Raw genomic sequence first — 144179 nt, forward strand, 5'->3', positions numbered from 1 at the left:
GTAATATTGTCTATACCTAGCTGTAAGGAATAAAGCTATAAAATAAAGAAGAAGCAAATCAATGGTAAGCCTCAGGCTCACTCACAGATAACCCTCCTCATCACCCCTGACTCAATGGGAGAAGGGCCAAAAGTCTCTTCATCCAACAAGGGGAAGTTAGCGAAAGGCAGCATGTACCACACATCTAGCACATCATCCTTCGAGTCTGTATTCTTCCCCATTTCCTCAATTGGTAGCTGCTGTTTGATTTTCCCCAAACTGAAGCACTTAGCCTGGGCTGCCTCTGCAGCCTCTTCAGCCTCCTGCAATCGAGACGTCAACTTCTTCCTGGACTCCTCCAAGTCACGCTACGGTCTCAGCACACACATACAAGATAGCATAACATGACTTCTATTGGCTAGCAAACGAATACAATTTCCATTATCATTAAGTATAACCCAAACATGCTGCCACAGAGAACACCTTACTCAGCAGTTAACAGTATTAACAGTACGAGAAACCATTTTATTTTAACACTTCAGAGAAGCCATTTTGTAACAGGCAATTAACAGGTAACAGTCCATCTAATATTACTGAGAACCCTCCATGTAAAAGAGAAAGAAAATCAACAAAGGAGAAATTCATGAACAATATGCTAGGATCATTAAACTGAATGTCAATCAACCCCGCAAAAATATGTTGTACTCCTTTATACAAATGTAAAGACAGGCCAGGTCCTTATCTCCAGACAGAAAAATGAACTATTGGAGGAACTCATTTGCACAAACAGCATCTGTGGAAGTAAATGGATATTTGATGTTTCAGGTCCAGACCCTGTATTCTGATGCTTCATCTGTTCAGTTCCTCCAGAAGTTTATTTTTGCTCCAGATTTTAGCATCTGGAGTCTCTTGTGTCTGTGTTATCTCCAGAGATATTCGAAGAGAATCTCTAAATATAGAGACTGCATTTAATCTTAAATAATAAAATTGAATTGGAGTTTATTAAGAAGATTCAAAATGAGGTTTGAGAGTATAAATAGTTTGATGATTACCAATTTCAAGGCTCTGCAGAAACACAGTATTAAAATAACTCTACGAGGTAAGTAATATTTAGTCAAATTAGTTCTGTATGTCTATTGAAATAAAAGAGGAATAATGTAAATTATTGAAGTACTTCCAGTTAACAATATATATGAGCAACAGGAAAGCAAAGTAACAAAGATTTATGATGAGCTTTATTTGTCATGCGTACCACTAAAATCAAAACATACAGTGAAAGATGCAGTTTATGTCAATAATCAACACAGTCCGAGCACCTGCTAGGGCAGCCTGCAACTGTCACCATATTTCCAGTACCAACATAGCATGCCCACAATTTACTAAGCCTAACTCATCTGTCTTGGAATTTAGGAGGAAACTGGAGCAACTGTGTGAAACTCACATGGTCACAGGGAGAACGTACAACCTCCTTACAGATAGTGAAGGGAATTGAACCCAGTTCACCGATCACTCTTGTTGTAAAGCAATGCATTAAGCAGAACCCTAATGTGCCATTAGAATGAGTGGATAAAAATAAAATATTGCAGATACGAATAATCTGTAATCAAAACATACAGCACAATATAAAATGACCAATTGTGTTAATGTTCACCTATCAACAGATTAATTGGAAAAAATTTTAAAAACTTATAAGTAAATATAAAATATAAACCTCCTTAGGCTGAAAAGGAGAATGTTAATCTGTTTCCAACATATAAAATATTATTTCCAAACATGAATAAATACTCAGAGGGCAAGAATATAGCAATGAAAAAAAAAATGAAATCACAAGTAAGATTTTTCATGTGAAATGAGGCCTGAAATGATTTGCCAGTGTTTTGAGAAAGCTAGGCCAGAAATTTTGCTCCAGAATTCTGCAGACTGGGCCTGTGATAGTATTTCTGGTTTAAGGAATTACAAGAGTGGACCTTTGACTTTAGCTGATCCTCCGAACTTGTCTTTTCTGATGAACTCTTTGGTCTTGGCGAAGGCTCAATGTTCTGATATTGGTTGCAAAGCTATGTCAAACCCTATGAAAGATTTTTTTAAAGAAAAAGAATTCCTGGCTAAGCTGATCCAATTCATTTATTGAATAAATTGATATAATATTCCTATTCTAAATCCCATCCTTACCTGTTGCAGTGTTGAATACATACTCTAAACTGTTATCTTCTGAAATTAGCATTACTCTGGCATGAATAATGGAATACACATTGGAAAATGAAATGTAATCTCTTTTTATATTAGACAATCAAAGAACGTTTTTGATCAGAAACAGAAACTTCCATCAGTGCAGTTAACAATATGGTATTATGGTCTTATGGTATTGAAAGGTCCTGGAAATGAGGTTCATTGAATATTTTCAGCTGCATAATTGAAATTCTGCTCAGAAAGTAATTTTGCAATTGTCTATGTAAATACATAGAATGAGAATTTCCAATTTAAACTCTGTCTTGATTCAATAATGAGTGTTTGAACATGTTTTGTATACAATCTTCTCAAAAACTGCCAATTTATAATCTCCTACATCTACATTAGACCTTTACTGGTTATGTTGCCATTGGTCAATTTAGATACAGACCTTAAAACGTAAAAACAGAATTAGGAAATTCGGCTCATTGAATCGGCTCTGCAATACTCCAAGTGTGGTCTGACCAACGTCCTGTAAATCCTGAACATTACATTCTTGCCTTCATATTTTAGTCCTCCCGAAATGAATGATAACATTGGTGGTGTAGTGACGTCAGTACTGGACTTTGAGGCGAATGGTTCCAGGTTTGAATCTGGCTGGCTTCTACCACGCTTTCAATCTGTCCTGGGTTAAGCATCAAGCTGGTAACTTAGCTCCGTAAAAACAGACAAATGCTAAGGAGATGGTAAAAATGCCCCCTGTGGTGTGAAAAGGACACCACAAGCTTAACCTGCAAGTTAAGCTTTAGGGAATCCTGCACAAAGACTTCCAAGTCCCTTTGCATCTCAGATTTCTGAGTTTTCTCCCCATTTAGAAAATATTATGTGCCTCTATTCCTTCTACAAAAGTGCATGACCATACTCTTCCCTACACTGCATTCCATCTGCCACTTCTTTGCCCATTCTCCTAATCTGTCCATGTCTTTCAGTAGACTCCCTGTTTCCTCAACACTTCCTGCCCCTCCACTCATCTTTTATCATCCGCAAGTCTATCCACAAAGCCATCAATTCAGTTATCAAATCATTAATAAATAATATAAATTTCCATAACATCTGAAAAATAGTTTATCAAGATGAACAATATTTAACAATATAAAACAATTACCACTTATGTCCTTTTTATGGTTTATCTTAAGATCTTGATCAACATTGAAGTCACTCTCAAACCGTTGGGATTTATCCTCAGCAAAGTTAGAGATTTCAACTACATTTATGCATTTTCAACATATTCATTTAGTAGAGCACCCAGAATGTATTTCTTAATTTACCAAGACTTGAAGAGTAGGATTTGTGATTTCTTTGTATTACAATGATTGATGAGAAACTAAATTTCTGAAATAGATTATTTTATTGAAGTTATTAACAAATATTTTGAATGATATGTTCAATCAAGGCAAATTCTTAAGCAAATTGTCATGGTCTGGTCCGTGAAGTCCGCATTCCGGTTCATGGTCTGGTCCGTCGAACCTTGTTCCGGGTTTGCCTGTTTTCTCCCTTGTTCTGTTGGGTGCCTTAATTGAGGCACCTGATTCTCATTTCAGTCTGGCACATAAATACCTCTGCAAACCAGGGATTGGTTTCTGGACTGTTACCTTCCCCTCCCCATCTGAATCCTTGACAGTTTACCTCGGCAGTTTCCCTTGACAAGTATCCTCGGCAGTCATCCCGGCCCTGCATCCTAGGAGGGTTCCCGGCCCTGCGTCCTAGGAAGGGTCCTGGCCCTGCAATCCAAGAAGGAGTCTTGGCTTTGTACCCAAGGGCCTAACCAAGCTGAGTCCAAGAGCCAAGCCTAGCCTAGTCCAAGAGCCAAGTCCTGCCCTGGAGTTCCACGTCCTGCCCTAGAGTTCCTCGCCCAGCCCAGGAGATCCTCGCTCAGCCCGGTGCTGGAGTTCCCTTGTCCTGTCCAGGAGTCCCTTGTCCAGTCCAGGTGTCCCTCGTCTAGTCCAAGCCATGTCTAAGTACCTGGTCTAGACCAAGCCACGTCCAAGAACCTCGTCCTGTCCAAGTCAAGGCTTTGTGTTCTCGTCCTGTCCATGTGCCTCGTCCTGTGCAGGAGTTCCATGTCCATTCCTGTAGCCATGACTTGTCCTTGCCTAGATCCGGGGTCCGAGCCAGAGTCAAGACCCAGGTTCTGAGTCCCTGTCCAGTCTCTGGCTCAGAGTCCTAGCCCAGGCTCCTAATTCCAAGTTCCTTGTCCTGGTCCCGCTTTCCTAGTCTTAGTCCTAGCCCAGGCCTGTTGTCCTTGTCTCGTCCAGGGCCTGTGTCCATGTCCAGTGTAATTTCTTCCTGACTCCCCTTGCTTTCCTTGATGCACCTTGTCCTGTTCCTGGTACTTCAGTGTCTGTGTCTTGCATTTGGGTCTGCTCTCAACGCCCCCTTATGACAGAACAGTCCAGTCAAGCATAGACCCAGCGACACAGACATTGTTGTTTTACTCTTGCCATCCTGAGTTCCCTCCTGTTGAATACCCCCCCACCCGCCCATGTAGTCCATAGTCTGGCAAAGCCTTCTGGGTCGCCAGGAGGCTCCCATTGTGGGGGGGAGGGGTACTGTCATGGTCCGGTCCATGAAGTCTGTATTCCGGTTCACGGTCTGGTCCATTGAACCTTGTTCCGGGTGTTCCTGTTTTCTCCCTTGTTCTGTTGGGTGCCTTAATTGAGGCACCTGATTCTCATTTCGGTCTGGCACATAAATACCTCTGCAAACCAGGAACTGGTTTCTGGACTGTTACCTTCCCCTCCCCATCGGAATCCTTGACAGTTTACCTCGGCAGTTTCCCTCAGCAAGTATCCTCGGCAGTCATCCCGGCTCTGTGTCCTAGGAAGGGACCCGGCCCTACGCTCCAAGAAGCAGTCTCAGCTCTGTACCTAAGGACCTAATCGAGCCGAGTCCAAGAGCCAAGCCTAGCCTAGTCCAAGAGCCAAGCCCAACCCTGGTGTAACTCACACAACCTGGTGCTGGAGTTGCCTCGTCCAGTCCAGGTGTCCCTCGTCTAGTCCAAACCAAGTCCAAGTACCTCATCTAGTCCAAGCCACATCCAAGTACCTCATCTAGTCCAAGCCTAGTCCAAGAACCTTGTCCTGTCCAAGTCAAGGCTTTGTGTTCTTGTCCTGTCCATGTGCCTCATCCTGTGCAGAAGTTCCACATCCAGTCCTGTAGCCATGTCTTGTCCTCGCCTAGATCTGGGGACCGAGCCCGGGTCAAGAAGTCAAGACCCAAGTTCCGGGTCCCTGTCCAGCCTCCGGCTCGGAGTCCTAGCCCAGGCTCCTAAGTCCAAGTTCCTTGTCCTGGTCCCGCTTTCCTAGTCTTAGTCCTAGCCCAGGCCAAGTGTCCTTGTCTCGTCCAGGGCCAGTGTCCATGTCCAGCATTGTTTCTTCCTGACTCCCCTTGCTTCTTTGATACACCTTGTCCTGTTCTAGTACTTCAGTGTCTGTGTCTTGCATTTGTGTTGGCTCCCAACGTCCTCCTTGTGACACAAAGAATGATTGGCAGCTGCACTTGTGAATTAAGGAAATTACTTTTGAAACAAGTTTTAATTGGTGACACAGAAATCTACAAGGTGCCTGAAGGTGTAAAAAGGGGCTTCTTTTTGTTAGAAGGCCTGTAATTGGTCTGGCTGCTGCTTCCTTGCCCAGATAGGTCATCTCCCTCAGCAGTATCCTGCTGCTGAGGGGGATGGCCACAAGGGGACCCTGCGCTAACTTCCTTCTCCCTATACCTCTCTCCGTGGTCACCCATCTACTCCCCAAATTCTGCATGCTGGGTGTAACCATTTGCTCAAAAGTTGTATCTAATCTTTGTCTTAGGCCTCAGCCTCTTCTTGTCGAAGCCTCTTGAGTAACAGCCGAACGCTCCTACTCCCACTGCTGGTCCACTACCAACAATGGCTGCCCCACTTGTCCCTTCTGTACTTTTATTTAATTCATTGTACTCTGCTCCCGACACTGATTGGGCCTGCGGGATGTCCGGATGCCCGCGAAGCTCTCCTTTTATACAAGCTTTTTATAGCTTCTTACTTCTTATAGAAAAGACTGTTTACCCTTTTCTAAAGATGCTGCCTGGCCTGCTGAGTTCCTGCAGCAACTTGTGTGTGTTGCTTGGACTTACAGCATCTGTGATTTTCCTCCAATTAGTTAATGATTCAAGCTTTGGAAAATTTATGGTGCTGTTTAACTCAGTTTTTGTGTTGCTCCCTCATGTAGCACAAACATGGTCATAAAGTCTTGACAACCAGTATTTCTTACCTCAAATTGGTTAGCACGTGGAGGTGGTAAACAAGATACAATTATATAGTCAACCAGCAATTGACAGTTCTGGCTATATTGTGATTAGGTACGTGATACACTGTTCTGCTTTAGAGTTCAGAGGACAGCTATATATTCTCCCCATGCAAGTGGTGCATTGCAATTCGATCTGACAAAACCTATTACCTAGACATTAGCTGCATGTGATTATTCTGCAGAACCAGTTATAATATAATGCTAATCTCCTTGCACAGTTGCTCTTATGTGACTATTGTTTTGCTCTGTTATTTCCTGAATGTTACAATACTTCTTGTGGTTCATTGTGATGAAGTTGCTTGCTTGTTGCATGCTGTTACCTTTGTAATGCTGCAGCAAAGCATATTTTAAGACATTATTCAAATGCTGACATTAACTGCTAATGATATTTTGTGGAACAGTGGGGGCACTTCACAGGAAAACATAAATCATTGAAGGTGTGGAAATACTGTACACATTGAAACTTCAGATGATAGTTTAATACACTGAAACTTTACAAAGTCAGATTCAAGAAAAAGATCCTCAGATTCAAGAAAGACATTGCTTATTGAGGGAAACTGTCAGAGATCAACAATGTTCTTTGTATGGTGCCTTCTTTTCTCAGTGGAAAGTACAAAATCTAAGAGGGTTATACTTCAGGAGTCTGGTTAAACTCTGATATCTTTTTCTTAATGCCTTTACTTACATACTGTATGTATCCAAAGAGAACAATCACATTCAGACACCAAATCCCCATGACCTCAAAACATTCCAAGCTGCTATCAATTTATGTCAGGTGAAATCACCATTATTTGAACTGAGGTAGCTAGTTTGGTCACAGCACAATTCCCTCTCATCACAGTGAAATATTCATCAGATAATTTGAGGCAATTAGAAAGATGCTGAGATACAGTACAGAAAGAGGCCCTTCATTCCAATGGTCCCATCCTGACCACCAAGCACCCATTTTGATTCCAGTTCTATTGAAACCCATTTTATGATAAATATTCGTCACTGGACATTCTTGCTTTGCAATTGTGTCTTTGGGTCTTTTATGTTCACCAGTGAGAGAAAATTTGTCTTTGGGTTGATGTTTCATCCAAAAGACTATATTCCTAATAACGATGCAGTGGATTAGAGCACCACCCTGGATTTGATACCACAGTCTCTGGGGCTCAATGCTCATGTGGAATCCGAACAGATGATAATATTCCTCAATTATGCCATCTTGGTGAAATGAATGGCTTCAACATACTTTATACTTTATTGTCGCCAAACGTGAATGATTCATTATTATTTTAACTTCAATTATGCACATTCAAGCTACCTAAAACTGCTGTGTTGTGGAGCCACATGACAGGACTTTCCTTGATTTTTAAACAGCACAGTCAAGAAACCATAAAGTAGAAGGGAGAAGGTTTACACATTGTTCTTACAGACGCGTGTAAGAGGTTTCTTCTTTTATGTTACTGCTAAGGCTAATAAAAATGGCTTCTTTGTTATGTTAGAATAAAATGGCTTCTTTGTTATGTTAACTGCTGAGAAAGTACTTCTCTATAGCGGCTTGTTTGGGTTATAATTACTGATAGAGAGAATTGTATTCATTTGCTAACCAATTTGGATAGATGTTACTCTTGCTTGTGTATCTGTAAGCTATTGTTTTCGCGGGCTTTGGGGCAGGAGGTGCGATGGGGACAGAGAGGGGAGACGCAATGCTGTAAACTGGGCGACGGAATAGACCCCGAGCGGGAGTCCGAGGCCCAGGGTCTTTGGCAGGTCGAGGAGGTCAGAGGGGATCGAATGGTAGAAGGAAGACTCCGTTAATTGAGCTCCAACAGTTATGCACGAAGTGGTTGCACTTTGATAAGTTTGGCGCCTTTTACTTTCCTTTTACTTTCTTCTGATATCTCTATTAATTACATAGTTCCAGTAAGATCTATAAAGTGTAATCATTTAATCGCATATGGTGTACTGTCTGATATTTGGCGTGGTGGGGTACATCACACAGCATCTACACAAACTTGATTACCCAGTTTGGCGGGGCCGAAGGCTGCTCCCCCTAGACGGAAGCGAGCTGAGCAAGCATGAGGCTGACCAGGAGGTTACACGTGAAAACAGCATCATCAGGAAAGGAAGAAAAATTCACGACCACGTTCTGTGAAGTGTCTCTCAATGTAGTAAAGTCAAAAAAAGGTTCCTTCTGAAGATAGGAAAAAGAAACCTGCAGCCTTTAGGAAGTGATATAGATAGAAGTGACCCAAGAAGTTAGTGCTGGAGTGATCACCACAATGAAAGAAATATTTCAATGACCAAGCCGTGTAGGAAAGGTAACAGAGGCATAAGAGCATTGGGTCCTGCTAGGCACCACTCTGACTCCTTCATGTGAAGTGTGCATAACTCTGCCAGTCTTCATGTGCACAAGTGAAGATTCCACTTCAAAGTGCCTTGTCACCTCACCCATCCTGCACCTACCACTACCAATCACTCTAATTTCCAAGCTGGCAGATTCCAATTCAGTCAGTGGCCCACAATGGGGTGGCATGGCAGCATAGCAGTTAGAACAATGGTTTTCCAGTGCCACTGATCTCTGATGGGGTTTGATTCCCTCTGCTGTCTGGCAGCACTTTGTACATTCTGCCCGTGACCACGTGAGCTTCCTCCACATGCTCTGGTTTCCTCTCACACTCTAAGGATGTAGGATTAGGATTAGTAAACTGTGGGCATGCTATGTTGGTGCCAGAAGCATGACGACATCTGCAGACTACCCCAGCAAAACCTCAGACTGTGTTGATCGTTGACACAATACAATGTATTACACTGTATGCTTTAATATTGTGATGTATATGTGACAATAAAACTAATTGGCTGGAGGCAAAGAGTGAGAATAAAGGGAGCTATTTCTGGTTGGCAAGTGGTGTTCTGCAGGGTCTGGCATTGGGACCACTTCCTTTCATGTTATATGTCAATGATTTCGACGATGGAATTGATGGCTTTGTGAACGATACAAAGCTAGGTAGAGGGACTGGTAGTGATGAGGAAGCAGTGATTCTGCAGAAGGACTTGGACAGATTAGGAGAATGGGCAAAGCAATGAATACAGCAGCGGTCCCCAACCACCGGGCTGCAGACCGATACCAGGCCACGAAGCATGTGCTACCGGGCCGCGAGGAAACGATATGCTTTGGCGATAGGAGTCAGCTGCACCTTTCCTCATTCCTTGTCACGGCCACTGTCGAACTTGAACACACACGAGGTCATTACCCGCGCGTTATCCATGTCAGTGCGGGAAGAAGAACAACTCTTTGAGCTTGCAAATGACGGTGGGCTGAAAAGTATGTTTGATATAACATCTCTGCCGGCATTCCAGATCAAAGTCAAGGCTAAATATCCTGAGATAGCCACGAAATCACAGAAAGCGTTGCATCCATTTCCAACATATCTCTGCAATGAATGTAACGAAAACTAAATTGCGGAATAGACCCACTTTGAGTATCGCTGTCTCCTATCACCCCTCGATAGGACCGTCTTGTTGCAGGAAAACAAGTATTCAGCCCAGGGCTCCCACTGATTCAGCAATATTGGTGCGTTGCAATGATTTTATATGTTCATACGGGGAAAATATGCGCTGTGTGTTTAATATTCAAACGTTACTTAAAATGTTTGACTTATAAGTGACTTATATAACCATATAACAATTACAGCATGGAAACAGGCTACCTCTGCCCTTCTAGTCTGTGCCGAACGCTTACTCTCATCCAGTCCCACCAACCTGCACTCAGCCCATAACCTTCCATTCCTTTCCTGTCCATACATCTATCCAATTTTTCTTTAAATGATAATATCGAACCTGCCTCTACCACTTCTACTGGAAGTTCGTCCAACACTTCATGCTCCCCTGCCCTCCCCTGATATTTGACTTATCACTATATTAATGCAAGGAAAATATGCGCTGTGCGTTTAATATTAAATTCGTTAGATAAACCCTTTTAGAAATGAAATTAGTGTATTAGCCACTTCTCATCTATATTCCGGTCGTGATTAACACCCCCACCCACCCGGAACAGTATCGTCAAAAACGATTTGCAGAGAAAAAGCTGCACGTACACACATGTGCACTGGTGCCTGTGCAAGGCTTCATGATCATTGTAGTCTTTCTCGGGGTAAACACAATGTATTTGATTGCTACTCTTGTCTGTTGGCAACCCTACCCCACCCCCCCCCACCCCGGGTCGGCTGGTCTGCAAAAATATTGTCAATATTAAACCGGTCCGCAGTGCAAAAAAGTTTGGGGACCCCTGGAATACAGTGTAGGGAAGTGTATGGTCATGCATTTTGGTAGAAGGAATGAAGACAAAGACTGTTTTCTAACTGGTGAGCAAACTCAGAAGTCAAAGGTACTAAGTGACTTGGGAGTCGTCATGCACGATTTCCTAAGGGTTACCTTGCAGATTAAATCCAAGTGTAAAGAAGGCAAATGCAATGTTAGCATTCCTTTTGAGAGGACTAGATTATAACAGTGAGGATGTAATGCTGAGGTTTATAAGGTGCTGGTCAGACTGCACTTGGAGTATTGTGAGCAGTTTTTGGGTCCCTTATCTAAGCAGAGATGTCCTGGTGTTCGAAAGAGTCCAGAAGAGATTCACAAGATTGATCTCGGAAATGAAAGGGTTAAAGTATGAGGAGCATTTGATGGCTCCGGGCCTGTAGTCACTGGTGTTTAGAAAAATGAAGGGGAATCTCATTGAAATCCAGCAAACATTGCAAAGGTCAGCAGTGTGTCCTTTGGGAAAGAGGATGCTTCAGGTGACCTGTTTCCTGTGAGGTACGGCTGGAACACAAAGTATATGGTGAAACGATGTAACCTTCAGAACTCGAAGTAATTTTGACAAGAAACTTCTCTTTTAAAGAGTTTGTTTCTTTCTACTTCTTAGGAATCAATATTAGGAGATTACATAGTAATCTGTTTTGTCCAAAAGTATCTACTCTAGTGGTCCCCAAAGCTTAGAAATGGAAAACAGAATGTAGGTGATAGTGAGAGTCTGTACTTAAGGGATGGAAAAAGTGGATAGAAACCTGAATCAAAAGAAGAGATATTCTGAGGTTGCTTCACATACAGGATTGCTAACATCCCTGTACTGTATGTGACTCTCCTTATCTGAAGGAACTTTCTCCTCTATGATATTGATAAGTGGTTCCTTAAACTTAATATAGACCAAGGCAGAGGAAACACCATACTTCTGGGCAGCCTCGAAAGCTTAAAACCTTCAGATCCTTGTGACTTGCCGGCGTGTGTGTGAGTGCTCGGTGGGAATGGGTATTTCATCAAGTGCTTTAACAGAGTTGTATACTTCAATGTTTACATTAATTCTACTTCCATCTCCGTCAATTAAAATTCCCCAAACTCTGGGTACTTAGTAGCTGAAAGGAGATAAATTGGCTGACTCCATAAGGTGTGTGTCTGTCCACTTTCTAGCATAGGGGTCAAACATTATTGCCCCAATCAAACCGGTGACTACCCAGCAGACTACGATCAGTGCCTTAGTGAACAGATACCAGAAATATTCACTTTATTCCAAGTTCTGTCAAGGAAGAATTTTAGCAGAGGGACAAAAGAAAATATTCAAGAATGCTTTCAAAGTGTCCTTGAAAATGTAAACCTCTGCAACCCCCTACCCTGACTCCTGGGAATTCTTAACCATCACATATCAGACCTACTTGCCATATGTGGTACCTCAGAATACAACTTTCCCCTTTCATTCTCTTTCTCATGTTTCATACTAGTCTGAGAGGTGTACTTTTGTAAAAGATGCCTCATTTATCTTCAAATGGTTTTATATAAAACTGGTATAATTCCATTCTCACATCTCTTGTTGGTGAGAATTCAGCATGGAATTGAAGGGAAAGACCTCAAGAACAGGAGCAGGTTTCACCTAGTTGCAACCTTTGAAACCAGTGGAAATCTCAGAAATCATGCAGCTTTGGTTGCAATTGTATGATTAAAAAAATGTTCATATACCAGAAGTTGCTAACTATATGTGAATTTATACCAAATAACCATTACCATGTGTTTCTGAAAACGCTGGAGACGATTTTCAGCCTCAGAACTATTTACAGATTTTATACATGACATCAGTATTCTATAAGCAACTGCAGAGCATGTGATCAGTTCTAACAGTGATGCTGCTTTGCTTTCCTTGAATAAATCAGTGGCACCAACAGTAAAATGTCAGAGAGGCACAATCAAGTCTTCTGCATAGTGCCTTTTCCATTCAGGATCAGAGCAGCTTCTTCTTTAAGTTGTACAATCAAAAAAACATTGGTAACTTCAACATGAATTTATATAAAATAAACTACTTTAAAACACGTTAATTGATAGATTTATTTTAGAAAATGGCAATGGAAGAAATTGGTGTCTATACTGGAAACACGGAAATAGGAGCCATGCATCTGTCCTCTATCAGCATTTTATTCTATGTTGCATGTTTATTATGATAACTAGCCACATGAGTTGGGGTGTGGTAAAAGCAAAAGGAGTAAGTTATGTATTCATGCTTTGTTCTGAGCAGTTAAAGCTGGTGACCAACAGATGTCATATCCTTTGTTGACCACTTAGTCACACTTGATTACGCTCAAGTTTCAATGCTTCAAGATTTTATGTTTTGCTAGTTGCTAATAAAGGATCGAATACAGTCCTGCAACTTTCAGAACATCATTACTGGAGTGATTGGAGTGCGTGTCACATAAGTTAAGCAATCTGAGGGGGTACCAGCAGTAGCACTGATTGTTAGAATAGCCGCAACAACTGATTTCAGCAATTTGGAAGTTTTAGAACAAAGCCTTAAGACAAAGGAACAGAATTAGACCATTGGTACATCACGTCCGCTCTGACATTTGATCATGTTTGATTTACTATCCCTCTTAACTTTATTTTGCTGTATTCTCCATGTAATATTTGATGCCTTTATTGGTCAAGAACCCATCAACAACTGCTTTAAATATACCTAATAACTTGGCCTTCACACCTATCTGAAGCAATGAATTCCACAGTTCACCAGCCTTTGGCTAAAGAAATTCCTCCACATCTCTGTCCTAAAGGGATGTCATTCTATTATGAGGCTATGCCCCCAGTCTTAGAGTCTCCCACTAATGGAAACATCTTCTCCACATCCACTTTCAATATTCAATAATATTCAATAATAGGCCTTTCAATATTCACTAGATTTCAGTGATATCCTTCATTCTTCTCTTCTCCAGTGAGTACAGGCTAGAGCCATCAAACACTGCTCATACGTGAACCCTTTCTTTACCAGGATCATTCTTGTAAAGCTCTCTTGGACCCAAAGACAGCACACATTTACTTAGATATGAGACCCAAAACTGGCCACAATACTCCAAAATGGCCATCTGACGAATGCTTCATAAAGCCTCAGCATTACATACTTGCTTTTATATTTTAGGAAAATGAATGTCAACATCATATTTTCCTTCTTTATTCAACCTGCATGTTAACCTTTAGGGAAACCTAAACTAGGATTCCCAAGTTATTTTACTCCTCTGATTTCTGAATTCATTCCCCATTTGGAAAATAGTCCACACCTTTATTCCTTCTCTAAAGTGCAGGACCATACACTTCCCTACATTGCCTTTCATCTTCCACTTTGCCTATTCTCTTAAAAAGTCCTCTGCAGATTGCTTGGTTCCTCAATAGTAACTGCCCCTCCACCAATCTTTGTACCATCTGCAATCTTAGCCACACCGTCATCAATTCCGTCACTCATATCATTGCCATATAAAAGTGGACCCAACACTGACACCTGCAGAACACTAGTGATCAGCAACCAACCAGAAAAGATCCCCTTTTTACCCAACACCCTGTCTTCTGCCAGTCAGCCAATCTTCTATCCATGCTTGTATCTTCCCTATAATATCATTACAGGGAAGCAAGTGAATGCTTCAGTATTCAGTACGGAAAAGGATCTCGGTGATTGTAGAGATAATTTACAGTGGATTGAAAAGCTGGAGCATATAGACATTAAGAAAGAGGATGTGCTAGAGCTTTTGGAATGCATCAAATTGGATAAGTCTCTGGGACCGGATGAGACGTACCCCAGACTACTGTGGGAGATGAGGGATGAGATTGCTGAGCCTCTAGCAATGATCTTTGCATCATCAATGGGAATGGGAGAGGTTCCAGAGTATTGGAGGGTTGCAGATGTTGTTCCCTTATTCAAGAAAGGGAGTAGAGATAGCCCAAGAAATTGTTGATCAGTGAGTCTTACTTCAGTGGTTGGTAAGTTGATGGAAAAGATCCTGAGAGGCAGGATTTATGAACATTTGGAGAGGCAAAATATGATTAGGAATAGCCAGCATGGCATTGTCAAAGGCAGGTCATACCTTGCGAGCCTGATTGAATTTATTTGAGGATGTGACTAAACATGTTGATGAAGGTAGAGCAGTAGATATAGTGTATATGGATTTCAGCAAGGCACTTGATAAGGTATCCCATGCAAGGCTTATTGAGAAAGTAAGGAGGCATGGGATCCAAGGGGACATTGCTTTGTGGATCCAGAACTGGCTTGCCCACAGAAGGCAAGGAGTGGTTGTAGACGGGTCATATTCTTCATGGAGGCTGGTGACCAGTGGTGTGCCTCAGGGATCTGTTCTGGCACTCCTTCTTTCTGTGATTTTTATAAATGACCTGGATGAGGAAGTGAGGGATAGATTAGTAAATTTGCAGTTGACACGAAATTTGGAGGTATTGTGGATAGTGTGCAGGGCTGTCAGAGGTTACAGCGGGATTTTGATAGGATGCAAAACTAGGCTGAGAAGTGGTAGATGGAGTTCAACCCAGATAAGTGTGAGGTGGTTCGTTTTAGTAGATCAAGTATGATGGCAGAATATACGTTGCTAGTACTGATGGTAAGACTCTTGGCAGTGTGGAGGATCAGAGGGATCTTGGGGTCTGAGTCCATAGGACACTCAAAGCTGCTACATAGGTTGACTCTGTGATTAAGAAGGCATACGGTGCATTGGCCTTCCTCAACCGTAGGATTGAGTTTAAGAGCCTAGAGGTAATGTTACAGCTATATAGGACCTGGTCAGACCCCACTTAGAGTACTGTACTCAGTTCTGGTCGCCTCACAATAGGAAGGATGTGGAAACCGTAGAAAGGGTGCTGAGGAGATTCACAAGGATGATGCCTGGATTGGGAAGCATGCCTTACGAGAATAGGTTGAGTGAACTTGGCCTTTTCTCCTTGGAGCAACAGAGGATGAGAAGGGACCTGATAGAGGTGTACAAGATGATGAGAGGCATTGATCGTGTGGATAGTCAGAGGCTTTTTGCCAGGGGTGAAATAACTAACATGAGAGGGCACGGTTTTAAGGTGCTTGGAAGTAAGTACAGAGGAGATGTCAGGGGTAAGTTTTTAAATGCAGAGAGTTGTGAGTGCATGGAATTTGCTGCTGGTGATGGTGGTGGAGGTGGATACGATAGAGTCATTTAAGAGACTCCTGGATAGGTACATGGAGGTTAGTAAAATAGAGGGCTATGGGTAACCCTAGGTAATTTCTAAAGTAAGTACATTTTTGGCACAGCATTGAGGGCTGAAGGGCCTGTATTGTGCTGTAGTGTGTCTATGTTGCTATCTTGGGATATTTTCTTGTTTAGAAGCCTGATGTGAGGCAATTTGGTTTGGCCTGGTTTATCCTGCATGTTATTTTCTAAAAGAATTCCAACAGATCTTTCAGGCAAGATTTCCTCTTAGGAAAACAATGCTGACTTTGATCTATGTTATCACATTCCTACAAGTACCCTGAACCCTCATCCTTAATAATGGCCTCAACTGTCTTACCCAATCACTATAAATTGCCTTCTTTTGCCTTCTTCCCTTCTTAAAGAATGGAGTGATATTTGCATTTTGCCAGTTCTCCAGAACCATTCTACAATCTAGTCATTCTTGGAGGGTCATTATTAATGTCTCCACAATCATTTCAGATACCTCTTTCAGAATCCTGTGTTGTAGTCCATCTGATCCAGATGAAATATCCGTCTTCTGACCTTTCAGCTTCCCAAGCACCTTCTTCTTAATAATAACAACTGCATTCTTCTGCCCCATACTCTTGAAGCTATGGCATATTGCTGGTGTCTTCCACAGTGAAAGCTGATGCAAAATACTTAATCAGTTTGTCCATCATTTCCGGTTATTTCACAACACCCAGTCTTCTTTGGCTTGGCTACCATCTGCTCTATAACGTCATCTCCTAAGCATACTACAAATATCTTCTCTTGGAACTGTGATCTACTTCCAACCACGACTCTGTGATGCTCACAATATACCTGCCAATTTCTAACTGCATTACAAGATCATTACCTTATTTCATATACTGCTTGCATGTTTCATTTGCTCATTTTTTCCTACAGCTCCAAATCTTATCCTCAGAGGGCAGAAATTTCAGAGCTGTTGGGCAAGCTCATAGCTGAGGCTTCTCCAGCACTATTCTTAGGTCCATCTACCTTCCTCACTTGCAGTCTCATTGTCTTGACCCTGGCCACAGACTGAATTTGGAGTCATTAATCTAATGGTTGTGACTTCTTCCTGAAACACTCTGTTCAGTTAGCACTATCTATCCCTGATGCATCACAGTGTTTGAAGCTCAGATTTCAATCATCAGCTTTGAACCCGAATTCTTCAAGCAACTAATGCTTGCTGCAGATGTGGTCACCAGGAACCACAATGGAATCCACCATCTTCCACATCATGTAGCTACAACACAACAACAACACATCATCTCACCCTGTATTGGTACTCTATTTAATTAACTACTTAATTTAGTATACTACTATATAAATCCTCACCTGTTCTTAACTGCTGCTCACCTGTGCTTCCTTGCCAAGGCTTCTCAATCCTACACTGGCCCACCCACACAATGGTCCCTCCAAAATGGCCTCTGGGTTCTTGCCCTCCTGCTTGTCTCACCAAAGCCTCATGAGATAAATCTCAGTTCCCCACTCATGCAATGGCTGCTCCACTTAAACCTCATTTATTTTTATTGGCACTTGCTAATTATCTAATTGATTTCAAATTCAGCTGAAAGTTCTGACAGGCCCTGCATGCCTTTAATTTGATCCTACTCAACACACGTCGCAACTCCCACAATCTTACTGTGATACTGTTGATTATAACTTCTCAGGGTTAATTTGTACAATTAAATATATGTTGCCAAACAATTCAGCACTGTGAAATATACTTTAGAACAAGTTACTTCATAGATTTGTTTTTAGAAAGAGGCAATGGAAGGAATTGGTACAATCTATATATACTAATTTAGTAACATTCAAAAGGAGTTTCGTTCATTGCTGCAAAGTCCTTTTAATTCCAAAAAGGAAAACAATTCTTAGTGAGACATGATAATGGAAAACAAATCAATGTAAAAGATCAACAGAAATCTTGTGTAGATTCTTTAGTGAAAAAGCACTGCAGTTTCTTAATACCGCTATGGAAATAGCCCTCAATGTGCAAGTTCAGAGATGATAGGCCAACCCTGGTTTTTGACATATGGACAAGAAACAATAATCCAGTGTTACTATAAACTCACTTTCTAGATACAAATTCCATTCTCTTTGGTTGAAAGGAAAAAATAAGAGTGCACGTCTGATGAGGTGATTTTGTTTACTGATCAGGGAATTGCCAGAACGTATTACAGAATGTAAAATTAAGTGCCAATTGTTCTTTTAGATGGATGAGCTGACATATTTTACTTCTCGGAAATGAAAGGAAATGTTCTACTGCAAATGTTTAGGCTTTGAAAGGAAAGCTTCAATGTCAGATGCCAGAAGCATGACTTTCTTCAAAAAACTTAACTGTCAACACATTTTTTTCTTAGATATTGAAGCCATTGGCAATGATTGAAGAAAAAACAAATATATTTCTTTTTCATATTTCTGACCTCTGGGTGTCCCAAAGCCCATAGAGCTGTTTATAGCTGCAAACTGTTTAATCTTTACAGAATAAAGAATATTTAAAGATGAAAAAGCATAGGCTATGGTGTGAAATTTCTCAACACACTTCAGGAATTTCAAAGTAGGAATTTACTCTGACTGCTTATGAAGACCATGTGTAATGGGAATATCTACCCTGGCAATTTGGAAATCTTGGTAAAACTGAAGCTTAGGATGTCTCCTCTGCAGCTAGCACATTGTCATCATTTTGACTATGTTTATTCATGTTTTCCACTGACACATATGAATCAGACTTGAGCTTGGAACTTATGTCTGGCACTTTGAAATGTCACACGTAAGGATTGTGATCAAAGGGACAGTCTATCTGGAGATCTGTGATTAGCAGTTTTCTGCAGGGATCTCTACTGGTACCTCCAGATACCTTAGGGACTTTTAGGAGATGTTCAGATAGAATGTGAGGAAAATGCAGTGAAAAGCTTATCTTCTGTACTATTCATACAGTTCAATTCATCTTGAGGGAGTAGAAGGTAAAGCAATAACAGAATACAGAATAAACTGCAACAGCTACAGAGAAAATGCTGTGCAGTTAGACAATAGGATGCAGGGACATAATAAGGTAGATTGAGATGTCAAGAGTTAATCTTATTGCACTGGAGAATTGTTCAATAGTCATATAACAGCAGGGTAGAAATTGTCCTTGAGTCTTTTAGTATGTATTTTCAAGCCTTTGTATCTTCTGCCTGATGGGAGAGGGGTAGGTAGGGTCTTTGATAATGCTGGCTGCTATACTGAGGCAATGAGAAGCATTGACTGGAGCAAGGCTGGAGTTGATGTGTGCCATGACCTATTTCCTAAAGCATTTCATGATGTTAGATAAGCCACTGGGCGGTAGTTAGTAAGGCAAATTACCTTGTTTCTCGTAGGTACTGGGGTGAAAGTGCTCTTCTTAAAGTAAGTGGGAACCTGTTTGTTGTGTCCTACTAAGTGTAGGTTGTATGTCCTTTTTCAAAATAGAACTTGAATGCAACTACAGAATGATCATACTTGTGGTAGGTTTCAGAACCTCGGTTAGCGCTCTAAGTCATTGAAGTCAACTCAATAAAGAGAGCAGGTCATAGAGAGTTCATTACTTGTAAAAAAAAAATGACCCTGTGTTATTATGCTTTACTGATTCTTCGCTCACGGGAATGCATGTCCCTATAGTCCTGTCACATCTTCAATGGTAGATAATAGAGCTACTAGGACTTGATGTTTCAATCCCTATGGTAAGTCGGCACTCTCGATGTTGGCAGTGGGCTTGGAGTGGTGACAAGGAGGGAGGGTAGGTACGTCATTGGGGTCATCAGGTGGGCACCCTCCTTCTTTGACATTTCGTTGATAAGCCCACAACATCTCCAGAGGGCTCAACGGTGCTAGCTGGTGTCCCAGATACACCCCCCTCAGTCCCATACCCTCCTGTCTTCATCTTGCAGCCCAGTTGTTGTCTTTCCTTTTAATCCAAATCCGATTGCTGCTTTCTTCTGCTGCATTTGACAAGGACTTGATTGCTTGTTGGAGGGAGTGACCCCTTACCCCCATCTTCTTCAATAGACTGGTCGTAGATGTAGCAACGAATCCCTTGCATCCCACTTCTACAGGGAAAATCTTGGTCTTCCAGCCATTCTGGAGAGCTTCAGTTGCCAGTTCAGAGTACTTGGTCTTTTTCCTCTCATAAGCTTCTTCGACACCATCTTCCCATGGTACTGTCAATTCCACAACATATGCCAGCTTGGCTGTTCCTAAGATCCCAACAAATTTTGGGATGAAGAAGCTCCATGAAGAACAATATCCTCAATGATAGAAGAATTCAGTGGATGAGTGCAAAATCAAGTCAAAAACATTTATAAATGAACTCTTAACTTGAAATACTGTTTCTTTTTCCACAGATGCTAACTGACCTGCTGAGTGTTTCCAGCATTTTCCAGTTTTTAAGTTTAAGACTTCTTTCACTGCAATTAGTTTTGATTTTCATTTCAGCCAGTTGTAACCATGCTCAGCCATAAATACAAAGTTCATTGTCCAAATTAATTTCTTCTTGGGGTCCATTCTATCTCAGCCATCAGTATTCAGTCAATTAGCTTCGGTTGATTGAAATCAAGAAACAGTTGCATACACTGGAGCAACACACATCAAAGTTGCTGGTGAACGCAGCAGGCCAGGCAGCATCTCTAGGAAGAGGTACAGTCAACGTTTCAGACGAAGGGTCTCGGCCTGAAACGTCGACTGTACCTCTTCCTAGAGATGCTGCCTGGCCTGCTGCGTTCACCGGCAACTTTGATGTGTGTTGCTTGAATTTCCAGCATCTGCAGAATTCCTGTTGTTTGCGTGCACTGGATGTATGAAAGGCCAAGGAACCCAACAATTCCCCAAGGGTAGTGCTGAAACCTGGGCTAAAGAATTAGTCATTCTCCCAGGACCCAATCAAACTGCTCTGACACAGCTACAATGTTAGCATTCACCCGATAATGTGGAAAATTGCCCAGTCAACGAAATCAAGTCAAAATCAATGCTGTCAATGCTGCCATTTACTGTCTGTCAATCTACTCTGAAATCTCAGCAAAGTCACAGAAGGTTTCAGCAACAGTACAATCAAATAGCACTTATACACTGATAATCTGCTCATTGATGTTCACTTTGTTTTCTGCTAGAGTCACTGGGATCCAAAACACATTAAAGCTTTGTTCAATACATGGATGAAGGAGCCGAATTTCAGGATTGATTTGAGAGTTACTGTTCCTTGAATACATGGCAACAGCTTCAGATATCTAAGTTCCCACAGCCTTTCTCTCTACACCCTCCCTAGATTACCAAGAGTGCAGCTCAATAAGGAGGTGTGTTTTGGACTGTACTTGGTGTGGGTGCTAGAATTAAGAAGTTCATGAATGGGAAAATTGGAGAGTTAGGGAGAAGATCACAGGATTAGAGTAGATAGTCGGCTCAATGAGGTGGAGAGGATGAGGAAAGGGCAGACAAATGAATTGTTGAGATTATTGGTATGGGTGGAGGTCAAATGGAGGTTGACTATTGTAATGATAACATATCAATACCATAAAGGCCATTCAGCCTCTTGAACCTTCTCTATCATTCAGCAAAATCTTGGCTGTTTTCTGACTTTTCACTATTTTCCTATGCCATTGTCATATTCAGAAACAGCTTTGAATACAATCTAGGGTAGGGAGCATCAAAAATACACAGCCATTGGAGTGAAGATTGAGTATTTTGTGGAAATTGGTTTTGAAGATGGTTGGTGGGGCTGCAGAGACAATCAAGCAGGCCACCTGACACCTATTTTACTGGTATATGTCATTATGCAAAACTAGAGATGAAGAGGATTATAAGACCTAAAGAGTGGGGTCTTCAACTAATCCAGTTTAAGGAAGTCTCTGGCCAACTACCACCAGCATATCACCTGTGAAACCAGAGGAGCCACACTTGATCACTTCATACCACCATCATGAACACTTACTGTGTCATCCAACATCTGCATTTTGACAAGTCTGATCATCTGGCTATCCTTCTACTCCCAGCATACAGAAGAGACTGAAGACCAAAGATGAGTTCAATGCATTTTATGCATACTTTTAAAGGTAGAATAAATCTACAGCTGTGCAGATCCCTGCACCATGTGGCAACCTTGTGACCTCTGTTTCAGAGACCAAGAGGGTGATCCCTCGCAAAGCCCCAAAGGTTCACCTGGTGGAGCACTAAGAAACTGTGCCAATCAACTGGCTAGAGCGTACAAGGAATTAGATTAGATTAGATTATGAGGGCACTCAGTCCTCGTTTATTGTCATTTAGCAATGCATGCATTAAAAAATGATACAACGTTCCTCCAGTATGATATCACAGAAACACAGGACAGACCAAGACTAAAACTGACAAAAACCACATAATTATAACATATAGTTACAACAGTGCAAACAATACCGTAATTTGATAAGAGCAGACCATGGGCACAGTAACAAAAAAGTCTCAAAGTCCCGATAGCCCCAACATCTCACGCAGACGGTAGAAGGGAGAAACTCTCCCTGCCATGAGCCTCCAGCACCGCAAACTTACCAATACAGCATCCTGGAAGCACCCGACCACAGCCGACTCTGAGACCGTCCGAAAACTTCGAGCCTCCGACCAGCCCTCCGACACCGAGCACTGAGAACCATCTCTGCCGAGCGCTTTGACCCCGGCCCTGGCAACAGGCAATAGGCAAAGCCGAGGATTCGGGGCCTTCCCCTCCAGAAATTTTGGATCACACAGTAGCAGCGGCAGTGAAACAGGCATTTCAGAAGTTTCACCAGATGTTCCTCCGTGCTCTCACGTCTGCCTCCATCAAATCCGAATTGTGCACGGCACTCTACTTGACAGATAACAGATATTCATCACCGGAGTGGCTGCGAGCTGCGTCGTGCCGCCATCTTCTCCTTTCAGTAAGAAATTGATATCTTCAATTTCTCACTGTTGCAGTTAGTTAGAGGATTGCTTCAAAAGGGCATCAATCACACCAGTTGAGGGTGAGGTGCTTTGATGACTATTGCTGAGTTGCACTCACATCTACTCTTCTCACTGGAGTCTGTTGAACCAAAGCCTCCCACTCCAACATTGGCCCACTGCAACAAAAGCAGCTCCCACAATGGCAGAGGCTACAGGTGCTGAGTCATGATGCAAGTGAATGTAAAACTCAAGTGCTTCAGATAGAAGACACAGGTAAAAACAGGTAAACATTTTTTTTTTGTTGCCTGCAAATCCTTAGTCCTTAATTCAGTGTGGGCAGGATGATCAGTGAGGAAGTGAAATGCTCCTCCTGCAAGATACAGGATTTCACTGATGATGGCATCTGTGGGAAGTGCTTCTGACTGACAAGGCCAAGGAATTGGAGCTGGAGCTGAATGTGCTCAGGACCATCCAGAAGACTGAAACTTCACAGATGAAACTTTTACTGAGCTGGTCACACCCAGAATGCAGGCTCAGATAGTAGATGGGTGACCACCGGGAGAAGTAATTGGTGTAAGCAATCAGTGCAGGCTTCCCCTGTGGCCATTCCCCTCGGAGGCATACCCTTAAAGGGATGAACTACCAGGACACAGCAGCAGTAGCCAGGCCATTGGCACTGTGGCCAGCTCTGAAGCTCAGCAGGAAAGGATAAAGTCAGGCGGTGTGGTGATGCTAGGAGACTCAATAGTTAAGGGGATAGACAGGAGATCCTGTGGCCGCAAAAGAGACGTCAGGATGGTGTGTTGCCCCCCCCCCCCCCACCCCAGGTGCTCAAGTTCAGGATGTCTCAGAACCACTGCATAATATTCTCAATGGGGTAGGTGAGCAGCTAGATATCGTGGTGCACATTGGCACCATTGTCATAGGTAGAAAGGGGCAGGAGATCCTGCATAGTCAGTATAGGGAGTTAGGAAAGAGGCTGAAGAGTTAACTCCATAAGGTAGTAACCTCTGGATTACTCTCTGTGCCAGGTGCTAGTCAGGGCAGGAATAGGATGATAATGCAGGTAAACGAGTGCTTGAGGAACCGGTGCAGGGGGAAGAGTTTCTGATTTTTGGATCATTCGAACCTCTTCCATGGCTGGGGTGACCTGTACAAGGGGGATGGGTTGCACTATCCAAAGATTGGTGGTGGTGTGGATTGCCTTGAAGAATGGCAAGGAATACAACAGAATATAGATCAGTTGCATATATGAGTGGAAAAAATGGCAGATAGAGTTTAACACATCCAGTTGTGAAGTGTTGCTACTAGGTGGGTCAAACGTAATGAGACAGTGCACTGTTAAGTGCAAGGCAGTGTTGATGGGCAGAGGGATCTTGGTTTCCAAGTTCGGTGCTCCCCGAAAGTGGCTACTTAGGTTGATAGGGTAGTTCAGAAGGCATATGGCATGCTGGCCCTTAGTAATTGAGGCACTAAGTTCAAAAGTCAGGAGTATTGCACACAGTTCTGTTTGCCCCTATTATAGGAAGAAAGTTGAGCCTTTGGAGAGGGTGCAAAAGAGGTTTACCATGATGCTGCCTGAATTGGAGGGCATGTGCTATAAGAAGAGTTTGAATAAACTTGAGTTACTTTCTCTGGAGCAGCTGAAGCTGAGGGAAGATCTGATAGAGGTTTATAAGATCATGAGAGGCATAGATAGAATAGATAGACAATATCTTTTTCCAGGGTTGAGATGTCTAACACCAGGGAGCATGAATTTAAAGTGAGAGGGGGTAATTTCAAAGGAAGTGTGAGGGATAAGGTTTTAAAACAGAGTGGAGGGTGCCTGGAATGCACTGCTAGGGGTGAGCAGATACATTAGGAACTTTTAAGAGACATCTAGATGTGAGAAAAATGGAATGACGATAGCTTGGCAATGTCGTTCTCTGGCATGCACCGGCATTCTCATCCATACAAGAGCGAGGCCAGAACACAGCTCTGGTACAGCTTCACCTTGGTGTGGATCCTGTCCTTGGTTACTCCATATGTTACTCATTGATCTGGAGACTTTTCGAGCTTTGTGGAGCCTTTACTGAATGTTGTCCTTGGTCCCATCTATCCTGTTGAATGATGCTGCCCAGGCAGGTGAACCTGTGGGTGCTGGGTAAGTCAATGCCATATGCCTTGACAGGAGAAGGATACTCTACATTGAGGGTCATGGTCACATTCTTTCTCCGGGTGACTGTGAGCCCTACCTGTCCACCAAAGGTACATAGCATTGAGCTTTCTCTTGCATGTGCTGGTATGTATGTGGTAATAATATGAGGTCATCCACAAAGTCAAGGTCTTCTAAAGTAGAGAATAGTTTCCACCTGATGCCTCTCTGCTTACCTTTTATTGTTTGCCTCATGACCCCGTCAATCAACAGATTAAACAATATCGGCAACATCACACGGCCTTTCCTGACTCCTGTGGTGCCTTTAAAGATCAAATTTCAGTCCCCAAATGTGCAGGTGAATTTAGCGCAGAAACTCTGGATAATCTGAACAATTTTGGAATGGATTCCATATGATCTGAGAACTCGTCAGAGGTTCTCCCTTTGGATGCTGTCAAGAGTCTGTTGAAAGTCCATGAAATTCACACACAGTTGTCTGTGCTGCTCTGTGCACTGCTCTATGACGTTATGCAGCATGAAGATCTGTTCAACACAGCCTCTATTCTTCCTGAAGCCAGCTTGGTCTTTCAGCACACATCAACAGCATTTGAAATCCGTTGGACAATGACTTTGCTGTGAATCTTCCTGGGCACTGACAAAAGTATGATGCCACGCTGGTTGTTGCAATCATGACACTTTTCTTGAAGATCCTAACAATAACTCCCTTTGCCCAGTCCTTGGTTGCTTGCCCATGTTCCCAGATTACAGTAAACAATGGTTGCATGATGGCTGCTGCAACTTTTGGTTCAGCTTTGAACAGTTCAACATTCAAATTGTCATATCCTGGAGCTTTGATGTTCTTTAATAACTTAATCGCAGCAACAATCTCTTCTTTCTTGGGTGGATCTGCATTGATGTTGAGGTCCACTACTGCCTCTTGAAGGTCATGTTCTTCATTTGGTGGTGGTCTATTCAGTATTTCTCTGAAATTATCTCTTTCTCAGTTGTCAATAGCAGATCGTTCTTATTTTTCACAGAACCACTGGATCTGGCCTGGAACTTCCTGCATACCAATTCTGGAATCTGGTATATATTTCCCTGATCACCTCGATTGGCTGTTGCTTCAGCGTCCTCTGCAAGGTCTTCCATGTAGACACGCTTATCCTTTCTTACAAGTCTCTTCACTTTCTTGTTAGGTTCAGTATACGCTAGTTGAAGTTTCTCCTTAATTCACGTCGAGTTTACATCTAACATTTCCTTCTTAAGTTTCCATCTTTCCTCTAAAGCTGTCCATGTTTCCTACTGTTCCTGTCCATGTTCCATTCTTTGATCTTCTTTTCAGCTCTGTATCTTAGATGAGATCCACTGCTCTCCTTAAAGACTGTGGCAATCAGATTCCACATTGTATCGATCCTGTCTACTAATGCATCCTTGTCAAGGTTTTGCAAGGCCTGGAATCTGTTCTTAAGCTGAATTGTGAAGGCAGATCTCATACTGGTGTCCTTGAGCTATTTGATATCAAGATGTGTTTGTATATGTGTTCTGGTCCCAATGCTTCTCAGCTTGAGTTTCATCACTGCTACAAAGAGGTGGTGAACACTTCCTGTATCTGCTCTTCTCTTCACCTTTACATCCTGCAAAGATCACCTCCACAAGTAATTGATCAGGAAATGGTCATTCTGGTTCTTGTTACATCCAATGGTTGAGCACCATGTTTGTGGGTTTCAGGATGTGGAAAGAAGGTTCTTCCTATGGCCAGATGGTTCATTGCACAGAATTCCACCAGTTATTCACCATTGTTATTCATCACTCTACATCCATGCATGCCCATGACCCCAGTGAAATGTGAGGTGTTATTTCTCACTTTGACATTTAGATATCCCATGACCATGATTATGCTATGGCATGGTGTTAACTCTACCAAGAGAGGGTATATGATATAGCAAAAATTAGTGGGAAGTTGGAGGAATTGGAAACTTTTAAAAACCCACAGAAGGCAACTAATAAAGCCTTAAGGAGATAAAAGCTGACTTATGAAGGTAAGCTAGCCAATAATATCAAAGAAGATACCAAAAGTTTTTTAGATATATAAAGAGTAAAAGAGAAGCGGGAGTGGATATTGTACCACTGGAAAATTACACTGGAGAGGTAGCAATGGGGAACAAAGAAATGGTGGGTGAAATTAGTAAGTATTTTGTGTCGTTTTTCACTGCAGTATGCCAGAAATTTGGAAGTGTCAGGGTGAAGAAGTGAGTGCCATTGTTATTACTAAGGAGAAGGTGCCTGAGAAGCTGACAGGTCAAAAGGTAGATAAATTACCTGGACCAGATGCACTACATCACAGAGTGCTGAAAGTGGTAGCAGAAGAGATTGCGGAAGCATTAGTAATAATCTTTCAAGAACTACTAGATCCTGGAATGGCTCCAAACAACTGAAAAATTGCAAATGTTACTCCACTCTTTAAGAAGAGAGGAAAGCAGAAAAAAGGAAATTACAGGCCACTGAGCTTGACCTCAGTGATTGGTAAGATGTTGGAGTCCAGTATTAAGGATAAGATTTCAGGGTACTTGGAAGTTCATGATATAGTAGCCCAAAGTTAGCATGGCTTCCTTAAAGGGAAAATCTTGATTGACAAATCTATTGTATCCTTAGAGGAAATAACAAGCAGGAGAGACAAAAGAGGGTCAGTAAATGTCTTTTAGCTTGGATTTTCAGAAGGCCTTTGACAAAATGCCTCATATGAGACTGCTTAGTAATATAAGAACCAATGGTATTACAGGAAAGGTACTAGTATGGATAGAGTGGGGCTGACTGGTAGGAGGCAAAGTGTGGGAATAAAGGGCATCTTTTCATATTAGTTGTTGGTGACCAGTTGTGTTCTGCAGCATTGGTGCTAGGACCACTTCTTTTCATGTTATATGTTAATGATTTGGATGAATTGATGGCTTTGTGGCCAAGTTTGTGGACGATACGAACAATGGAGGGACAGTTAGTGTTAAGGAAGCAGGGAGTCTGCAGATGGACTGAGACAGATTGACATAATGGGCAAAGAAGTTATAGATGGATCTTGTGTAGGTAAGTGTATATTTATGCTCTTTGGTATAATGAGTAAAAGTGTAGACTATTTTCTAAATGGGGAGAAAATTCAAAATCAGAGGTGCAAAGGGAAACGTGTGCCCTTACCATTCCAGTCCCACCACTCACCTCCAAATCCCTTCCTTCCCAATAACGTATACAGTAGCTTTCTTCATGGCTTCTCCCTCCTGCGCCAGGACAGTAATATCACAATGCCACATAGTTTTGAGTTATTTTGCTATCTCCCCCATTGCAGCCAAGTTTGTGGTATTGATGTCTGACCACAGTGGAGAATGTGCCTTCCTATGGGCTGATGGCCTCTATTACTGCTGCACAACATAGTGTCAGCTCCTGTACTATACTGAGAACAGTGTGATGAACATTCATTTTCCAGGGCCCGAGAGGCTTATTGCTAACCTTAGATATATAGTATAGCAGCATGACCTTTCCAAAGAGTCAAAAGTAGTTTGTTACAAAGTTAAACTTCTAACCAATATTCCTTGCTCAGCTTCTTGTTGTAAGCAAATAAACAATAAGATCTTATAGGCCTTTGTTTAAGAGTTATGTTAGTTGGCCTGCATCAACCCAGACAACATTGTGATTGAGTTTAAGGAAACCTGTAGACCAGTCTGATGTTGTCACTTAACACATCAAACATGATTACAGATATTGTTGATCAATCAATAGCTGGGATATGTGTATACTCTGAGGTCATCCCTCACAGTATTAATTTTAGGCGTCTCAGATTTCTATCTCAGAAGCTTATAGACCATTTGTGTGAATTACTTGTCCCAGTGAAAGTATCTGAAAAACAACATATGCAGATAATGTCAACTGGTAACAAAACAGTAAACATATTAGGAAGGATGGGGAATGTTAGAAATGACAGAGAAATCGGCAGAAAGATGGGGTGACAGAAAGAAGAAGTAGAATTCATTCCTCAACCTTCAGTTTTTGTTTCAGATGACTTTTTCATCTGCAATTCATTAGTATGTTCTTTTAGTTCATAAGAATTGTACCTTTGTTCAGAAATCCTTTGTAGTTTATAGTTTTTATGTCATTTGGTAATCTTCTATAAATCAGCAATCTTCTGAGTGTTAAATGGGTATTAAGAACTATTTGTCTAAATTTAAATATCTTTCATTAAAAAGAAAATAAACTATGTTTAATCTACTTATTTGTTTTGGAAGTAACTTGGTAGAGAGGGGAGATCCACCACTCAAATAATGGATACTGGCAGCTAGATCTTGCTGCAGAAACTACGGGGATATAAGCTGGTTGTTGATAAGTTGATACAACACATTTCACGACTCACATCAGCAATAATAAACCCGATTCTGATTCCTGAGCACCCACTTTTACAATCATCTTTACTATAAAGAACAAATAAAATGTGTTAAAAAATAAGCATTGACTTAAGATATGCAGTGGATTCAATTTATTCCACTAACACCTTAACTGTTCCAAGGGAAGGTGGATGTATGCCCAAACACACTGAAGGATCAAAACATTGACTGCATGATAATTGAAACCTGAGCGGAACAGGCACCCACTCACACATTCAAAGTTTAGGTGCTGTTTTAAACTAAAAGTACTGTGTTCACCCAACATTATTCATAAGCGATTGAGAATCTGGCAAATAACACTTCAGTAAAGTTTATAACTTGAAGAATAATGGTAAGGAATGTTCAGCAACAGATAACAGCAAGAACTCTGTTGCTCAAAAGTCTGATATGGTACGTGATGTAATCACTTCACTAACCTTGTTACAAAGCTTTATGCAGCTGCAATCCTTATGTATGAACCCTTTGGTTTTGTGGTGAAGTTGAGGACAGAACCCATGGCCACAGCTGAGTACTTTAACTGCTGAGGTGTCTCAGCTCCACAATAACATCAACTTATTTCTAGAACGCAGCTCATGTAGATATACGTTTGTAAAAAAATGACTATCCCTAACCTGTTTTACAACCCATGCTGAACTTCTTTGAAATTTAAGCAGTGATTTCATAAAAAAGGGGAAACCAGAATCAATGCCCACTCAAAAACCAAATTCATTGGCTTGGTTGGGTAAACTACCTCCAGCCTGTACACATGAATGGGCACGCATGCACTCTTGTTCAACGTTGAATTCCATTTGTTGTCTCATAAGCAGAATATTAAACCATCAGTAATTTGTTAAAATATGCATTTTCTGTAGTGCAAAATAATATATAAAACTTAATTACCCATTCTCGTGGGCTTCAGTAACATTATAGTTAAGATATTGAAGCATCGATCCAGAAATACAAGCTTAAGTTGTACCTCAAGAATGAAGAGCTTAAGTTCCATAATAATAGTGGAATTTGAAGATGAAGTTAAAGTCAAAGTCAATGTCAAAATAAATTTATTATTAAAGTACATATATGTCACCATATACTTCTTTGAGATTAATTTACTTGCAGGCATTTGCTGAGTGAATTTGCATAATCATTGGATTGAATTATTCTACCACTTCAATGCTGCACTTCTGAAGCTGTAAATGATTGGAGTCTTTAGCCTTTTTCCATTCATTGATTCTATCCATAGAGCCTCCATTTATCTCTAATTAAATCCACTATCATTGTTGAATTTATTTCATTCTCAAGGAGTAACCTAGGTTATTCCTTCCCCTCATGCACTTCCTCTATCACCTCTGGCGACCTCTTAACATGTTCTTGGAATTTCTAGCTTTGTTTGGTTTGTAGTCTTTCTTTTAGCAATGGCTAGCATGCCTTATCCTTCAAGTTGTTCTTGAACCAATGGATAATTACATGAATCCACTGCATATTATTGTGAAGAATTCTCTCTTAGGGTCCAGAGCTTAACTTATCCTACTCTGATGTTTTTTGACGTTAGTATGACTGAAATGAGAGAAGAGCTGATGTGATAATGACAAAACAAGAAAAGAAATTTAGTACAGAATTTTATCTAAGACTTCTGGTGGTCTTGGGTCAACCCCACAGCTCACAGCTAATGAAATGGAGTCACAGCTGAAATATAGTCATAGTCATAGTCATAGTCATAGTCATACTTTATTGATCCTGGGGAAAATTGGTTTTCATTACAGTTGCACCATAAATAATAAATAGTAATAGTAATATTACTATTAGTAAATAGTAAATAGTAATAAGAAGAGGGAAATATTGAGTTAAACCTGTTACCTCCATTTTTTCCCACTTATCCAGGAACTTTCTGGTGTGAGGTATGTGAAATAGCTGGAGATTGGTAGAATTAGCTGGAAACTGGATCTCATCCTTTTCCTGGTGCGCTAAACTGCCATTGCATCTTCACTGAAACTGAATTGGGTCTGCTGCAAAAAATTCACAAAATTATTCAGACAGATATTTAAATCAGTGTGATGCAGCTGCCATCTTCATAAGATGCACTGGAATTGGACCTGTGTGCTTCTCGATGGGACTGTTGTGATGGCATTGAGTGGACTGTACAAAGCCCTAATCTCAAGCTACCAAAACCCACTATTTGAGTGGTGGGTCTCCCCTCTCTACCAAGTTACTTCCAACTAAAGAAGTAGTTTAAATACAGTTTAATTTATTTTAATGATACTTATTTAAATTTAGGCTAATAGTTCTAGATAATTGGAAATTTTTTAAAAAACAACAGATGTATCTAAAAAAGCACAAGGACAGAAAAGATGAAACATAAAGGTAAGCAAGCCAATAATATAAAGGAGGAAAACAAAAGATTTTTTTCAGATATACAAAGAGTATATAAGAGGGTGGAATGGACATTGATGCTGGAGAGGTAATAATGGTGGAGAAAGAAATAGTGGATCAACCGAATAAGTATTTTGTGTCAGTCCTCACTGTGGAAGACACCAGAAACAGATTGAGTCAGTGGTAGGAAAGCAAATGAAATGTTGGCATTCATTTTGAGAGGACTAAAGTATACAAGCAAGGATGTAATGTTGAACGCAAACACGAGGAAATCTGCAGATGCTGGAAATTCAAGCAACACACACAAAATGCTGGTGGAACGCAACAGACCAGACAGCACCATTGGAAGAAACACAGTTGACGCTTCGGGCTGAGACCTAGGCAAAGGATCTCGGCCCGAAATGTCGACTGTGCTTCTTCCTATGGATGCTGTCTGGCCTGCTGTGTTCCACCAGCATTTTGTCGATGTAATGCTGAGGGTTTAATAGGTATTGGCCAGACAGCATATGGAGTATTGTAAACAGTTTTGTGCCTATTTCTAAGAAAGGATGCGCTGACATTGGAGAGGGTTCAGAGGAAGTTCAGGAGAATGATCCAGGATATGCAAGAATTAATGTATAGGAGCATTTGATCACTCTGGGTTGGAGTTTGTAATACTGAATATTACAAGACCTAGGTAAGAGTGGATGTGGAGAGGATGTTTCTAATAGTGGGAGAATATAGGACTAGAGGGCACAGCCTCAGAGTTCTCAGTATCTGCACTATTGGAGGGCAGATGGCGTCCCAGGACGGGTTCTCCTGGCCTGTGCAAACAAGCTAGCTGGAGTGTTTACTGACATCTTCAACTGCTCCTTGCTTCAGTCTAAGATCCCCTTGTGTTTTAAGAAGGCAACGATAATCCCAGTGCCGAAGAAGAGCAAGGTGGCATGCCTGAATGACTATCAACCTGTGGCTCTGACATCAATTGCTATGAAGTGCTTCGAGAGATTGGTTATGGCACACATCAACCACAGCTTACTGGTCAACCTCTACGCTTTGCAATTCGCCTACCGGAGCAACAGTTCAACGGCAGATGCCATCTCTCTGGCCCTACGTTCCTCCTCAGAACACCTGGAGAATAAAGATGCATATGTAAGTCTCCTTTTCATTGACTACAGCTCTGCCTTTAATACCATCATTCCAAATAAACTGATTCCTAAGCTCCGGAACCTGTGCCTTAGCACTCAGATCTGCAACTGGATCTTCAACTTCCTCACAGACAGGACCCAGGCTGTAAAAATAGGGGACAAGCTCTCCTCTACAATGACTCTGAGCACCGGTGTCCCACAAGGCTGTGTACTCAACCCCCCACTGTACTCACTGTACACCCATGATTGTGTAACCAAGTTTCCATCAAACTCAATATATAAGTTTGCTGATGACACAACAATCGTAGGCCGTATCTCAGGTAATGATGAGTTTGAGTACAGAGAGGAAATTAAGAACCTGGTGGCATGGTGCGAAGACAATAACCTATCCCTCAATGTCAGCAAGACGAAGGAATTGGTTGTTGACTTCAGAAGGAGTAGCGAACCGCACGACCCAATTTACGTCGGTGGTGCGCAAGTGGAACAGGTCAAAATCTTTAAGTTCCTCGTGGTCAATATCACAAATGAGCTGACTTGGTCCAACCAAGCAGAGTTTACTACCAAAAAGACCCACCGGCGCCTTTACTTCCTGAGAAAACTAAAGAAATTTGGCCTGTCTCCTAAAACCCTCACTAATTTTTATAGATGCACCGTAGAAAGCATTCTTCTAGGGTGCATCACAACCTGGTATGGAAGTTGTCCTGTCCAAGACTGAAGGAAGCTGCAGAAGATCGTGAACATGGCGCAGCACATCACACAAACCAATCTTCCGTCCTTGGACTCACTTTACACCGCACGATGTCAGAGCGGTGCTGCGAGGATAATCAAGGACACAGCCCACCCAGCCAACGCACTTTCTGTCCCTCTTCCCTTCGGGAGAAGGCTCAGGAGCTTGAAGACTTGTACGGCCAGATTTGGGAACAGCTTCTTTCCAACTGTGATAAGACTGCTGAACGGATCCTGACCCGGATCTAGGCCGTACCCTCCAAATATCCGGACCTGCCTCTCAGTTTTTTTGCACTACCTTATTTTCCATTTTTCTATTTTCTATTTATGATTTATAATTTAAATTTTTAATATTTACTAATTTTTACTATTTTTAATACTTAATATTGGTAACCCAGGGATCAGGAAGCACAGAACAAATATCACTGTGATGATTGTACGTTCTAGTATCAATTGTTTGGCGACAATAAAGTATAAAGTATAAAGTATTGTGCTTTTCACTTTTTAATCACTTTTCTTTCAGTAATTCACGGGGAGTGTAGCTGAAGGGTTAATCCATTTCAGTCCAATTTACCATGGTATCAAAGTAAGTAAGGAGCAAAACCATCAATATCTTTGTCAGACCATAAACAAAATCATTTGAGATAGACTTGGCATTAAGAGGTAAGCTTGAAAATATATCTAAAAGCTATTAGACGTGTCTAAGCATTCTCAGAGTCAGTGCCACCTCATTGCACTTGTGGTTGATTGATAAACTCAGCTTCTGTGTAGTGAATGTTGAAAAGGTTAAGAGTGACAGCCTGAAGCCAGCAGCTTTTAGTTATTTTTCTGCTGTGAGAACTGATTACCAGACGAAGCCACATCGAGATTTTTTGTGAGGTTACTTTGTAATCCATAGATTGACATTGACCTGGAGTTAATTTTTCTAAAAATAAAATTTTATCTAAAGTATCACCAATACTGACAGCTTCTTAACTTTTATGATGACAGTTCAGATGGGTCCTGTACATGAACTACATATGCACTAGGTAGATTTCTGTAACAGCTAATAAGCAAGATCTAATTATCAACTGACGAAAGACCAAAAGGGTTGCATAATGAACCAGATCTTATTAGAGAGGTTAAGGTAAAGGAACCCTGAGGATGCAGTGATCATAATATAATAGAATAGACCCTGCAGTTTGAGAAGGAGAAGCTAAAGTCAGTTGTATCAGTATTACAGCAGCACGAGAGAGAACAGGCCAAAGTTGATTTGGAAGAGGATACCAGCAGGGCTAACAGCAGCTCAACAATGGTTGGAGTTTCTGGGAGCAATTTGTAAGGCGCAGGATATATACATCGGAAAGAAGTATTTTAAAGGGAGAATGAGACAACTATGGCTGACAAGGGAAGTCAAAGACCATAAAAACAGAAGTGAGGGCATAGGATAAAACAAAAATTAGTGGGAAGTTAGATAATTGGGAAGTTTTTAAAAACTAACAGAAGGCAACTAAAAAACCATGAGGAGAGAAGAGATGAAATCAGGTAAGGTAGCCTATAATATCAATGAGACATCAAAAGTTTTTCCAGATATATAAGGAGTAAGAGAGAAGTGAGAGTAGATATTGGACCGCTGGAAAATGACACTGGAGAGATAGTAATGGGTGATAAGGTGATGGTGGGTGAACTGAGCAAGTACTTTGCATCAGTCTTCACTGTGGAAGACACTAGCAGTTTACTGGAAGTTCAAGAGTGTCGGGGGCAGAAGTGAGTGCAGCTGCTATTACTAGCGAGAAAGTACTTGAGAAGCTGGAAGTTCTGAAGGTAGATGAGGCACTTGGACCAGATGGACTACATCCCAGGGTTCAGAAGGTGGTAGCTGAAGAGAATGTGGAGGCATTAATAATAATCTTTCAAAAGTCACTAGATTCTTGCATGGTTCTAGAGGATTGGAAAATTACAAATGTCACTCCACTCTTTAAGAAGGGAGGGAGGCAGAAGAAATGAAATAATAGGCCAGTTAGCCTGACCTTAGTAGTTTGGAAGATGTTTGAGTCAATTGTTAAGAATGAAATCTCAGGGTACTTGAAGGCACATATTAAAATACTGACAACCAGGAACTTGAAGTTGCTCACTCTCTCCACTTCTGATCCCTCTATGAGGGATTGGTTTGTGTTACCTTGCCTTATCCTTCCTGAAGTCCACAATTATCTCTTTGGTCTGTCTGAGGTTGTGTACAAGATTGTTGTTGCAACACCATTTAACTAGCTGATGTATCTTGCTCCTGTATGCCCTCTCATTACCACCTGAGATTCTGCCAACAATGATACTGTCAATCCGCTTCTTTCTTAGCATCAAGTAAGGCTTATTTGGGTCCACCATTACAAAATAGTAATAAATGGAAAAACGAATATATCGGTTCCCAGTCATGATTTGCTCTGTCTTAGAATGAGATTGGAAAAGCATTGTAAATCTAAAAGAAATACATTTTAAACTGTTGGTTAAAAGTATTACAGTACTAGCCGTTTACTAGATAGTGCTAAACAACCAACAGATCATTTCAGATCACTTGATATATGACTCAGTTAAAAAGAAATCAATCACACTTTAGTGTTTGGACTAGTGTTAGTGAAAAATAGTTAGTTTCCAGTATTTTCCCAGAAAGTTGTAATACATTATAGTTAGTATATTGCCAAGTGCCATCAATGAGTTTACATTTATTTATCTCATAATTTCAATTTTGCAAACAAATTTTTCAAACACATCAGAATTTACTCATTGATAGATGATAATGCTTTGATTTTTTTTTCATTTAGAATTTATTTTGCACAAGTTTGTGAAAAAACTGGAAATATTGGTTCAGATTTTGCAAATTAAAGTGCAATTATGTTGCCAGAGAGCTCTAATGGTGGAGGAAGCCTATCTTCAAAAAATTCTGAGAAATATTTTGCCTGATCAGCTGTTAGTAAGGTGATCAGTGAACCCTGGTCATAAAGTTAAGCCCAATCACATCTGGAGAAACTAATAAAATGGATAAATGTTGGATTAGTATAACTGTGGAGACAATGAGACGAAGCTTCTGTTTCTCTTTGGCACTATGTTTTCATATTTGGCTTATATGTTTCAGTTTTTTTTCTCCCAGCAATTTCTTTTTCCATTGCACTGCAACACATGAAATCCTATTTATAGCTATGCCACTATCGTTTTTATAACTCCATTTCAATTCTATTGATTGTTACTACTTGAGTATTTTTCTCTACTGTTTTTAGTTCTTTTTCTGTTTCTACATTTTTTCTATTTTTTACCTGCCAGATTTTCTTTCTACTTAGCTTCCTCTCAGATTGGACAGTGCTGACAAATGGAGGTTCTGATAAAGAAACTTTCTCTAGATGGGTGAGCAAAATGCAATGGGTACCTTTTTCTCATCCATAGTTATCTTAGATTCATAACCTCTACTGAACAAATCACTATCAAAACTTATGGAAGATCATATCTGTAGCCTTTAGTTGTAACTGTGAATGATTACATGGAAATTGATTGAATTTGAGTGATTTTATATAATAGCTTCTACTGAAATCATTGTGAAATAATTGTCATTTTAAAACAATTTGATTAGATACATAATAAGGAATAATGCTCTGCATAACAAAAACAGTCAGTGAGCTTTTTATTCTGTTATGGTACTGGGTTTGCTGACCATGAAGTTCTCAATTCAAACAAAGACCTTAAGCCCTATCAGATATAGACAACCACAGGTACCCTCACTAAAGGGAGATTATACTGTAGCCACCTGCTCTTCAAAGGCTAGATCACTTCCCTGTTAATCCTTGCACTTTCCTGTCAATTGCTTGCTATTTACTTTAAGAACCACAGACCAGCTCCCATTTATGACAAGAAGCTGAACAAAGAATATTAGTTGGAAGTTTAACTTACTTAAAACATAACTCTTTAATCCCCACAAGTGTCTGTTGCTATGTTAGAAAGCTGAGTCTGGCAAACAAGGCTCTGTGGCCCTGGACAGTGAATATCCATCACTGATAAATAAAAAAAAATAATTATTTAGTTGGCTTAGGTCAGGCAGCATCTATGGAAATGAATAAACAGTAGATGTTTCAGGCAGCGGCCCTTCATCAAGACTGGAAAGGAAGGGGACAGGTGTCAGAATAATAAAGTGGGTGGGGGGCAGGGGAAGGAGGACAATATAGAACGTGATAGGTGAAACCAGGTAGATGGTGAAGGGGCGATGAAGTAAAAAGCTGGGAGGTGATAGGTGGAAATGGTAAATGGCTGGAGAAGAAGGAATTGAATAGGACAGGACAATGGACCACAGGAGAAAGGGAAGGAGGAGGTACACCAATAGGAAATGATAGGTGAGGAGAAGAGGTAAGAGACCAGAGTATGGATTTGAGGAAGCGGGATGGGGGAGGTACAAAATTACTGGAAGATGGAGAAATTGATATTCATGCCATCAGGTTGGATCTACCTTAACAGAATTTGAGGTCTTGCTTCTCCAGCATGAGAGTGGCCTCATCACAGCAGAAGAGGAGACTATGGACCAATATGTTGGAATAGGAATGGAGGTAGAAATTAAATGGTTGGTTTTGTGCATTGTAACTCCAGAAAATAATCAAAAGAAAAACATGGGAGCCAGGAAGCATGTACACTTACCTTTCTTTATTGAGGCACTCACATATGACATGGTGGCATAGTGACGTATGCCATTCACATACTTCTTACAAATAACACATAATGAATCATGTAAACAATAAATAATCAAATTATATTTACAATGTTACTCTAATATTACTGAAATATTAAATACGTTTCATTCCTCCTTGCATAGCTAGAAGATCCAACCCAGTATCGAATGCATCTTTATTCAAATATGTAACGTATTGTTCTCTAGTCATCTTATATGCACAGTGTGCTACATAAAATAATTCTTATATAGACATCCATAGCAAAGTAAATTTTAAATTGTCCATTCAGGCCTAAAAACTTAATCACTGTGGAAGATTTCTTATTCGTTTTGGGATAATGTCTTTCCTGACAAGGGGAGTCACTCTGCTGGGCAGGAGAGATTTGTGCCTGTTAAACAATCTCAGGTTCTGGGGCTTACTCCACAGTGGTTGTAAGAGTTGATTCTGAGACTCAGGAAGTGGTTGTGACAGCTCTGGACATCTTCCTTCTCTAACAATCCACTCTGCTCTTCCCAAATGATAAATGTGTGGTCTCCAGATGATATCAGATGCAATCTGCACTTGTAGGAGAGTGTCCCAATTCTCTCCTTTATCTTTCCAAGTACGCACTTTTGATCACCTCTGCAGTCCCTTGCCAGGACAGCAGGTCCAGGAGTGAAATATTGACCTCCTTATTGAGGAGCCCTCAATTTGTATCAGCTGTTTGTCCTACATACTCCTTCTGAAATTGGGTTTGAGGAAATCCAAGCCTGAGCACAAGGGTCATCCCAGCAACAGCATAACTGGTGAGTTGTTGGGTGTGGAGTGTACTGCATTGTGGTATGCAAGGAGGATATTGGTGAGCTTCTGATTCAATGTTAGTGTAGTGTGTTCTGCTGACATTGCTCGTAATGCATTCTTTGGACCCTGGACAAACCTTTCCACCAAGTTTTTTGTAGCTGGGTAGTATTGTGCAGAAGTAATATGTCATTGTCCGTTCATTTTCTGGAATGTCTGAAACTGTTCTGCGACAAACTGTGGTTCATTGTCACTAAGTGTTTTGGTATACCAGTCCTTGAGAAAAGGCTTCTCAACACATCAGCAGTCTGCAAGGCTGTAGTGGACACTATCTGGCCACTTTGCGGCTGCATCCACTACTACTAAGAAATTTGTGCCCCTGAATGGTTTGACAAAATCCACGTTGATCCTCTACCAGGGCAATACATGTCATTCTCAGGGATGAAGAGGCACTGTTCTTGGTATCTTTTGGGCATGTGGCATCCCAAACAGTGCATGGCCTATTCCAGGACACCAGACAAAGTTTCAAGCTAATGCTTTCATTTAGACCATACCTAGCATGTAGCTCCTCCAACACTTCAGCTCTCAGCTTGCACCGTACAACACCTTTCACTCCCCATGTAAGGCAACCCCTGTGACGGGGAAGTTCATCCCGATGCTGGTGAAAATGGGGGAGCTGGGATTTAAAGGTGCATATTCCAGCCTTTTTTGGTTGCCATGTATTTCTGAGACAGTGTGGGGCCTTTTCTGGTTTCCCTTTGGATCATTTCTGCTGTAAAGGGAGACTTTCGATTTGCGTTAGGGCGAATACATCAAGAGGAATGTCCTCTTTTGTACATTTTTGTGTATTTCCTTTTGCAAGAGTAAACAGGACAATTCATCAGCATTTCCATATTTAGTTGTCCTCTTGAATTTGATCACGTAATTGTGTCTTCTAAGAAACAGTGCCCACTCTGCATTCATGTTGCTGCTGTTGGTAAACACCTGTCTCTGGGTTGAAAATGGACCTCAGAGGTTGGTGATCAGTAATGAGGGTAAGCTCCCTCACAGGTACAGATTAAAACCTTTTGCGCCTCAAACCAGAGTCAAGGCTTCTGTCAATCTGCGTAATTTTCTTTGCAGTGGTAAGGGAACGTGATGCAAAGGCTATGGGTGTTCACTTCCATCACCCACAACATGTGACATGACTGCACCTATACCATAAGGCGAGGCCTTACAGGCAAGCTTCAATGGATGATGTGAATCCTAATGTGTAAGTACAGTGTCTGAAACCTTTGCCTTTTGGAAAGCCACCTCACACTGCTTTGTCCATTGTCTTGTTTTCCACAGATGTAGTAATTGAACATAGAACATCGAATAGTACAGCACAGTACAGGCCCTTCAGCCTACAATGTTGTGCCGACCCTTAAACTCTGCCTCCCATATAACCCCCACCTTAAATTCCTCCACCTACCTGTCTAGTAGTTTTTTAAATTTCACTAGTGTATCTGCCTCCACCACTGACATAGACAGTGAATTCCACGCACCAACAACCCTCTGAGTAAAAAACCTTCCTCTAATATCCTTTAGAAATTCCCACCCCTTACCTTAAAGCCATGTCCTCTTGTATTGAGCAGTGGTGCCTTGGGGAAGAGGCACTGGCTCTCCACTCTATCTATTCCTCTTAATATCTTGTATACCTCTATCATGTCTCCTCTCACCCTCCTCTCCAAAGAGTAAAGCCCTAGCTCCCTTAATCTCTGATCATAATGCATACTCTCTAAACCAGGCCGCATCCTGGTAAATCTCCTCTGTACCCTTTCCAATGCTTCCATATCCTTCCTATAGTGAGGTGACCAGAACTGGACACAGTACTCCAAGTGTGGCCTAACCAGAGTCTTATAGAGCTGCATCATTACCTCGCGACTCTTAAACTCTATTCCTCAACTTATGAAAGCTAACACCCCAAAAGCTTCTTAACTTCCCTCAGATCCCTCTGCTCCTCCACACTACCAAGTATCCTGCCATTTACTTTGTAATCTGTCTTGGAGTTTGTCCTTCCGAAGTGTACCACCTCACACTTCTCCGGGTTGAACTCCATCTGCCATTTCTCAGCCCAGTTCTGCAACCTATCAATGTCTCTCTGCAATCTTCTACAATCCTCTACACTCTCCCCAACACCACCGACCTTTGTGTCGTCTGCAAACTTGCCAACCCACCCTTCTACACCCACATGCAGGTCGTTAATAAAAATCAGAAAAAGTAGAGGTCCTTGAACCGATCCTTGTGGGACACCACTAGTTACAACCCTCCAATCTGAATGTACTCCCTCCAACATGACCCTCTGCTTTCTGCAGGCAAGCCAATTCTGAATCCACCTGGCCAAATTTCCCTGGATCCCATGCCTTCTGACTTTCTGAATAAGCCTACCGTGTGGAACCTTGTCAAATACCTTACTAAAATCTATGTAGATCACACCCACAGCACTACCCTCATCTGTATGCCTGGTCACCTCTTCAAAGAACTCTATCAGGCTTGTTAGACACGATCTGCCCTTCACAAAGCCATGCTGACTGTCCCTGATCAGACCATGATTCTCTAAATGCCTGTAGATCCTATCTCTAAGAATCTTTACCAACAGCTTTCCCACCACAGACGTAAGGCTCACTGGTCTATAATTACCCGGACTATCCCTACTACCTTTTTTGAACAAGGGGAAAATATTCGCCTCCCTCCAATCCTCCAGTACCATTCCCGTGGACAATGAGGACATAAAGATCCCAGCCAGAGGCTCAGCAATCTCTTCCCTTGCCTCATGGAGCAGCCCGGGGAATATTCCATCAGGCCCCGGGGACTTACCCATCCTAACGTATTTTAACAACTCCAAAACCTCCTCTCCCTCAATAGCAACAGGCTCCAGATCATCAACCTCGCTCATATTGTCCTCACCGTCATCAAGTTCCCTCTCATTGGTGAATACCAAAGAGAAGTATTCATTGAGGACCTCGCTCACTTCCACATCCTCCAGGCACATCTTCCCACCTTTATCTCTAATCGGTCCTACTTTCACTCCTGTCATCCTTTTGTTCTTCACATAATTGAAGCATGCCTTGGGGTTTTCTTTTATCCTACTTGCCAAGGCCTTCTCATGCCCCCTTCTTGCTCTCCTCAGCCCCTTGTTAAGCTCCTTTCTTGCTACCCTATATTTCTCAATAGACCCATCTGATCCTTGCTTCCTAAACCGTATGTATGCTGTCTTCTTCCACCTGAGTAGATTTTGCACCTCACTTGTAACCCATGGTTCTTTCACCCTACTATTCTTTATCTTCCTCACTGGGACAAATTTATCCCTAACATCCTGCAAGTGATCCCTTAACATCGACCACATGTCCATAGTACATTTCCCTGCAAAAACATCATCCCTATTCACACCCGCAAGTTCTAGCCTTATAGCCTCATAATTTGCCCTTCCTCAATTAAAAATTTTCCTGTCCCCTCTGATTCTATCCTTTTCCATGATAATGCTAAAGGCCAGGGAGTAATAAATTCAAGGGGTGGAGCACAGTGGCCAGGTTTGGCAGTAACCTGTTATAGCAATTGACAAATCTAAAAAGGACTGCAACTGAGACATATCCTTTGACTTTGGGCATCTACCACTGCTTGTATTTTCCCAAATCATTTGAGTAATCCTTGTGTGTCAATGGTATGACCACAGTAAATGATTCTTGGTTTAACGAATTCACACTTGCATCGTGGTCTGAGTCCATAACTTCTAATCTTTTTGACATTGTGTGAGATTTTGGAGTTGTTCCTTGTTATCCTCACCAGTAAGAATGATGACATCCAGGTAACACAGTGTCTGAGCAGCCTTGCAGTACCTGATCCATAGCTTCCTTCCAGAATGCATGTGCAAATGCTTTTCCAAAAATAAGCCTATTACAGCGGTAAAGCCCTTTGTAAATGTTTATGGTGAGAAGTACTTTGGACTGCTCTTCCATCTCCATCCATAGGTAGGCCTCAGATAAGTCCACTTTGCTGATGTGTTTCCCTCCAGAAAGGTTTGCAAAGATATTTTCTATATTGGGCAGCAAGTATTGATTAGTACTGGGTTTATAGTGACCTTAAAAATACTGAAAGATCCAAACATTCTTCTTGGCTATTGGGACCACTGATATTACCTATGGGCTCCACTCAACCTTAGAAAGAATTCTTTCAGCCACCATGTTATTTAGCTCTCTGGCTACATTATCATGGATGGTACAAAGAACCCACAGGAGTTATCTTCTCTCCAGTTTAAGTTCTTAGTAGGATATCTGCAGGCTTCAGTGCGGTATCTTTAAAATGCCGTTCAAACTTATTTTATAGATGACTGAAACAGATCAGTCAGTGTCCAATTCCATTTTAATCAATTGGATGTTCACTTCTGGTGTAAACGATATTGCTTGTTTCTTCTCAGTTTTCACATTGTAAATCTTAATGCTACTGAGTCCTGTGTCATTCTCATCATTATGAGATTTTTAAAATCAACAGCATGCATATTAGTGCTCTTTTTGAAACGTCAACTTGACTTTTTATTGTTCTCTTCCCTGTGTGCTGTCAATTTATTTTTGTCTGTCTGGCATGCTCTTTGTATGTGTCCTATTTTGTTTCATTTTCTGCAAGTTTTGCCTTTGGACCTACATTGGTCTGGTGCACTTGAGCATCTACCACAACACGATTTGTTCAGCCAGGCAGGTTTCTGTTTAAATGCTGCAATTTTGATCATGCTCTTTTTCATTTTTAACTGGAACTCAATTGTGTCTCTGTCTGCTGTTTCTATTGATACAGAAATTTCAACTGCTCATTTAAGTGTGAGTTAAGAACATAAGAGCATAAGAAATAGGGACAGGAGTAGGCCATCTGGACCCTCAAACCTGCTCCACCATTCATTAAGATCATGGCTGATCTAGCCATGAATTTATCTCCACCTACCTGTCTTTTCCCCATAACTCTTAATTCCCTACTGATTGCCGACTGTTAGCAAAGCTCACTTTGGCTGGTTTGATTGGAGCTGTCAAACTTCTGAAAAACTGTATGCTTTTCCATTGATTACACTCAGCAACACTGGCACTCGTTTCTTATCAGCTATTTTATTTGCCTTAAAACACTGCACAATTTGTTTGGTATAGATAATCCAGTTTTCAGAAGCAGGTTTATTGTCACTGGCATGTGTCGTGAAATTTGTTAACTTGAGCAGCAGCAGTTGAATGCAATACATAATAAAGAATAAATAAATAAATAAATAAATAAATAAATTACAGTATATGTATATTGAATAGACTAAATATCATGCAAATACAGAAATAATATAATAGCATCCGTTGAGCAATCAAACACATCTATCTTTCCAATACAGCCAGCCATCTCTAATTTTTTTTTGTTTATTATTATCACCCAGCCTCACTGTTGATGAGTCCATGAATTTCGTCCATTTTTTGCCTTCTTTTTTAACTCAAACGTTTCTCTCAACTTCTGGATAAACACATGCTGCACTTTTTAAAAACTTGAATGTCTCTGTCCTCTTCTGAAAGAAAGGAATGTCCTGTGCTTCAAGAGGTAGGTAGTCACTTTGGGGTCATTTTAAAAATTCCTCATCACCACTATTATGTTTTGTAACTCCAGAGACTTGTCTACCTACTTTTTTTTAGTGATGCACTGACATATGATGTAGTGGTGTAATGATATCTGCCACTCACGTATTTCTTCCATGTTAATGGATTCTTCCATATAATGAATTTTGTAAACAACAAAGAATGCTTTATCAAACAATATATTTAGAATATTGCTCAGATATTACTGAAATAATCAATACACTATAATAGCCACTGGTAAATCCTGCTTTTTGCATAAGCAGTAGAGGTACTCAGCAAAGCACCTCTAATCCATCTGCAAAAAAGCAGGATTTCCCAGTGGCCAATCATTTTAATTCCTATCCTCATTCACGTCCCAACATGTCAGTCCATGGTCTCCTGTTCTGCCACAATGAGGTCAATTTCTGGTTGGAGGAGCAAAGCCTTATATTCTGTCTAGGTAGCCTCCAGCTTGATGGCATAAATTTCCATATCTCTAATATCCATTTATTTCCCCCCGCCCCTTCACCACTTCATTCTTCTTCAATTCCCCATTCTGGCCTCTTCCCTGTTCTCCTCACCTGTGTATCACATTCCTTGGTACCCCTCCTCCTTCCCTTTTTCCCATAATTCGCTGTCCTCTCCAATCAGATTCCTTCTTCTCAGCCCGTTACCACCTATCAACGCATCTCCTCTCCCCCACTCACCTGGCTTCACCTATCACCTTGTCCTCTTTCCCCTTCCATCACCTTCTTTTTCTGGCCTATTACCTCTTCAATTCCAGTTCTAATAGAGGGTCTCTGCCCGAAATGTTGACTATTTATTGATTTACATAGATGCTGCCTGACCTGCTGATTTCTTCCAGCATTTTGTGTGTGTTTATCTGGATTTTGAGCATTTGCAGAATATCTTGTGCTGAAGAATTGGACATGAGGTTCTAAGTGCCAGGTTGATAGCTGACCATGTTGACTTTATCAACTGACACTTCACTCTATGTTCCCAGTCTGTGAGAATGATTCAGTACCAAGAACCAAGCTTTATTAATGTTATTTGTCATTTTCACTTTGCTGCTTCCAAGCATTTTTTATTATGTCAGAAATATTGCACAGATCTTCCTCAAAGGGTTTACAGTAAACAGCCCAACAACATTCTCACATTGTGTAGACTAATTTGTGATGCTCTGCTGACCCACCAAATCATTCTTCATCAAAAACATGCATTTTCTGTTTAAAAACAGGGAGGGAATTTGAAAAGAAATACATAAGTTTATTAAATTTGTTTTATTGCATACAATTCCACTTTACCCTATGTAAAGAAATCTTCTTTTGATTTTTCAACAGTGATCTACAAGGCAGCATTTAAATGCTTATCTCATGAATATCTGACATTTAAAACTACCTGTTAAATAGAGTTAGATTTTACTAAGACTGCCATGTATTCTTTGTGTTTTCTGAACAGGATGTGGCATATTTTTAATTTAGTTCAAATTTAGCGCTGGTGTTGAATTTTTAATGCATGTTCCTAATTCTCTATTGCTGTGCCTCATGAAAATCACAGAGAGTAATTTTAAATGTATTTTTCAGAACAGTCATAGAATCTTACAGTATGAAAATAGTCCATCAAACCATACCAATCATCAAGCAGACATCTAGACACCAACAGCAACCTATAATATCCTTCTAACCTATCAAGCAGCACATCTTCGGAAATGAAAGAACATTCAAGAACAGGGAGAAAGTGCAGAATGAGTAGAGCTGGGAAACTGCGGCTTGATTCGCTGTGCCACTATACTACTGCTTCTGAGAAGGTTTGGTAGTTTAATTCATTCCATAAACAGCTCTTGAGTTCATTCATAACTTTGACTATGAACAGGGATAGCAAGATTTGGCACTTTTTAATCAAATTGATATGTCCCCAGTAACAATATTTTGAATAGAAAACATGACCTGGAACTTAAAGGTGTTAACACTTCTGTTGCACAAATTGAAATTTTCACATATTTGAAACTAAGTCAGGGACAATCATTAATCTGTTCAAAAACATGTTCCCACAGACATTTCTAATATGTATACGATGTTGTCAATAAACACAAAAGCAACAAAGCCAGTAGCATATTGTGGCTGACTTTGCATAAATACTTCTGTTCTAATGAAAATAAATTATGTCTGTTCACATAAAGTATCATTTGTCTAAAATTACTCTTTATTCATTTTTTCCTGGAGGAGTTTTTGCTTTACAATTTGAGCATAATTTAAATCACTGATGCCTAATTTAATGTGGCACCTAGTCATCCAGCTCTTGCTGCTGTTATCCCCTGACATGCTCCATGCACCGCGTTGCACCAAAACATTAGAACATGTGACCAATTCAGTTCTGCTCCACCATTCAAAAATATCATGGCTGATTATCTACCTCAACACCATTTTGCTATACTAATCTCATTTCCCTTAATATCTAAAGATCTTTTAAACCTTCACTGCCAATCTCCCTCAGAAACTTGTACATTTCAATGAAATCATCTTTCATTTTTCTAAACTCAAGAAATTACAGAGCTAGTCTGTTCAATTTCTCCTCTGATGTCAAACCCACCAATCCAAGAAACAACCTGGTGAACCATTGCTGTGCTTCCTCTCATTTTGAAGTGTTGACGTGCCCATTGATAAATACCAGCACATCTGATGTGCAAGTCCAATATTTTCTGGGGGTTTGTATGAGATTACTACAGTTGCAGATTTACTGTTTGCATTTTAAATGATTATTTTTTCAGCTCTGAGAATTTTCCAAGGATTTAAATTAAATTAGTAAGCACTGACTTGTCTATTTTAGAGAATCCAACAACTCACACACAACAGTCATGTCTTATTAATATGAAGGAAAGTGGCAATTGAACCCTGTTTTGAACTACCAATACCCTTCAGTCATGGGTATCAATTGGTAATGCCAAACATGCTCTGATCAATCAGCAATTGGCTGGGAAATTGGTAACTACGTACTGATAAAGGTCAAGTATTAAGAATCTTCGGTGGTTGCAGAGACTCACCTGCAGAGTGTGTTCAAGACAGATCAAATGATTTTGGGATATAACTGAAAATCTGGTTAGAAGAGTAAAATGATATTGGAACAGATAATCAACCATGAATTTGAAGAATGGTAGAATAGCAGTGAAGTTCCAAATGGTCTACACCTGCTTCTGTATCTTAAATTCTTCTGGAGGACTGTGAAGTCTTGGATATTGATATCTTTCAAAACAAAACAAAGATCAATACAGATCTCCATATCAAAATAATAGAAGGATATGAAGCTAGACAAGAAACTTTTGTGGAGGTGGATTATCAAACAAGATCTTGAGTAGCAATTCCTTACATAACATCTCAGCATTGCTATTCAGGGAATTCAGGGCACTAGCTGATTAATATCTCTATCTATCTATCTCTCTCTCTCTCACACACACACACACACACACACACACACACACACACACACACACCAGTTAATCTGGGCAGATGCTTATTTGGGACAGCTCTTAAAGAAGAAAAGCTGATCAAGAAAATAGCTGGGATTCCCTTCATTTATTTGGGACACTATGCTGCTTAAAAGGGACAGGAGACCATTGCCGAACAGGTTCTAACTAGCATCAGTTGCGTGCAGTTATGTGGCCATTAGTCACTACACTGTGCTAAGAGAGAGAAGTTTTGAAAAACGCGTCAGTTGCAAGTATTTGTGTTCAAAAATCAGTGACTTTTGTCACTGATAATCATTGAGAAATAGGTCTCCCTGCTTCCTCAACACTACCTGCCTCCCCACTTATCTTTGTGTTGTCCGCAAACTTGGCCACAAAGCCCTCAATTCCGTTATCCAAGTAACTGACATATAACCTAAAAAGAAGTAGTCCCAACACCAGCTGGAACACCACGTCACCAGCAGCCAACCAGAAAAGGCTTTCTTCATTCCCATTCTTTGTCTCTTGCCAGTCAGCCAATCCTCGATCCATGATAGTATCTTTCACATTATGCCATCAGCTCTTACCTCATGAAGCAGCCTCATGCACAACACCTTGTCATAGGCCTTCTAAAATCCAAGTACACAACATCTACTGATGCTCCTCTGTTTATCCTGTTTGTTATTTCCTTCAAGAATTCCAAATGATCTGTCAGGCAAGAATTCCCCTTACCATGCAGAATTTGGCCTATTTTATCATGTGCCTCCAAGTGCCCTGAGACCTCATCCTTAACAATTCACTCCAACATCTTCCAAACTGCTGAAGTCAGGCTAACTGGCTGATAGTTTCCTTTCTTCTGCCTCCCTCCCTTCTTAAAGAGTGGAGCGACATTGCAATTTTCCAGTCCTCCAGAACCATGGCAGAATTTAGTGATTTTTGAAAGATCATTACTAATGCCTGCACATTCTCTACAGCTTCCACTTTCAGAACCCAGGGATGTAGGCCATTTGGTCCAAGTGCCTTACCTACTTTTGGCCCTTTCAACTTCCCAAGCACCTTCTCAATAGTAATAGCAATTGCACTCACTTCTGCCCCCTGTCACAGCTGAGTGTCAATATCTCTGAGGATCTAACCTTGTCCCAACTTATCGATACATCTATAAAGAAGGCAAGAGAGCATCTATATCTTGTTTGTCACCAAAAACACTCGAAAGCTTCTGTAGATGTATGTGGAGGGGACTCTGGCTGGCTGCACCATCTGGTACGGGGGGTGGGGGGTGGATCTACTGCACAAGATTGAAATAAGTTGCACAAAGTTGTAAAATTAGTCAACTTCATCATGGATACTAGCCTCTGTAGTACCTAAGACATCTTCAAGGCGGTGTTCCTTACTAAGGACAGCACCAACCAGGACATGCCCTCTTCTCATTGTTACCATCAAGAATGACGTGCAGAAGCCTCAAGGCACACACAGCGATTCAGCAACAGCTTCTTCCCCTCTGCCATTCAATTTCTAAATGGACATTGACCCCATGAACTTTTAAAAATTTCTGTTTTTGCACTGTTTATTTTAATTTAACTATTTGATATACATACATATACTTACTGTAAATGATTTACCTATTTTTTTTCTATATTATCATGTATTACATTGTACTGCTGTCACTAAGTTAACAAATTTCACAACATGTCCCTGTGATATTAAACCTGATTCTATTTCTGGTTCTGGATAGGAAGAGGCAACTGAAAAAGCCAACTACATTCATTTGTTGAAAATAAATTGGATAAATAAAATCACTTTCAAATAAATCTTGTTAGGGTTATTGTTTGCCATGACATTTTTACTGCTTTCTTTATGTTGGGTTATTTTTATACAATTAGTAGAATCATATTTCAGAAATAATGTTTTGCTGGATGTTTGTCAATATTTGATGGTATTGGTTCTGTACTACAAACCTGAGGTAACTCTCCCATAATTACTGAAACAAAATAATGGGATACTACCACGTGGAATTTCTCTTGTTTATTTAATATCTCGTCTGACTCAGTTGAACTAAAATATGGATAATTCTGTTAGACATGTTCAAATTAGTATTGCTCACTCTAAATTTCCTTTCTTGTTCCTAATATGAATTAAAGCCCTAATTCATTGTACTAAGCAGAGATCTATGCGCTCTATAAAATACCTTTGCCCTTCTTGTAACTGTACGTCAACTTTTATAAAGGAAATGAAACAGCTAGTTGTATAACTGGAACCTTTTTATAGTTAGGTTACAGAAGGTAATAGAATTAAACTCATGGAAAAATAAAAACTGCTTACATATTACAGTTGTTCTGAACCAATCAACTCTCTTCCTCTTTGTAAACTGACTTGTGTAAGAAAGCATTTATTATGAAATCTCTTCAGATGTCACATCCACACAAGTAAGTCTTATAAAAGATTGCATTTTGCCTTGCAAATTAATTTAGTGTGTGTCATAGCATCTCATTCATTCGAAACACCAGCACCCTTTGAAAGGTCGCTAAAGCCTTGATGAAGTGTTCATCTGTGTTTTTCCCAAGAAATCCACTCAAATGTATGTTGCTTAGTTAGATTTAATAGGGATGGTACCAGCACCATTATGAGCAGTCACAAACATAAGAAAATCTGCATATGCTGGATATTCAAAACAACATACTGTACCACAAAATGCTGGGAGAGCTCAGCAGGCCAGACAGCATCTATGCAAAAGGATGAACTGTTGACGTTCTGGGCTGAGACTCTCCTTCAGGACTAGAAAGGAAGGGGAGAAGTCAGACTAAGAAAGTGAGGGGAGGGGAGGAAGAAGTATAAGGTGGCAGGTAATCGGTGAAACCGGGGGATGGGGATGGAGTAAAGTAAAGAGCTGGGAATTTGATTGATGAAAGAGATAACGGCTGGAGAAAGAGGGAATCTGATAGAGGAGGGTAGAAGACCATGGAAGAAAGGGAAGATGGGAGAAGCACCAGAGGAGATGATGGGCAGGTAAGGAGATAAGGTTAGAGAGGAAACAGAAATGGGGAATGTTGAGAGGGGGGGTGACACAATTGCCGGATGTTCAAGAAATCGATGTTCATGCCATCAGGTTGGAGCTACCTAGACGGAATATAAGGTGTTGTTCCTCCAACCTGAGTGTGGCCTCACCGTGGCAGCAGAGGAGGCCATGGACTGACATGTCAGAATGGAGAATGGAAAGTGGAATTGAAATGGATGGCTACAGGGAGATCCTGCATTTTCAGGTGGAGCTGGTGAAGGTGCTCGGCGAAGAGGTCTACCAATCTAAATTGGGTCTCACCAATATACAGAAGGCCATACTGGGAGCATCAGATAGAGTAGATGACCCCAACAGACTCATAACTGTAGTGTCACCTCATCAGGAATGACTGTTTGGGGCCCTGAATGGCAGAGAGGGAGCAGATGTAGGGGCAGGTGTGGACCAAGTAATCGTGAGTCGGAAATGGACCAAGTAAATTTGAAAACTTTTCTCTTATTAGTGACATATGTGACATAAGGGAGACCGCTTCTCTGAGCACCTATGCTCTGTCCACCAGAAAAAAAGCATGATCTCTTTGTAACCACCCATTTCAATTCCACTTCCTGTTCCCATTCCAACATGTCAATTCATGGCCTCCTCTACTGCTGTGATAAGCCCACAAGTTGGAAGGGAACACTTTCTATTTCATCTGGGTAGGCTCCAAACTGATAGCATGAACATCCAATTCTTGAACTTCCAGTAATCGCCCCCCCCTTCACCATTCCCCATTCCAGTTTCCCCTCTCACCTTATTTTCTTACCTGCCCATCATCTCCCGCCGGTGTGCCTCCCACCTTCCCTTTCTTCCATGGTCTTCTATCCTCTCCTATCAGATTCCCTCTCCTCCAGTTGATTTCACCAATCAACTTACCAGCTCTTTACTTCACCCCTCCATCCTCTCAAACTCCTGATTGAATATAGCCACTGTCTTGCCTTCTTTATAGTTGCATCAATATATCAATATATTGAAACCAGATTAGATCCTCAGATATATTGACACCCTAGAACTTGAAATTGCTCATTCTCTTCACTTCTGATTCCTCAATGAGCATTGAACCATAGAACCATAGAACCATAGAAACTACAGCACAGAAACAGGCCCTTTGGCCCTTCTTGGCTGTGCCGAACCATTTTCTGCCTAGTCTCACTGACCTGCACACGGACCATATCCCTCCATACACCTCCCATCCATGTATCTGTCCAATTTATTCTTAAATGTTAAAAAAGAACCCGCATTTACCACCTCGTCTGGCAGCTCATTCCATACTCCCACCACTCTCTGTGTGAAGAAGCCCCCCCAATGCTCCCTTTAAACTTTTCCCCCCTCACCCTTAACCCATGTCCTCTTGGTTTTTTCTCTCCTTGCCTCAGTGGAAAAAGCCTGCTTGCATTCACTCTATCTATACCCATCATAATTTTATATACCTCTATCAAATCTCCCCTCACTCTTCTACGCTCCAGGGAATAAAGTCCTAATCTATTCAACCCTTCTCTGTAACTGAGTTTCTCAAGTCCCGGCAACATCCTTGTAAACCTTCTCTGCACTCTTTCAACCTTATTTATACCCTTCCTGTAATTTGGTGACCAAAACTGAACACAATACTCCAGATTCGGCCTCACCAATGCCTTATACAACCTCATCATAACATTCCAGCTCTTATACTCAATACTACGATTAATAAAGGCCAATGTACCAAAAGCTCTCTTTACGACCCTATCTACCTGTGATGACACTTTTAGGGAATTTTGTATCTGTATTCCCAGATCCCTCTGTTCCACTGCACTCCTCAGTGCCTTACCATTAACCCTGTATGTTCTACGTTGGTTTGTCCTTCCAACGTGCAATACCTCACACTTGTCAGTATTAAAATCCATCTGCCATTTTTCAGCCCATTTTTCCAGCTGGTCCAAGTCCCTCTGCAGGCTCTGAAAACCTTCCTCACTGTCTACTACACCTCCAATCTTTGTATCATCAGCAAACTTGCTGATCCAATTTCCCACATTATCATCCAGATCATTGATATAGATGACAAATAACAATGGACCCAGCACTGATCCCTGTGGCACACCACTAGTCACAGGCCTCCACTCAGAGAAGCAATTTTCTACCACCACTCTCTGGCCTCTTCCATCGAGCCAATGTCCAATCCAATTTACCACCTCTCCATGTATACCTAGCGACTGAATTTTCCTAACTAACCTCCCATGCGGGACCTTGTCAAAGGCCTTAATGAAGTCCATGTAGACAATATCCACTGCCTTCCCTTCATCCACTTTCCTGGTAACCTCCTCAAAAAACTCCAACAGATTGGTCAAACATGACCTACCACACACAAAGCCATGTTGACTCTCCCTAATAGCCCCTGTCTATCCAAATGCTTGTAGATTCTGTCTCTTAGTACTCTCTCCAATAACTTACCTACTACTGACGTTAAACTCACCGGCCTATAATTTCCCGGATTACTTTTCGATCCTTTTTTAAACAACGGAACAACATGAGCCACTCTCCAATCCTCCGGCACTTCACCCGTAGACAGCGACATTTTAAATATTTCTACCAGGGCCCCCGCAATTTCAACACTAGTCTCCTTCAAGATCCGAGGGAATACCCTGTCAGGTCCCGGGGATTTATCCACTTTAATTTTCCTCAAGACAGCAAACACCTCCTCCTTTTCAATCTGTACAGTTGCCATGGTCTCACTACTTGATTCCCTCAATTCCATAGATTTCATGCCAGCTTCCTTAGTAAATACAGACGCAAAAAACCTATTTAAGATCTCCCCCATTTCCTTTGGTTCCACACAAAGCCGACCACTCCTTTTGCTCTTAATATACTTGTAAAAGCTCTTTGGATTATCCTTCACTTTGACTGCCAAGGCAACCTCATGTCTTCTTTTTGCCCTCCTGATTTCTTTCTTAAGTATATTCTTGCACTTCTTATACTCCTCAAGCACCTGATTTACCCCCTGTTTCCTATACATTTCATACAACTCCCTCTTCTTTTTTATCAGAGTTGCAATATCCCTTGAGAACCAAGGTTCCTTATTCCTATTCAATTTGCCTTTAATCCTGACAGGAACATACAAACTCTGCACTCTCAAAATTTCCCCTTTGAAGGCTTCCCACCTACCAATCACATCTTTGCCAGAGAACAACCTGTCCCAATCCACGCTTTTTAGATCCTTTCTCATTTCTTCAAATTTGGCCTTCTTCCAGTTCAGAACTTCAACCCTAGGACCAGATCTATCCTTGTCCATGATCAAATTGAAACTAATGGCGTTATGATCACTGTAACCAAAGTGCTCCCCTACACAGACTTCCGTCACTTGCCCTAATTCGTTGCCTAACAGGAGGTCCAATATTGCATCCCCTCTAGTTGGTCCCTCTATATACTGATTTAGAAAACTTTCCTGAACACATTTTACAAACTCTAAACCATCTAGACCCCTAACAGTATGGGAGTCCCAATCAATGTATGGAAAATTAAAATCCCCTACCACCACAACTTTATGTTTCCTGCAGTTGTCTGCTATTTCTCTGCAGATTTGCTCTTCCAAGTCTCGTTGACTATTGGATGGTCGGTAATACAATCCCACTAATGTGGCCATACCTTTCCTGTTTCTCAGCTCCATCCATAAGGACTCAGTAGACAAGCCTTCTAATCTGTCCTGCCTGAGCACTGCTGTAATATTTTCCCTAACAAGCAATGCTACTCCCCCACCTTTCATTCCTCTGCCTCGATCACAGCTGAAACATCGGAACCCTGGAATATTAAGCTGCCAGTCCTGCCCCTCCAGTAGCCAAGTTTCACTAATTGCTACAATATCATAATTCCATGTGTCAATCCACGCCCTCAACTCATCCGCCTTCCCCTCAATACCCCTAGCATTGAAATATATACACCTCAGAAGATTTTTACCACCACTCACAACCTTTCTATCAGCGGATTTGCTTAAACTTTCAACATCATTTATTTTCACCCCAGCCACACTGTCAGCTCTGGCACTCTGGTTCCCATCCCCCTGCAAATCTAGTTTAAAGTCTCCCCAATAGCACTAACAAACCTCCCTGAAAGGATATTGTTCCCCCTGTAGTTCAAATGTAACCCGTCTCTCCTGTACAGGTCCCACCTGCCCCAGAAGAGGTCCCAATGATCCTGAAATCTGAAACCCTGCCCCCTACACCAGTTCCTCATCCACTTGTTCCTCCTCCAGAGCATCCTATTCCTACCCTCACTCGCACCTAGCTCAGGTAGCAATCCTGAGATTACCACCTGGAGGTCCTGCTTTTCAACTTCCTACCAAGCTCTCTATACTCACTGTCCAGGACCTCTTCACTCTTCCTTGCTATGTCATTGGTACCGATGTGCACCACGACATCTGGCTGATCAGCCTCCCACTTCAGAATGTCATGCAATCGATTAGAGACATCCTTGACCCTGGCACCTGGGAGGCAACAAACCATCCTGGATTCTCTGTCACGACCACAGAACCTCCTATCCGCACCTCTAACTATCGAGTCCCCTATCACTACTGCTGTCCTCTTTTTCCACCCTCCCTTCTGCACTGCAGAGCCAGACTCAGTGCCAGAGATCCGGCTACTGCAGCTAGTCCCAGGTAAGTCATCCCCCCCAACAGTATCCAATGCAGTATACTTGTTGCTGAGGGGAATGGCCACAGGGGAACCCTGCTCTGCCTGCCCTTTCCTCTTCCCTTGCCTGACAGTGACCCAATTTCCTGTCCTCTGCTCCTTTGGCGTAACTACCTCCCTGTAGCTACTATCTATAATCTCCTCATTCTCCCGAATGATCCGCAGGTCATCCAGCTCCTGCTGCAGTTCCCTAACGCGGTTTGTCAGGAGCTGCAGCTGGATGCACTTCTTGCGGGTGTCGCTGTCAGGGACGAGGGCTCCCTGACTTCCCACATCCTGCAAGAGGAGCATTCCAACATCCTGCCTGGCATTCTCTCTACGCTAGACAATCTGAACAAAGAACTTACCACAACCTACCCTGGCCTCTACCTGTTCTCGCCGAAGCCTGTTTGAGCCACCCCACTCTGACTCAGTCCACTCCGACGATGGCTGCTGTATATGGTTGTCTGCTTTTTAAACCTTGGCGCGCTACATCATGTGCCTGCGCAGTGCAGACCCTTCTCCCCGAGCAGTTCTTTAAAAAAAAAGACTTTTTCGACCCGAAATTCTTCCGCTCACTTCTTCAGCTACTTGCTTCGACTGAAACAAGAACCGCTGAAATTTTCCCTTTTTAAACCTTGGCGCGCTACGTCACGTGCCTGCGCAGTGCAGACCCTTCTCCCTGAGCAGTTCTTTAAAAAAGAAACGACTTTTTCGACCCGAAATTCTTCCGCTCACTTCTTCAACTACTTGCTTCGACTGAAGCATTGGTTTGTGTTCCCTCATTCTACCCTTTCTGAAGTCCACACTCAAATCTTTGGTCTTACTAATGTTGAGTGCAAGGTTATTGATAAGACACCACTCAACTAGCTGCTATATCTCACTCCTGTACACTCATCTGAAATTCTGCAAACAATGGCTGTATCATCAGCAAATTTATAGATGGCCTTTGAGTTATGCCTAGCCACACAGTCATGAGTGTAGAGGGAGTAGAGCAGTGGGCTAAGCACTCATCCGTGTGGTGTGCCAGTGTTTTTTTTCCACCAAGGTGAATGGTGAATTTAGCTGAATGTTATTAATTATTTATAATTGAAGAATGTGTTTCAGTTATTTTTAAATACTAAAAAACTGTGTTTAATTTTCTACTTCAATTGTAAAGCTCAAGCTCTAGATTTGCTTTTGCCTGTCAGAGCATTTTAGAGGCAATATCTCTATATTGACCCGGATCTGGGCCATACCCTCCAAATATCCGGACCTGCCTCTCAGTTTTTTTGCACTACCTTACTTTCCCTTTTCTGTTTTCTATTTATGATTTATAATTTAAATTTTTAATATTTACTGCATGAAGAGCAGAATCAGATATCGCTGTGATGATTGTATGCTCTAGGATCAATTGTTTGGCGACAATAAAGTATAAAGTATAAAAGTATACTTTTCTGCCTAAAGACCAGTGAAACCCTCTGGTTCCATTGGCTGCGTAAGTCTAGAGAAGACAATCTCCTACCCAGCCGGACGTGCGATACTGAGGTGCAAGCCCACTCTGAAACCTCCTGCTTGTGCGGATGCTGCATGACTGTATGCAGCGTACTGTCCGTTATTTCACTATATTGAATAAGTGCCCTGTTACAAATAACTACCACAAAATAACAGCCAGTAGCCCCCATACAATTAAACAATATAGCTTTATAATTCTTAATTTGACCAAAGGGTTAGTAAAGAAAAGGCAAAAGAAAGAACAGAGCCCATTTTAATGAAACAGTCTAATGTACACAAGTTGGAGCTCATGGTTTCCCCCTTGCCGATCGTCCTTCGATCTCCCCAGGCTTCGTCAGATCATAGCCCAGCTCCGGGTCGAGTCCTATGACCTCTTCTCTCCAGGGTCTTCTCCCTTCATCTCCCGCCAAACAAAGGACCTGGCTCACACTGGTGTCAGGCACACAACATGAAAAACACACTCCCTTCATTGGACGGCTCACATTCCAAAACACCCATTATCTCTAACCATAACCCAAACACTGCTTCTACAGAAAGACCATTACATTAGCAGTGAAACCTTTCCCAGGGTGTTAAACCAGTCAATATCCAGACTACATTGCTGGATTTCAGGGTACAACCACCTAACAAGATAGCCCCTCTGCAATGGATCTAGATGGGCAAGGACCAATTATAGGCAACACGGTATGGTAGAGCAACACTTCACAGCATCAGTGATCAGGGTTCAATTGCCACCATTGTCTGGAAAGAGTTATGATGTTCTCCCCATGACTTTCCACATTCTAAAGACCTACAGCTTAGAGTTAGCAAGTGTCAGCATGTTATGTTGGCACTGGAAGCATGACGACACTTGCGACTTGACCCCTGTACACCCTCGGATTGTACTGGGTGTTGATACACATGATGTATTGTACTGTAAGCTTCGATGTTTTGATGTACATGTGACAAATAAAGTTCATCTTTTTCTCTCAATTTCAGATCATGGAAAGCTGAGGGAAAATGGCAAGGAAATGTAGTGCTAAAGAGAATAGGGTGTACATTGAAAGATGAGCCATAGGAAAGGGAATGACTGAAAGATAATTTTCAATAAAGAGTGAATCAGTGCAGTGAGAAAATCTAAGGCCTATTTAAGAATCAGGAAAATAGAGTTGCATTTATATAACACTTTTCATGGTCTCAGCTCCTCCTGATCTACTTGGCCTTCATCACCATGCCTCTTTCTCCTTCCCCACCCTCTCCATCTGCTTATCACCCACACTCTCTCCTATTGGTACCCCCTTTCCAACTATTCACATCTGCCTTCCCCACCTCCCTTCCTCTATCCCATTCTCCATCTTCCTCTCTTACTCATTTCCATCACTGTCAACCCGTATTACCTCCATCTGTCACCTCACAGCTTCTTGTACTATTCCTACTCTCCCCTCTTCTAGCTACCTATTATCCCTCTTTACCTAGACCCACCTATCACCCATTAGCTGTTGCTCCACACCTTCTCTCCAGTTTTATATACTGCACCTTTAGAATCAATGGCAACCTCCTCTGAACCTGACAGTTCAGATAAAGAGCTCATCTCAAAACATCCATTTCCCTCCATAAATACTGCTGACCTGCTGATTTTCTCCCTCATTTGTGTGTGTGGCTTCAGATACTTTGAACTTTGATTCCAGCATATGCAGTCTGTTGTGTCTCTTTTATAAATCAGGATTCTTGTCTTCATAATTGCCAATGTAGGCAGATGATATACTTGACATAAATCCATACATTTTCCCTTCTGGATGCTGACTCAACTATTGCAGAGGAAACAGGTAAATTTACCCACCTCCCAGCCTATCAGCCAGTGAATATCTTTTGCAGTTATCCAATAAGTCAGAGCAGTCTCACGGCGTGCTTTTTGCTGCCTTAATTGGAACAGCACTTTTAAGGAGTCGAGCTTAAACTAATATAGCAGATTACGATGAGTCATAAGACGAAACATGCAGTATGATACATTTTTTAGCAGCATGCTTAAGCTTTGCTGGCAAGTTACTTTATAAATGCTCATTTAAGAATATCTTCAAAAATGTGACCGATGCTAGTTTGTTGGTGGTATATTATTTTTGATTAAGGGAATCACTGCTTTCAGGATCATCACAATTGAAATGGTCATTTAACATCATGATTACTCTTAAAAAGATGAATTAGTATTGACTTAAACTTGGTAGTTATTATGATAGTGAAGTTGTCAGCATTTGTACAATGATATGACAGCAACTTCTAAAATATGTATCTATTAAATTAAAAGTCAACATCCCAATACTGTTTTCATTGAACTCCTGTTCCTCCACAGCCTATACCTTTTAGGCAGATTTCTGCAGTTTAATCTGCAGAAATTAGTCATTTAACAAGATTGAAAGGCATTTGTGAATTGTTCTCACTGGAAAATCCCCTGAAAATGTAGATACCTCGGATCTAATTCACACCTTCATCCCACTCTGAGGATTACTGGAAAGAAAATGTGTCATAATTTTCTGAGGGTTGGGTGGCAGAGAGAGAGCTGGCACTCAGGGCCTTAATTTAGGACTCATGAAATGGGATATTACCTGTTGGGTCCATAGTTCAGGGCCAAGGTGGGGGACAATGGGACTGATATTGTGGTTGACAATCAAGGTCAGATGGGTGGTTGTGGAGGTTGGGAGGGCTGTTTTGGTAGTTAATCATGATTGGACCTTCAGGGTCTCAAAGGATCAGAATATTGGAGTATTAGCAGAGTTGGGGATATTGTTAAGTTTTAAGCCAATGATGGCAAGAAATTGGTGAAATGGATCGCCAAGTACAATAGGTACATACAGGATTTATCTTAATGGGAGTCACAGTCAGGTGCTGGTATTGGAAACAAATTCTTTTTGTGGGAGCAATAGAAGCCGTTAGGATTCTCCTTCACATTATTTGCTAGAGCAACCTCATTTCTTATTTTAACCCACCTGATTTCCTTCTTAAGTGTTCCCTGGCATTTATTGTGCTCCTCATGTTCCTTATTTATTGTGCTCCTCATGTTCCTTATTTGCTCCTTCCTGCCTTTACATGCTTCACCTCCTTCTTTTTCTTCAGCAGGGCCTCAATATCTCTTGAAAACTAAGATTCCATGATCCTCTCCCCTCTCCAGCTCTGTATCCCTTTTGCCAATCAACTTTCCAGCTCTTAGCTTCATCCCTCCCCCTCCCATCTTCTCCTATCATTTTGGATCTCCCCCTCCCCCTCCCACTTTCAAATCTCTTACTATCTCTTCTTTCAGTTAGTTCTGACGAAGGGTCTCAGCCCAAAATGTCGACTGTACTTCTTCATATAGATGCTGCCTGGCCTGCTGCGTTCCACCAGCATTTTGTGTGTGTTGCTTGAATTTCCAGCATCTGCAGATTTTCTTGTGATTCCGTAAACCTGTTATCTTTGTTTTTTTTTATTCTGACAGGAACATATAAACTGCACTCTCAAATTTTCACTTTTGAAGGCCTCCCACTTACCCGGTACTTGCAGAAATCAGCCTGTCCTAATCCAGACTTCTCAGAAGCTTTCTGATATTATCAAAATTGGCCTTTCACCAATTTAGAATCGCAACCTAATCTCAAGATGTTAGTTGACTGTTTGTCTGCAGAGATGGAGAACGGGGAGGGAGAAGTCAGAAATGGACCAAGTCACTTTAAGGGCAGGATGGCAGTTAGAGTCAAAGTTGATAAAATTGACAAGCTCAACTGGTGTCTAAAGCAGTGCCAATACTGTCATCAATGCAGTGGAGGAAGAGTTGAGGAGTCTAATTGGGGAAGTCTTTGAACATAGACAGTTCTACATAGCCAACAAAGAAGTATTCCCTGGCCTCTCCTCTATGAGCCGAAGCCTCTCACCTTTGTCAGTCCCACAGTGGCTGCTCTGTTTAACCCTAATTCATTTTATTGGCCCTTGCCAAGTGACTAATATTGCACAATCCAATGTCTCCTTGGAAATTGTGGCAGACAGAATGTCCCAACTGCTCCCACTCGCTTCATTTTCAAATCCCTCCAACTGAATTCTTTCGAGCATAGTTCGGAAAAAAATCCAACCCAGTTCCTCCTTGTTACAAGTACTGGTAGGGCCAATAATAAAATGCCTGATATTCCAATGCACCATGTTCATACAGAATGTTGTTAGATATTTTCAGCCGAGTAATTCTTGTCATCCTGAACATGAAAAATTACCATATGACATCCCAATTGTCTTTGTGTAAACTTAATCTTAATTAAGTGCCAACTTTGTCTCATATTTGAATGTCACAGATGGAATACATGCTGGTAAATTATTGCTATTTTCCAGAAGATATACTATTAATATAGCTCTGATTCTCCAAATATGCCTTATAGGTGCAATTTTCAGAATGCATTCCTTACTTTAATCATGTCAGGTCCACCACATAACTAAATATTAGGCCTGAATTGCATAGTAATCATACAGTAAATGCAACAAAAGTCAGAATCTTTCAAAGGTTCTTAACAGATTTATTTTAGACTGTATTTGATTTATTTTCCAGTGGATATAATCTCAAACAAAATTAATCTGATTTGCAGCATCAAGTAGGACTAATTACTGATTCTAATAATGATGTTTGTAAGTAGATAGGCTGAGTTAGGAGATAAGCCTTCAAGTAAAGTCAGTGGGGAATAAATGTGAATGTTCCAAATCAATACAACTGATGTGTGAGATGTATTTTAACTCTCGAGAATAGTTCTAAACTATGGAAGCCATATTTAATTCTTCAAACTCTATCTGAATATTGTACACCTTGCATCAAGCTGTAGCCTGATATTCTCTACTTTCTATCAAGCAGTAGAGAATGTGCGCAATCAAACTTGAAATACAGATTACGGCTAAGAACAACTTATACCAATAGGTCCAGATGTGGTTTTCAAGTTAATGTGTAATTAGTTTAAATCAGTGAGTTTTTGAAATATTCAAAGTATGGACATCAAAACTTTCTAAACATTCCTGTTAATACCATACTTCTGAACCACACATAAAAATCCACATGAATTTTATGACGTGTCCATTCAGATCAGAAAAAAGTATGAAATATGTACAAGTCTGGAAGCTTTTATCTTATGTTGCTCATATAACTGTGCAAAGAACTATAGATAGAACCCAATATAGCAAATTTAAAAAACTGATGCTAGAAATGTAAAATAAAAGTAAAACTTCCTGGAAATACACAGCAGGTCACGTTGCATCTGAGGAAAGAGAATAGAAAATCTAAGACAGGGGCTGGGTGAGAGGGGTTGAAATGAGTTGGAGGAATGCAGAGTAGCTGAAGTCCTAAGTATGGCCATGATCTGATTTTTGAGATGAGCATTTGGAGGAGGTTGGATGGTTCTAGATGTTGAGTCTGGAGGAAGGGAATTTTCAGAAGGATTTGAGAGGGACAAGGTGTGCAATACTTCGAGGGTTTGAGGAGGTCAGGTAAATCAAGAAGTTAAAGTGTGCGTGTTTGTCTCCCAGAATTGGGTTGGGAATTGCTTGGGATTCCCCTTTAAGTAATTCTATTCTGGCCAAGCAAGTTCATGTAATATTACTTCAGGAATAATCCAAAGCAGATGCTCTTTAAGCAATATCCTTTATTTCCATAGCAACAGTGACAAATAGATATGTATGTCATTACAACATATTTACCACATGGATTGTTGCATATCTCAGGCAATCTCAAATTCCAATGCAACAGAGCCTCAGCCAAAATTCAGTGTCTCAATAATACACCCAAAGGTGAATTTCGTAGTTCTATTTTTTAGAGATACAGCATTGTAACAAGCATTTCTGGCACAATGAGCCCATGCCACCCACTTACATCCATTTTATTATTTAACCTTCTAACCCATATGTGTTTGGAATATGGGGGGAAGCCAGAGCACCTGGAGGAATCCCACATGGTCATGGGAGAACATGCAAACTCCTTACAGACATGGGAGGGAATTGAACCTGCTTGCCAGTGCTGTAAAGTATCTCTAAGGTACCACGCACATCTAAACCACAATTTTAAAAATATATAAAAAAGAACTCACCTGATATTTTCAATCAAAATTAAATAATTCTAGTGTTCCAAAGAAAAGATTGGTTGTAAAGCAGCTTAGGAAATTATTTTGTCATTTTGAAGACATAAGACTGAACCAAAGTTTAAGTGCAAAAGGAGAAGAAAAAAGAAAATGTACACCTTTGTTTAAACTTTATAAACCTTTACATAATTTTAAAGCTGAGTTCAACACAGTTCGTAAATCATGTACCTTTGAGAGCTGAAGCTCACTTATAATAAAGTTGTTACTGAGATTTATTTAGAGATACATTGCGGATAGGCCCACTGGCTCTTTGAGCCACACCAGCCAGCAATCCCCAACGACCCCTGTTTAACCCTTAGATAGTCATTGGATAAATACTATAACCAAAGACCCTACCCTTTATGTTTTTGGACTGTGGGAGGGAACTGAAAGACCTGGTGAAAACCCTTGGAGAAAATCCATTTAGATTTTAGTGTGCAGAAATTGAAAGATGTTAGAAAGGCCACATTTGTTAAATGTTATGTGAAAGTTGCTATCACAAGTTAGTTTCACTCTAATTATGGAGAAGGATAGGACTGGAACCAGGGTTGAGATTTTTGATTGGAGAAAAGCTAACTTTAAGGAGGTGCAAAAGGATTTAGAAGGAGTGGATTGGGACAAAGTGTTTTATGGGAAGGATGTAATAGAGAAATGGAGGTCATTTAAAGGTGGCATTTTGAGGGTACAGAATCTTTATGTTCCTGTTAGGTTGAAGGGAAAGGTTGAAAGTTTGAGAGAGCCTTGGTTTTCAAGGGATATTGGAAACTTGGTTGAAAAAAAGAGAGAGATCTACACTAAATAGAGGCAGCTTGGAGTGAATGAGGTGCTTGAGGAATATAAAGAATGTAAAAAGAATCTTAAGAAAGAAATTAGAAAAGCTAAAAGAAGATATGAGGTTGCTTTGGCAAGTAAGGTGAAAATAAATCCAAAGGGTTTCTACAGTTATATTAATAGCAAAAGGATAGTGAGGGATAAAATTGGTCCCTTAGAGAATCAGAGTGGACAGCTATGTGCAGAGCTAAAAGAGATGGGGGAGATTTTAAACAATTTCTTCTCTTTGTTATCCACTAAGGAGAGGCTATTAAATTGTGTAAGGTAAGGGAAACAAGTAGGGTAGTTATAAAAGTATGACGATTAAAGAAGAGGAAGTACTGGCGCTTTTAACCATATAACCATATAACAATTACAGCACAGAAACAGGCCATCTCGGCCCTTCTAGTCCACGCTGAACTCTTACTCTCACCTAATCCCACCGACCTGCACTCAGCCCATAACCCTCCATTCCTTTCCTGTCCATATAGCTGTCCAGTTTAAAGAATATAAAAGTGGATAAATCTCTGAGTCCTGACAGGATATTCCCTAGGACCTTGAGGGAAGTTAGTGTAGAAATAGCAGGGGCTCTGACAGAAATATTTCAAATGTCATTAGGAACGGGGATGGTGACGGAGGATTGGCGTACTGCTCATGTGGCTCCATTGTTTAAAAAAGGTTCTAAGAGTAAACCTAGCAATTATCGGCCTGTAAGTTTGACGTCAGTGGTGGATAAATTAATGGAAAGTATTCTTAGAGATGGTATTTATAATTATCTGGATAGACAGGGTCTGATTAGGAGCAGTCAACATGGATTTGTGCATGGAAGATCATGTTTGACAAATCTTATTGAACTTTTTGAAGAAGTTACTAGGAAAATTGACAAGGGTAAAGCGGTGGATGTTATCTATATGGACTTCAGTAAGGCCTTTGACAAAGCTCCACACGGAAGGCTGGTTAGGAAGGTTCAATCGTTAGTATTAATATTGAAGTAGTAAAATGGATTCAACAGTGGCTGTCTGGGAGATGCCAGAGAGTAGCTGTGGATAACTGTTTGTTACGTTGGTGGCCGGTGACTAGTGGTGTGCCTCTGGGATCTGTACTGGGTCCAGTGTTATTTGTCATATACATTAATGATCTGAATGATGGGGTGGTAAATTGGATTAGTAAGTATGCAGATAATACTAAGGTAGATGGCGTTGTTGATAATGAAGTAGGTTTTCAAAGCTTGAAGAGATATTTAGGCCAGTTAGAAGATTGGGCTGAAGGATGACAGATGGAGTTTAATGCTGCTAAGTGTGAGCTGCTACATTTTGGTAGAACTAATCAAAATAGGTTATACAAGGTAAATGGTAGGGCATTGAGGAATGCAGTAGAACAGAGGGATCTAGGAATAATGGTGCATAGTTCCCTGAAGGTGGAATCTCATGTGGATAGGGTGGTAAATAAAGCTTTTGGTATGCTGGCCTTTATAAATCACAGCGTTGAGTATAGGAGTTGGGATGTAATGTTAAAATTGTACAAAGCATCAGTGAGGTCAAATTTGGAGTATTGTGTACAGTTCTGGTCACCGAATTATAGGAAAGATGGCAACAAAATAGAGAGAGTACAGAGGAGATTTGCTAGAATGTTACCTGGGTTTCAGCACCTAAGTTACAGAGAAGTTGAACAATTTAGGTCTTTATTCTTTGGAGCGTAGAAGGTTGAGGGGGAACTTGATAGAGGTATTTAAAATTATGAGGGGGATACATAGAGTTGACATGAATAGGCTATTTCCATTGAGAGTAGGGGAGATTCAAACAAGAGGATATGAGTTGAGAGTTAAGGGGCAAAAGTTTAGGTGTAACATGAGAGTGGTAGCTGTGTGGAATGAGCTTCCAATAGAAGTGGTAGAAGCAGGTTCGATTTTGTCATTTAAAAAAAAATCGGATAGGTATATGGACAGGAAAGGAATGGAGGGTTATGGGCTGAGTGCAGGTAGATGGGACTAAGTGAGAGTAAGTGTTCGGTGCGGACCAGAAGGGCCGCGATGGCCTGTTTCCATGCTGTAATTGCTATATGATTATAACGCACTTGACTATCAGTGACCCAGGAAAATTTAATTTCACTTTAGTAAACAAAGCTTTAATTTTCCTTACACAAAAGCAATCTCACACTGATAGAAGATGCCCTTCAAAGGTTGATCTCTCATGCATCTGTGGGCTTTCTAGCCAAGTTAGGGTATTTTAAAATAGATAACTATAACAGACATGGTATTAGAATGCAGGTTTTCTGATTAACAAATTTTAGATGTAATCTTGTCTTAATTCACACACCAAAAAGGGTCAAACTCTATAATTTAAGTACAGAAAGAATCCAGCTCATTTTTTCCCCAACACATTAGGATGCAATATTAGGATTGCAAATGCCCCATTTTTTGATGCTACTTGTGTCTGTGCAACTACATATCAATTAAAATAAAAGCATGCACAGAGGAGATGGCTTTAACTAGTCTACTCACATTGCAGGAAGACAGAGACAATGCACATGCATAGACAACAGATCAATACACATGCATAGACAACAATCCATATGTAGTGCTAAGGGGAGTCATTGCTCTAAAAGAAATAGATCCATACATTACACTTCCTCCCCCTTTGGATTAATGTAATGTAAAATTGTATATATACAAAATATTCAATCTCCCTTTCACAAACCATATTCAAATAAACATGCTTTCACAAAAACAGTCCATAATTAACTTCACTGTTCCAAAGATTCAGTCTTCTGGGTGGTGCTCTGTTTCTATCAGGATAGCACCTCTGGACCCGTGGAGTGACATCAGGTTTGGCAGGTGTGTGGTCAACAATAACATTTTTGTAGCCCCTCTGGACCTGTGGAGTGACATCAGGTTTGGTAGGGGTCTTGTCTAAGATAACATAGTTGGTTGCCAGTGTCATGTTGCTATCAGTGACATGAACATCACTGAGAGTTAAGGCCGGTGGCTGGAATGCATGTGTCTTGTTGCATGCAATCGACTCAGATGTGTTCTTCAGTTGAGCATGCAATATCTTGTCCGCATGACATCTCCATGTGTGATCTCCAAAATCCGCTGTGTACAACAGTTGTTGTAGCTATCTTACCGGGTGTCCACTTGTCTTTTCGGTAATCACACACTAGGAGTTCCTATCCAATCTCGAAGCTCCTTGCTGACTCACTTGGCAACTAGTTGAACTGTTTATTCTGTACTTCCCTCCAGAAGTCTGGTTTCAGGAGTTCAATGCGGGATCTCAGATTCTTGTTCATGAACAACATTGCAGGTGTTTGATTTGTTATTGCATGAACAGAGTTCCTATAAGCAAAAATGAAATTGTCCACCTTGTGGTGTAGAGAAATGTCCTCCTTGTACTTAGCTTTAATGGACTTCTTGAAGGCTTGAATAAACCTTTCAGTTAACCCATTTGTTGTTGGATAGTGAAGAGCTGACTTCAAATGTCTGATGCCATTTTTCTTCATGATTAGGCTGAACTCTTCTGACATGTATTGTGGTCCGTTGTCACTTACAATTTGTTCTGGTAAGCTGTTTCTGGAGAAGATAGGGTGTAGACCATCTTTGCTGAGGTGTTTGACTTCATTGGTATAACCTCCGGTGACTTCAAATGAGCATTCACAGAAATCAAAAGCATGTAGCTCATGAATGGCCCAGCAAAGTCAATATACGCTCTTTGCCATGATGATGATGGCCACTCCTTTGGGTGTGATGGTGCCTGTGGGAGTGCATTTTGAACGTTTTCACATCCTGAACAGCTCTTAGCCAAGTGTTCAATCTCTTTATCTATTCCTGGCCTGCACACATAACTCCGTGCAAGATTCTTCATCTTGATTCAACCCAGATGTCCTTCATGCAGATTTTCTAACACTCTTGTGTGCAGCTTAGAGGGAACCACAACATGTGATCCACACATCAGTATTCTTTGACATACCGACAGTTGGTCTCATCTCGCTGAGAATTCTGGAAACATTGGGTTACAATGAACTGGACATCCTTGCATGGTGATTTCATAGACTTTTGACAATATTAGGTCATTCTTTGTTTCCCTTTGTATTTCAGAGTTTGTCACTGGCAACTAGTGCACCAATGCTGGGTCCCAGCATGAAGACTTTTCTTCTTCAGTTGTCAACAGTGGAAAACATGACAAGTCATCGGCATTGTTGTGTTTTTTAGTACCCTTAAAGTGTATGTCATAACAGTGGGCTCCTTAGAACAGTGTCCCCAATATTGTAACTGAGTAGCAGTCATCACTGGAATTCCCTTCCTGGGATTGAAAATAGACACAAACGGCTGAAGATCTGTCATTAGCGTAAACTTTTTTCTCTAGGGGTAGTGGTGGAATTACATTATTTCCCATACTAGACTAAGGGCCTCTCGGTCGATCTGTGCATAGTTTCGTTCTGCACTTGTCAGTGATCTTGAAGTAAGTGCAATTGGGTCTTCAGATCTATCTTTCATAGTGAGTGACAAAATGGCTTGAATGCCATAACAGGATGTACCGCACGCCAGTCTGATGGGCAGAGGTGGGTCATAATGTGTGAGCAGTTCATCTGATATTATTAGTCCCTTTCTGATCATTCCCACTTTACTCCTAAATGCAACAGTGCAGCACAGTAGCACTGTTTAGGAGAAACTAGTGGTAGTGGTTTACAAGGCCCAAGTGTCACCTGAGTTGTGACACTTTTTCTGGTTTGGGAGCCTATAGCACTGCTTCATTCTTCTCTTGTGACTTATGTAAGCTGTTACATACCTGATGGGTATCTTGTGACTGTCTTATGACCGGGATGTAATTGAGTATCTGATGAGCATGATGTAATGTTCTTGTGGTGGTCACATGATGCAATTTTCCTGCCGATGTGAGGTCACGTGATGACATGTTCTCACCAGGTATATAAAGGGAGACCCCTGGTGTGACGCAGTTAGTTTTTCCAGTTGAGTTTTAAGTTTAGTTTGTTATTTAATTCGTCAGATACTCCGTTATGCTGCGTATTCGTCTTATGACGCAGTTTCATTTCAAAGTGGAGTTCTACTTTTTACTGTAAGTAGTGTTGGAGAATGCAGACCTTACTAAAGTACAGGAACTCGCAGAGCCGAGTAAAACTGATATCATTTGGCGGTTTTAGAAAGGATCGATCTTTATTGAATCTTCGTTCAAGAAAAAGTGACTTGCATCTGAGATATCCTCTGCTAAAGCAGGAAGGATTGTGCAGTGTCTATTCTCCAGAGAAAAAGGTCAGTTTCTTTAAACCATTTTATTTCTGTCCTCGTGAATCCTGCAGACAAGGGAGATTCCAGCTGGGATCAGCAGTAACGTCATGTCTTCGAGGAATTCTTTACTTCAGGGAAGTCTCTCCTAATTGACTGTATAAATCTCTTGGACTTTTTAATTTACCATTCTAAGAACCTTGCTCGAATTTACCACTTTAAGAACTGTTTTCGCATTTACCCTTTTAAGAATTGTTTCAGAGTTGCCGTGTAGCAGTTAACTTCTGGTTAAGTTAGTCGTTTAAATACATTTCGCTATTTTTGAGCAGAGTTTAATAAATGTTTGTTTGTTTTTATAAAACCTGACTCAATTCTGTATTCATTGTTGCCGGTCACGTGAAAAAGCCATGCTTGTCAATGACATGTCCACGATATGAGGTTTCATTCTTGAAAAACTCACATTTTTCTCTTTGCACATGGTATACTCACTCAGTCTTGTAAGAACTTTACCAAGATTCTGCAGGTGCTCTTCATCATTCTTACCAGTCACGTTGATATCAAGGTAACATTGTGTTCCTGGGATATCTTGGAACACCTGATCCATTGCTCTTTGCCACATTGCTTGAGCTTGGCGATGCCAAAGACGTGACAATTATACTGGGACAGTTTCTTGTGAGGAACTTCCAGCTTGACTCCTCATGAGATGATTTGCCACATTGATAGCATTTTTGGCTTCAAAGGTGCATTTAATGTCAGAGAAATGTATACAATATACATCCTGAAATGCTTTTTCTTCACAACCATCCACGAAAAGAGAAGTGCCCCAAAGAATGAACGACAGTTATAGCTTAGAACCCCAAAGTAACCCCGCCCCCCCCAGCTCCCCTCCCTCCCTCGTTTAAGTGGCAGCAAACAACAATCTCCCCTTGCCCCACCGGCAAAAAAAAATCATCGGCACCCACCACGGAGCACTCAAGCGTGAACAAAGCAACAGTAAAGACACAAACTTGCAGTACTCCAAATACTGCATTGTTCACCCAGCATTTGACATACCGTAGGCTCTCTCTCTCCCTAATAAGGGAGAAAGAGGTGCCTCTGATTCACAGCAAGAGGGGAGACGTAACAAACAACTCGCTGGTTTATGACGTTAAAAGTCCGTTGCATCACTTTTTTTGAGCTCTGTGCCCAAAGATCTTGGGTCTCTGAGTGGAAAGCCATAGATCTTCCATCTCCTCTGATGACACACAGATCTCCTGCCATGATGCCGACTTTCGGTACACCCACCTCCAAAGCCCCAAGATCCTATGCCTCCAAAGGCGAGCCGGACTCTTAGGCCAAGCCCTTGGCGTGCTGAATAATGGCCAGTTGTGAAACCCTGAGAGCAGGTCCCATTCCTGCAAAGAACAGTAGTCAGAGTATAACACCAGGTCAGGCTCTTCAAAAGAATCGTGAAAGGGAAATATGGAGATATGAATAGAAATAGTACTGTTTCCAAAGATGCAAGTAAAGGAGTCGCTGTTAGGTGCCATTCACCCTCCTAAGCTCCATCTTCTTTTTGCACCATTCAGGAACATTTTGTCCAGCTCACATTCTAACCTCTTTTTCTGTAGTTCTGCTGCATCCTTTGCTGAAGCCTCTAACAATATTGCAATGGTCAATACTTGTTCTAAGGTTAGGTCTCTTTCTGCCAGTAACCTCTTTTGAGCACTTCGATTATACTTGCCACATACAAGCCTGTCCCTTAATGCATCAGAAAGTTATTCTCTAAAGTCACAGTATTGGGCGAATTTGTGCAATTCCACAATGTATTCAGAAATGCTTTCATCCTTTGATTGGTTCCTTTTGAAAAACCTAAATCTCTTAGCTATTACCAGTGGTTTAGGGCTCAAGTGATCTTGTAAAATTCTAACATTTTGTTGAGTGTCTTACTTGCTGCCTTTTCAGGAGTTACTAAGTTGCATAAGAAACTGTACATCCAAGGACCCATTAAGCTAAGAGTGGGGGCTTTCTTCAGCTCCACCATATTGTTCGCGTTATAATCCAGTTCCACCTGCTCGATATACGACTCCCAGCCTTCATTAGAGCTATCAAATTCATCAACTTTCCCAGCTAAAGACATTGCCACGTTATTTTTACTCTTACTTTTGCTGGTTACGCATCTTTCACTGAGTACTCATGTATCCCTTTGTTAGCGTCCATAACGGCTTCCGTACTGTTTAACTCTTTCCTCTCTCTGTTTCATCCCGTAACTGTTGGTGCAGTCTGTGATATTTTTTGACATTCAAGTTTGTACTCATCACCTATTTGCTGTGTCTGTGCAAGTACATATCAAGTAAAATATAAGCGCACACACAGGGGATGGCTTTAACTGGTGTATTCACAGTGCTGGGAGACAGAGAGCGAGAGAGAGAGAGAGAGAGAGAGAGAGAGAGAGAGCAATGTGCATGTGTAGACAACAGATCGTACGCAGTGCTAAGGGGAGTCGTTGCTCTAAACGAAATAGATCCATTCATTATATTACTAAATCTACCTGGGGACCTAAGTAGCTTTTGATATGCTTGCAAAGAAACATAGAAACATAGAAACATAGAAAATAGGTGCAGGAGTAGGCCATTCAGCCCTTCGAGCCTGCACCACCATTTATTATGATCATGGCTGATCATCCAACTCAGAAACCTGCACCAGCCTTCCCTCCATACCCCCTGATCCCCGTAGCCACAAGGGCCATATCTAACTCCCTCTTAAGTATAGCCAATGAACTGGCCTCAACTGTTTCCTGTGGCAGAGAATTCCACAGATTCACCACTCTCTGTGTGAAGAAGTTTTTCACAAGGAGTGAGAAGTATTTACACACATGAATCTAATGTTCTCTTAAACACTTGAGTCACTGAATTTCTTTGCTATCAAGTTGTCCCCAGACAAAGTAGGCATTCCCCTAATGTTAGTGCTTCTATCTTGGAGCTGAGTTCTCCAACCTGTACTGTACATTGCTTTAAATTTGCACAACTGAAAATTCATTAAGCAGTCAAACACATGGTTTACAAACAACACAGGGCTTGGTTGTATTTTATTTTCCTCCATTGCTACGATTGTGAAATTGCTTGAGGCTTTTTCCAAGTTGCAGAAGACTGTTACCATACCTTGGCTACTTTCCTAACTGAACAAGATCCCCCTGTTATCTATCATAAACTTATTTATTATCTCCAACATCTCCTTATTTCATGTCATCTGCAAACTTACTAATCAAGCAAAGTGCATTCACATCCAAATCAGTTTTATAAGTAATAAGTGACAAGGATTCCAACACCGACCTCTGCAGGACACCACAAGTCACTGGTCTCCATTCTGGGAATCAATCTACAACCACCAGTCTCCGTTTCCAACCCCTGAGTAAGTTTTGAATCCACCCCATGTGCTCTGTCTGGAGTTCACATAGGATTTAAACTTCCAAACATGCCTGCCATGTTAGTTGAAGGTCTTGATAAAATCCAAATAGACAATATTATTGCTCTACCTTCGTCTACTTTTTGGTTATATCATCAAAAATGTTTAAAGGGTTCATCAAGCATAGCTTTCTATGCACAAGTCCATGCTGACTCCTCCTAATCAGACTCTCTCTAACCTAATGCTGGGAGATCCTGTTCCTCAGAATTCCTTCTCTATTACTAATGTCAGGCTGACTGGTGTGTGTACATCCTTGGCTTGAGCTTGTTATCCTCCTTAAGCAACAGAACAACATTCACCACCTTCTAGTCTTTGAGAATGTCACCCGTGGCTAACAATGAAGGAAATATCTCCACAGGGCTCTCTGCATTCGCTTCTCTGGGTCTCCCACAAAGTCTGAGGATGTACATACTCCGCTAGGCCCTGGGGAATTATCCTCCTTCAAGCTGTACTTACCCCTTTCTGGTAATACAAGTGCCCTCAAAAACATCTCCACTTGTTTCTATTATCTCTTGAGCAACCATGATTTTCTCTTCAGTAAACACTGAGAAGAAATATTCATTAAAACTCACACCTATCTACTGAAGCTCACGCATAGGTGTCCCTGTTGACCTACTCTCTTGAGTCACCCACTTAGTTCTAATAGAGCAATGGAGCCCCTTGAGATTTTCCTTAACCTTATCTACCATATGTCTCTCATACCTTCTCTTTGCCATTCTGATTCCGTTCTTGAGAGTATTCTTAATCTATTCATAGTCATCAAGGGATTCACTTGTCTTCAAATCTCCTAATCTAACGTATGCATCCTTTTTTTGACCAGAACCTTAACATCTTTCACTCACTCAGGCTCTCTAAATTTGACAATTTTACCCTTCACCCTAACAGGAAAATGCTGTTCCTAAGCTCTTAATATCACACTCCTAGATGCCTCCCACTTGCTCTGCTTTCCTGCAAACAGGCTCTCGATTGACCTCTGCTGGATCATGCTTATTTCTCCCAAAAGTAGCCTTGCTCCTGTTTTGGACCTTAATCTGTAGATCAGAGCCCTAAACTGTCCTAACCTGTTCTACTGCTACTTTTAAACTAATAGAATTAAGGTCAAAGAGCTTACTGACTGTACATGCAGTTAGCTGCCTTGGCTGCTTGAAAGTGCTCAGTAGTTTAACATTAGTTATTTTAGCCAGAGTATTAAATTATTCTGAAAACAAAATCATGTTCTTTCTGTTTTGGAATTCCCTTTGTTTAGCTTCATTTCTAGGTTTTATTGTTGATTGGAATGGAAGTTGGTGGTGCGATTCTGGCATTGACTAAAAACATAAAAACGCTTTGATCTACATTCTCACTCTCTAACTGATCCCATTCACTTAATATGGCTAGAGAGCCCCTTGAGATTTTCCTTAACCTTACGCCTCTCATGCCCTCTCATGCCCTCTCTTTGCCCTCCTGATTCCCCTCCCAAGAGTACTCTTAATCTTTTCATAGTCAGCAAGGGATTCATTGTGCTCCCAATTTCCTAAACCCAATGTATGCTTCCTTCTTATTTTGATGAGAATCTTAATATCTCTCCTTAGTCAAGGTCCCTTAAACCAGATTAGCTTGCTTACCACCTATCCACATGGTCACTTCAGTTTTACCCGGCACTAAAACTGACAGCCCAGCATCCCAGTTGTCATTCTGTGATACCAAACCTGATGAATTTTTCAGCTCTCCTGTGAAGTGCTATTATCATCTGAGTAATGTTCTATAATTGTTCCTGGCTGATTGATATTATGGGAATCCCTTAGGCTTATTAATGTATAAGTGGTCCTTAAGATGAGCCTAATGCTCATCTTCATAGGGAGAGAGAGATCAGTACAGGGGAATTGTGTCTGATGATCTTCATACAGCTGGTTCCAAGGTCGTCCATCAGCTATTTAATGAAACACACATATCTCCCAAGTAAGGTCTTCAACCACCTGAACAACCTGCCATGTTGCATTTCAGAAAGTGATATTTGAAAGACAGTGCAATACTAAGGTACTGTCGTTTGCACTTGATTGCCTTCCAGTCTCTGACTCTACCTTGACTTTCCTCTCCCCTACCTTGCTCCACCTTCCAATTATCTCCCTCCTGAATATTTTCACTTATTACCTGCCTGTCCATGGCTCATCATTCCCTTCATCTCTTTATGAGAGTGTCCCCTCTACACTCTCAGTCCAGATGTAGGGTCTTGACATGCCTTTTTCTCCACAAATGCTGAGTTCTCCCAGCCATTTATTATTATTTTTATCGCTCCAGGTCCCAGCATTTGCAGTCTGTATGTCTCCATATGCCAAAGGTACTGTCTGTTCTTCTACGTTGCTTATCTGCCTTTCATGATGATAAGTCACCTGGACCAGATGGTGCACACCCCATAGTTCTGAAAAGGTGCTTGAAGAGATTGTGAAGGCATGTATTAATGACCTGTCAAGAATCTGTAGATTCTGGAATGGATCCAAAAGACTGGAAAATTGCAAATGTCACTCCACTCTTCAAGAAGGGAGAGAGACAGAAGAATGGAAACTATAGGCCAGTATGACCGCAGTGGTTGGGAAGATGTTAGAGTTTATTATTAAGGGTAACATTTTAGGGTATTTGGAGGCACATGATAAAATACGCCATAGTCAGCATGGTTTCCTCAAGGGAAATTGTTGCCCGACAAATCTGTTGGAATTATTTGAAGAAATAACAAGCAGTATAGACAATAAAGAATCTGTTGATGTTGTGTACTTGCATTTTCAGAAGTCCTTTGACATGGTTCCATACATTAGGCTATTAACAAGCTACGAGTCCATGGTATTACAGGGAAGATTCTAGCATAAAGTAGTGGCTGATTGATAACAGACAAAGAGTGGGAATAAAGGGAGACTGTTCTGGCTGCCTGCCACTGACTAGTGATGTTACACAAAGGTCTGTGTTGGGACCAATTCCTTTTACATTATATGTCAATGATTTGGATGATGGAATTGATGGCTTTGTTTGCAGATGACATGAAGATAGGTAGAGGGGCAGATGGTTTTGATGAAGTAGAGAGGCTACAAAAGGACTTAGATTAGGAGAATGGGCAAAGAATTGGCACATGGAAAACAGTGTCAGGAAGTGAATGGTCATGCACTTTGGTAGAAGAAATGAAAGGGTTAACTACTTTCTAAACTGAGCGAAAATACAAAAAGCTGAGGTGCAAAAGGACTTTTAAAAACGCAAACAACAGGAATTCTGCAGATGCTGGAAATTCAAGCAACACACATCAAATTTGCTGGTGAACGCAGCAGGCCAGGCAGCATCTCTAGGAAGAGGTACAGTCGACGCTTCAGGCCGAGACCCTTCGTCGACTGTACCTCTTCCAAGAGATGCTGCCTGGCCTGCTGCGTTCACCAGCAAATTTGATGTGTGTGCAAAGGGACTTGGGAGTTCTTGTGCAGGATTCACTAAATTTTAATTTGCAGTTTGATTCTCTAGTAAGGAAGGCAAATAAATATTAGCATTCATTTCAAGAGGACTAGAATATAAAACAAGGTTGTTCAAAGGTTCAAAGGTTCAATTTAATGTCAGAGAAATGCGTACAATATACATCCTGAAATGCTCTTTGTTCGCAAAACATCCACGAAAACAGAGAAGTGCCGAAAGAATGAAGGTCAGTTAAATGTGAGAACACCATAGATACCCCCCAGCTCCCCCCCCCGCGTGTAAGCAGCGGCAAGCAACGATCCCCCCCCCCACCGGCAAAACAAAAAGTGCATCCGCTACCGAGCACAAGTGTGAGCTAAGCAATAGCAAAGACACAGACCTTGTAGTTACCCCAAAGACTATCACAATTCATCCAGCATTCGGCGACCCACAGATTCTCTCTCTCCCTAATAAGGGAGAGGGAGGTGTCCCCCATTTTCACAGCAATCAGGAGATATAACAACAACCCGCTGGTCTACAATGTTAAAAAGTCCGTTTTGTCGCTTTTTATGAGCTCTGTGCCTGAAGATCGCAATGATCTCAGGTCTTCGGGCCCCCAGTGAAAGATTTTCTGGCCTCCCTGACGACACACGAGTCTCCTGCCGTGACACCGACCCTCAATCCACCCGTCTCCAGAGTCCTGAGATCTTAGGCTTCCGCACACTAGGATGCCTCTCAGGCTGATCCCTTGACATGCCTGTCCTGAAACCCTGAGAATGGGTCCCATTCCCGCAAAGAACCGAAGTCAGTGTGTAACTCCAGGTCAGGGTCTTCAAAAGAACCCTGAAAGGGAAAATAAAGATATTAAAGATAGAAATAGAGCTGTTTCCGATGATGCAAGCAAAGGAGTCGCCATCTTAACTCCACCTCCGTCCCTGTCATTTTGAGGCTTTATAAATCATTGATGAAGCCTCACTTGGAGTATTTTGAACAGGATTGGGCCCCTCATCTTAGAAAGGATGCGCTGAAACTGGAGAAGATTCAAAGGAGCGTCACAAAAATAATTTCAGGATTGAATGACTTGTCACATGAAGAGCATTTGATGACCCTGCGCCTGTATTCACTAGAATTCAGAAGAATGAGGGCAGACCTCATCGGAACCTATCGAATGGTGAAAGGCTTTGCTACAGTGGATGTGGAGAGGATGTTTCCCATGTTGAGAGAGCCTAAGACCAGAGGACATAGCCTCAGAATAGAGGGGCATCCTTTTATAATGGAGATGAGGAGGAATTTCTTTAACCAAGTTTTGGTGAATCTGTGGAATTCTATGCCACAGGCAACTATTAGGCAGAGGTTAATAAATTCTAGACTGGTCAGGGCATGAAGGGATATGGGGGGAAAGCAGAAGAATGGGATTGAGAGGAACTTTGGATCAGCCATGTTGAACTGGCAGAGCAGACTTGATGGCAAAACGGCTTAATCTTGCACCTATATCTTATGGTCTTATGGTCTAAAGGCAGCTATAATGAATGCCAGAGTCTACTCTCCTGATGCTTTGACTTTGTTAGAAGGTGTTGGGATGGAATAGGGTCATTGTGTGAACATGTGGATGGCAAAAATCTGCTGGTGGTGTGGCCCTGTGAGGCGAAGTGTGACATAAATCCCGGTCTGCATAGAAAGATGGCCAGAACTCAACATTAAAATTATTTTTCATGGCAGAATTCAGGAGCTCTCCAAATTTTTTAATTGTCTTAAGTGATCCTAATTATCATGCCTTACAATATTTACTATTAATGCTTCTTCACAGCTTGTGATTATTAAAACAGGATATTATGAGCTGTAGTTTACCAGCCCTTGATGTAATGCATGTAAATAAAGGCACTGGGCCATGGCTAACGTAGCCCATGCAAAGCAAACGTGATAATAGGGAGATATTGAGTGGAGGATGTGTGATGTTTTGGACTGGAAAACCGTACCAAATATTCCCTACCAATGCAATCAATTACTTATATTGTGTGCAAAGAATATACCAAAAAAAGTGATGAAATTCACCCCCAGTTCTTCGGAGAATCAGGAGCAGCACTACTGGTGCTCTCATACAGATAAATATTCAAAAAAACGTCTCTTTATAATAGCACAATGGATAAAACTAATTGCCTATTCCTTCATTAGCACTTTCCATATTACTTAATATTCTTCTACATTTCTAATTATTGCCTGCAGGTCTTTATTATTTGAATTGATATTTTATCACTGTCAATACCATTAAACTTTAAAATGTACCTAGCCCTGTTTTCTAAATGGAACCTTTATTGTTGTTTTACGTGGCACCTGTCCTATGTGAATAAAGGTATCATTCATCTCAATAAATGAGGAGCATTAGTCATAGTAAAGACCTCTATTGTTATCAATTCATTAAAATAAGCTCTTCTGTGATCTCCCAAGGGAAAGTGATGTCAAATGCTATTACAGGTCATTTATTGCCAGACTAATTGAAAGATGCAGGAATTGAAACCTTGAATACTTATAGCATTTTAAAAAAAATTTTACAGTTGAAAAGAAAAATGTAATTAGATGATTCAATCTTTAACATTGTTCAATTAATCTTTTAAAATTATAATTCTTTCAAGCAATAATTGGGGCATTAATATATGCAAGAATTATCTTCTTTCCGATTCATAATAACGTAACATCTAGGATAAGGTGCAGACCAATTAGAAATTCATGTCTGTCCCACTAGTTAAGGAATTATGGCTGATCGTTTCCCAGCATACCATACTAAATTGATATAACTGTTATTTCCTTAAATCATGGTCTGTGAATGGAATGGACAGAAACATAGACAAAAAAAAAATATTCTCCGATAACATAATTCAGGGGCTCTCCAGACTCTTCGTTTTCATGTTTCTAAAAATCTGTTTATCTCTATGTTCATAATTCCAAGCAAACATTTGTTTCAGTAGTCTCTCCTAAGTCTTAACCTCTCAACCCATTTCTAGACTACTTGGCCAGGATAAAATTTTACTACTTCTCTAAACTCCAGGGCAGTGGTCCCCAACCTCCGGGCCGCGGACCGATACCGGGCCGAAAAAGTATGCAGAGGTGCAGCGGCAGCCGGGTCACACCCAGTGCATCTGTAAGAAAAAAGCCGAAATAAGCAAGCTGATTAATTAGGTGCCGCCTGGCATTTAAATGTCGGCCAAGATCGGAGGCGATTGCCGATTGCGTAGATGAAATCGGCAATTGCCTCTGATCTGGGCCGACATTTACGTGCCAGGCGGCACCTAATTAATTAGCTTGTTTAGTTCAGCTTTTTTCTTACAGATGTGCTGGGTGCGTCCTGGCTACCGCTGCACCCCTGCATGCTTCGCGGCCCAGAGGTCAGGGACCACTGCTCTGGGGCATATAGAACAGAGGCCCAGGTTTTGAAGTTTGATGGTTAGTACTGAGGGGATAATGGTTTGATCATTGCCTGAACTGTTCTCCGTAGCGAAAATCTCACGCAAGCGCCGTCGGCAAAAGCACAGTGCAAGCACTCTGCAGTAACCTTTAAGCTATGAAGCTGCCAAATCATACCAAATAACATGTAAAAATACACAGCTGATATAAAGTAGAAATAATGTATGTACAGTGTAGTATCGTTTACGGAATCGGGAAGACAGCTTGCCGAGCACACTGATGATGGTGTGTTAGACTGAGTCATCGGAGTTTGGAGACGGTTCGAGAGGGAGGATAGGCAGGTGATAGAGAAGGGACGCGCTCAAATGGATGGTTTTGTAACATTATCTCTCGGCTCTTAAACTCAATCCCACGATTGATGAGGGCCAATGCACTGTATGCTTTCTGAACCACAGAGCCAACCTGCACAGCAGCTTTGAGTGCCCTATGGACTAAGAGCCCAAGATCCCTCTGATCCTCCACGCTGCCAAGAGCCTTACCATTATACTATATTCTGCCATTATATTTGCCCTACCAAAATGAACCACCTCACACTTACCTGGGTTGAACCCCATCTGTCACTTCTCAGCATAGTTTTGCATCCTATTGATGTCCTGCTGCAACCTCTGACAGCCCTCCACACTATCTACAACACCTCCAGCCTTTGTGTCATCAGCAAATTTACTGGCCCATCCCTCCACTTCTTCATCCAGGTCATTTATAAAAATCATGAAGAGTAGGGGTCCCGGAACAGATCACTGAGACACAACACTGGTGAACGACCTCCATGCAGAATATGACCCATCTACAACCACACTTTGCCTTCTGTGGGCAAGCCAGTTCTGGATCCACAAAGCAATGTCCCCTCGGATCCCATGCCTCCTTACTTTCTCAATAAGCCTTGCATGGGATACCTTATCAAATGCCTTGCTGAAATCCACATACACTACATCTACTGCTCTACCTTCATCAATGTGTTTAGTCACATCCTCAGAAAATTCAATCAGGCTCATAAGGCATGACCAGCCTTTTGTAAAGCCATGCTCACTGTTCCTAATCATATTCTGCCTCTTCAAATGTTCATAAATCCTGCCTCTCAGGATCTTCTCCATCAATTTACCAACCACTGAAGTAAGACACACTAGTCTATAATTTCCTGGGCTATCTCTACTGCCTTTCTTGAATAATGGAACAACATCCACAACTGTCCAGTCTTCCAGAACCTTTCCTGTCCCCATTGATGATGTAAAGATCATCGCCAGAGGCTCAGCAATCTCCTCCCTGGCCTCCCACAGTAGCCTGGGGTACATCTCATCTGGTCCCGGTGACTTATCCAACTAGATGCTTTCCTAAAGCTCCAGCACATCCTCTTTCTTAATATCTACATGCTCAAGCTTTCCAGTCCACAGTAAGTCCTCCTTACAATTGCCAAGATCCTTTTCCATAGCGAATACTGAAGCAAAGTACTCATTAAGTACCTCTGCTATCTCCTCCGGTTCCATACGCACTTTTCCACTGTCACACTTGATTGGTCCTATTCTCTCACGTCTTATCCTCTTGCTCTTCACGTACCTGTAGAATGCCTTGGGGTTTTCCTTAATCCTGTCCGCCAAGGCCTTCTCATGGCCCCTTCTGCTCTCCTAATTTCATTCTTAAGCTCCTTCCTGCTAGCCTTATAATCTTCTACATCTCTATCATTACCTAGTTTTTTGAACCTTTCATAAGCTCTTCTTTCCTTCTTGACTAGATTTACAACAGCCTTTTTACACCATGGTTCCTGTATCCTACAATCCTTTCCCTGTCTCATTGGAATGTACCTATGCAGAACTGCATCCAAACATCCCCTGAACATTTGCCACATTTCTTCCATACATTTCCCTGAGAACATCTCCCAATTTATGTTTCCAAGTTCCTGCCTGATAGCCTCGTATTTCCTCTTACTCCAATTAAACGCTTTCCTAATTTGTCTGTTTCTATCCCTCTCCAATGCTATGGTAAAGGAGATAGAATTATGATCACTATCTCTAAAATGCTCTCCTATTAAGAGACCTGACACCTGACTAGGTTCATTTCCCAATACCAGATCAAGTACAGCCTCTCCTCTTGTAGGCTTACCTACATATTGTGTCAAGAAACCTTCTTGAACACACCTAACAAACTCTACTCCATCTAAACCTCTTGTTCTAGGGAGATGCCAATTGATATTTGGGAAATTAAAATCTCCCACCACGATAACCCTGTTATTATTACACCTTTCCAGAATCTGTCTCCCTATCTGCTCCTCGATGTCCCTGTTATTATTGGGTGATCTATAAAAAACACCCAGTAGAGTTATTGACCCCTTCCTGTTCCTAACTTACACCCACAAAGACTCCGTAGACAATCCCTTCATGTCTTCCCCCTCTTTTGCAGCCATGACACTATCTCCGATCAACAGTACTATGCCCCCACCTCTTTTGCCTCCCTCCCTCCCTGTCCTTTCTGAAGCATCTAAAGCCTGGCACTCTAAGTAACCATTCCTGTCCCTGAGCCATCCAAGTCTCTGTAACGGCCACAACATCATAGCTCCAAGTACTGATCCACGCTCTAAGCTCATCCGTTTTGTTCATGATGCTTCTTGCATTAAAGTAGACACATCTCAAATCATCGGTCTGAGTACATCCCTTCTCTATCACCTGCCTATCCTCCCTCTCGAACTGTCTCCAAGCTTTCACTATTTGTGAGCCAACTGCCCCTTCCTCTGTCTCTTCAGTTTGGTTCTCACCCCCCAACAATCTTATTTTAAACTCTCCCCAATAGCATTAGCAAACCTCCCCGCCAGGATATTTGTCCCCCTGGGATTTAAGTGCAACCCGTCCTTTTTGTATAGGTCACTCCTGACCCAAAAGAGGTCCCAATGATCCAGAAATCTGAATCCTTACCCCCTCCTCCAATCCCTCAGCCACGCATTTATCCTCCACCTTACTCTATTCCTATACTCACTATCATGTGGCACAGGCAGTAATCCTGAGATGACCAGCTTTGTGGTCCTGCTTCAGAATTTCCTTCCTAACTCCCTGTAGTCTGCTTTCAGGACCTCCTCCCTTTTCTTGCATATGTCATTGATACCAATATGTACCATGACCTCTGGCTGTTCTCCTTCCTACTTCAGGATATCATGGACGCGATCTGAAACATCCCGGACCCTGGCACCTGGGAGGCAAACTACCATCCATGCATCCACAGAATCGCTTGTCTGACCCCTTAACTATAGAGTCCCCTATCACTGCTGCCATACCTTTTCCTTTCCCTACCCTTCTGAGCCACAGGGCCAGACCCTGTGCCAGAGGCGCAGCCACTGTTGCTTCCCCCAAGTAGGCCGTCTCCCCCAACAGTACTGAAAGAGGAGTACTTATTGTTAAGGGGGACAGCCACAGGGGTACTCTCTAGTATCTGACTTTTGCCCTTCCCTCTCCTGACTGTTACCCACTTATCTGTCTCCCAAGGCCCCGGTGTGATTACCTGCCTATAGCTCCTGTCCATCACCTCCACACTTCCCCTTACCAGACGAAGGTCATCGAGCTGCATCTCCAGTTCCCTAATGTTGACCTCCCTGCAGCTCAACGTACTTGGTGCAGATGTGGCCTTCTGGGAGGCTGGAAATCTCCAGTACTTCCCACACCTGACACTAAGCACAGAACACCCACCTCACACACATTCTTCCTGTCGATATTCTACATAGACAACCTACCTTGCCTCGACCCGTTATCGCTGAAGCCCCGTTGAGCCGAAGCCTTCCTACTCTGTCTCCTTCTACTCTAGCACCCACTCTATGAGGTGTCTCCTTTTAAACTCTTCTCGCTGTTCTCACTGGCTGACGTCCATGTGCTTGAGAAATCATGCCCCGATCAAACCGCTGAAGAAATGACTGTCTCCTTTTAAGCTCTTCTCACTTTTAAACTCTTCATGTTGTTCTCAGTGGCTGACGTCCATGTGCTTGAGAAATCATGCCCCGATCAAACCGCTGAAGAAATGACCGTCTCCTTTTAAGCTCTTCTCACTTTTAAACTCTTCATGTTGTTCTCAGTGGCTGATGTCCATGCGCTTGAGAAGTCGTGCCCTGATCAAACTGCTGAAGAAATGATCGTCTCTTTTTAAACTCTTCTCACTGTTCTCACTGGCTGATGTCCATGCGCTTGCACAGTCATGCCCCGATCAAACTGCTGAAATCATTTGGAGACTCCAGAGATAAAAGTGGAACAATGGAGGGCAGTCTTGTTCATATGGACATCAAAGCTCAGACATGGATGGAAGCTTATCTTTCAATAAGCACAGATGCACACACACGCCCACACATGCATGCTGTCTGTGTATATATAAATATATCTATGTATATCACTCACTCTCACACGCGCACACTCGTGGTGCATTGCTGAGGCTATTCATGATGTAGGTCTTACTATGTAATTTAGTTGACAAGCTTCTCAAGTATATTTTTGCATCTATGTAAACATTTTTAAAGGAAAGGAAACAAAAATTCTCAAGATAATTCTGTCATGTATCATGATAATACCTCTTAATGAAATGTTGGCAGCAATTTTGATTTGGCAAGAGAGATGAATAAAGAGCATTAGATAGAGTATCTGTGGGCTCCCTCCTGTTGGTTATTGCTTATGAACAACTTTAACTGAATATCTTGTGTGTATGTTAATTGCAGGATGCAAACATTTACATTACAATGGAGCTTCTGTTCATGAGCCAGTCAAAGAGGCATGTAATCAAATGTACAATCATATAGAATGTGGTCTATTTTTTCCAAATGTGCACCATTATTACACAATGGGTGACTTTCCAAGAAATTAAAGTGAATGGCTGGAAAACCATTCAGAGAATATTTTCAAACGTTTTACACAGTGGGCATAAAAAGACAGGTTTGAAAATGCTTATACATGTAACACAAGCAGACAGAAAAATACAGTCAGAATGAGAATCAGAAACAGATTTAATAACACTGGCATATGTCATGAAATATGTGGTTTTGCAGCAAAAGTATACTGCAATATATAATAAAAATATAAATTGCAATACGATAATTTTAATTACATATATATTTATGTAATTTAATTATAGATATATAATTAAAGTGCAAAAGAGAGTGAGAAATAATGAGGTAGTGTGCATAGTTTCATTATCCATTCGGAAATCTGATGGTAGAGGAAAAGAAGCTGTTCGGTACTTCTTTAGGGATATGCGAGAGTCTTTGGTCTCCTCAAACTCCTAATGAAATATATCTGCTGTCATGCTTTCTTTCTAACTGCATCAGTATGCATCTTCAGGGATAGATCCAGGATAGACCTTGAGAAATGTTGACATCCAGGAACTTGACTCTACTCATCCTTTCTACTGTCAATACCTCATGAAGACTGGTGTGATTTCCCTCTAGTTCCTCTTCCTGAAGAACAGAGTCAACTCTTCGGTCTTATTGATATTGAATGCAAGGTTGCTGTTGGGACACCACTCAACTAGCTGATCTACCTCATTCCTGTACGCCTCCTCATCTCCATCTGAAATTCTGTCAATTACAGGTTTGTCACTGGATAATGTTTGAGCTTTCCTTAACCACACAGTCACGGGTGTACATAGAGTAGAGCAGTGGGCTAAGCATATATCCTTAAGGTGCGCCAGTGGTGATTGTCAGAGTGGAAGAGATGTAATTTCTGATCTGCACTAACGATAGTCTCCTGATGAGGAGGTCAATGATCCAGTCGGAGAGGAAGGTATGGAGGCACAGGTTTTAGAGCTTGATGGTTATTACTGAGACTGTTGAAAGCTGAGTTGTAATCTATAATCAGTCATTGCCATTGCCAAGGTCACAAGACAAAGGAGCAGAAGTAGGCCATTTAGCCCATCGAGTCTGCTCCGCCACTCCACCATGAGCTAAACTATTCTCCCATCTAGTTCCAGTTTCTGGTTTTTTCCTCATATCCCTTCATACCCTGTCTAATTAGATACCTATCAATCTCCTCCTTAAACACCCTCAATGATAGGGCCTCCACAGCTGTATGTGGCAATGAATTCCATAAATCCACAACCCTCTGCCTAAAAAAGTTTCTTATCTCTGTTTTAAATGGGTACCCTCTAATTCTAAGACTGTGGCTTGTTGTCATGGACTCACCCACTAAGAGAAACAGCTTTTCCACATCTACTCTGTCCAACCCTTTCAATATTCGAAATGTTTCTATGAGATCCCCTCTCATTCTTCTATGCTCTAATGAATACAGTCCCAGAGCCGACAAATGCTCCTCATATGTTAGCCCCTGCATTCCAGGAATCATCCCCGTAAATCTTTTCTGAATTCACTCCTACATCAGTACATCTCTTCTAAGATAGGGGGTGCAAAACTGTACACAGTATTCCAAATGAGGTCTCATCAGTGCCCCATAGAGCCTCATCAACACCTTCTTACTCTTATACACTATTCCTCTTGAAATGAATGCCAACATAGCATTCGCTTTCCTTACTGCCGATCCAACCTGGCGGTTAACCCTTAGGGTATCCTTAAGGAGCCCCAAGTCCCTTTGCACTTCTGATTTTTGAATTTTCTCCCCATCTAAATAATAATCTGCCCAATTATTTCTTCTTCCAAAATGTATAACCGTACATTTCTCAACATTGTATCTCTTCTGCCATTTCTTTGCCCACTCTCCTAAACTGACCAAGTCTCTCTGCAATCTTTCCATTTCTTCAACACTACCTGCTCCTCCATCTATCTTGGTGTCACCTGCAAACTTAGCCACAAAACCATTTAATCCATAATCTAAATCATTGATATACATTGTAAAAAGAAACAGCCCCAACACCAGTCCCTGCGGAACACCACTAGTAACCGGCAACAAATCGGTATAGGATCCCTTTATTCCCACCCTTTGCTTTCTGCCTATCAGCCAATGCTCCACCCATTCCACTATCTTTCCTGTAATTCCATGGGCTCTCATCTTATTAAGCAGCCTCTTATGCGGCACCTTATCGAAGGCCTTTTGAAAATCCAAATACACAACATCCACAGCCTCTCCCTTGTCAATTTTATTTGAGATTACCTCAAAAAATTCCAATAGGTTGGTGAGGCAGAATCTTCCCTTCATGAAACCATGCTGGCTTGGGCCTATCTTGTCATACAATTCAAGGTATTTCATAACCTCGTCCTTGAGGATCAACTCCAATAACTTTCCAACTACCCATGTCAGACTAATACGTCTGTAATTTTCTTTTTGCTGCCTCCCTCCTTTCTTAAACAGCAAAACTACATTTGCGACCTTCAAGTCCTCTGGAACCATACCAGAGCCTATTGATTCCTGGAAGATCATTTCCAATGCCTCCACAATTTCCAAAGCCACCTCCTTCAAAACCCGTGAGTGCACCTCATCCAGTCCGGGAGATATCTATTCTTAGTCCATTTAGCTTACCAAGCACTTTCTCTCTAGTAATCTTGACTGTACCTAATTCTATTCCCTGAGACCTATGGCTATTATGTATGTTGCTAATGTCTTCCACTGTGAAGACTGATGCAAAAATACTCATTTAGTTTCTCTGCCATTTCTTTGTTACCCATTATAATTTCTCCAGCATCATTTTCAATCGGTCCTATATCTACCTGTGTCACTCTTTTACTCTTCATATATTTAAAAAAAACTCTTAGCATCCTTTTTTATGTTAATTGCCAACTTCCTTTCATAATTCATCTTTTCTTTCTTAATAACTTTTAGTTTCCTTCTGTAAGTTTTTAAAAGTCGTCCAGTCCTCAGTTTTTTCCACTAATATTTGTTTCCTTGTATGCCATCTCTTTTGCTTTTATTTTAGCCTTAACCTCTCTCATTAGCCACATTTGTGCTATTTTTCCATTCATGATTTTCTTTTTCCTTGGAATATATTTTTCCTGCACTTTCTTTATTTCTTGTAGGAATTTCATCCAATTCTGCTCTACCGTCCCTCCATCTAGCTTACTTTTCCAATTGACTTGGGCCAGTTCCTCTCTCATACCACTGTAATTTCCCCTGTTCCACTGAAATACCGATACACCTGATATCAGCTTCTATTTTTCAAATTTTGAAACTGAACTCAATCATATTATGATCACTACTTCCAAGGGATTCCATTACCTCCAGCTCCCTAATCGACTCAGGTTCGTTACACAGCACCCAATCCAAAACAGCCGATCCCTTGGTGGGCTTATGGACAAGCTGCTCCAAAAAGCCATCCTGTAGGCATTCTGCAAACTCCCTCTCCTGAGATCTAGTACCTTCTTGACTTTCCCAATCCACTTTCATATTAAAACCCCTCATAATTATCTTGACGTTTTCCTTCTGACATGCTTTTTCTATTGCTAGCTGTAATTTGTAGTCCACATCTCAGCTGCTGTTTGGAGGCCTGTATATAACTGCTATTAGTGTCTTTTTACCCTTGCCATTTCCTAACTCGACCCACAAGGATTCTACCTCTTCTGATCCTATGTCCCTTCTTTCTAGTGCGTTAATATCGTTGCTTACCATCAGGACCACACCACCCCCTTTACCTACCTCCCTACTCCCTATCTTTCCTATACACTATCCTTGGACATTCAGATCCCAATCACATCCATCATGTAGCCATGAGTCGGCGATGGCCACAATGTTATATCTTTTAACCTGTAGCTGTACAACAAGGTCATCCACTTTATTTCTAATGCTGCGTGCATTTAAGTACAGTACACTTAGATCAGTATCTGTTATCGATTTTGCTATATTTCTATCGCAAAGCAAATTATCCTGTCTATTCACCTGCTTGTCCTTCTTGCCATCTTTGCTGCACAATATCTTTGACTTATTTCCTATTTTCCTCTTCCTCGACCCTAACACCCTGATCCAAGGCCCAGTAAAGAGTCAGTGAGTTCGCATCCATTGTAGACCTATTGTGGTGACAGGCAAATTGTAGTGGGTCCAGGTCCTTTCTTGGGCAGGTGTTGACTCTGGCTATGACAAGCTGGTAAAAGCACCTCATCGCAGTGGATGAGAGTGCCACTGGCCAATAGTTGTTGAAACAGCTCACACTTGGGCACAGGCATAATTGTCGCTCTTTTGAAGCAAGTGCAAAGCTCTGGCTGCAGCAGTAAGTGATTGACGATGTCGTTAAACACTTCAGACAGTTTGTTAGCACAGGTTTCCAGTGCCCTACCAGGTACACTATCAGGACCAAACTTGTGACGGTTCACCATCATGAAAGGTGTTTCAACGTCAGTAACCGAGACAGAGATTACAGGGTCACCAGATGCTGCAGGGATTTGAAAAGAAGTAGTTTTATTCTCCCTTTCAAAATATGAATAAAATGTGTTTAACCCATCTGGGAGTGAAGTATCACAGCCATTAATGATGTTAGTTTTCGTCTTGTTGGAAGTAATAGTCTGCAAACCCTGCCAAAGCTGATGTACAAACGATGCTGTCTCTAACTTCAATAGGAATTGTTTCTGTTCTCTTAATAGGTAGTACCTGGACCCCTTGTATAGGTCTGGATCACCAACCTTGAATGCCACAGATCTGGCCCTCAGCAGACTATGAGTCTTCTGGCTAATCCACAGCTCTTGGTTTGGGTTTGTCCAGGCTGTTCTCAAAGGGACGCACTCATCCACACTGGTCTTGATGTACTGTCACAACAATCACATATTCTTTCAAATCTAAAGAAAAAACCTTGAATATTGCCCAGTCCAACGGCTCAACACAATTCTGAATGCACTCATCCGCCTCCTATACTTTCCCGGTCCTCGCAACTGATGCTGTAGTCTTCCAGCTGGTGTTCTGCCTATACACTGAGTATAGAAGTATAGTCAGGTGATTGGACTTTCCAAAGTGCGGGCATGAGATGGCATTGTGCACATTATTGATGGTGGTATAACAATGGTCAAGTGTGTTTGCTCCACTGATTCCACAGGAGGTAGTTGGTCAGAGACTTCTTCAAGCTGGCCTGGTTGAAATCCACTGTAATTATAGGGAAGTTATTAGGTTCGCTGTTTCGTGTCTGCAGTTCATAGTACTCAGCCTCCTCCAGTGCCTGCCTGACATTGGCCTGAGAATAACCAGAGGCAGATAAAATGGACAACACTTCATCAATAGATGTTCCCAGTTGGCTGAGCAGAACTGAGAAAGAATCAACACATCTGTGCACCACAATACTTCACCCCCTCTACCTTCAAAAGACTCAAATAACCTGTCATTACAGTGAATGGTAAAGCTATCGACAGCAGGTTTTCATCCAAAATAGCGGGGGTTAGCTATGTTTCTGTAAAGCAAAGAACACAGCGCACACTGATGCTTTTCTGTTGTGCAGTGTTAAAAAAGCCAAATAAAATCCATTGTGACTCAGTGTTGTAAGACAATAAAAGATGAAAACTTCGGGGCAGGGGGGTGAATACTTCTTATAGGAACTGTATATTTCTTTCATTAGAAAGAAAGAGGATATGCTGGAACTGCCAAAAAAACGTAAGAGTAGATACTGTAGGTCCTAATGTATTTATCCCAAGTAACTATGGGAAACGAGAGAAGAGATTGCCGCATCTTTGGTGATGACCTTGAAGTCCTTACAGGCCACAGGAGTAATACCAGATGACTGGAGGGTGGCAAATGTTATTCTTTTGTTCAAGAAAGGGAGTAGCGATAATCTTGGGAATTATAGACCAGTAAGTTTTACTTTAGTGGTGGGTATATTATTGGAGAAGATTCTTAGAGACAGGATTTATGAGCATCTGGAAAAGCATAATCGTATTAGGGATAGCCAGCATAGCACTGTGAAGGGCAGATCATGCCTTATAAGCCTGATTGAAGTTTTTGAGGATGTGACAAAATGCATTGATAAAGTTAGAGCAGTGAGGCATTTGATAATGTTCCCCAGGGTAGGCTTATTCAGAAAATCAGGAGCCATGGGATCCAGGGAAACTTGTAGATTCAGAATTTGCTTTCCCATAGAAGACAGAGGGTAATTGTAGATGAAGCGTATTCTGTCTGGAGACAAGTAACCAGTGGCATTCCCCAGGAATCTGTTCTGGGAATCCTGCTCTTTGTGAGTTTTATAAATGACTTCGATGAGGAAGTGGAAGGGTATGTTAGTAATTTTGCAGATTAAACAGAAGTCAGTAGTATTGTAGATAGTGCAGAAGCTTGCCCAGAGTTACAGCAGGACATCTATAGGATGCAGATCTGGTCTGAGAAGTGTCAGATGGAGTTCAACTCCGAAAAGTGTGAAATGATACACTTTGGAAGGTCGAGTGTGAAGGTGGAATAATACAATGTTGATGGCAGGATTCCTAGCAGTGTGAAGGAACAGAGGGATCTTGGGGTTCATGCTCATAGATTTATCGAAATTGTCATACAAGTTGATAGGGTGGTTAAGAAGGAGTATAGTGTGTTGGCTTCTAATGGTCAGGGAACTGGGTTCAAGGACCATGAGGTAATTTTGCAGCTCTACAAAACACTGGTTAGACCATACTTGGAATTGTCTATCCAGTTCTGCTCACCATATTGTAGGAAGGAAGTGGAAGCTTTAGAGAGGGTACAGAGGAGATTTACCTAGAAACTGCCTGGATTGGAGAGCACGTCTTATGAGGATTGGTTGAATGAGCTGGGGTATTTCTTTTTGGAATGGAGGATGAGAGGTGATCTGATAGAGTTGTACAAGATGATGAGAAGCATATATCGAAAGGACAACCAGAGACTTTGGAGGGCCATGTGGAAGGGAAGGGTTAGATTGATTTTAGAGTAAATTAAGATCTTGGGCCGAAGGGCCTGTACTGTGTGGTAATGTTCTATGTGGTATGTTCAAGAATTTAAAGTAAAATAGTATTTATACAGAAGGAAGAAAAAAATCGGTATCCAAAGACTAAGGGTTTGATAAACAAAAGCAGATTTCAAATGATTGGTGAAAGAACTAGAGTTGATATGAGAATAAGACTTTTTTGCAGAGTGGTTAGTATTTGGATTTTACTACCTTACAGGATGGTGAATAATACATTCAATTGTATCATTCAAAGGCAGCTGGATAAATACTTATGAGAAAAATATGCTTACTTTTGTTTTTATTTGAAAAGCTGGAGTAGAGGGTTTGAATTGCTTCTTTTGGTGCTGAACCAGGAGATAAGATTTTGCTACCTGAATGAAGACAAGAAAACTACATCTTTTAGAAGAGTGTACATGATGTAGACTGTGCTCCTTGCTATGTCAGAGTTCCCTTATTTAATCTTCTCCGTAAAGAAGAAATTTGTATCAGCCTGTAATATTTCATAATGCACCTTTTAGGATGTAATGTATGTATCCCCATATGAAAAACCTTAGCATAAGTTACATCCTTTGATTTTTGCTCAATTCCTTTTTGCTGTTAGCGGGGTTTCTATTAAACAGTCTTCTTTGCAGGGAAAAATATCTATGACTCTTTAGTGTGGATAAGATCATCGCTTTTAAAATTAATTTGCATTTCAAATGGTGTATTAACCTAGAAATGGATATGGGAGCTAAAGTGTATTTTGTATTGCTGATTTATCCATAATCCTCAATTACATTCCTCAACAAACTTGGAGCAGTTTCTTTCAAAGATTCTACTTGAATTCATATCATTTACCTTCTGGTGTAATTTATTTTTCCTGATCTGTAACATTAGTATAACTTTGTAATTACATTTTATATGTCCCCTACTTGAAGCTCATTCAGAACATTTTTCGTGGTTATGCTCAGTGCTTTGTTTTATACGTAATTTTATCTGGCCTCGACTAATATTGATTTAATTAAAATTTCAGTGACGACCTTGAATTCCTTTAACTTGGTTGGGTGATCTCAGCATTTTCTTGGCTTAGCGTATTCCTGCATTAAAAACCATAAAGTATTTGCCAGACTTTCTGTTAATCATTGTATTAATCAATCACTAGGCAGAGAATAGCAAGATAGCACACATTTGGACCCTAAATACCTCTCTCAGAAATGTCTCAAACACTACTGAACCCTGAAAAGAGTGGTCACTATTTGGTCATTAGTCCACAACTGAGTCCCTGCTAGGCCTTGTGTAGGTAGTGGGATTTTTCCCAAATTAAATAAAGAGCAGTGCACGACAACACTAAAAAGAGAGCATAGGGGGGCGCTATGGAGCCACGAACCAAGATGGCAGCTTAAAGTGGAGGCTCCGTACAACCTTGCACTAAACAACTTTAAAACCCTAAGTTAGTAACCAACTGAACTTAGACCATGTCTAAAATGACTACAATCAACGACTTTAATATTTGCACCTGAAGACGCAGCTCCCAAAAATCGAAAATCAACACTTCATCAACAGAGCAAGACGAGGAAATCGAAAATCAACACTTCATCAACAGAGCAAGACGAGGAAGCTACTAGTAACATGGTGGAGCTAATGGTGGTTCTAGTTGAACTAAAGTTATTTCGCTCTGAATTTGGAGGATTTGGATCCAAACTGGACAGTATAGATGACCGCCTGGGTAAGATGGCCAGCTCTGTCACTGCCTTGGAAAACAATATGTCGGAGGTGAAGGGAAATGTTGCTTCTAAAATATCACACGGATGAAAGAGGCTGAAAACCGAATAATGACGACAGAGGAGCACCTGGAAAAGAACAAGACTGAACTAACCAACACCATGAAACGAATCGCCTACTTGGAATCTAAGACTGAAGACCTGGAGAATCGGAGTCAAAGGAAAAACTTGCGGTTGTTCCGCCTCCAGGAGGGCGCTAAGGGAAACCAACCACTGCTGGAGTTTATACAAAACATGCTACCGTGCTGGTTGGAGCTGGACACCTACAGTTCTTTCATTCTAGAAAGAGTTCACCGAACTCTGGCACCGCCGAAACCAAACCAGAGCAGAGCGATTCTCATTCGGTTCCTGAGATTTTGGGATCGGGAGTTTGTTTTCCGCTTCACTAAACAACGTAACATCACGTATGAGGGAAACAAGCTTTTCTTCGCTCAGGACTTCTCAGCTGAGACCATGCGACAGGGAAATGAGTTCACATGGTCAGAAGAGTGTTCGTCGAAAAGGGAACGTTCTGCGGATTTCAACATAATCCATGCAAGATGAGGGTCCTTCACAAGAGGAAAATGCACCTGTTTTCATCACCAAAAGAGGTGGAAGATTTCCATTAAGGACATGCCTGAGAGGTCTGATTAAGGCGGTGGTGAGATTTGTTTACTTCCATACCCATGAGAATCAGCTGATACTGACTGCTTAACAGGTATAAGCCTACACTGAGTCCCAGAAGACATCTTTTTTCACTTCTTTTATTTTTTTAACTAGAACTGCCACTTTAGCCTCTTTTATTTTATTCTTGAAAAGATACTGTACTTAAGAGGTTGTTTATGCCTTCAGAATAGCTTTGTTATTTTGCCTATTTTTATTATTTATAACATTTTTGTTTGTTGAAACCTTAATTCTATTGGGATGGAACTCCATGGACCTGAATGAATATTTAAAATAGCCAATACTGGCATACAGTTCAGTGGCTACTTTGATTTTATTTGTACGTTAAGTGGGTTGAGTATATAATGTTCAAGATATAATAAGCTGCCTGGTTGATGGACACCACTAGTTGCCTATAAAGTTACGATTGCGTAGTTTGTATGCTCCTCCATAGAGCGGATCAGCACAAGCTCTATAATTTTTTGTTTTGAGTAAGGGAGGGGGAATTCAAGAGTTCAAATGTCTATATGTGTAAATGTATATGTGTTTTCTGTATTCTGTACACCCAACACAGCAATAATATTTCTTCGCAAACAACAGGAATTCTGCAGATGCTGGAAATTCAAGCAACACACATCAAAGTTGCTGGTGAACGCAGCAGGCCAGGCAGCATCTGTAGGAAGAGGTGCAGTCGACGTTTCAGGCCGAGACCCTTCGTCAGGACTAACTGAAGGAAGAGTGAGTAAGGGATTTGAAAGTTGGAGGGGGAGGGGGAGATCCAAAATGATAGGAGAAGACAGGAGGGGGAGGGATAGAGCCAAGAGCTGGACAGGTGATTGGCAAAAGGGGATACGAGAGGATCATGGGACAGGAGGTCCGGGAAGAAAGACAAGGGGGGGGGACCCAGAGGATGGGCAAGGGGTATATTCAGAGGGACAGAGGGAGAAAAAGGAGAGTGAGAGAAAGAAAGTGTGCATAAAAATAAGTAACAGATGGGGTACGAGGGGGAGGTGGGGCCTAGCGTAAGTTAGAGAAGTCGATGTTCATGCCATCAGGTTGGAGGCTACCCAGACGGAATATAAGGTGTCGTTCCTCCAACCTGAGTGTGGCTTCATCTTTACAGTAGAGGGGGCCGTGGATAGACATGTCAGAATGGGAATGGGATGTGGAATTAAAATGTGTGGCCACTGGGAGATCCTGCTTTCTCTGGCGGACAGAGCGTAAATGTTCAGCAAAGCGGTCTCCCAGTCTGCGTCGGGTCTCGCCAATATATAAAAGGCCACATCAGGAGCACCGGACGCAGTATATCACCCCAGTCGACTCACAGGTGAAGTGTTGTCTCACCTGGAAGGACTGTTTGGGGCCCTGAATGGTGGTAAGGGAGGAAGTGTAAGGGCATGTGTAGCACTTGTTCTGCTTACACGGATAAGTGCCAGGAGGGAGATCAGTAGGGAGGGATGGGGGGGACGAATGGACGAGGGAGTTGTGTAGGGAGCGATACCTGCGGAATGCAGAGAGAGTGGGGGAGGGAAAGATGTGCTTAGTGGTGGGATCCCGTTGGAGGTGGCGGAAGTTACGGAGAATAATATGTTGGACCCGGAGGCTGGTGGGGTGGTAGGTGAGGACCAGGGGAACCCTATTCCTAGTGGGGTGGCGGGAGGATGGAGTGAGAGCAGATGTACGTGAAATGGGGGAGATGCGTTTAAGAGCAGAGTTGATAGTGGAGGAAGGGAAGCCCCTTTCTTTAAAAAATGAAGACATCTCCCTCGTCCTAGAATGAAAAGCCTCATCCTGAGAGCAGATGCGGCGGAGACGGAGAAATTGCGAGAAGGGGATGGCGTTTTTGCAAGAGACAGGGTGAGAAGAAGAATAGTCCAGATAGCTGTGAGAGTCAGTAGGCTTATAGTAGACATCAGTGGATAAGCTGTCTCCAGAGACAGAGACAGAAAGATCTAGAAAGGGGAGGGAGGTGTCGGAAATGGACCAGGTAAACCTGAGGGCAGGGTGAAAGTTGGAGGCAAAGTTAATAAAGTCAACGAGTTCTGCATGCGTGCAAGAATAATATTTCTTACTCCTTTTCCTGGTATAATTGACATGCGCTATATATGGAACAAACGAGCACTCAGAATATCTTTAATATAAAAGTCACAAGCTGGAATGTTAGGGGACTAAAGAAGTTAACCAAATTGAAACAGATTATAAATAGAATCAAACATCTTAAGTCCAAAATAATTTTTCTTCAAGAAACCCATCTGACAGTCTCAGATATTAAATTGGTATGGAATAGATGGCCTGGCCAAGTAATATATGCAACATACAACAACTATGCTAGAGGTGTACTTATCCTCATTCATAGAACGGTACCATTTCAAATTATAAAAACAATCTAAGACTCAGCCAGAAGGTATGTTATTATGCAAGGTAATATCCTTTCTTTCACATTAAACCTAGTCAGTATATATGGCCCAAATGAGGATAGTCCTAAATTTTTTGAAGATTTTTTCCATACTGTGTCCACTTTATGAGGCGTTTATATCATTGGAGGAGACTTTAATTGTACTTTAAACCCAGCAATGGATCACTCTACAGGCTGTGATAGCTATAAGGCACAAACTAGAAAATTAGTAAAACAGTACATTGTGGATATAAATTTGGTTGTAGTATGGAGAGAACAAAACTCTGACAAAATTGAATACTCTTGTCATTCAAGTACATGTAGATCTTGTTCTCGTATTGATTATTTTCTTGTCTCAAGAGAGCTCTTATCAAAGGTTAAAGTTGCTGGTATGATAGCATAGTAATAAGTGACCATGCTGCTATTTCATTAAGTATTCATATAGAGAAATTTACTCACAGTCCCCCTAACTGGGGCTATCAGGTGAGATGGCTACAAAACCCAGACATTGTTAAATTTGTGGGAACTAAAATAGATAGTTATTTTGAGTTAAATACAGATCAAACTAGTGCCAGCATGAGATGGGAGGTGTTCAAAGCATATATTAGAGGAGAAATCATTAGTTATACAAGCTCCAAGGCCAAACAACAAAAAATAGAGATGGAAACTTTGGAAAAACAAATTAAATCTTTAGAGATAGAACTAAATGAAAGGGATGATCTAACAAAACAAAGAGATTTGCTACTTTTGAGGGCCAAATATAATAAATTATCTGCTGATAAAGCTGCAAAAAGTTTAATGTGGCTGAAGCAATCGTGTTATGATCAAGGAGAAAAAGCTGGGAAACTCTTGGCGTGGAGAATTAAAAAAACACAGTCTGATAGAGCAATTAACAGTATAATAACCTCTTCAGAAAGCCTAACAGCAGACCCACTGGAAATTAATAACAGTTTTAGTGATTTTATGAACATTTATATAGATCAGAATATCCCCAAGCCTCAGAAGAACAGGATACATTTCTTGATCAGTTTCAATTCCAGACACTGACAGAAGATGCAAAACAAGAGTTAGATAAAGGTATAACGATTAAAGAGATACCACAGGTTATCCAAAATATTAATACTGGTAAAGCACCAGGGCTTGACGGCCTACCAATTGAATTCTACAAAACATTTCAAGAAAAATTACTAGTCCCACTCTTAAATATGTGTGACGAATCTTATCGGAATGGAGCTCTCCCACCCTCTTTAAGGCTGGCAACAGTAACGCTGATCTTGGAACTAGGCAAACCGCCTACAGAATGTTCCTCATTTAGACCGATAAGTCTAACTGGATTTAGCATAAAAATACTTCGTAAAGCCTTAGCAAGAAGATTAGTTTCTTATATTTCATATCTAGTTCATAATGATCAGAATGGTTTTGTGCAAAAACGCCAAGGATTTCATAATATTAAAAGAGTTCTTAACATAATTCATGAAAAATTTGATGCTAAAGGTACAGCAGTACTATCACTGGATGCTCAGAAGGTCTTCGATAGAATAGAATAGCTGGATTTATTTAATGTATTGCCTAGATTTGGATTTGGAAAGAACTTCCTTAAATGGATTCAGATTTTATATACAAACCCAATAGCCAGTGCCTTAACAAACAGTATAGTTTCTAAACCAGTCACCTTGGAATGATCTACTCGCCAGGGATGTCCTTTGTCACCGATGTTGTTTATACTGGCCATAGAACCCCTGGCTATGACAATAAGAACACAGACAGGCCTGTCGGGCATCCAGTTAGGAGAACAGGAACATAAAATATCCTTATATGCTGACAACGAGATTCTTTTTCTAACAAATTTATCCGTCAGTATCCCAAACCTAATGCAACAGATTGAATTGTTTGGGCAGTTCTCTGGTTATAACATTAACAACTCAAAATCATCAATACTATTTTTGAACAACAAAGAAAGATTGAAACCAGTCATAAAAACCCCATTTATAAATGCAAAGGTGTCAAAATTACCCCTGAAATTAAAACAATCGTCCCAGCAAACTATGAGCCACTCGTGGACGAAGTGAAGGAGATGTTGATCGATAGATAACAATGCCCATATCAATGATTGGCCATATAAACATGGTCAAAATGTATATATTACCAAAATTTCTATACCTTTTTGAATCACTTCCTCTCCCACTACCAAAATTATTTTTTGATAAGCTTAACAGTATCTTTAGTAAATTCATTTGGAATAATAAAAAATTTAGACTGAGACTTAGGCTGCTACACCTGCCCTATGAAAGGGGAGGGCTACGGCTCCCGAACCTGAAATGGTATTATTGGTCTGCTCAGTTAGGTTCTGCAATGTTTTATTTCTCAGTGGAGGCCCTTCCAGCCTGGGTGAATATTGAACAGACATCAGTACCAAACCTCCCATTGAAGCTCTGTCTATACTCTGCAGACCCAAGAAATTTGAAAAGAACAACCAAGAACCCTTTCCTCAAAAATACTATTGACATCTAGTATAAAGCACATCAGCATATTAGACATACTCCTCCCATTTCTCCCTTCTTCCAATATGGGGCAATACATACTTCAGGGCAGGAAGAGCAGATGGTGGTTTCAGAATCTGGGCAGACAAAGGTGTGCAGAAAATAGAGGACCTTTATATGAAAAGTAATCTTATGATATTTGATCAATTGTGTCAGATGTACCATATTCCTAAAAAATGCTTTTTTAAATATTTGCAACTGAAACATTTCATATTATCAAAATATAAGCATTTAATATCTGAATCACCACTATCACATCTTGAAAATCTCCCAATTCTAAACCTAAAGGAGAGGAGTCAGATTTCTTTATTCTATACAGCTTTGATGTCATATGATAAGGAGTCCACCATTGACAGGATAGAGGCATGGAGACTGGATGTTCAAGAGGACATACAAGAAACTGAGTGGGAAATGGTATCTTTAAAATCCCAAAAACAATCAATTAATACGAGAATAAAGATATTACAACACAAATGGTTAATGAGAATTTATATTACCCTGGTCAAACTGAACCGTTGGGTCCCCTGACATCCCGGACACTTGTGTTAAATGTTTAGAAGAAAAAGGTACTCTGTTTTACTGTGTATGGGACTGTCAAAAATTTAAAAAATACTGGAAAATACTTGTTCAGACTACATCTGAGATTTCTGGAGTAAAGGTGCCTCACCAAGCAAAAATGTGTGTACTAGGTATATATCCAAAAAACTTTACTGTTAGTTCAAAACAGTCAACTTTAATTGACCTTGGACTCCTGCAGGCCAGGAGGATAATAGCTTTATCTTGGAAAAAAATGGATATACCTTCGATACATGTATGGGTGAAGGAGATGGCATCTTGTATTGTATTGGAGAGACTGACTTATGTAACCAGAGGAAGGGCAGGAAAATTTGAAAATGTGTGGAAACCTTTATTAGAGTTTCTTGGACGTCAAGGTGCACAGTCATTTTGAAATAGCTGTGTATTGTTGAGTGTTTTTAAGTTTTTTTCTCACGTGATTTTATTTTTTTTCTTTGTTAAATATGTGGACTTTTTGTAATGTTATATTTCTTTTCCTTTGATGATGGTGAAAAACATGAGGACATGTTTCACTATTTAGTTTAATTATTATTGTTTATTTGTATATGTGAAATATATGTAAAATTTAATAAAAATATTGTTTTAAAAAAAGAGAGCAGAGGTTTAATGTGAGAGGAGAAAAGGAACAAGAGGATTAGCTTTTTCACCCAGAGGGTGATCCATATATAGAATGAGCTGCTGGAGTTTGAGTAGTTGAGCCAGAGCCTTTTTAAAGGTTCAGTCTTAGTTTTAGATTCCAATCCACACCCATGTTAGGCATCAACCATCAGCTGGGACAACCCTAATGACACATTCCGCACTGATCTACCAGAACTGAATATAACAGGTTGATGCTTGATGACTGATCCAGTAGCACCAGTGGCTTGATGAAAATTCTCTCCATTTCCTGAAAAGCAGGACTTTCTAAGTAATGATGTCTGCGCCAAATATAATTTGCTGATTTCAGCTCCATTTGGTTGAAATCTTAAACTATTTCGGCTGCTGCTCAGTGTAACTGGTGACTAATCAGCAGCTGGGAGCAATGCACATAGCAATATAAAAATCAGGCATGCAACAGGCAGAGAGATGAACTGAGGGACTCATATTTCAAACCAGTGCAGTCCAAAATCATTCAGCAAAGACAGATCTGACATGAGATTCCAAATGAGTTCCTTATCAAGATTTTACAGTAGTTGACTGCTTCAGCTACACAGTGGGGCACAACAGAAAAAATGTCAGCAGGAGAAATCTGCAGTTCATTTGGTTTGCTATAATTGGATCTGATCAAAGTAATATTACAATCCTGCAAACCCATTAGTGGTCAATAATACTCTCTCACTTCATCTAACTGTTTCAATCCTCCACATGACAGAGGCTTCCAGGAGAAAACTCATCAAAGAGAAAATTATTCATCTCAGCATGCAGTCCCCTCGTGTTTTTCAGGAACAGAAATGGAGCGTTGGAAGAACTGAGATCTTTGGAGACAAAAGGTGCAAGTCAATATTTTGGATTGAAACCTTGCATCTGGACAGAGAGAGAACATATAGCTATACATTGAGAGAGCCTGCATATAGCTATACATTGTGAGTGGAGGGGGAAAATGGGATTGAAACTATAAAAGGTACCATTCCCTTTCCAGCTGGTTCCAGCTGTCTCCAATCAACCTCTATTCCACCCATCACCACCCCCACCCAAACATGTCCCATCCCATATGGCAGCAAGGTTTCCTGTTCTTTCTCAGAATTGATACAAGGTCTCAAACTGAAACATTGACATACTCCTTATTCCTCCACAAATGTTACTTGACCCACTGAGCTCTTCCAGCATTCAGACTCCATTTAGACTCCATTTCAGCATCTGCATTCTCTTCTTTCCTCTTTTCTGCCTCTTTTAGAGCCTTTTCCTCAGTGGGAGCCATGATAGTTATTGTAAATGCTGACCACATAGCAAAGGAATCACATGACGACAATCAACTTAGAAACATAGAAAACCTACAGCACAATACAGGTCCTTCGGCCCACAAAGTTGTGCCGAACATGCCCCTACCTTAGAAATTACTAGGGTTACCCATAGCCTTCCATTTTTCTAAGCTCCATGTACCTTTCCAGAAGTCTCTTAAAGAATCTATTGTATCTGCCTCCACCACTGTTGCCAGCAGCCCATTCCACACACTTACCACTCTCTGCGTAAAACCCTTACCCCTGACATCTCCTCTGTACCTACTCCCCAGCACCTTAAACCTGTACTCCCTTGTGGCAGCCATTTCAGCCCCAAGAAAAAGCCTCTGACTATCCACATGATCAATGCCCCTCATCATCTTATACACCTCTATCAGGTCACCTCTCATCCTCCATCGCTCCAAGGAGAAAAGGCCGAGTTCACTCAACCTGTTTTCATAAGGCATGCTCCCAAATCCAGGCAACATTCTTGTAAGTCTCCTCTGTGTCCTTTCTATGGTTTCCACCTCCTTCCTGTAGTGAGGCAACCAGAACTGAGCACAGTACCCCAAGTGGGGTCTGACCAGGGTCCTATATAGCTGCAATATTACCACTTGGCTCCTAAATTCAGTTCCACGATTGATGAAGGCCAATACACCATATGCCTTCTTAACCACAGAGTCAACCTGTGCAGCTGCTTTGAGCGTCCTATGGACTTCGAACCCAAGGTCCCTCTGATCCTTCACATTGCCAAGAGTCTTATCATTAATACTATATTCTGCCATCATATTTGACCTACCAGAATGAACTACTTCACACTTATCTGGGTTGAACTCCATCTGCCACTTCTCAGCCCAGTTTTACATCCTATCAATGTCCCGCTGTAACCTCTGACAGCCCTCCACACTATCCACAACACCCCCAACTTTTGTGTCAGCAGCAAACTTACTAACCCATCCCTCCAATTCCTCATCCAGGTCAACTTCTGTTGAGGCAAGGGCAATTATTTCCAGAAAACTACGGAAGTTACAGCATGAGCATTTGGCAATTGTGTGATGAAGTGACAAATTTAGACCAAAAGTTTGGATAATATTAATTGAAGTTAGAAATGGAATCTGATGCACACCAGCTCTGGCAGGGTTTGCAGGTCATTACTTCCTACAAGGTGAAAACTAACACCATAAATGGTTGTGCTGCTTCACTCCCAGATGAGCTCAATGCCTTTTACGCACACTTTGAAAGGGAGAATAAAACTAGACCTAGTAAATCCCTGCAGCTCTGGTGACCCTATAATCACTGTCTCAGAGGACAACATTAGAACATCTATCAATAGGCTAAACCTTCGCAAGGTGTCAGGCACTGATGGTGTACATGGCAGGACACAGTAAACCTGTGCCAACCAGCTGGTGACAGTGTTCAAGGATATCTTCAACCTCTCACCGCTGCAGTTGAAGATTCCCACCTGTTTCAAAAGGGCAAAAAGGATGCCAGTGCCCAAGAAGAGCAGGGTAAACTGCCTCAGCAGCTGTCGCCCAAGTGCACTCACATCTACTATGTTACTGTTTGGATTGAAGTGCTTTAGTCATGGCCAGAATCATCTCCTGCCGAAGTAAGGTCTGAACTTGCTGTAATTTGTCTCAATCCAATAGGTCTGCAGGGCATGCAATCTCACTGACTCTACACCAAGTCTAGGATTACCTGAACAATAACAATACCTACATCACGCTGCTGTTTATTGATTACAGCTCAGTGTTCAATACAATCACAAACTCAGTTCTAATCAACGAGCTCCAAAACCTGAACCTCTCCACCTCCCTCTGCAACTGGATCATTGACTTCCTCGCTGGGAGACCACAGTCAGAGTAGTTTGGTAATAACATCTCCTCCTCGCTGAGAGCATACACTGGCCCACAGCCCACTGCTCTACTCCCTATAGACCCATGTCTGTGTGGCTAGGAAAAGAACAAATACCATCTATGTTTGCAGATGATACAACTATTTTTGGCAGGATTTCAGATGGTGACGAGGAGGCATATAAGAGTGAGATAGATCAGTTGGTTCAGCAGTGTCACTGCAACAGCTTTGCAATTAGTGTCAGTAAGACCAGGGATTCACCGTAGACTTCCGAAGGGGGAAGTCGAGGGAACATACATGAGTCCTTATCAAGAGATCAGCAGTGGAAAGTGTGAGACCTTTCAAGTTTCACACATCTCTTAAGATATCTCCTGAGCCCAACATATTGATGCAATTACAAAAAAAGGTGTGACATCAGCTATATTTCATTAGGAGTTTGAGGAGATTTGGTAAGCCACCATAAATTTATACAGATGGAGAGCATTCTAACAGCTTGCATTACTGTCTGGCATGGAGTGGCCACTGCACAGGATTGAAAAAGCTGCAGAAAGTTGCAAGCAGAGCCAGCTCTATCATGGACAATAGTCTTCCCAGCATCTTCAAAAGGCAGTGCTTCAAAAAGGTGGCATCCATCATTAAGGAACAGTATCACCCCATACATACCCTCTTCTAATTGCTACCATCAAGGAGGATGTACGGGAGCCTGAAGACACACTCAACATTTTAGGAACAGCTTCTTTCCCTCTGCCATCAGATATCTGAAGGGACAATGAAACATGTACACTACTTCACTATTTTTTCTATTTCTATATATACACATCTGGAGAAAAAGGAAGTTTATGTGAGAATGCTATTCTTGGACTACAGTTCAGCATTCAACATCATAGTTTCGACAAGAAGCTCACCTCCCATCCGTGTATCTGTCCAATTTATTCTTAAATGTTAAAAAAGAACCCGCATTTACCACCTCGTCTGGCAGCTCATTCCATACTCCCACCACTCTCTGTGTGAAGAAGCACCCCCTAATGTTCCCTTTAAACTTTACCCCCCTCACTCTTAACCCATGTTCTGGTTTTTTTCTCCCCCTGCCTCACTGGAAAAAGCCTGCTTGCATTCACTCTATCTATACCCATCATAATTTTATATACCTCTATCAAATCTCCCCTCATTCTTCTACGCTCCAGGGAATAAAGTCCTAACCTATTCAACCTTTCTCTGTAACTGAGTTTCTCCAGTCCCGGCAACATCCTTGTAAACCTTCTCTGCACTTTTTCAACCTTATTTATATCCTTCCTGTAATTTGGTGACCAAAATTGAACACAATACTCCAGATTCGGCCTCACCAATGCCTTATACAACCTCATCATAACATTCCAGCTCTTATACTCAATACTTTGATTAATAAAGGCCAATGTACCAAAAGCTGTCTTTACGACCCTATCTACCTGTGACGACACTTTTAGGGAATTTTGTACCAGATCCCTCTGTTCCACTGCACTCCTCAGTGCCTTACCATTAACCCTGTATGTTCTACGTTGGTTTGTCCTTCCAACGTGCAATACCTCACACTTGTCTGTATTAAACTCCATCTGCCATTTTTCAGCCCATTTTTTCAGCTGGTCCAAGTCCCCCTGCAGGCTCTGAAAACCTTCCTCACTGTCTACTACACCTCCAATCTTTGTATCATCAGCAAACTTGCTGATCCAATTTACCACATTATCATCCAGATCATTGATATAGATGACAAATAACAATGGACCCAGCACTGATCCCTGTGGCACACCACTAGTCACAGGCCTCCACTCAGAGAAGCAATTCTCTACCACCACTCTCTGGCTTCTTCCATCGAGCCAATGTCTAATCCAATTTACCACCTCTCCATGTATACCTAGCGACTGAATTTTCCTAACTAACCTCCCATGTGGGACCTTGTCAAAGGCCTTACTGAAGTCCATGTAGACAATATCCACTGCCTTCCCTTCATCCACTTTCCTGGTAACCTCCTCGAAAAACTCCAACAGATTGGTCAAACATGACCTACCATGCACAAAGCCATGTTGACTCTCCCTAATAAGCCCCTGTCTATCCAAATGCTTGTAGATTCTGTCTCTTTGTACTCCCTCCAATAACTTACCTACTACTGACGTTAAACTCACCGGCCTATAATTTCCCGGATTACTTTTCAATCCTTTTTTAAACAACGTAACAACATGAGCCACTCTCCAATCCTCTGGCACTTGACCCTGCCTTGTTCAGCTAGATCCTGGACCTCTTGTCAGATCGCCAGCAAGTTGTAAGAGTGGGCTCTCCCACCTCCAACCCTCTGACTCTCAATACAGGAGCCCCTCAGGGCTGCATACTGAGTCCTCTCCTTTACTCCCTGTATAACCATGACTGTATCGCCATCCACAGCTCCAATCTGCTAATTAAATTTGCTGATGATACTACATTAATTGGCTTATCTCAAACAATAACGAGGTGACCTACAGGGAAAAAGTCATCTCTCTGACACAGTGGTGTCAAGAAAACAACCTCTCCCTCAATGTCACAAAAACAAAGGAGCTGGTTATGGACTACAAGAGGAATGGAGACAGGCTAACCCCCAAGGACATCAATGGATCTGGGGATGAGAGGGTAAACAGCTTCAAGTTCCTCAGCATCCACATCACCAAGGACCTCACGTGGACTGTACACACAGCTGTCTGGTGAAAAAGGCACAACAGCGCCTCTTTCACCTCAGACAGTTGAAGAAGTTTGGTATGGGCCCCCAAATCCTAAGAACTTTCTACAGGAGCCCAATTGAGAGCATCCTGACTGGCTGCATCACTGCCTGGTATGGGAACTATACCTCCCTCAATTGAAGGATTCTGCAGAGAGTGGTGCAGACAGACCAGCACATCTGTAGATGTGAACTTCCCATGATTTAGGGTGCTTACAAGGACAGGTGTGTAAAAAGGGCCAGTAGGATCATTGGCGACCCAAGCCATCCCAACCACAATCTATTCCAGCTGCTACCATCTAGGAAATGGTACTGCAGCATAAAAGCCAAAACCAACAGGCTCTGGGACAGCTTCAAGTGTAGTCAATATTACATTGACTGTTCTATTTATTATAAATTATTATAAATTACTATGATTGCACATGGCACATTTAGATGGAGACGTAACAAAGATTTTTACTAATGTATGTGGATGGAAGAAATAAAGTCAATCCATTCAATTCATTCATTCATTCATTCATAAATAATATTATATTTTCTTATTATAATTTATAGTTATTTTATTATGTATTGCACCGTACCGTTATCACAAAACAACAAACTTCATGACACATGCCGGTGATATTCAACTTGATTCGGATTCTAATTCTGAACTCTTAAGGAAAGTATCACCAAATGTCCATACAAAGTCAAGGGCTGGCTTGAGCATTTTCATATTGACATGCCTACAGTTGCTAATCAAACCAGATGAGCCATATTAATGACAGAAACTGTGTGATTTATCTTAACACAACTAAGTATTTACCTGCACCAAATAAGAAGATATTTCAGTCTTGGTGTTTTTTTACCTTTGACAATACCTTACAATTTTAAATTACATGTTTCATTAGTGGAAATTCATGACATCTGTTATGATTTCCCATCTTGGTTAGTGTTAGGCAGTTAGTAGATGTTCTGCGAGATCAATGAGGAACTCCGTCACTCAATAGTCGACCTTTAGACATCATTTCTGGGCCAATTACAGGATCAGTCTTCAGTTTTGGCCATGGAGCACAGGTGAACTTGTTGCCCAAGTCGCCATGGTGGGGGCTAATTTGGTGTCCTCATGAGGGAGTAGATCGATATCCCAAACTTACATGCCAAGAGTCCTCTCTAGACATCAAGTAGCAATGATCTGTTGTTCCTCAGACTGCTCCACTATTATTCCAAATGTGAGACACAGAGTTGAGGCTGCCGATAGATTCCAGGTTCCTGGTACCAACCATCTTCACTCTACTCCATGCTGTCTGCCCTTCATACAGTTTGAGTAGGTATGTGGTCAGGGCAAAGGGGTGGGTGAGTGGCTAGCGATGGGATGGCCACATTGCTTCAGTGGCATCTTATATCCTGCTTTCTTATGAGGATATTTCAAGTAAAGCATGAAAAGCATCTTGTTCAACAATAGCAATCTCTCGGAATATCATTTCCCTGCTGAATGAGGACGTGCTTCTGCTTCTTGGTGGCATGTTGTAGTCCCTTCAAAGCTTCAAACTGCTCCCGTGTGGCACAGCCCAGATCTCCTGTTGGATCAGGGTGAGACTGACAGAAGCAGGAGGATGACTGGGCCTCCACAGCTGCTGCCACAGGGTACAGTATTGTCACAAAGCTTTAACAAACAAAGAAGCAAGGACACCAGAGAGGAAGTCACTGTCTCCTGGCTCTGGAAAATCTCCTGCAGGAAGAAGGACAGGGAACTCTCTGCACTGGACAATCTCCTGTAGGAAGAAGGATAGGGAGCTCTCTGCACTGGACAATCTCCTGCAGGAAGAAGGACAGGGAGCTCTCTGCACTGGACAATCTCCTGCAGGAAGAAGGACAGGGAGCTCTCTGCACTGGACAATCTCCTGCAGGAAGAAGGACAGGGAGCTCTCTGCACTGGACAATCTCCTGCAGGAAGAAGGACAGGGAGCTCTCTGCACTGGACAATCTCCTGCAGGAAGAAGGACAGGGAGCTCTCTGCACTGGACAATCTCCTGCAGGAAGAAGGACAGGGATACCTCTGCACTGGACAATCTCCTGCAGGAAGAGGGACAGGGAGCTCTCTGCATTTCTCTCACCTCCTGCATTCAGCCTGGCACTTTCCAAGACCAGATATAGGAGCAGAATTAGGTCATTTAGCCTATTGATTCTGCTCTGCCAGTTCATCATGTTTTCATTTCATAATTTCATCATGGCTGATTCAATTATCCTCTCAGCCCCAATCTCCTGCCTTCTCCTGGTGTCCCTTCGTGCCCTGACCATCAAGGATCTATCAACCTCTGCTTTAAATATACATAAAGACTCCTGAAAAATGAACAGTCCTCTTGAAATGAATGCTAACATCACATTTGCCTTCTTCACAACAGTCTCACCCTGCAAAATAATCTATCAGGAATCCTGCACAAGCTCGCCTAAGTCCCATTGCACCACTTTTTTTTTTTGTATTTTTTCTCCATTTAGAACGTAGTCAACCTTTTCATGTATTCTACCAAAGTGCATGACTATACACTTCCCAACACTATATTCCATCTGGCATTTCTTTGCCCATTCTCCAAATCTGTCTAAGTCCTTCTGTAGCCTCTCTACTTCCTCAAAACTACCCGTCCCTGCACCTATTTTCATATTGTCTGCAAACTTTGCAACAAAGCCATCAATTCCATTATCCAATTCATTGACATATTATGGAAAAAGAATTGGTCCCAACACAGGCCTCTGTGGAAAACCATTGGTCACTAGCAGCAAACCAGAAAAGTTTCCCTTTATTCCTACTCTTTGCCTCCTGCCAATCAACCATTGCTTTATCAATACTAGAATATTTTCTGCAATACCATGGGCTCATAGCTTGTTAAGCAGTCTCATGTGTTGCACCTTGTCAAAGACCAGATGAAAATTCAAATACATAACATCAACTGATTTCCCTTTGTCTATCCTGATTGTTATTTCTTCAAAGAATTCCAACAGATTTGTCAGGCAACATTTTCTCTCAAGGAAACCATAAGACCATAAGATCATAAGACAAAGGAGCAGAAGTCGGCCATTTGGCCCATCAAGTCTGCTCCGCCACTTTATCATGAGCTGATCCATTCTCCCATTTAGTCCCAATCCCCCGCCTTCTCACCATAGCCTTTGATGCCCCGGCTAATCAGATACCTATCAATCTCACCCACTGACATGGCTTCCACTGCTCCCCGTGGCAACAAATTCACCACCCCATTGCTAAAAAAATTTCTTTGCATCTCTGTTCTGAATGGGCGCCTTTCAATCCTTAAGTTATGCCCTCTCGTACTAGACTCCCCCATCATGGGAAACAATTTTGCCACATCCACTCTGTCCATGCCTTTTAACATTCGAAATGTTTCTATGAGGTCCCCCCTCATTATTCTAAACTCCAAGGAGTACAGTCCAAGAGTGGACAAATGGTCCTCATACGTTAACCCTCTCATTCCTGGAATCATTCTAGTGAATCTTCTCTGAACCCTCTCCAACATCAGCACATCCTTTCTTAAATAAGGAGCCCAAAACTGCACACAGTACTCCAAGTGAGGTCTCACCAGCGCCTTATAGAGCCTCAACATCACATCCCTGCTCCTAAACTCTATTCCTCTAGAAATAAATGCCAACATTGCATTCACCTTCTTCACCACCGAATCAACCTGGAGATTAACCTTAAGGATATCCTGCACGAGGACTCCCAAGTCCTGTTGCATCTCAGAACTTTGAATTCTCTCTCAATTTAAATAATAGTCTGCCTGTTTATTTCTTCTACCAAAGTGCATAACCATACGCTTTCTAACATTGTATTTCATTTGACACTTCTTTGCCCATTCTTCCAATCTATCCAAGTCTCGCTGTAGACTCTCTGTTTCCTCAGCACTACCAGCCCCTCCACCTGTTTTTGTATCATCAGCAAACTTAGCCACAAAGCCATCTATTCCATAATCCAAATCGTTGATGTACAGCATAAAAAGAAGTGGCCCCAACACGGACCTGTGGAACACCACTGGTAACCGGCAGCCAACCAGAATAGGATCCCTTTATTCCCACTCTCTGTTTCTTGCCAATCAGCCATCACTCTATCCACGTATGTAATTTTCCCATAATACCATGGGCTCTTATCTTGTTAAGCAGCCTCATGTGTGGCACCTTGTCAAAGGCCTTCTGAAAATCCAAATTTACAACATCCACTGCATCTCCTTTGTCTAGCCTACTGGTAATTTCCTCAAAAAATTGCAATAGGTTTGTCAGGTAGGATTTTCCTTTAAGGAAACCCTGCTGAGTTCTGCCTATCTTGTCATATGCCTCCAGGTACTCCGTAACCTCATCCTTGACAATCGACTCCAACAACTCCCCAACCACCGACGTCAAGCTAACAGGTCTATAATTTCCTTTTTGCTTCCTTGCCCCCTTCTTAAATAGCGGAGTGACATTTGCAATCTTCCAGTCCTCCGGAACCATGCCAGAATCTATTGACTTCTGAAAGATCATTGATAATGCCTCCACAATCTCCACAGCTACTTCCTTCAGAACATGAGGGTGCATTCCATCTGGTCCGGGAGATTTATCTACCCTTAGACTATTCAGCTTCCTGAGTACTTCCTCTGTCGTACTTGTGACTGCACACACTTCACTTTCCTGCCACCCCTGAGTGTCCAGTATACTGCTGATGTCTTCCTCAGTGAAGACTGATGCAAAATACTTGTTCAGTTCCTCCACCATCACCTTATCTCCCATTACAATTTCTCCAGTATCATTTTCTATTGGTCCTACATCTACTTTTACCTGTCTTGTACTCTTTGTATATTTGAAAAAGCTTTTAGTATCCTCTTTGATATTATTTGCTAGCTTCCTTTCATTTTTCATCTTTTGCCTCTTAGTGACCTTCTTAGTTTCCTTTTGTAAGCTTTTAAAAACTTCCCAATCCTCTGTCTTCCCACTAATTTTTGCTTCCTTGTATGCCCTCTCCTTTGCTTTAACTTTGGCTTTGACTTCTCTTGTCAGCCATGATTGTATCCTTTTTCCATTCGAAAATTTCTTCATTTTTGGAATATACCTGTCTTGCACCTTCCTCACTTCTCGCATAAACTCCAGCCGATGCTGCTCTGCCGTCCTTCCCGTTAGTGTCCCTTTCCAGTCAACTTTGGCCAGTTCCTCTCTCATGCCACTGTAATTTCCTTTACTCCACTGAAATACTGACCACATCGAATTTTGGCTTCTCTTTTTCTAATTTCACAGTGAACTCAATCATGTTATGATGACTGCCTCCTAAGGGTTCCTTCACCTCAATCTCTCTAATCACCTCTGGTTCATTACACAATACCCAATCCGGTATAGCCAATCCCCTAGTGGGCTCAATAACAAGCTGTTCTAAAAAGCCATCTCGCAGACATTCTACAAATTCTCTGTCTTGAGATCCAGTGCCAACCTGATTTTCCCAGTCCACTCGCATGTTAAAATCCCCCACAATTACTATAACACTGCCCTTCTGACAAGCCTTTTCTATTTCCTGTTGCAATTTGTAGTCCACATCCCTGCAGCTGTTTGGAGGCCTGTATATAACTGCCATCAGGGTCCTTTTACCCCTGCGATTTCTTAGCTCAACCCATAGATATTCTGCACCTTCTGATTCTATGTCACCTCTTTCTAATGATTTAATATAATTTCTTACCAATAAAGACACACCACCCCTCTGCCTACCTGCCTATCCTTCCGATACACTATGTATCCTTGGACGTTCAGCTCCCAGAGACATGCATCCTTGACCATAGACTATTTTATCATATACCTCCAAGTACCTTGAGACAGCATCCTTATATTTGACTGCACCATCTTCCCAACCGCTGAGGTCAGACTAACTAGCCTCTAGTTTCCTTTCTACTGCCTCTCTCTCTTCTTGAAGAGTGGAGTGACATTTGCAATTTTCCAGTCTTCCGGAACCATTCCAGAATCTAGTGATTCTTGTAATATCATTACTAGTGCTTCCACGATCTCTTCAGCCGCCTCTTTCAGAACTCTGGGGTGTATACTATCTGGTCCAGGTGACCTATCTACTTTCAGACCTTTCAGTTTCCCAAGAACCTTCTTTCTAGTAATGGTAGCTTCACACACCTGATGACCTCATGACCTTTGACATCTGGAACTTCCACCATACTGGTAGTGTCTTCCACAGTGAAGACTGATGCAAAATACTGATTCAGTTCATCCGCCATTCCCTTGTCCCCCATTACTACCTCTCCAGCATCGTTCATATCTGTAACAGCTCAATTTTATATCCTGTTCTGACCAGAAGTATTCATTGTGCATTTCTCTGATTACATCTGTTCCCAATTTACACTCCCAATTTCCTGCCTGATAGCATAATTTCTCCTTTCCCATACTCTCTGCTTCTATGCTGTCCAAGACTATGGTAAAAGTCAGAGAGTTGAGTTCACTGTCTACAAAATGCTCATCCGCTGAAAGATTTGACAACTGATCTAGTTCATTACCTAACACCAGATCACCAATATGGCCTCTTCTCTTGTAGGCCTGTCTATATATTGTGTCAGGAATCCTTCCTGAACACACCTCATAATTTCCATCCCATCTAAACCTTTTGCACTAAGAAGGCTGAAGTAACTCATGATAACAATCTTGTAACTTTTGCACCTTGCCAAAAACTGCAACCCAATCTGTTCCTTGGTGTCTTTGTTGCTTTTGGATGGGGGTCTACAGAATACTCCCAATATATTGATTGGTCTCCTCTTGTTTCTTCAACTGCAGTAGACAATCCCTCCAAAACGTCCTTCCTTTCTGCAGCTGTGATTCTATTCCTCATTAGCAATACCACCCCACCTTTTTTTAACCTCTTTTACCCCACTCCATGTCCCTTAGGAAACATCTAAATCCTGTGACATCAAGGCCAACTCGAAGAAGTCTCTGAACAATTACCACCAACATAGCACCTCTGCAACCAGAGTCGCCAATACATGTGACCAGTGTTACATCAAGGACACTTACTGTGCCATCCAATGCCCACACTTTTTAAAGTCCAATCGCTTGGCTGTACATCTATTCCTAGCATATACGCAAGACTAAAGACCACAGCACCAGTGATGAATACCAAGAAGATCAACAGTTAGCAGAACAGTCACATGTGCAAACATCAATAATCAAATTAATGTGAACATATGAACAGAATCAATAATTATCAACAAACAAGGAGTGCCTTGCACTCAATGTCAGTAAGACCAAGAAATTGATTGTGGACATCAGGAGGAGGAGGCCAAGTGAACACACACCAGACCTCATTAAGAAATCAGCAGTAAAAAGTGTGAGCAGTTTCAACTTCCTGGATACGAACATTTCTGGAGATCCCAACATATTGATGCAATTACAAGGAAGGCTTGACAGTGACTATATTTCATTCAGAGTTTGAGGAGACTAGTATGTCACCAATGATATTTGCAAATTTCTACAGATGTCTGTGGAGAGTATTCTAACTAGTTGCATCGTCATCTGGTATGGAGGGGCAATTTCACAAAATCAGAATAAGCAGCAGAAATTTGTGTACTCAGCCAGCTCCATCATGGGCACTAGTCTCCCCAGAATTGAGGACATTGTCAAAAGGCAATGCCTCAAACAGGTAGCATCCATCATTAAGATCTCCCATTGCCCAAGACATGCTTTTTTCTCAATGCTAATATCAAGGAGGTGATACAGGAGCATGAAAATGCACACTCAACACTTTAGGAACAGGTTCTTCCCCTCTGCTAAGAGATTTCTGAATAGACAATGAAACCATGCACACAACCTCAATATTGTATTTTTGCTTTCCTTTTGCACTTTATATTTAATTTACCAGCAAATTTCATGACATATGCCAGTGATAGTGAACCTGATTCTGATTCTGGTTTTCTTCATCAACTATTAAACTGAAGGATCGCAGTGTGATGCAATATTGCAAAAAAATGTACAAGAGGCAAAGAGCATGCAAAAATAACAGATATGCTTCTGGCTTGAAAACTATGCATAAACCTTTTTATATTAAACTGATGAAATATCCTCCCTGCCAGTGATAGCGTGTTGTGCTGTGGTGAGAGTAGTCCTATGGTGACTAAAGTTTGAATATAAGAAGTGCTGATTCCAGACGAGCATGGGGTTGAACTTACGCTGAATTACTTTGAATGCTTTCCTGGCAGGAGTGCCAACTGCTCTCGCCATCTAATTGACAGAACTGGTACAGCAGCATACCAGTGTATCACTGCAGGTGCAACTATCACTCTGGGCATAAGTTAGCATCCTAGCATGATGTGGCTGGGGAATTTGAATTCTAGTGAAAAGGAACTGGGCTCAACAACATTAATCATGAAAAAGCAGAGTGCTGTAAAAGAAAATTTTAAAAAACTGCAGATGCTGAAAATAGGAAGCGAAAACTGAAAATGCAAGAAATATTCAGCAGATTATTCAGCACAGGAATAAACCATTTGGTCTTACAGTCTTTGGCCCTATGCTGGCGGTGATATCCAATTAAAATAATCCCATCTTTCCTGCACATGTTCTATATCCCCCCATTCCCTACCTGTTCATGGTATGTCTCATGCCTCTTATCTGCTTCAACTACCTCCCCCTATAAGCATGTTCCAGGCACTTACCATTCTTTCCTATTAAAAAAAATCTTGTCATGCAAATTCTCCTGACACCTTCACAAACATCCATTATCAGAGACTTGCAGGAAGCTAGAGTGAGTTGGGCTGTAAGGTTTTTAGAGCACCTGAATTATTCTTTAATGAGAGTCATTAATTGCTTAGATTTCCTGGTGATTTTCTTGAGCGACTTGCTCTTTGTAATATGGTCTTCGGGTTCTTTCTGTTTAAACTTCTTAAGTTTATTTTGATAGGCTCAGGATTTATTTAAGTGGCGTCCAATTAGCAATAATTATGGGATCCTAGTTATAGCTTGCGGTGTCGCTTGGCCAAGCTACCAACATACTGTTGGAATTCTTATGAATAAAATCTGCTTGCCATCTCTACATCAAAATCTTTCCTTTGCACTTGGGTTCCAACATTGCCAGCAGACATATGTGACAGAAGGACCCTACTAGGTAATGGACCCAGCAGGCTGAATAGTGGCATTTTGAGATGTTCTCAGGGAAAAGTATGGAAGAAATGTGGCAAACGTTCAGGGGATATTTGTGTGGAGTTCTGCATAGGTATGTTCCAATGAGACAGGGAAGTTACGGTAAGGTACAGGAATCATCGTGTACAAAGGTTGTAATAAATCTAGTCAAGAAGAAAAGAAAAGGTTACAAAAGGTTCAGAGAGCTAGATAATATTAGAGATCTAGAAGATTATAAGGCTAACAGGAAGGAGCTTAAGAAGGAAATTAGGAAAGCCAGAAGGGGCCATGAGAAGGCCTTGGTGGGCAGGATTAAGGAAAACCCCAAGGCATTCTACAAGTATGTGAAGAGCAAGAGGATAAGACGTGGAAGAATAGGACCTATCAAGTGTGACAGTGGGAACATATATATGGAACCAGAGGAAATAGTAGAGGTATTAATGAATACTTAACTTCAGTATTCACTATGGAAAAGGATCTTGGTTATTGTAGTGATGACTTGCAGAGGACTGAAAAGCTTGAGCATGTAGATATTAAGAGAGAGGATGTGCTGGAGCTTTTGGAAAGCATCAAGCTGGATAAGTCGCTGGGACCGGATGAGATGTACCCAAGGCTACAGTGGGAGGCAAGGGAGGAGATTGTTGAGTCTCTGGTGATGGTCAATGGGGACGGGAGAGATTTCGAATGATTGGAGGGTTGCGGATGTTGTTCCTTTATTCAAGAAAGGGAGTAGGGATAGCCTAGGAAATTATAGACCAGTGAGTCTTACCTCAGTGGTTGGTAAGTTGATGGAGAAAATCCTGAGAGGCAGGATTTATGAACATTTGGAGAGGTATAATATGATTAGGAATAGTCAGCATGGCTTTGTCAAGGGCAGGTCATGCCTTTTGAGCCTGATTGAACTTTTTTGAGGATGTGACTAAACACATTGAAGAAGGAAGAGCAGTAGATGAGGTGTATATGGATTTCAGCAAGGCATTTGATAAGGTACCCCATGCAAGGCTTATTGAGAAAGTAAGGAGGCATGGGATCTGAGGGGACATTGCTTTGTGGATCCAGAACTGGCTTGCCCACAGAAGGCAAAGAGTGGTTGTAGACAGATCGTATTCTGCATGGAGGTTGTTGACCAGTGGTGTGCCTCAGGGATCTGTTCTGGGACCCTTACTCCTCGTGATTTTTATAAGCAACCTGGATGAGGAATTGGGGGGATGGGTTAGTAAATTTGCTGATGACACAAAGGTTGGAAGTGTGTGAATAGTGTGGAGGGCTGTCAGAGGTTACAGCAGGTCATTGATAGGATGCAAAACTGGGCTGAGAAGTGGCAGATGGAGTTCAACCCAGATAAGTGTGGAGTGGTTCATTTTGGTAGGTCAAATATGATGACAGAATATAGTATTAATGATAAGACTCTTGGCAGTGTGGAGTATCAGAGGGATCTTGGGGTCCGAGTCCTTAGGGCTGCGCAGGTTGACTCTGTGGTTAAGAAGGCATATGGAGTATTGGACTTCATCAATCGTGGAATTGAATTTAGGAGCAGAGAGGTAATGTTGGAGCTATATAGGACCCTGGTCAGACCCCATTTGGAGTACTGTGCTCAGTTCTGGTTGCCTCACTATAGGAAGGATGTGGAAGCCATAGAAAGGGTGCAGAGGAGATTTACAAGGATGTTGCCTGGATTAGGGAGCATGCCTTATGAGAATAGGTTGAGTGAACTCAACCTTTTCTCCTTGGAGCGACAGAGGATGAGAAGTGACCTGATAGAAGTGAATAAGATGATGAGAGGCATTGATCGTGTAGATAGTCAGAGGCTTTTTCCCAGGGCTGAAATTGTTGCCACAAGAGGACACAGGTTTAAGGTGCTGGGGATTAGGTACGGAAGAGATGTCAGGGATAAGTTTTTACTCAGAGAGTGGTGAGTGCGTGGAATGGGCTGCCGGCAATGGTGGTGGAGGCAGATATGATAGGTTCTTTTAAGAGACTTTTAGATAGGTACATGTAGCTTAGAAAAATAGGGGGCTATGGGTAAGCCGAGTAATTTCTAAGGTAGGGACATGTTCGGCACAACTTTGTGGGCTGAAGGGCCTGTATTGTGCTGTAGGTTTTCTATGTTTCTATGTTTCTATCAGTTGCCTTTAGATGAGGATTTCCCATTCTGTGTCTACCTTCTGAGTTTCTCTCGTCTACTTTCTGAGTTTATGTTCCAAATGTCTCCAGTCTATGTTCCAAGTTTCTCAAGTCCACGTTCGAAGTCCACCTTCTGAACTTTTCTTGTCTACATTCTGAGTTTCTCAAGTTCACCTTCCAAGCTTCTTCGTGTTTTTTTCTGGGTCTCAAGGCTTGTTCTTGGTCATCAAGTTCTCAAGGCTGTCAAGGTTCTTTAGGTCTCCTATGTCCCTCCAGGTTTCCATGGCCCTCATTCAATGTTTCTGAAGGCTTCATTCAATGCTTCCAATGTTTATTCAATGTTTCTGAGATTTATTCAGTCTTTCCCAGTTTTATTTAATGTTTCCAAATTTTATTCAATGTTTTCAAGATTTTTTTCAATATTCTCCCTGTCTTGAGTTTCTCAAGTCTCTCTTGAGTTTGTCAAGTCCCTCTCAAGGTTTCCCAGGTCTCTCTTAAGATCTCAGGTCTCTTTTGGTTTCCCTTGGGCAGTTTGCTACTGGCCATAGAAAGGGGGGTACTGTAATTAGCTCTTCAACCCTGTGCGGGGAGTCAGAAAGCATTGGGCTCTGAGGTTTTAGAGCACCTGAATTGTTAATTGTTGCTTAATGAGATTTCTTAATCATTTAGTTTTCCTTGTATTTTTCTCAAGTGACTCCCTCTTTGTACTGAAGTCTCCTGGTGCTTCCAGTCTTGATAGGCTCAGGAATTCCATGTTACCTGTATTATTCAAGCAAATGCCTGATTAGCACTAATCACAGGGTCTGAGTCTGGAGAATGTTATGTCTTACAGTGTCACTCAGCCAAGCCTTTGATGCTCTGCTAGAATTGTTATGAATAAGCTCTGGTCACTGTCCCTACATCAGAGTCTGTCATTCCTCCACACTTGGATTCCAACATTGCCTGCACAATTTGTGACAGAGAAACCCTAAACCCTAAGAGGGTGTAAAAGCGCATATTCCTTTCACACCCTTTCAACCTTGCACGTGTTCCCTATGGAACACTGAAGGAAACTGATGAAGTCACGGAGAACATGCAAACTCTGTACACATAGTATCCTCGGGTAGGGATTGAACCAAGGTTCTGGAACTTTGAGGCAACAGTTTTATCAATGATTCTGATTAGCAGGTACACCCTGAGCATAGATCAAAAATTTTTATTGAATCTGTTATCTTGTTCTGACACAAGAGGTCAATCTTTAAATCATATTAATATGTCTATAGGAATTATAACTAGCCATTCTCATCTGGGAAGTATATATGTAGCTTCAGATCCACCATTGTAGTGGATATTTAATTGCCTCCTTAGCTTGGAAGCAATTAGGGATGTAGGATCCATGTAGGATTTTATGTGGGCCAGTTAACAGATCAACAATGGCAGTGTTCTGCTAAATTTATAGGCATGTCTTTAGCTTGAACCATTACCTTTCTTCCAGGTAGAAAGGCTAACAACTATTTTTGAGATAGATTTCATGTTTCAAAAAATCATATTTCATATCATGTTATGTTATTTGTAATATTGAAAATTCAGATAAGTAAAATTAAAGGTTTTAAAAATGCATTCAATTGCATTCTAACAACAATTAAGCTTTTCAAAAGAATTAACCCGAGAAAGGAAAAGCTTTCACTGAATTGCAGCCTCTGCCCATCCCAACTCCTTTCCAATCTTTCCTGCTTCTCAGTTATTAATGCTGCTTCTCAGGTACAGCTTGCACATGTCAGATGGACCTGCATATTTATGCTGAATTCATTTAGTTTGCTTTGATATCATTTGCTTACTCTTTGAATCATATCAAAATATCAGTGTAGCATTAGGAAGGAGGTCAGAGTTTCCTCACTTGGCTTGCTTTTGAAAGTCTGGGGCAGATTGTAAAGAAAGACATTTTGCAGCTTCACGTTCCTAAAACCATCTGAACTGATTTTCCTTTATCTCCCCTTTCACTGTGATTGACAAATCTACTATCACGTTATCAGTGATTTGTCAAGACTAAAATGCATCCACCAGGGTACAAGAATACCATGTTTCTTTATTTCTTAATACGGTAACAAAATAGGTGAAATGAGCCAATTATCCAATTATCCAATCATCCATTTTCCTGGCATATTTATGGTTTTATTACTATTTATTATTTATGGTGCAACTGTAACGAAAACCAATTTCCCCCAGGATCAATAAAGTATGACTATGACTATGTGTAAAGCAAACCCCTGGTTTACAATGAATCTATTTTGTTCTGTTGTTGTAGATTACTTCAACCTTTGGGCTTCAACTATGTGTAAATAGGAGGATTCAGCTCCCAAGACTCCTTGCTAATTTGGTGAATATCTACTTTTCCCTCTGACAGTCTACTGGATGACTATATTATGCATATGTATGGAATGATCTACCTGAATGACAGGGATGCAAACAAAAGCTTTTCACTGCCTGTCAGTACATGTGATGATAATAAACCAATGACCAATAACCACTTGCTTGTTTTTTTAATTAATCATAGCTTTGTGATTCACAGTAAGTCTCCTTTTCACAGAATTATATTTCCTTTGAAGTTCTACTCGCTCTGATGTTTATTGAACTGTGTCAGGTCTCCATTCACAGTTTTCATTCCCTCTTATACCTCATGATTCGTACCTTGACGATATCATCCAGTCATTCTTTTAATTCTCCTTTCTTTCATCAGTGGAAAAGTATATTGTACACTTTTATGTTTAACTTGTTGGTCGAAATATGAAATATAGATGTTCATTTTAGTCATAAGTAAACACGTAAACTTGGAATGAAAATTAACCCAACTACGTATATAAATTTTCAATTCAAATTGCGATTATAGGAAATAGATTTTAAATAATAATGTATCTAATTCTGAAGTACTTAGCAGATTAAACAAGAATATCTGAGAGGAAAGGATTAATGTATTAAAGGACTGTTGCCAGCTCCTTGTCGTCAGCATAGCCCTTTCCCAGCTGTGTGCTGCTTTGTTATCCAGCCCAAAAGTGACTCGTACTAGACCCTCACTAATTGCTATCATAACAGCTGTAAAAGCACCCAAAACCTGTTTAGTTCCAGCTCCAAACAACTGTGAGGTTAACCCACAGCATGAAATGTTACAAACACATTAGCAGTAGATAAACTCTAGTAATGGACATTCAGACCTCTTAACAATGAAGATTCTGGATGAGACTGGCATGTGCAATGCAAGTGAAGCTTTAGAATATGAAAGGACATCTCAAAGTACATTATAAACAGTTAGATACTTCTATTTTATTCAGGTACAGCATTGAATAGGTCTTTCTGGCCCCTTGAGTCATGCCATACCCAACTTTAATCATAGCTTAATCAAAAGATAATTTACAATGGCCAATTTACTTACCAACCAGTACATCTTTGGATTGTGTAAGGAAACCATATCCCCTGGAAGAAACCTACACAGTCGCAGAGAAAATGTACAAACTCCTTACAGGCAGCCGCAGGAACTGACCCCAGGGCTGCTGGTACTGTAAAGTGCCGTGCTAACTATAATGCTACCTCTGTCATGTTACTGTGATATTTTTTGCCAAATTTTGCACCAGTTAATTTATATTTGGTATTTTGGTTAATGGTTCAATGTTGACAAGAAAACTTCAAATAGTTGTATTTCTTCATTTCTATAGATCTAACAAACCCATGGGTTAACATGCTGTCTGAGAAATAACACTTTTGAATTTTGTGCCTGGTTGTGCATCTAGACCTGGGACAGTACCTGGGATGCACAAATTTTTGCTACCTTCTTCACTAACTTGCTTCATGTTTATACAGCACCTGCTTGTGGTGACACAAAGTGAAGGAAGAACTGTAATGGAATACCACACTTTTATTAACCCAATATTAATCATTCGAGCGTTTCCACTAAGCCTCAGGATTTCCAGTAGAAACAGTAGTTTTCTATTGGATTTGGGCCTATTTTCCATTCTAAAGCATTCCTGAAGTAACAGCAGGAATCACTTATCCAATGTATGTTGCAGAATGTAATTCATCCCTGGATTGTTGCACCAAATGCAGTGCACTGTAGTATCAGAGGCAAATTAAAACATACTGACGCTATAAAATGACACTCTTTGTGCTACTGAGGTTGGACGCGTTATGAGGTAAGCATATCTCTTTGGAAGACGACTATTAAGATACTATGTTTGCCACATTAATAAACTGTGAAATATACAAGCTCTATTTTGTGGGGAGCAGATGGTGCTACAAGAACCTTTTCAGGTTTAAGTTCAAGTTTCAAGTTTAATATCACTCAACCATACGTCAACATAACCAAACAAAACAACACTCATCTGGGGTGGAGGTGCAAAACACATTGCCGACAGCACACTACACATAGTACATAGCACAAAAAGCACATATGGTTATGATTTCAGCAGAACATACAGTCACAAAGAGAAAAACATAATAAAGTAGCCCATGTTCCTGAGCTGTACTGGTCCAGATTGTTCTTCCATGGAGCAAGCACTGGAGAGCAGCAACAAAAGAGCACCAGAGGGGAGCACCAAGTGAACACTGAAGGGATTGCAACTGTTATCATAAACAAATCTGTCTGTAAAATGGAGTCTCATTAAAAGTGCATTGCAGTACATAGTATTTTGAACAATGTTCCTAAAGGAATAGCAGGAAAAATAATCCAGAAGGTATCTTAAGGAAACCGATGTGCATATCATACTAAAATTTTAACGTTAAAACCAGTTTTGGTAATACCATTAATACCTTGGAAATGAAATATTTTCAGATGCCAAAATCTGATATAAGAACAGAAGTTAAGAGGAGGAGCCTAGGAGGAGACAATTGTGCCTAATGGCAACTCCTTTGCATGCATCTTCAGAAACAGCTCTATTTCCATCTTTAATATCTCTATTTTTCCCTTTCAGGGTTCTCTTGAAGACCTTGACCTGCAGTTACACGCTAACTTCAGTTCTTTGCAGGAATGGGACCCGCTTTCAGGATTTCACGACTGGCCATTATTTAATATGCCAAGGATGCAGCCTAAGAGATTAGCTCGTCTTCGGAGTTCTGGCATCTCGTGGTTCTGGAGACGGCCAACTGAAGGTCGGTGCCTCTGCAGGAATCCAGTGTGTTGTGGGAGACGGAAGATTGAAAGCAGTGAGCTGGCTGCAGACTGTGTGCCCAGAGACCCGAGTTCTTTGGGCACAGAGCTCGGCAAAAGCGACGCAATAGACTTGTAACATAGTAAATCAGGAGTGTTGCTTGTTACATCTCCCCCCTTGCTATGAAACGCTGACACCTCTTTTTCCCTTATTAGGGAGAGAGAGAGAACCTGTGGTATGTTGAATACTGGATGAATGAGTAGTCTTTGGGGTACTGCAAGTCTGTGTCTTTGCTGAGCGCTTGAGTGCTTGGTGGGGGGTGCCGAGGCTTTCTTTTTTGCTGGTGGGGGGGATTATTGCTTTGCTGCTGCTTACGCATGAGAGGGGGGAATCGGCGGGGGCTTTGGGGATCTAACATTTAACTGTCATTCATTCTTCGGGGGCACTCCTCTGTATTCGTGGATGGTTGCAAAGAAAAAGCATTTCAGGATGTATATTGTATACACTTCTCTGACATTAAATGTACTTTTAAAACCTTTGGGATGTTGGAAATTCAAAAAATGTCAGGTAGCATCAGTTGAGAAAGAAGCAGTTTATACATCCCATCAGTGACCTTACGTCATAACTAAGAACAATTACATATCAACGATGTTTTAAGTAGTAGAGAGATGCAGAGAACAGAGGGAAAGTTTGTGACAGGACAGGAGACGAACAAAGACTGAATGACACCGGTGGCGGCCTGAGAGAGTATTGTGTTAGATTTTAAACTGCTGCTGATGCTTTGTAAGAAAACGTTAACAAAAAGGGATAAATGATGACTGGTGAAAGAAAAAATGAAACAATGCTGAAGCTGTCACATAAAAGATATTGCAGTCATTGGAATTCTGAATTAAAATCAAATGCTGAAAATACTCAGCAGATTAGGCAACAGTTTCGAGAAAAAGGAACTATGTAATTGTTCCTGTCCAGTTCAGATACATAACAGGAACAACAAGTTACACACACAAATGCTGGAGGATCTCAGCAGGCCAGGCTGCATCTATGGAAAAGAATAAAAGTCGACATTTCAGGCCAAGATCCTTTATCAGGACTGGAAAGGAGGGGGGAGGAATCAAACTAAGAAGGTGGGAAGGGGATGAACAAGTCCAAGGTGGTAAGTGATAGGTGAAACTGAGAGAGGGCGAGAGGGTGAAGTAAAGAGCTGCAAGGTTGATTGGTGAAAGCGATACAGGGGTGGAGAAGGGGGAATCTGATAGGAGAGGGTAGAAAAGCATAGAAGAAAGGGAAGGGGGAGGAGCACCCAAGGGAGGGAAATCAGAATGGGGAATGGTGAAGGAGAGGAGGGGTAACAATCACCGGAAGTTCGAGAAATCAAAGATCATGCCATCAGGGTGAAGTCTACCAAGCTGTGGCCTCATCATGGCAGTAGAAGAGGCCGTGGACTGATATGTCAGCATGGGAAAGGGAAGTAGACTTGAAATGAGTGGCCACTGGGAAACCCCGTTTTTTGTAGCAGATGGAACAAAGGTGTTTGATGAAGCGGTCTCTGAATCTACTTCGTGTCTCATCAATATACAGGAGGCCACACCGGGAGCACCGGATACAGTAGATGCCCCCAACAGGCTCACAGGTGAAGTGTCACCTCACCTGGAAGGACTGTTTGGGTTCCTGAATGGTAGTGAGGGAGGAAGCATAGGGGCAGGTGTAGCACTTGTTCTGCTTGCAAGAACAAATACCAGGAGGTAGATCAGTGAGGAGGAACGAGTGGATAATAGAACATAGAACATCGAATAGTACAGCACAGTAAAGGCCCTTCGGCCCACAATGTTGTGCCCACCCTCAAAACCTGCCTCCCATATAACCACCCACCTTAAATTCCTCCATATACCTGTCTAGTAGTCTCTTAAACTTCACTAGTGTATCTGCCTCCACCACTGACTCAGGCAGTGCATTCCACGCACCAACCACTCTTTGAGTAAAAAACCTTCCTCTAATATCCCCCTTGAACTTCCCACCCCTTACCTTAATGCCATGTCCTCTTGTATTGAGCAGTGGTGCCCTGGGGAAGAAGCGCTGGCTATCCACTCTTATCTATTCCTCTTATTATCTTGTACATCTCTATCATGTCTCCTCTCATCCTCCTTGTGGTTAACAATCCTTACTTGGGATTAACAATCCTAACCACACACTCTTAGCCAGCTCCAGCTCCATCTGTGCCATTCAGTCTCTCTTGGTCTTTACACTATCACAAACATTCCCCATGTTCTCTCCACAACTTTCTTCTTTGCAACTTCACACATTTGAGTTCTCGCTTTTCCCATTTCCCATGAAAGGTCAACAACTTAGCATGTTAACGCTGTTTCTCTGGCTACAAATGCTGGATGATTATTCCAGCGTTTTCATTTTTTAATATAATAAGGCCTGCTACTCCTTTGCTGGTAGTTTTTTTTTAATATCATCAAAAACGTCAGGACAGCGTTAGATCAAAGATTACGTCACTAAATTTGTACTCTTGAAAAGGAGTTCATTAATCAGATATTCTACTATGAAGAATTTTCAAATCATTAATTGTAAAAGTCAAACAATCAAGCACCAGATTATTCTAATTGTGTATATCTCTCAACAAGATAAGAGCCCAAGGAATTACAGGAAAGGTACATACGTGGATAGGGCATTGGCTGATTGACAGGAAACAGAGAGTGGGAATAAAGGGATCCTATTCTGGTTGACTGCCGGTTACCAGTGGTGTTCCACAGTGGTCAGTGTTGGAACCGCTTCTTTTTACTTTGTACATCAACGATTTGGATTATGGAATAGATGGCTTTGTGGCTAAGTTTGCTGACAATACAAAGATAGGTGGAGGGGCCGGTAGTGCTGATGAAACTGAGAGTCTGCAAAGAGACTTGGATAGATTGGAAGAATGGGCAAAGAAGTGGCAAATGAAATACAATGTTGGAAAGTGTATGGTTATGCACTTTGGCAGATTAAATAAATGGGCAGACTATTATTTAAATAGGGAGAGAATTCAAAGTTCTGAGATGCAACGAGACTTGGGAGTCCTCATACAGGATACCCTTAAGTTTAACCTCCAGGTTGAGTCATTGGTGAAGAAAGCGAATGCAATGTTGGCATTCATTTCTAGAGGAATAGAGTATAGGAGCAGGGATGTGATGTTGAGGCTCTATAAGGCACTGGTAAGACCTCATTTGGAGTACTGTGGGCAGTTTTGGTTTCCTCATTTAAGAAAGGATGTGCTGACGTTGGAGAGGGTACAGAGAAGATTCACTAGAATGATTCCGGGAATGAGAGGGTTAACATATGAGGGACATTTGTCTGCTCTTGGACTGTATTCCTTGGAGTTTAGAAGAATGAGGGGAGACCTCATAGAAACATTTCGAATGTTGAAAGGCATGGACAGAGTGGATGTGGCAAAGTTGTTTCCCATGATGGGGGAGTCTAGTACGAGAGGGCATGACTTAAGGATTGAAGGGCGCCCGTTCAGAACAGAAATGCGAAGAATTTTTTTTAGCCAGGGGGTGGTGAATCTATGGAATTTGTTGTAACGGGCGGCAGTAGAGGCCAAGTCATTGGGTGTATTTAAGGCAGAGATTGATAGGTATCTGAGTAGCCAGGGCATCAAAGGTTATGGCGAGAAGGGGGGGGTGGGGCTAAATGGGAGAATGGATCAGCTTATGATAAAATGGCGGAGCAGACTCGATGGGCCGAATGGCCGACCTCTGCTCCTTTGTCTTATGGTCTTATGGTCTTATATGCAGTATTTACAGAGATTGATAACCCTTCATATATATGTACAGACTGAGATATTTGAAAGCTTCATTCAGAATATTGGCAAGTTTCTTTCATTATATTTTTCTAGTGTGAACCCCTAATCATATATGTAGTACACTAGCACAGCTGGTAGAGCTGCAGTCTGACAGCTCCAGCTACCTAACTTCACTCCATTATCCATGTGGAATTTCCATTTTCTGCCTGTGACTATGTGGCTTTCCTTCAGGTGCTCCAGTTTCCTTTCACAATCAAAGGCATATGCATTAATTAGATAATTGACCAATCCCCTTGTGTTTTGTTGTGTGGTGGAATCAGGGAGAGTTGGAGGATATAAAATGGGATTGGTAGAGAAATGTGTGTGATGATTGGTACAGACATGTGAAGGTAGCTAAGAATAATGAAGACAGACGTTTTTATATGTGAAGCACCTTCAATAACTCCAAAAGACTGAGGTTTGGTAAAATACTGAAAGGCTTTTATTCGCTGTACAATACGACCTCCACAGTGAGTGACCCCGGACTGAGGGGGAGGGGCAAGGCGAAACACCTTTATACAGGACTCTGTGGGAAGAGCCACAGGGGCAGTCAGCAGAGGGGCGTGTCCAGACAGTTAACCGAGTGACAACATATATATATGGTTTACCACATTCACCCCTCCTTTTTTTAAAAAGAGTCCCGCGGAGTGAAGTGACTGACAATATTTACAAGAAGTATATTTACAGGTTAAGTCTATCAGGCGGTCGAGTCCGTCGCTGTGATCTACGTAGCACCGGCGGTGATTGCACCGGCGATGGCGGTTGTGCTGGCTCCGGCCTGACTTGAAGTGCCAGCACGTTAGGCGTCGGTAATCCCTCATGCGTGTGCGTTGTGCCCGGTATGGGAGAGTTGTGTGGTGTCTGTGTAGGGTTTGGAGTGCACGGTGTCTTGTGGGTACATACATCGGTGGGTACGGGGTCAATAGTCACCACGGAGTGTTCAGGGTAGGGGCCCGGAGCTCCTGCGGGTGCCAGGTCGCGGATGGAGACCGTGTCCTCCCACCCATCAGGTAAAACCACGTAGGCATACTGAGGGTTCGCATGAAGTAAGTGAACCCTCTCGACCATCGGGGAGTATTTATTGCTCCTCGCATGTTTCCAGAGCAGCACTGGCCCCAGGGATGTCAGCCAAGTTGGTAGGGTGGTCCCAGTGGTCGATTTTCTGGGAAAAGAAAAGAGCCGCTCATGAGGGGTGGCATTGGTGGCTGTGCATAACAGAGAGCGGATGGAGTGGAGTGCCTCAGGAAGGACCTCCTGCCAGCGGGAGACCGGCAGTCCCTTTGACCTGAGGGCTAAGAGTGTGGCTTTCCACACCGTGGCATTCTCCTTCTCCACCTGTCCATTCCCCCAGGGATTATAGCTCGTGGTCCTACTGGTTGCAATTCCCCTAGCCAGCAGATATTGGCGCAGCTCGTCACTCATAAACGAGGACCCTCTGTCACTGTGGATATAGCATGGGTATCCGAACAGAGTGAAGAGCTTGCGCAGGGCTTTTATAACTGAAGGGGTAGTGGTGTCGGGGCAGGGGATGGCGAAGGGGAACCGCGAGTACTCGTTGATAACGTTAAGAAAGTACACATTGCAGTCGGTGGAGGGAAGGGGGCCCTTAAAACCAACACTCAGTAGCTCAAAAGGACAGGAGGCCTTGATGAGTTGTGCCTTTTCGTGTCGGTAGGTAGAAGTGCGGTTTGCACTCTGTGCAGACTTGGCAGTCCCTGGTCACCATCCTGATCTCCTCAAGGGAGTAGGGCAGGTTTCAGGCTTTCACCAAGTGGAAAAGCCGGGCGACCCCCGGGTGGCAAAGGTCTACATGTAGGGCGTATAGCCGGTCAATCTGCGCGCTGGCGCACGTTCCCTGGGATAGGGCATCGGAGGGCTGAGCTGGGATTCCCAGGCCTGTACATGTTGAGATTCCCAGGCCTGTACATGATGTCATAGTTGTAGGTGGAGAGTTCAATTCTCCACCTCAGAATTTTATCATTTTTGATTTTGCTCCGCTGCTGATTATTAAACATGAATGCGACTGAGCGCTGGTCAGTTAGCAGGGTGAACCTTTAGCCGGCAAGATAGTGCCTCCAGTGCCTAATAGCTTCTACTATGGCCTGGGCCTCTTTCTCCACCGCGGAGTGCCGAATTTCAGGGCCTTGAAGGGTACGGGAGAAGAACGCCACTGGTCTTCCTGCCTGATTGAGGGTAGCAGCCAGCGCAAAGTCGGAGGCGTCACTCTCTACTTGGAAGGGAATGGCCTCATCCACCGCATGCATTGCTGCTTTGGCAATGTCCCCTTTTATGCAGTTGAAGGCCGCACGGGCCTCGGCAGAGAGGGGGAATGTGGTGGAATTGACCAGGGGGCGGGCCTTGTCTGCGTAGTTAGAGACCCATTAGGTGTAATATGAAAAGAAGCCCAGGAACCTTTTGAGGGCTCTGAGGGTGTTGGGAAGAGGGAGTTCCAACAGGGGGCATATACGGTCAGGGTCAGGGCCAATGACTCCATTCTCCACGACACACCCAAGGATAGCAAGTCGGGTGGTCCCAAACACACGCTTGTCCTTGTTATAGGTGAGATTGAAAGCTTTGGCCGCTTGGAGAAATTTTTGGAGGTTGTTGTCGTGATCCTGCCGGTCGTGACCGCAGATGGTGATGTCATCCAGATATGGGAAGGTGGCCTTCAGTTGGCACTGGTCCACCATCCAGTCCATTGCCCTCTGGAAGACAGATACACCATTCGTGACACCGAAGAGGGCGCGCAAGAATTGATAAAGCCTGCCGTCCGCCTCGAAGGCGGTGTAAGGGCGGTCCTCCCGGCGGATGGGGAGCTGATGGTAAGCGGATTTTAGGTCTATGGTCGAGTACACCTTGTACTGTACTATCCAATTGACCATATCCGAGATGCGGGGTAGAGGCTACGCGTTGAGCTCCGTGAACCTATTGATGGTCTGGCTATAGTCCACGACCATCCTATTCTTCTCCCCGTTCCGAACAACGACCACCTGCGCCCTCCCAGGACTTGTGCTTGCCTCAATGACCCCCTCCCGGAACAGCCGCTGCACCTCCGATTTAATGAAAGCTCTGTCCCCCGCGCTGTACCTCCTGCTTTTAGTTGCCACAGGTTTACATTCGGGGGTCAGGTTGGTGAACAGCGGTGGGGGAGGGATCTTGAGGGTGGAGGGGCCACAGGTGGTGTCGGTAGTGAAGCATTTGGCATGGAATTAGGTGGGATGTGCGGGTCGGTGTGTGTGTGTGGTCAGTAGCGGGGTATGTGACGTATCCCTACAAAACTGGGGATTTACGACAGTAATTGGTGGCAAGGGCCCATCATACTTTATTGTCATGCTCTTCAGGTGGCTCTGGAAGTCCAACCCCAACAGCACAGGGGCACACAGTTGAGGCAAGACCAGTAACGTAAAGTCTCGATATTCTGTGCCCTGCACCACTAGCGTCGCTACACAAACCCCCTGGATGTCTGTTGTATGTGATCCAGAAGCCATGGTGACCCTCTGACTTACCGGCCGCATCATGAGTCCGCAATACTGCACTGTGTTCGGGTGCATAAAACTCTCCGTGCTGCCTGTGTCAAACAGGCAGCTTGTCCTGTGCCCCTCCACCAGGATGTCCATCATTGACCTTGCGAGCTGGTGGGGAGCGCTTTGGTCAAAGGTCACGGAAGCCAGGGTGGGGTTGCTGTCTTGGTCCGGCGCGGTGGGGTGCCCCGTGAGCACCCGTTGGTCGTAGGCGGTGGGAGGTGGCGCTGACCAAGATGGCCGCCCCCATGTCTCACACGTGGTGGTGGCATGCAGGGAAGATGGCGGCCCCCATGTCTCGCACGTGGTGGCGGCGTGCAGGGAAGATGGCGGCAGGCAAGATGGCGACCGTCACGTCTTGCACGCAGTGCTGCTCAATCCCGCTCGCGGTTTTGACTTACAGACTTTGGCGAAGTGGCCCTTCTTTCCGCAGCTGGAGCGGGTAGCTTGTCGGGCCAGGCAGCGTTTCCGGGGGTGCTTCTCCAGTCGGCAGAAGTAGCACTTCGCGGACTCACGACTGGCTGCAGCCGAGGTCGATTCACCGGCGGGTTGTGGGGTCTGCGGCGCCCACGAGGCCATCGGGGGATCGCGTGCCTGGAGAGCCTCAGAGTTGTGCAGAGCAGCCTCCAGCATATCAGCCAGCTCGATCGCCGAACTTAGGGTAAGATTGGCTTTTTCCAGCAGCCGCTGGCGCACGTACACTGACCTGGTCCCCGTAACGAAGGCGTCCCTCACTAGGAGTTCTGCATGCTGCACCGCCGTCAGCTCCTGGCAATTGCAGGCCCGCACGAGTGTCTGTAGGGCCTGGACGAACTCAGCACTCGATTCCCCGGACCGTTGTTGTCGTGTCGCTAAGCGATGTTGCGCGTAGACGCTGTTTATCGGCCGTAGGTATTGTCCTTTGAGTGCGCTCATTGTGCCGTCGTAGCTCGGCTGGTCTCTGATCAGTGAATAGACCCGTGGACCGACCCTGGAGAGTAGAACTCTGTGCTTCGCTAGGGGGTCAGTCACTTTAATCTCCTCTAGGTACACTTCGAAGCAGGCCAGCCAGAGTTCGAAAGCATTTCCAGCTTCAGGTGTTTGCGGATCAAGGTCTAATTTGTCTGGTCTCAGTGTATGTTCCATGCTTTAAAATGTACAGCGGATAAAATTGAAGCACCTTCAATAACTCCAAAAGACTGAGGTTTGGTAAAATACTGAAAGGCTTTTATTCGCTGTACAATACGACCTCCACAGTGAGTGTCTGCCCCCGAACTGAGGGGGAGGGGCAAGGCGAAAACCTTTATACAGGACTCTGTGGGAGGAGCCACAGGGGCAGTCAGCAAAGGAGCGTGTCCAGACAGTTAACCCAGTTACAACATATATATATATATATATGGTTTACCACAATATGAAGCAACATATAATGAACAGTATGGTAGCATAGTGGTTAGCACAACATTTCACAGTACCAGTGACCCAGGTTCAATTCCCACACTGCCTGTAAGGTGTTTGTCTGTTCTCCCTGTCACCATGTGGGTTTCCTCCCATAGTCCAAAGACATACCAGTTGGTAGGTTAACTGGTCATTGTGAATTGTCACATGATTGGGCTAGGATTAAATCCTGGGATTGCTGGGCAAGCTTGGCTGGAAGGGTCTGTTCTGTGCTCTATCTCAGCACAGAATCTGCTGGAGGAACTGAAAAAGTTGGGGAGCATCTGGGAGTAGAAAGGGGAGTAATTGTCCACATAGACCTTAGTAAGGCAGTCGACAATGTTCTGAGGGGTGGGGGATCGATTGTCCTGTGATTAGGCTAGGGTTAAATAGGTGGGTTGCTGGCCAGTGCGTCTCATTGGGCTGGAAAGATGTGTTCCACACCGAATTTCCAATTAAAATATAGAAAGTGTACAGTAGTCAGTGGATGGAGATTTCCAGTTAGTGAAAGGTTTAAACTCGAGTTCTCATGATGAAAGATTGAGTGTTTCAATGAATCTGTTGTCTAATATTCTATATTTAGAAGATTTTCAATTTAAAATCTCTGAAGAGGATAAAACCTTAAAATGCACATGGTCAAGTATGTTACAAGTTTGGTATGCTCTAAATTCAGAGAATAGAAATGCATTAGTAAGATTATTTTGTCCTGTTTTATCTTACTGTGGATCTATCTGCTTGATTTGAGTAAGCTTATTGGAAAAGGTCAGAGTATGCCTCATTGTTGGAGTGGAAAATCAGAGAAGCCCAAGCTGACATACGGAGCAGCAGCTGTCAGTTCCAGCAGATGTGATTGCATTAGCAGGCTCACACAAAGTGACAGATGCATGTATTTACTTCACCAACAAAATGATAGTTGAATTCCGATGGGTTATACTTACCCTTCTACTGCAGGTGTAATATTGACAAGTGCACCTTTCAATAATAATAGGAAGATCATTTTTTTATTGGTGGTACATAATTCACACTAATGATAAAATGTTGAAATTCTTTAAAGAAAGTTCCAAAGCATTTTTCAAATCTGCAAGGAGTAACTGGTCCATCTAACACATGGAAATGAATACTCCTCAGATTTGATCTTTAAACGTCAAGAGTTTTTTCCTACTTTAAAATGTATTTTATGAAGCAAATACTCTGAATTGACCACACTAGCCATAAATTTCCATGCTTAAATTTGCCACAATTTATTGATTGCATTATATTTCCCTATGAAGCACCATATCATTGATCATGTAATTTTAACACTAGTAACTGCATCCATATTTAAAAACTGTATATCTACAGATTTTCGTTTAAGGATGCTGAGCAAAGATTCATAAATTATGCTCAGTATTCCCTTGCTGGCATTGCCTAAGGACCATGAAATTGGGGAGGAAGATTTTATTCCAAATAGTTCTGAACACTAATTGTGTGGGTTGGAAGGATTGACAGTTTTGATGCAGCACTAAAGTGTGTGCTATCTTCATTTTATCCATATGATTGTGCTAATTCACTATAATTAGTTCTGAGATTAATTCTTTGCAGTTGTCTGAGCATGGTTCCTAAATCAGAGCATGTCCTTATAAGACAAATACTGGGAAAATATTCTGAAAAAAATATTCATCAACTTGAAATGTTAATGCTGTTTCTCTTTCACAGATACAACCTGACCTGGTGGTTTTACACTTTTTATATACGCTGTATATATTTCAGATTTCCACCATCTACAGTGATTTCAAGGTTTGAATAATTAAATTATTTTGACAAATGTTTCACTCTTGAAAAAGTGCTTCTATTTATGCAAATACTCCTGAAGCACAAATGTGACATTAGTAGTGTTGCTTCTTTCAGTGTTTACTGCTACAAACACAGAGAATTCTGGATATTTCATAGAATCTTGCCATTTTGTTGGTCCTACTAAAAGTATCTCTGGTTTTGAGGGGGAAGGAAGATAATGATTATTGCTTGAATTTGACACAATACTATGTAGACATCTGTTACAAGTGCTGTTTGATAAGACTTGTAATTATCTAGAACTTTTAAAGAACAAGATGATCATTGCAGTGATATGCTCACTCCATAAATTGATTACGGACAGTGACAGACTGGAAGTAAAAATTTGCATTTAACACCTCAAGCTAAAATTATTGAAGGGTAAGGTTTTGTGGGATTTAGATTTTAGGTTCAAGGGTTCATTTATTATTAAAATATACAACTCTGAAATTTTTCAATTCTCAGGGTAGCCATGAAACCAAGAAAGAAAAGAAAGGCAGCCTGATCATCAACCCCAAATCCCCCCTCCCGGCAAAAAAAGAACAAAAACGAACAGGCACATCAACCCCCAAATGCCCCTCCCACACAAATACCGAGCAAAACGGATCGGGCACATCACCCCGCAAATCCCCCATCCCACACAAAAACCATGCAGAGTGGAACAGGCACATAGATTTAGAGATTTAGAGATACAGCCCAATGAGACAGCGCTGCCCACTTAAAGCCATGTGATCAATTAGTCTACTAACCCATACGTCTTTAGAATGTGAGAAGAAACCAGAGCAGCCAGAGAAAACCCATGGGTCATGGGGAGAACGTACAAACTCCTTACAGACAGTGATAGGATCCGAATTGGCACACTGGCACTGTAATTGTGTTACTCGAACAGCTGCACTTTTTAGCAACAGGGTAATGTTGTAAAAGGCACAAACCAATTAGAGAAAACAAAAATAAATAGGACAAGGAAAGGGCAAGTTTACAGACAGTGATCCACTTCCAGTGAATGATTTGGTACTGGTGGGTGAAGGTGGCCTTGCTATTCCTGCAAGTACAGTACCTTGTCTTTCTCATTGCCTGAATGTTCTTATCTCTACTTCCCTAGTATGCAGACTTCTGAGGTATGACATGAACATGTAATTAGTTTATCACCATGAGATTTCTTCATCTAGCTCATTCCCAGTGTAACTCGCATTTCGGCTAGCTGCTTAATATAGGGGGTAATAGCCCCGGCCTGGACAAACTTAAAAAATCTTGTTTGGATGGACGCCGCACGATGTGTCCCCTGTTACAAATCGTTATCCCCGAAATAACAAACAGTACACAATATGCGATTAAACAATTAAGCTTTATAATTCTTGTTTTAACTATAAGGTTAGTAAAGAAATGAAAAAAAGGAAAAAAGGGCCCAATCTTATTAAACAGTCTGTTGCGCAATGTTGGAGCTCACTGATAAGCTGATCGCTTGCCGTTGATCTCCTCCAATCGTCCCTGCCCTTCGGACCCTCGCTCGAGTCCACCCCGTCCGGCAGTCTACCAACTCTCTCCATTTGCATCTTCTCTCCTCATCTCTCCCTGGCAAAAGACCGTGAAAATCTCTCTTCCAGACTCACAAGGAAGAACAACAGCATTCCAAATCCCATTATCTCTAGTCATAACCCAAACATTGCTGCTACAGAGAAACCATTACATTATAGATAGATGGATAGATATATAGATAGATAGATATACTTTATTGATCCCGAGGAAAATTGGGTTTTGTTACAGCCACACCAACCAAGAATAGAGCATAAATATAGCAATACAAAAACCACAAACAATCAAACAACAAAATGCAAACTATGCCAGATGGAAATAAGTCCAGGACCAGCCTATTGGCTCAGGGTTTCTGACCCTCCACAGGAGGAGCTGCAAAGTTTGATGGCCACAGGCAGGAACAACCTCCCGTGACGCCCAGTGTTGTATCTCGGTGGAATATGGCCGGGGTCCAACAGCAAAAAGTTCCATATCTGGTCTACAAACACATTCCTCGATCGTCATATGACCCGGATTGCACCATCCGTTGTTAATCAGAACAGTAAGCACCCAACTCCTTTATGCTTACTGCTCTCAGTGCACCTCCGGTCAGCCCGAACGGTCTGGAAGCCGTTCATGGAAAAGATTTGATCGGGTATGTCCTCGTGCAGCCCCGTCCCAGTAAAACACATAACACTGCACTCCCAAAATGTTCTCTGACGCCTGGCTATCGCTGTGAATTCGTCCATTTTATTACCCACCGAACTCCTCTTCTCCATAAGTCTTCACCATATCAGTGAAACCTTACAGTATGTTACACAGCAGTGAAACCCTACAGCATGTTACACCAGCCATACTTCCATTGTTGGGTGGATGATCTGGGATTGTGTAGAGACAAATCTTTAGCTGCCTTAAATGCTGAGAATCCTGCTGTGCTCTCAGCTTGATCTTGCATCTGTCAAGAATGCAAGAAACTTTAAATTGGAACCCGCAAGCTTAATCACAGTATAAACATGTTGGCGAGAAATTCTGAATCAAAACTGCAAGATGCACTTCAGGTTATGTAACTACAGTGTGCTACGGAATCCAGTGAAGTGCAGTTGTCATGGTGGGAAATGGCACAAGAACAGTAAGCACACACCACATTTGCATTCACTTCCTGTGCTGGCTCTTTAGAAAATTAACTAGTGGGTAACCAAATAAAGGAATACAGAAAGCAGCATTCTCAATTCTGACCTTCATTTTGCCCGCCTCTGATCACCATTTCTACTCCATAATAGTATTTCATTGCCAGAATCACTCCATAATGTGTTCTACGCTGCACTGACTTGTGGGATTCAACTGTTGTGGAAAGCTGCTGTGCACATGTCCATATCATTAGACACAATAAGCATCAAATGGTAACAACGGCATGCTTGCTAATGTTTAGTATTAGAATACAGCCAGGCAGCAATAACTTCATAGCAGTAACTGTCAATTTTAGACCATGTCCGTAAGACATAGGTGTGGAATTAACCCTCTCAACTCCATTCTCCTGCTTTTTCTACTTAACCTTCGGTGCCCTTACTAATCAAGAACCTATCAATCTCCGCATTAAATATACCCAATGACCTGGCCTGCACATTTGAAAGTCAATTCAAAGTAAATTTATTATCTAAGTACATATATGTCATCATATACAGCCCAGAAATTAGTTTTTTGTGGGCACTCTTAGTATATCCAAGAACTATAATAGAATCAATAACAGACCACACCCAATAGGGCAGACAAACAACCGGTGTGCAAAAGACAACAAAATGTGCAAGTATAAAAGAAAAGAATAAATAAATAAGCAATAAATATCAATATGAGATGGAGAGTTCTTGCATGTGTGTCCATATGTTGAGGGAACAGTTCAGCATGGGGCAAGTGAAGTTAATGAAGTTATCTCCACTGGTTCAACAGCCTAATGGATGAGGGGTCCCTCACTGCTCCCCACTGGTTATGAGAGTCCCCAGGCTCCTGTATGCTCTTTCTGATGGCAGCATGAACTGGGTGGTGGGGGTCCCAACGATGGAATTTTTTTTCCTGCGGCAGTGCTCCGTGTAGACGTACTTAATAGAGGGAAGGGATTTACCCTGATAGACTGGGCTATATCCACTATTTTTTGTAGGATTTTCCATTCAAGAGCATTGGGTGATCCATACCAGACTGTGGTGCAACCAATCAGTATACTCTACATCATACATCTATAAAAGTTTGTTGAAGTTTTTTTGTCATGCCGAATCTTCACAAACTTCTAAGAAAGTAGAGGTGCTGCTATGCTTTCTTCTTAATTACACTTGCATGCTGGGCCCAGAACAGATCCTCTGAAATGATAACACTTAAAGATCCTGACCCTCTCTGCCTTTAATCCCTCGATGAGGACTGGTTTATGGACCTCTGTTTTCCTGCCTCTGAAGTCAATAATCAGTACCTCGGTCTTGATGTTGAGTGAGAGGTTGTTGAGGCACCACTCAGCCAGATTTTCAATCTCCCTCCAGTGTATTGATTTGTCACCACCTTAGATTCAGCTAAAGACAGCCGTGTTATCAGCACACTTCAATAAGGCATTGAAGCCTATTGTGCCAAAGAATTCCGCAGATTCACCACACTCTGGCTGAAGAAATTCCTCCTCATTTCTGTTCTAAAGCGATATCATTCTATTCTGAGGCTGTGCCCTCTGGTCCTAGACTCCCCCAATGTAGCAAACATCCTCTCCATATCCACTGTATTTAGGCCTTTCTATTTTTGATTGTTTCAATATGACCCTCTCTTATTCTTCTGAACTCCAGTGAGTACAGGCCCAGAGCCATCAAATGTTCCTCATACTTTAACCCTTTCATTCTTGGGATCTCCTCTAGACCTTCTGAAATGCTAGCATGTTCTTCCTTAGATAAGGGGCCCAAAATTGCTCATAGGTGCAGTCTGATCAATGCCTTATAAAGACAGAGCATTACATCATTGCCTTTTTATTCTAGTCTTCTCAAAATGAATGCTTACATTGTATTTGCCTCCTTACCGTCAGCTCAACCTGCAAGTTAACCTTTAGGGAATCCTGAACAAGGATTTATATGCCCATTTGCACTTTTGATTTCTGAACTTTCGCTGTGTTTAGAAAATAGTTTACACCTTTATTCCTTCTACCAAAGTGCATGACTATTTAATTCCCTGCACTATATTCCATCTGCCACTTTTTTGTCCATTCTCCTAATCAATCTAAGTCCTTCTGCAGACCTGCTACTTTCAAAAATCTATCTGCCCCTCCTCTATCTTTGTTTCATCCACCGATTTGGCCATAAAGCCATCAGTTCTATCATAACATATTAGATGAAAAGAAGCAAATAGGAAGATAGGAGAAAATACCGTGAGTTGGGAGTAGAGCTACAATAGGGTTGATATAAGAAAAGGAGGTTAAAAAAAATTAAGGACCTATATTTAGATGCATGTGGTATTCAAAACAAAATAAGCTAACTAACAGCAGAAATAAAGATAAATAAAGATAATCTGATGGCCATATGGAGAGATGGATTCACGGACATCATAGCTGGGAACTCAAAATTCAACATTTGTCTGAATTTCAAGAAAAACAGGTAGAAAGGAAATGATAATGGAATTAGAATCAGAATCATAAGACCATAAGACATAGGAACAGAATTAGGCCATTTGGCCCATCGAGTCTGTTCTGCCATTCAATCATGGCTGATCCTTTTTTTCCCTCCTCCTCAACCTCATTTCCTGGCCCTCTCCCCATAACTTTTGATGCCATGTCTAATCAAGAAGCTATCATTCTCTGCCTTAAATACACCCAATGACCTGCGCTCCTCAGCTGCACATGGCAACAAATTCCACAAATTCACCACCCTCTGGCTAAAGAAATTTCTCTGCATCTCTATTTTGAATGGACGCCCCTCTATCCTGAGGTTGTGCCCACTTGTCCTAGACTCTCCCACCATGGGAAACATCCTTTCCATATCTACTCTTTCTAGGCCTTTCAACATTCAAAAGGTTTCAATGGTATCCCCCCTCATCCTTCTAATTTCCAGCAAGTACAGACCCAGAGCAATCGAATGTTCCTCATATGGTAACCCTTTCATTCCTGGAATCATCCTTGTGAATCTCCTCTGGACCCTCTCCAATGCCAGCACATCTTTCCTGAGATGCGGAGCCAAAAACTCTGCACAATACTCAAGGTGAGGCCTCACCAGTTCCTTATAAAGCCTCAGCATTACATCCCTGCTCTTGTATTCTAGACCTCTTGAAATGAATGCTAACATGGCATTTGCCTTCCTCACCACCGACTTAACTGCAAGTAAACCTTCAGGGTGTTCTGCACAAAGACTCCCAAGTCCCTTTGTATCTCAGATTTTTGGATTTTCTCCCCATTTAGGAAATAGTCTGCACATTTATTTCTACGACCAAAGTGCATGATCATGCATTTTCCAATATTATATTTCATTTGCCATTTTCTTGTCCATTCTCCTAATCTGTCAAAGTCCTTCTGCATTCTACCTGTGTCCTTAACACTACCTGCCCCTTCACCAATCTTCATATCATCTGCAAACTTGGCAACAAAGCCATCTATTTCATCATCTAAATCATTTATATACAGCAAAAAAAGTAGTGGTCCCAAAACCGAACACTGCGGAACACTACTAGTCACTGGCAGCCAATCAGACAAGGATCCTTTTATTCCCACTTGCTACCTTTTTCCAATCAGCCATTGCTCTAACCATGTTAGTAACATTCCTGTAATACCATGGGCTCTTAACTTGGTAAGCAGCCTCATGTGTGACACCTTGTCAAAGGCCTTCTGAATGTCCAAATACACAACATCCACTGCATCCCCCTTATTTATCCTATATGTAATCTCCTCAAAGAATTCCAGCAGGTTTGTCAGGCATGATTTTCCCTGAAAGAAACCATGCTGACTTTGTCTTATCTTGTCATGTGTCACCAAGTGCTCCATCACTTTGTCCTTAGCAATTTACAATTGATTAACATCAATCCCAACCACTGAGGTCAGGCTATCTGATTTGATATCACTGGCATATGTTGTGAAATTTGTTATTTCTCAGGAGCAGTACAGCACAATATATAATAAAAAATAAATTACAGTAAGAAATTGGCACGTGGCCAAGTGGTTAAGGCATTGGACTAGCTACCTGAAGGTTGTGAGCTCGAGCCCCAGCCGAGGGAACGTGTTGTGTCCTTAAGCAAGGCACTTAATCACACAGTGCTCTGCGACGACACTGGTGCCAAACTGTATGGGTCCTAATGCCCTTCCCTTGGACAACATTGGTGTCGTGGAGAGGGGAGACTTGCAGCATGGGCAACTGCTGGTCTTCCATACAACCTTGCCCAGGCCTGCGCCCTGGAGAGTGAAGACTTTCCAGGTGCAGATCTATGGTCTTGCAAGACTGGCAGATGCCTTTACTTACGGTAAGTAATATATATATGTGTGTGTGTGTGTGTGTGTGTGTGTGTAATTAAATAATTATTGCAAAAAAGCGACGGGGGGTGGGAAATAGTGAGGTAGTGTAACTGGGTTCATTGTCCATTCAGAAATCTGAAAGTGGAGGGGAAGAAGTGTTCCTGAAATGTTGAGTGTGTGTCTTCATGCTCTTGTACCTTCTCCTTGACAGTGGAAATGAGAAGAGGGCACATCTTGGGTGATGGGAGTCCTTAAAGATTGATGCTATCTTTTTGAGGCACAGCCTTTTGAAGATGTCCCTGATACTGTCCTTAGGCTAGTGGCCATGATGGAGCTGGCAGAGTTTGCAACTTTTGCAGCTTTTTCCGATCCTGCGCACTGGCCCCTCCATACCGATTGGTGATGCAACCAGTTCGAATGCTCTCTACAGTACATCTGTAGAAATTTGTGAGTGCCTTTGGTGAATTATCAAATCTCCTTAAACTCCTAATGAAATGCAGCTGATGTCATGCCTCATTTGTAATTGTATAAATATAAGACCATAAGACATAGGAGCAGAATTAGACCATCTGGCCCAGCAAGTCTGCTGCACCATTCAATCATGGCTGATCCTTTTTCTTTATCTCCTCCTCATACCCACTTCCCGGCCTTCTCCCCATAACCTTTGATGCCAGGTCCAATCAAGAACCTATCAACCTCTTGGCCTGGGATAGATTTTCGGAGATGTTGACAACCAGGAAGTTGAAACTGCTCACCCTTTCCAACACCAACCTCTCGATGAGGACTGGTGTGTGCTCCTTCAACTTCCCCTTCTGGAAGTCCGCAATCAATTTCTTGGTCCTACTGATGCTGGCTGCAAAGTTGTTGTTGTGACAGCACTCAGAGTCAGCTGATCCATCTTACTCTAGTGTGCCTTCTTGTTAGAGTCTGAACTTTTGCCAACAAATAGTTGTGTCATCTGCAAATTTATTGATGGTGTTTGAGCTGTGCCGAGCCACACAGTCACGGAGAGTAGAGCAGTGGACTAAGCACACATCTTTGAGATGCATTGTTGTTGATTAGAAACAGAAACATAGAAAACCTACGGCACAGTACAGGCCCTTCAGCCCAAAAAGCTGTGCCGAACATGTCCTTCCTTAGAACTACCTAGGCTTACCCATAGCCCTCTATTTTTCTAAGTTCCATGTATCCATCCAGGAGTCTCTTAGAAGACCCTTTTAGAGGGCTATATGTAAACCTAGTAATTTCTAAGGTAGGGACATGTTCGGCACAACTTTGTGGGTCAGAGGGCCTGTATTGTGCTGTAGGTTTCCTATAACTTCTATAACTTCTAACTATCGTTTCCACCTCCACCACCGCCGCCAGCAGCCCATTCCACGCACTCACTACTCTCTGTGTAAAAAACTTACTCCTGACATCTCCTCTGTATCTACTTCCAAGCACCTTAAAACTGTGCCCTCTCGTGCTAGCCATTTCAACCGTGGAAAAAACCTCTGACTATCCACACGATCAATGCTTCTCATTATCTTGTACACCTCTATCAGGACTGTCAGTGAGAAAATGTTATTTTCAATTTGCACTGACTGTGGTCTCCTGATGAGGAAGTCAAGGATCAGTTGCAGGGGGAGGTACTGAAGCCCAGGTTTTAAAGCTTATTGATTAGTACTGAGGATATGAAGGTGTTGAATGCTGAACAGTAATCAATAAACAGAAGGCTGATGTACATATGGCTATTGCCTAGGTGATCCAAGACCCAGTGGAGAGCTTGTGAAATTTCATCCACTGTAGACCTATACTGGCCTTCTTCAAATTGTTGCAGTGTCCAGGCCCTTGTTTAGGACTGGGAAAAAAGATGAGAAGTAGATTTAAAAAGTGGGTGAGGGGAGACAGAAACACAAGGTGATAAGGTTAGATTTAAAGTTCTTCAGGGTATATACTGCACATACTCTTTACTTTTTTTTTCCCCAGTCCTGCCTAAGGGTCTTGGCCCGAAACGTTCACTGTACATTTTTTCCATAGGTGCTGCCTGTTCTGCTGGCCTGCTGAGCTCCACCAGTATTTTGTGTTTGTTGCTTGGATTGCCAGCATCTGCAGATTCTCTCTCGTTTGTACTTTCATCATGAATGACTTTAAATTGCATATAATTTAGTTTAATCTAACTGTAAATCCTAGCAATGAAAATGAATTCATTCAGTTTCCTAGGGCAATATGTAATATAGCCAATCAGCGAACCCTGGAGGAACATGTTTGTTTAGCTGTATACATGTGTATGGGTGAATGACAATTAAACTTGAACCTTGTATCTGGTAACAAAATTAGGCTTAATTTCACTGTATAAATGCACTAAAGGAGTAATGATCACAGTTTGATTGAATAGTGCACTATCTGGGCCAATGGCTGATCATACCTAGCACTTAACCATTTGCATCCTAGGATCCTAAAAATGTTGAAACAAATAATGGACACAGTGGTTGTAATCTCCCAGAAATCCTTAGAATCTGGAGAGGCGCATGAGGATTGGAAAATTGCCATTATGATACCTCAATTCAAAATAGTTGCAAGCAAACAGCAGCTAATTATAGATTGGCCTATTGTCAGAGAAATACTAAAATCAATTATTGAAGAAGTAAATTTGGAAAGCCAAATCAAGTAGAACTAGCAGAGCTCTATGAAGGGGATATCACGTGTAACAAATTTATTCTGAAGATAAAGGAGAACCAGTAACATATAATGGAAAACTATATTTAGATTTTCAGAAGGTTTAGGCAAGATAGAAGCTCATGGTTCTGGGAACAAAATATTCACATGAATCGAGGATCAGGTAACATGTAGGAAGCAGTCAGTCATTTTTATAAGGGGTCATTTTCAGGTTGGCTACCTGTAACCTGTGGGATGCCATAGGAATTGGTGCTGGGCTCCAATAGCACAAGAACAGCTGGTTACTATATAAATTAATGATTCAGAGAAATGAAACAAATAAACAGTGGTAATTTCCAGTTGCCAAAAAAAAACAAAGCTCAGAGTAGTATACGGTGACATATATATACTTTGATGATAAGTTTACTTTGAACTTTGAAATAGGTGTGAAGGTAATCTGTGTGAAAGATAGACAGTTCACAGAATAACTTGAATGGTTAAGTGAGATGGTGCGAAGTTTGAAAGTGGACTATAATGTGGGAAAATGTGAGAAAGAGAAGAACACTGCATTACAACGGGACATGAATCACAGAAAGCTAACCTTCAGGTGCAACAGGCAATCAGAAAGCTGAATGGAATGCTTACCTTTATTTCACAGGTTTGGGATATAAAAGAAGAAACTCTTACTACAAATGTATTAGATAGCAGTGAGTACTGGGAATAGTTTTAGTCCTGTCATTTAAGAATAGACATCTGAGGTAATTCAAAGGAGGTTTACTAGGGTGATTCTAGGTATGGAACGAATGCTTACGGAGAAAAGATTCGGTGAGTTTATTTTTTTTTATTCCGGCCCTTTGAGCTACGTCATCCAGGAAGCTCCAATTTAACCGTAGCCTAATCATGGGATGATTTACAATCTACTGGTACATCTTTGGATAGTAGGAGGAAACCAGAGCACCTGGAGAAAACCCACACATTCCACAGGGAGGATTTACAAACTCCTTACAGATGACGTCAGAATTGAACTCTAAACCCTGACGTCCCGAGCTGCAATAGTATCAGCTAACTCATTCACCACTGAGATGGCCTTGTGTTTTTACTCATTGGAGCTTAGAAGAATAGGTGGTAATCTGTTGAAATACAGATTCTTATGGAGCCTAATAATATAATTGCTGGGTGGAGGTTTCCCCTTGTCTTACTCTTTGAAAAATGGTTTCTTGTTTGTGTGTTTTCATTCGTCACCTGGAAGACCAAGATTTATTGTCTCTCCCTGATTCTCTCTGCACTGTGATGAAATTTAAGAGTAAACCACATTGCTGCCCTGGAGGTGCAAATGGACTAGATTTAAAATATGACAGATTTCCCTCCCTGAAACACATTCATTATTTTTCCAGTCATTCCAGTAACTTTTCCTAATGCTAACTTAAGAAAAGCATTAGCTTTTCTAATGCTACTGTGTGTTCACTTTTTCTAACGCTATTTTTTGTTTAATTCTAGATTCACGTAATTAGTGGAACTGCCATGATGGGAATCGAATTCATGGATCCATTGCTTCAGATCGCTGCCTAATTTAACCAGAGGATCATCTGTTCTGTGTAGGAACTGAATCAACAGAGAAATTGGTTGTTGATAATAAATGAAATAATCAATTCATACAAACAATTCTCTAAAATAATTTCAGGCTTTTAATTTATTTGCTGAGCACTTGTGCTCATGGAGAGTTCTGTTTATTATTCATTCCCCTGTTTGAGTTGAAATTTACCACCTC

This window comes from Mobula birostris, chromosome 1 (assembly GCF_030028105.1).
Source record: "Mobula birostris isolate sMobBir1 chromosome 1, sMobBir1.hap1, whole genome shotgun sequence".
NCBI lineage: Eukaryota > Metazoa > Chordata > Chondrichthyes > Myliobatiformes > Myliobatidae > Mobula > Mobula birostris.